The sequence below is a fragment of the Chenopodium album genome, chromosome 26, assembly GCF_948465745.1.
Source record: "Chenopodium album chromosome 26, dcCheAlbu1.1, whole genome shotgun sequence".
NCBI lineage: Eukaryota > Viridiplantae > Streptophyta > Magnoliopsida > Caryophyllales > Amaranthaceae > Chenopodium > Chenopodium album.
This window is the reverse complement of record NC_137859.1, coordinates 33,557,245-33,701,423: the sequence shown is the minus strand read 5'-3', so window position 1 is coordinate 33,701,423 and position 144,179 is coordinate 33,557,245. Positions and strand designations below refer to the sequence as shown.

Genomic DNA, 144,179 nt, shown 5'->3' with positions numbered 1-144,179 from the left:
AAATTAGATTTTTGTGAGACTGAAAATCAAATTGCTGACATTCTTACTAAGCCTTTGAGCAGGGACAAATTTGAAAAGATGCGCATGGAACTTGGTATGATACAATTGAGTTAGAAGACCTCAAGTTTCCCCAAGGTATAAGTCAATCGTGCATGCATTATATATGTCTTACACAATGTGTATATGTGAAAACATAGTCCTGAGTATTAGAATATATGGCAATACATATGGGATTGTGGCTGTATGTGAAGAAATCAAATTGCACTTGCTTATCTGTATTACTAACAAACTATGTTGATTTGTTCCAAGTTCCTCCTAAAATTTCTTAAGATTTCGTTTTATCTATTCCTAAATTAATTAGCTAGTCAGTTAATTAATCTTATCTTTTTGAAAAATCTTATCATATATTCAGAATTTTTGAATTATCCCTTAAATATCTATCCTTTGAATTCAAATCTATCTTCTGAATTTTTTTTAAATACCCTAGAACCTTCGCATTTAATTCTCTTCTGATCAAACAATTAATCTAGACCACCTTGTCAAATCACATCAAGATTAATCTGACCAAGTGAGAAGCATTTTTACTATATCTCTTCAAACGACACCTAACACATTCAATTCACCTTCCACACTATTCCACCGACCTAATTCACCTCTCAGAATTCACCCCACTATAAAATGAATTCAAACCCTAACCACTGTTCCTCACCACCCTACTCCGTAAAATACACACTTGTCTTCAGTGATTCTTCTCCAATTCCCATGGAAATCTCACCAAAAATCCAAAATTTACCTCAAAAAGCATCTCCCATGGAAGTTGAGACTGAGACCTCAACTCAAGCCATTTCTGAAACCCCACAAAACAAACCCATGGCTCGCAGTGACTCGAAGAAGAGGAAGATAGAGGTTGAAGAGGAATTGGACTACGAGGAACTCGGTGAACCGATTCAGGGGGAAAAATCGAAGTCATCTGCAGTCAAGAGGCTGGAAGCAAGCTCTGATCGATTCATCGCTGGTTTCTGCATTAATCTCAAGTGGTGTGAGATGAGTAAGTATACTGAACTTCTTGATATTCTTGAGGCTCAAAATTGGGTTAAGCTGTTTAGTGAATGTTATGACAATGTGATTGCTCATGCTCCGTTAAAAGAATTTTGTGCAAATTTTAAGAATGTGAATGGTGTGTGTACTAGCCGAGTTAAAAATAAGAAAATTAGTTTTGATGCTGATGATTTGGCTGCTGTGTTTGGAACTCCTAATGAGGGGTTTGATGAGTATTTTAAAGGTGAAACTGAATTAAGTGTTGATGGTGTTTCTATTGAAAAGATTGTTGAGTCAATTGGGGGTAAAGCTTCCAAAGTAAAAACCAACCATAACCTGTTCTCTCCTATCCAAAAATTGCTGTTTATCTTTGTTCATATGGCCATTATACCAAGAACCCAGCACAGGAACGAGGCTAACCATCTTGATGTTGTGCTCATGTACTGCCTTGGAAACAAGATACAAATAAACTTCCCCTCCCTAATGATCCAGCATCTCACTCACTGCCTTGCCAACCATTTGAAGGTTGGATATGCTAATTTGCTAATCACTCTCCTTGAAAGCTGTGGTGTCTCCATGACTAACTATGAAAGCCTCAAGCTAAAAACAAACCATTATGTGCAACCAAGAACCCTTGAGGCCAGAAACCTAACTGTAGTAAATGGAGTCACCCAATTCCTTTCCAAATCTCTTCCAAAAACCAAGCAGGATGAGGGTAGTGTGAAGAAAATGGAGGAAGAAGAGTTGGATAGATGGCTGGAGGGAGAGGACAGTGAGGGTGAGGGAGAAAAGAAGGCTAAGGAAGTGCTCATAATGCCTGCAAAGAGTGCTCCTAGTGTTGGAAAAAGGAAGAGTACAAGGTTGGCTTTTAGGCCAAAAGGAAAGGACAAGGCTGAATCTACTGCTGTAGTGGATTTATGTGATGATAAGGGAGAAGAGAGAACTTTTGTTCAGGGGGAACAGGGCACTTTCACTGAGGCTGCAGTTCAAGTAGAAGATGAGGTGGGGTTGACTGGTCTTGGTTCTGTCAGCTCTACTCTACAATTGAGGGCTCTCAAGGATACAGTGCAGAAGCTTGTTGATGCACAGCCTGTTCTAGTTCAGAGGATTGAGTCTCTAGAGAAGATGGTGTCAGACTTGGCAAAGGCTTCTACTGAGCTCACATCAGCAGTGCAGTAGAGCACCTCCAGTATATCTCAAGGGCAGTCAGATCTTTTGAAGAAGTTGGAGGATCTGGTCATTGAAGAAGTTCCAGCAGAAGATGCAGGAGAAGAGCATCTATCCTCTGCCCCTGAAGCCTAATTCTGTTTCTCTTATGTCTTAGCTATTAAACTTTTTATCCTTGAACTTGGTCTGGATTGAAAACTTTGATTTATTTTGCTTCTTTTGGTCTGTAAACACTTAAAACAGGGTATTTTGTTGGTTTTTGGATGTTCTGGAGGAACATCAGTTTGTTTATATGGATGTTGCATGCTTGCTTTATGACTATTTGCATACTATTTCTGCCTATATGTGCTTTGTTCTATGCTTTAGACACAAACCATTATATGGTGCTGTGTTTAGATATGTATATTTGTGTGCATTAATTTTGATGAACGCCAAAAGGGGGAAAAGAAGGCAAACTCAATTGTTGACAAGCTCTCCATCCATCTAAACTAGAAGGTATAATTTTCATTCAGTTCCTTGTTAATTTTACTAGTTCATTTTTTTTAGTTTTTCTTTTTCTGATTGTCTTTCAATTTTAATTTATGAGTTTGCTTAGGTTTGTCATTCATCAAAAAGGGGGAATATTGTTGATCTTAAGTTTTAATGATGACTCAAGGAACCTAAGCAAACCCATGAGGGCTTTAACTTTTGTCTATTAGCTTTGAAGTGTTGACAGGTTTTATATGCTACGAAGTTCTAGAGTCAGAATGGAGCATGGAACAAGGTCAAAGGAAAAGCTTTGGACGAGTATAGAAGACAATCAGATGCCAAGTTCCTTGAGTGAGGAACTGAAGCTCCAGAGTCGAAGCTTCACTAAGTTCCAAGGAGTCTATTGTATCTTTACTGTTTACTTTAGGCTTCTTGTATATATGTTAAGTACTTTGATTATTGATAGGATTTTAAGTGGATTTAATTTCAGTTTATAAAGATTTTATTTTCCTTGTTTAAAAAGATTCTATTTTCGGAAAATTATCTTTTTAATTTATTCTATTTATTTAAAGATTTTCTGTTTTAATTTTATCCTATTGTTTTGGAAAATCTGACTTGGTAAAATCTCTTTTGAAACTCTTTTTAATGGATCTTTTACTTAGTCAAGGAGGTTGAGAAATTTAAGGAAGCAGTAAACCACTTCCTTTAGTAGACTTCAACTTGTTGCCCAAGCCTCCACGAACTGCACTTCCTAGTTTCATGGGAGTTGTGGTGAAGTGGGAGTTAAGGCAGACGTGGGAGTTTTCAACTGACTTCCTCTAGTATAAATAGAATTAGTTTTCTGTTTTGAAAAGTACACTTGAGCATTACAATCTTCTTAGCTTTTTGAAAAGAGTCAAAATCCACTTAAGTCCTTGAGTGTCTTTGTACTTAGCATCTTAGAGTTTTAATTCGAGTTGTATTGGGGTAGAGTTTGGGTAAACTCTAGAGTGTTTAGTTTGCTTTGAGTGAAGCAAGGAGAAAGAGAGAGATTTGAGAGCTCAACTGATTGAGGGATCAGTTGAGGGGGAACTTAAGTTCGTAGAGGAACTTAAGGTTAGAGTCTTAATTTGTAATAGGTTGTTTGCCCTATTATTATTAATAATTGTGTTTAAAATCCCTTGTGGTCGTGGTTTTTCTTCTTGATTAGGGCCAAGAAGTTTTCCACGTAAAATCTCTCTTGCACTTTAAAGTTTTTGTTTAAGTTTCTTTTAGAATTCCGCAAAAATTACCCTAGTTCCTCCACAATACAATTCACCCCCCTCTTGTATTGTTCATTCAAGTCAACAGTTTTGTTCATATTTGGTTCAAAAAGAGTATGAAACCTAGGTTTTACTAAAAAAAATTTTGTTGTGATTGTATTTCAAAACAATTATTGAAACATCAACTGCGGAAAATGCATCATGTAAGTATTTACTATAGTTTTAGTAATTTTTGTTCAAAAACTAGTAAATCAAATCATTACATTCTTCATTTTTTTTTGTACAACAAAGAAAACAGTTCCACAAAAGGAACAAAGATTCTGGAAGAATGTAAGTATTAATAAAATTAATTCGTAGTGAAATTTTTCTTTTAATGAATGTTCATTTCCATTTTGATAAATGCTCATTTATACATTAGTATACTATCATTCACATGTTTTTTTTTTCGAAAAACTCTCATTTAATTAATACAAATGCTCATTCAATTCATATGTATTTAATAATTTATAATCATTCGTGTAATAATGTTCATTTTTTCATAGTTTGAAGTGGAGGATTATTTTGATGAATGTTCGTTTTTATTTTGGTAAATGTTCAATCACATAATAATACATGGTCATTCAAAATTTCACATATTAACATACGATTATTAGAACATCAAAGGTGTTTGATGAATGTTCATTTTTATTGCAGTACGAAGGAAACAATTTTAGAGAAGAACATAAAAAATCTTGAGAAAAGTAAGCATTAATTAAACTAGTTCGTTGTGGGTTTTTTATTTAATAAATTTTCTTTTCCATTTTGATACATGTTCATTTGTATATTAGTATACAATCATTCACATGTTAATAGATAATTAAACATGTAACAAATGAACACATATAATGGCAATAATGGTCAGTCACAATAATGCATTTGATCAATTACAATTAAATTACCATATGTAAAAATATATATGATCATCTATAGTTACATAACTGAACATTATTTATGAAACTACAAAACATTGATAATCAATAAAAGTCACATGTACAACTTATAGTCCCATAAACACAAACACACACACACACACACACATTATTATAAATAGACAAAATAACAAATTTTAAAATATGTTCACTAGTTAAAATATGTATGAGCGTCTTTAAAAGAATAAAAATCATTGAAATTCACGTGTACAACATTTATATTCAAATACAACTACAATAAACCTATAGTTAACTACTGAAAACAAACATTAAACATAAATGAACATTGGATGATGGAAATGTTCACTTTCGTGTTTATGAAACAATTACATGTAGTAGTATAGCTGTATGGAAATGCATTATTATTGTAATTAAATTGAATTTATTTTATATTGGAAATTATTTTTAACAACTCTTTATTTATATAACTACAATTCTAAGACGTATGTATTTTTATACATCTTACTATAAAACTTACACATAGCTCTTGAAATGAACATTTAATGATACAAAAATAAACATATGTTGAAACACGAATAGACAAAAATCTACATTGAATGATGCAATACTTCTAATAATAAAAATGATTTGAACGCAGCAATCCATATAAATAAATAAATTTGCTCTCATTTTTATTGATAAAAAAAATTCTTTAAATGCAATTCATAAAATGTACTTCGTATTAATTTGAACAAAAACTCCTTATTATAAAAATGAACATCTAATGATTTATAAATGAACATTTACCAATATAGAAATGAACATATTATAAAAATTTACAGAAAATTCATAAATGAAAAGGGGCAGGGGCGGGGGCGGGGCACACGCGGAGGGGGTGGGGGGTGCAGACAGTTTTCCCTGCCGTAGAGTCAGGTAAAAATTTGTAGACTTAAACCCTACGCAAAGTTCGATCGAGTCCGAGTATGAGGATATGCTTTAATTATGACTTGAGACAATTTCTTGCTTGTTTGTAGCAAATTTTGTTATGTTACTTTATAGCCTATGTTTTTTTAAATTTTTGTACGCACCAAAATGATATAAGAAATAAATTTAATTAGGGAGAATACAAGCAATATATATCACAAAAAAAAAAAACATTAGGATCATTTGGAGGTCCGAATAACCGAACCGGATTCGGATTCAAAAATTACGTGTCTAGTGAATTCGGACTCGTATTTTTCGAATTCGGACTTGAACTCGAGTTCAGGGTCCATTTACTAAATTAATTGGATTCGGATTTTGCCGCATCCAATATGTTGTCATTCGTACAATCTTACTTGCTACTTTTTTACTTGTAACTTTGTAAGTTGTAATAGCATAGCTGCATAGACATAATTGAAGTAGAATGAAAAATTGAAAAGATTCAAAGTGGCTACTCTTCTCTTTGTGAACCACTCACCTCCAAATCATGAAATTATCACACTTCCAACAAAAAATCCAAACTCAACTCAAACTTTGTAATAATAAACCTTCAAAAGCACCTGTAATGTAAACCAAACCCTTTTCTCCTTCATTCAACCTTACAAATGACATCCATGATTTCAATCTGTCTTTCTTCAACTCCCAAATCCCGCCATTTTTCTCTCTCCAGAAACTTCTCAATCAATCCCATTTCTTCTTCTTCCTCCGCCATTAATGTCGTCTTCAAGCACCACCATCCTTCCTTTCAAAGATTCAACTTACCATTGCCAATTCTGAGGAAGAATTCTAGGGTTAGAATCAGGACTATTAGAGCTAGCAGCAGTAGCATCGATGTTGCGACGTCGTTTAAGCCGGGTAAATTGGTGGAGAGCGATAAGCTTCCGTCCGATGTTCGAAAGCGAGCTATGGACGCCATTGATTCTTCTGGAGGAAGAGTCACCATTGGTGATGTTGCTAGCAAAGCTGGGCTTAAGTTGAATGAAGCTCAAAAGGCTTTGCAAGCACTTGCTGCTGATACCGAGGGTTTCTTAGAGGTATAATCATGAATATGAATTTGATTTTGAAGTTAAATTAATTTTCCAGTTGTTTTATTGTAATCATTAATCTGTTAAATTGTTGGTTTGAATGTTTGATTGAATGATATATTTAAATTGTGGCATATAAATTTTGAGGCTAGTTGTTTGTAATTGTAAGATTATTCATTATATGATGTTAAATTAGAAAGTTGAATTTAATAGGTGATTGTAAAACTAGAAATTGCGAGAACTTTTGTGCGTTTGCTTTACACCATTGGTGATTTATCAGTTTATTACCAGCCGCGCATAATGATGGTAGGAGACTACGAACTAGAAAACATCAAAGGAGATTTTTCAGTCGTAGTTCGGATTACTATTGACTAGATGAGTTCAAGCAATTGATTAAAGCAATTAGTAAAATTTGTAAAGTCTATTTCTTAAGGCAATGTCAGTACAGGTGCGTAAGTGACTAGCCTGACTACTTCAAGGCGATGTCAGTACATTACTCTCTAAGCTTAAAGGAGCCGGAGGTATCAAAACGGTGTGATTGATTTCTTGTTTTCTTTGGACAGCTAGGTATTTAATGCTTTATCAAAATTTGCCACTCCATGTATGAAGAACAGTTATATTTGATGCAAATTTCACTGCCTAATTAAATCCTCAATTACCTGTTTTCGTTGCTGTAAGTATGAGTTACCTGTTCGGTTGTTGGTAACTATATGCTTTGCAGTTTGCACTGCTACTTGTCCTTTATAATCCCAGCATAGCTGGATTAGAGAGTTCAATTGAAAGTACTTTTTGTTGATTCATTTGTACCTCTTCATCTTTCCGTGTGATATATTCCTAGCTATTCCACAATTTAATTTTCCTAATATTTTGTGAAAGTCATCTTATTTGCTTGTCTTGGCATTTATAGGTCTTGATATTCAGTTTTTTCATTGCAAGTGCTTAATAGGTCTCAGATGAAGGTGATGTTCTCTATGTTTTCCCAAAGGATTATCGTTCAAGGCTTGTGGGGAAATCCTTCAGGATGAAAATTGAACCCTGGGCTGATAAGGCGAAGGTATAATTCTCTTTAATTATCATGAAAATCAATGATTACGTAGGTTTATTCTTTGGATTTTTTTTCTTCTTGTCAACACCTCTGCTAATTTTTTTGGCAGTCTGGAGCTGAATATCTTATAAGGGTTTCATTTGGGACAACATTAATTGCTTCAATTATTCTTGTGTTTACAGCAATTCTTATAGCTGCCTCAAGTGGAAGGTATGTTTTCAATGTTATGTCCACAAGTGATTGTCATATTGTCATCCTTAAATCTAGTACCATGATCTTATGAACTTCCTATACATACTGGTTTTGACAGTGAAGACGACAGTCGTAAGAGGCGAGGAGGTAGATCATTTAGTTCGGGTCCAAATATCAGCTTCTTTATTAACCCAGCAGATTTATTTTGGTAAAGATTTGTTCTTTCAAATAATTATGCTTTATTGTTATGGAGTACTTTCTTGTTGTCCTATGAGTTGAACAAGAATAACTTTGGATCATGGCTCAATGTTTTCTTTTGATAAATTCCCATCTGTTTTTGGTTATTTAAGATTCTCAAGACTTTTCTTGAAGAAGTATGTTTGTTGAAAAGTTTCCCTGAGAATGTCCCTTTTTATTTGCTATCTGTTTTATCTTGAGAAATCTCAGACTTGTCTGTTTCTGGTGAATTTTTTTTTTGAGATTCTTGTTTCCATTTTTCCTTTTAGGTACACTGATATAAATTACTATAGGAGAACTCAAAGACGAGGGAATAGTGAAGGCATGAACTTCATTGAGTCTGTGAGTCAGAATAATGATTCACTTTTTTGATAGTGGAAAATATTTCATCTTTATGTTTTGGGGGAGAGGGGTTTGAGCATTAAATTATTTGACATGATGCTATGCTGTAGGTTTTCTCATTTGTATTTGGTGATGGTGATCCAAACCAAGGAATTGAAGAAGAGAGGTGGAAGCTGGTAATATTTTAGCATTGCATCTAGTAATCAGTTGCTTTCTAAGCTTTATGCCGTGTTATCCATGTTCTGAGCTGCTACTCCTTCCTGTCAGACTAGTAAATGCTTCTCTCTCTCTCTCTCTCTCTCTCTCACACACACACACACACACACACACACACACACACACACACATACACACACACACACACACACACACAATTAAATGAAATATGACACACACACACACACCAAATGAAAATGACACACACACACACACCAAATGAAATATGACACACACACACACACACACACCAAATAAAATATGACATACACACACACTTACACACCAAATGAAATATGAGATACACACACACACACACACACACTTACACACCAAATGAAATATGACATACACACACACACACACACACCAATTGAAATATGACATTTGTACTGAATGAATTTGTATAGACACCAACCACACCAAACATTACGTCTACAAGATATATTGTGAATGATTGATGCAAGTATTGCAGAATATACTAAAAAAAGTCAAAAGAAAATCAGTTATTTTATAGTACAATCTGTCAAACTTCTTGTCTTAATGGAGGATACATCTAGCACTTTAGCAGCATAACTTATAAAGCAAGATCTTTGATGCAAGATCAAATAATTAGGACTTGTTTGAGAAGAGGCCAAGCTACTAAGGTCATAGGGTTTACCTTCTCAGCTTAGTTACTTCTCAACCCCAAATCATTCTCTGATAAGGTAAATAAGATCTGAATAATCTGGTAAATAAGTAATGAACAGTATCTTCTCATAGTAATGATCATGGACAAAAATATAGGTTGCTGTTGCAATCATGAAACAGTCGCAGAACAACTTTCACAGGCAACACAGATGGTTTGAGGCTGTTGTTGGCTAATGTCCTGGTTGCAGTAAGCTCAAAAACCTATAAAATTTGGTTAAGACATGGTTTAAGGCCAAGATTGTTATCACGGTGATGATATGAATTATGAATCGTAGTATAAAGTGTTGTTGAACTAATGCCAGCAAGTCAGCAAATTAATGGATGAACTTGTTAGTGAGTAGATATTCAGTGCTTTGTTTTGTTCTCATTTTCATTTCCTCTTTCTCTGCCCTTGCAAAACCTAACCCTTTTGCCTGTGACTCAACCTTCAATTTTTCTACTATCCTGAGTGTCCTCTTTGCATTGATGGTATACTGGTCATATTTAAAGTAAAAATATATGCTAGTCCAATTGTTTCATTTAATGTAAATATGTTTTCATGTGATCATCTTATTACTGCTTTAATGTTACAATTTCATGATTTTGGCAGATAGGACAGTACATAGCGTCAAATGGTGGAGTGATTACAGCTGAAGAACTTGCACCATATCTGGATGTACTGACAGAAGAGGAGGTTGGTTCCTGGGTGTTCATTTGTTGTTGTTGTTGGATAAGATCTTGACATGCATCATGTCCCAATTTTCTAATTTAAGATGAAACTATGAAAGAAGCTTTTAATGAAAATTAGATTAGTGAAGATAATGATGTCTCAGGCAAACAAAGACATTGAATACTAAATACTTACATTTTGTCTAACACTAGAGTGTATCCGTGCTAATGCACGTGATATATATTTACGATTATAGAACTGGAAGTTAAAGATTTTTTTTTTTTTTTTTTTTTTTTTTTTTTTTTTTTGGGAGAAGTGGAAGTTATTTAAAGGTTATTGAAAAAAAAAAAAAAAATGAAGGGAGCGTTTAGATATGAGAATTGGAGGTTTGGAGTGTTGTGGTTAAAAGTTGGAAAACGACTCTTAAATTATATAAAAGGTATCACTTAGAATGAAAAGGAAACCTCCTGTATCGTTTATTTGAGTATTGGATTTCAGTAAAGTTTTGTTTTGGTGACACTTAATTCTGGAAATAGTTTCTTCCTGAATAGTTAAGGCTCATGTAATCAAAATGGCCATGCGTGATCATGTTCCTCTCAGTGGAAAGTTGTTACTCTATCTGTATTTATCTAACTTAAAAATCAGGACCTTCAAGTTAGTAACCTGAAATTCTGTTTCTTAAAAACTTTGAAAATCATATGTTCCTAAACGTTTCTTTTTATGCTTCATGGAATCTCTGTTATCAATACAGTTCTTGCCCTTCCTCCCTCATCAAAATGATTCACTGCTGCAATTTTTATCATTTGCTAACAAAAATTATACGGGCAAACAGCCATACACCTTCCTTCATTTTCCTACCTCCCCCCATCAAAATGATTCACTGTTGCATATATATCATTTGCTTACAAAAATTATTAGGGCAAACAATCGTTAGTACCTTAGTATAGTTGTATACTTCTTGTAAGAGTCTTTTGTGTTAGGAATGGAAAGAGGAATTGAATACACGGAAACTCTTCAATGAGATCAAAGTTGGAGGCTGGAATTGATTGGGTGGATATTTTTGCCTTGCTGTGTATGCTGTGCCTTCTGAATGCCATGTATGGAATCTAAACTCTTAAAAAAATCTTGACAAAGAAAAGTAATTGTGGGAAAGATAAGAAGGGGAAAGTTAAAGGGGAAGAGACTGTTTAAGATGTGGTGGGACTTGGGCATGTGAAATTATCTCTGAACCCAAAAGTCAGAACACCTTTTTACAGTAAAGAAGATATCTCTAGTGAAAAGGCTTGAGATCCATACTCAGCAGTTCGAACAGCCAAACCAACCAATAAACAAACACAGGTTTCATATAATTATATTCCAGTTTTTTTTTTTTTTGGTTTTTGATGTGAGAGTTATTGTTGATGTGAGAGTTATAATGTTGAAAACTTCTTCCAGTGGTTTTGTCTGCTTATCATTTGAAAAAGATAATAGGTTCCAGGCTTTGTTTCTTAAATTTTTTAAAATACTTGCCGTGTATATGCTATATTGTTTATTCAGTAAAATAGTGAGCCTTTGAGCACATGCAGTGAATTTTCTAACTTGCTGAGGCATTTTTTTTCTATCTAAATAAACTTTTGCTACTTACCATATTGTTGATGATTAAGCTTTTATCGTTGTCTTTTCAGAGTGATGACTCGTATATATTACCCGTGCTTCTACGGTTTGATGGTCAGCCAGAAGTAGATGAAGAGGTTTGAATTTTGAACTCATATTGCTGTCTTCCCCCTTTATTATTACTCTATATTTGACAGTTTAGCTGTGCTGTTTTTATAAAATTGCTACCATGATAGCTAGCCATGGCTGGGGAGCTATTTCGTTTTGGCTTTATGTCACAAATTTAGTTGTTGACAACATTAATGAGAGATACACAAATAATTTTAGGGGAATAAATGTCTGTACACTATTCTTAAGAGTTAAAAAAGGCAATTAACATTAACGAAAGCAAATAAGTAAATGCACATTTTAGAGGGTATGACTGTCCAAACACTTTCCATAAAAGTTATCTCAAACCTGTTAAAGGCATGGATTAATGCCATTAATGTACCTGGTTTTTTCTGGGGGCACTTTCTCTCTTGCAACCGTGGACTTAACTCTCTTTTGTGGAAGGTGCATTGGGACTTAAGCATGTGTGTATTTCACAACTTTAATGTTGACAAAGAGAGAAATGACAACATTTACTAAGTTGGATTACTTGGATAGATAAATTAGATTGAGAGAAGGCAGTTGCTTGTTGAATGTAATCCTGATTCTAAAAATGCGTTTAAGACGTTGAATAAAAGAGCTAATAAAACCTTTAATAAAAGGTTTGAAATTGGAAGGAACATACTTTTCACCTATGCAGAGAAGTGATAAATGCATAGGCTAAAATTGGGTTATATAGGGACTATGTACTTGAATTGGAAGGTCAAAATTAGACAGTTGTCATCAATCTTCTTGACCCAAAAATCATCCCATTTACCCATTCATGCTCTCTAATTGTTATAACAAATGCAAGAAAGATTAAAGAATACGTGGTTCGCTATCGATGAGTTAGCTACATCTACAGATACACAAGAGGAAAGTTCAATTGATCTTGAAGATAGTACAGAACTACAGATTGCATAACAGTGGCTAGGTTAAATCCTAAGGATGACACTCCGAAAATAGAAAAAGAAATAGGCCGAAAATAAGCACAAAAACAGAAAACCATAACCCACATGAATCCATCTGCTCTTAATTAATTTGATTAGTGTCTTAACGTGTGATTATTCACGTTTGGGTCATAATCAATAAAAATTAAATGTCTAGCTAAATTGCTATGTATTAGGTTTGAAGTAGTGGTGCAATTAGATTACCTTTTGGATTAAGGGTCTAATGGAGCCGATGGAGGTGGTCTCTATGCTATTCTGACTTTTGTCAGGTTCAGGGTAGGAGAGTCTCATTGTTTTTGTGCAAAGAGGCATTATACATTTGGTGTCTTGCATAACCCAAGCTAGGTGTAGGTTTCATTTGTGTCATTGGACTTATGGTATTTTATCAATTATCTTGCAACTTTTCTGTTCATTTGCAGGGAAATATATTATACAGATTTCCATCACTTCAGCGAACTGCTTCCTCAACAAGGACTGGAAGGAGAGAGTATGTTGGCAAACGATCATCAATTATGGAGGGTATACAAAAGTTCTTCAAAGAAAATAAGTGGCAATTCAGGTATGTTTCATTAGCGTTGAGGACCTGATGCCTTACCCTGCCTGTTTGGCAGTTATTTGAGTTTTTCATTGTGATTACTTGCAGCAAAACCAGTGCTGCCGAGAGAGCAATGGTCATTGGATTGGGTGGACTGAATTTGTTTGGAGTGGTTGTTCTTAGTACCATGCTTAAGTATGGCTCTATCAAAATATTGTTTTCTCTTCTTTGAATTAATTTTCATTTTCTAACTTCTAGTCTTCCAATATTATTTTTAAATTAAGGGACATGGCTGTAAAACCTAGTGGATTCCTCTCATTAGCTTCTACATTGTTGCCTGCGCTTCAGGTTTGTCTTGATCTTCTTCTATAGTACTTAGTAGTAATTGCTGATTGCAGTTGATGCTTTGAAATATTCATTTGGGCCATTGGAAGATATTTTTATGAGTAATTCTGTTGGAACATATGCATATGTAAGAAACTATCTGCCTCCTTATTTACCTCTCTTTGAAAGGCAGACTTTATCCCTTTGCTGAATATCTACCCAGTTATCTGAACATTAATTTTCATTTGGCCTCCAAGTACCCGTCTCCACCTCACACACACACACACAAACAAAAAAAGAAAAATGAAGAGGGAATTCTGTGGATGTGCACCTTCTTTGTGAGGGTCTTCATGTGGTGGCTGAATTACTAAAACTACATTACACATTATATGATATCTAATTTTTCTAATATTCATTACTTGTGTTTATTGATTTTTTGTATAAAGAACAGATAAAATCCTTCTGGGTGTTTGACTATCTTTTGCTTTACCTGCATACACTTTCATGACTTGTCTCTAGCATGTTCACCTGCTTTAGATTCCCTTTCTCCATCTCTACACTGTGCAAAATATCTTTTACATATCCTTTGGTTGGTAGTCTTGAACTCTCAATCAATCCAGTTACACCTGACATTAGTAAATCTGCTTGAGTGAAATTTGTTGATCTGAGGAATTTTCTATTGTAATAGTATATGTTTGTTTTCAATGTAAACTTTGTAGGTTTATGCTGGCTCTTTCTTTGCAATACCCTTGGTTCGCTGGTTATTAACTCTCAAGAAAAATTCTGAAATAGAAAAACGGAATCAAGTGAGAAAACTACGAGCTCGGGCTCTTGAATCACCTGATCTATCTCTAAGACGCAAGGTAAGTTTTCCAGTGCACATGTTCAATCATAATCTTTATTGAATTGTCGTTGCTAGATGGTTTTGCTGAAATTATCATTTAACGTGGAAGATCTCAGTAATTTCATGAAGTGTTTTCTAAAATCTTCTATGCTATCTTTCTTGACCCCCCTAGGAATGTGCCTGTGGGAGTGTTTCTGCATCTTCTTGACAAACTTTTATCTAGAAGCTCTTGTACTTTATCTAGGAACTCTTGGTACCTTGCTTTTTGTTAAAGATGGAAATTAGGTGAAAATTGGCTAAATTTGCTGATTATTAAAGGTTTTCTGAGATGAGGTGCTTTGCTAATTGCTATAGGAACCTTTTCTGCCAGCATAGGGCCACCACAGTAGCCCCATTTATTCTATAGAAACACCACAATGGCCCTTGTGGATCAATGCAGGACATTCTGCCATGTGGACAATGATGATGTCAGCAACTTTTGTTTTAGTAATAGTTATAGATAATATTCAAAGTATTGAGTGGAGGCATTGCTTTGGCCTAATACTAGTTACCAGACTACTAACAAAGAGCCTATTTTGCTTCGTTTATTCAACATTGACTTTCACAAAAGTCAAGGACAACATTTAAAAACCTTCTTGTAGATTACACTAATGATAACTCTCTTTCCTCATGTTCTTATGCTATGAGAGGCTAATAGCCTTAGAGTTGTTGATTTTATTAGTATGCTTGTGCTCTAAATTCTAATGGTTACATATGCGGATATGCTTCTTGATATGAATTTGAGTGGCTCCGCTAAAGAATTAAAGTCGTCATCTTTTTAAAGTGACCTATATGTTGTTGTTTTGGGTTGGTTATATTAGTTATATATCTATTATGATGTGAGGGTAATTAGGTGGTAAAAAGACACTTGATGTTCTAGGAAAATACTAGGCCAGTAGGCCTAGTCTAGTTAGGATAAGTCATTTCCTTTAATGATTTATTAGTTTTACATGGTTTTACTTGTCCCTACATACTTAAAATTTACGTGTAGAAATAAGATGTATTTTATTATTGTTAGGTGTCCTAGTTCAATGTTTATTTTCTACACCTTTTGTATTTTATTACTTGTTCCATTTCTCCATGCGCGGAGTTTTAGGAAATCTGGTAGTAAGTAATAAAATATGATGGAAGTGGGGTTAGTTGAAGAGTAAAATAAATCTAAAAAAAAGTGAGTATAAGTGGGGAGGAGAGAGAATATGAAAAATATTAAATTATGATATGAGGGGATTACTAGTGGGGAGAATAATAGTAAAATATTATTAAAAGTTTTCAAAAAAGTAAATGAAGCAAGTAATAAAAATTGGCTACAAAAGGAAAGTGGAGCAAGTCTTAAAATATGGAGGGAGTATGCTATTTAGGATTCTTTGTTGGATTGTTCTATAATTTATATTGCCACAAGTAATCGGCCTATATTCAATTTATTATCTAAGGATGTTTTTAAATAATCTTCTTGTTACTAAAATTGAATTTTTTTTCACTCAACTCGTGTGAAGTGGAGCCTTCCCCTAACTCTCTCTCCCTCACACTTTGACCGCATTTTACCAAATATGTGTTTCCAAATCTAACAAGAAGATTATTTGAGGACAGAAGGAGTATCTAAAGGGCTTTCAGATGTTACTATTTTATTAGATTTTGTGAAGTCTTTTGATCTAGCACAATCATATCACGCCGTGTTTCTTACTTATGTTGCAATCAAAACATTACTTTAGCAACTTTATGATTTTGCTTCTGCAGAACTATATTTGGCTATTTGATGTTTCAGTTTTCACCTGTTCTAAGCTCCTGTGTTAATTTACATGTTTAGTTTTGCCTCCTAGTTCTTGGCTCACTGATGTGATTATTACTATTAACTTGTTTAATTTTTATTTTCCACAAGCTAACATGATTATCATTCAGCTTTTGAGTGCTAGGGACATGGCACAAAGAACATTCATTGGTAAGGAGAGGATTGTATACAGCACAGAAATGGGTCTAGATGAGCAAGACTATGAAGAACGGGAATGGACCAGAAGATTTGAAGAACTTGAGAGGTCTGACTGACAAATACGTACTAACCTGTAAATTTATTATTTTTGCTAGCCCAAGGTGTAGAGATGCAGATAGTACATTTGTATTTAAGCAAGGGAAAAGAAAAGCTTATTGGTTTGGTTCACTATTTGTCGACACTGGTTAAAATTGAGTCCCAAAATTAGTTGCCTTCACACTTGTTCTTTTGGTTCGGACATGGTCAGTCTGTACAGCATGGTTTATACGGCTGAAGGCAATTACTGTGGAACGGTGGTGGGCTGTGGAACATTCTCGGCGAATTCACTAACATCGATACAATCTCTCTAGTTTGCAAAATAAGTTGCCTAATAGCAGTAGGATTGTATATTTTCAGTGTATATGTAAAAGTTGATGCGCTTCTGGATATTCAATAAGTATTTGTTTTCACTGTTTAAGCTGATTCTTTGGGTGATTAACTAGAATATTCTAGTACTCTTTTAGTCTTTTTCCCAAAATAAAAGTTACACTTTATTTCTTTAACTTTGCCTTTAAATAAAAGTCTCATTTTACCTTTGTCGATTATTTCATTTGCTTTCTTTTCTTTTGAAAGACAAGCCTGCTTTCATTTATTTATTTATTTATTTATTTATTATTATTATAATTATTACGGAGTATTATTATTGTTTGCACTTTTAAGCTGCCTGTCACACTATCCAAATTCTTGGGAACTTTGATCCACACTCACTAATCTTAATAATCCGCGTTAAGCTTGCTAAACTATGAGCTACCATTTCCAGTTTTAAATGGGAGGAGCACCAAGCTTAAAAAGGTCTCAAACAATACTATCTAGAATCAATTTTCTTTTGAAATGGCCATTACATCTTGCATTCAATTACATGTTGTAGCAGAGTCCAGCTTTGAAGGAATCAAGGAATAACAAGGCGAAGGAACTAATAAGGCTATGGTTAGAATCTAACTCCTTTTGATGTATTAGATGTTTTTAGTTGCTTACCTAGTGTCCGTCTTGTCCCCGTCTTGAAGTATCGGCCGTCACAAGCCCCGACCACCAGCTCTCTGTAGCCTAAATAGACGCGAGTGCTCATAAGATTCTATTGCCCGCTTGTGCTTTGTGCTCACAAACCCCTCTTCCGCACGAGGCTATCGTTCTTGCAGCCAAAAGGCTAGAGCGCGCCGGACGTTTCAGGGTCCAAACTCCCGGACCGTGACACTATGACAGGCTGCCAGCGGCCCAACGCCCTTGCAATATCTACTTGATCCCAAAAGCTCCCTCTTCTTTGAGCAAGTGTAATCTACATGACATCCCCAACACAATATTTCTTTACAGCACCAATGCCGCAAGAGCCTTCGTTGAAAGTGGCAAGCTGACAACATCTGAATTGATCTAATGTGTGTTTATCGGTGGTGTGCGCTACCTCTTCCCGTTTAATGCAGTATTCTCCAGCTGTGGTGCAAATTTGTCAGCCATCTCATACATGCCATACCAATCCCTACACCACCCTTCAAAATTCCTACAACATAAATCACCCAATAAATACACCACTGGCTCTTATCCTTGTTGATACGCATCAAACTATCAAAGAATTACACCAATTCCATATAGAAGGCTCATTCATTTGTCCAGAATCAACACGAAGGGGAATAATATACCCCAATTTTTTTGCTGCAGAACATTGAGAAGCAAGTGGCTCACTGTCTTTTCCCTACGACTCTATAAGCCAAACTATCCTTGACTATAATAATATTATTTTTATTGTTTAAATGCTTAACTAATGGTTAAATGTGGGTTAAGGGGAAAAGTGACGTCACAAATGGTCTAAAATGGAGCCTAATAGTAATATTAAATTTTATTTAAAAAAAAATTGCGGTAGTAATTCACAAGTCTTTTAATTCATGGTTGTAATTTTCAAAATGACATTAATACGCGGTAGTAATTGGCAACTTTCTTTTTAAAGACATGTTCAATATAATCTAATTTATATATATATATATATATATATATATATATATATATAAGAGTTTTTTCCAGATATTTTATTGTGCAATAGGAGTATAATTTTTCAAAAATTATTAGTGCACCATACAGAATCAGTATTTTTTTTTAAAGAATAGAATTAGTATTTTTAATACGCTACAATAAGATTTTTGCCACATAAGATTAGTATTTTCATAGCGCTACGTAGAATTTTAATAAATAAAATAAAATAAAATAAATATCAAAATATATTTTAGCCAATGAAAAAAATTTGCAATTTATTTAAGAATTTCAATTTTAAATAAATTATAAAAATAAAATTTAATCTTTTTATATTAGGCATTTTATCTAAATATGAAAAACGAAATTAACAATTCATGTTATAGTAAAACATTCAAATAGTAATCAAGCAAATAAATCACAAAATTTATTAAATAGATATACATATTTAGTACAAATTTTCTAGCCTATGAAAAAAAATATTGCAATTTATTTAAGAATTTTAATTTAATTAATTATAAATATAAAATTTGATATTTTTATACTAGGCATTTATCTAAATATCATAAACGAAATTAACAATTCATGTTATAATAAAACATTCAAGAAGTAATCAAGCAAATAAATTACAAAATTTATTAGATAAATATGTATTTCATACAATTTTTGTTTTTGAAAAATACAAACAAACCGTGCATTGTATGACTTCATTTAGTATATAATGTTTCATGTAATTTGTTAATTTATAAATAACTATAATATAATTTATTTGTTTTTTATTTCATTTGAACATACTTGTATAAAATGCTAGATTCGTCACTGAGTTGAGCAACAACAGGAAGATAGAGCAATAGTAGGGACGCCGGTAGGGGGTGTTGACGAAGGAAGTCAATAGCTGAGCTGTAACTGGAGCTGAAAGTCGATAAAGGAGAATATCCCGAATGGAGGCCAATATTGGCTCCATCCGGGTCTCAAGATACCCTCGATACTGGCGTAACTCATGAATCAGAGGCTTGTATAGCACACGAATCCCGAAGCTGTTATTGCTGTCCTCTATGGTTATCAAGCTGGGTTTTGATGACAAGTCAAATTCTAATTTTAAAAAAATAATTTATATTATAATTACTGTAATATTATTTTTTTTTTTTTAAAAATAAAGCTGAATTATTCTTATTATTGTAATCTATCTATCAATACTATATACTAAAGTAATCACCAGGAATATTCTAGAATTACACGTGTCACATTTACATTAAAAAATTTCCCTCCAAAAAGTTTTCAATTTTTTTTTTAATTATTTTCCTTAGAAAATAAAAAGATAATTGATGAAAAAAATAAAATAAAATAAACAACCTTTTTCAAAAAAAATAATAATATATAGCCTAAATAATACAATTACAACAAATTTAAATAAATAAAATATTAAAATTATACACAATCTATAAACGAATACAAACTTATAATAATATCTAAATATAATTTTATTCCTGTGAATATCCGAGCGTTGCTCGGGCAAAGAACTAGTTAACTACCAAAACAAAACATTGCTGACATCATCAGCTCTTAAATTATCCTACGTGTCAATCAAACATTAAAAATTTTCCCTCCATTTTCTATGTGTGGTGTCATCATTTTTTTTAACCTACACTATACATTTTTCTTACAAAAAACAAATTACCACTCTTTTTTACACAAATGACAAAACTTTATTTTATGCATAATAATAAAAATTAATTAAATCGTGCAACGCACGAGTCTAATCTAGTATCTTAATAACAAAAAAAAAAACAAAAAACAAAAAATGAGTGGGGATGGGTTCAGGTTCAAGGTGATTAGTTGGGTTCAGGGTGGTTTAGGAAGGAGTGAGCGTGGGTTTCGAGGTGGTAAACATAAGGTAAAATTGGAGCATGTTAAATTCAATCAAGTCTAATTTGTTCAAGTGAAACGAATGCACCCATATGTTGGGGAGTAGAGATAAGTTCTTTAACAAATATGCACATCTCCGTCTATTATACTCATTTAACTCAAACAAAGAACAACATTAATTCACAAAAATAATATTTTTTGTAACAATGAAGAAAAGATACTAGGCAACTTCAGTTACAAGTTGACACTCTTAGGCAAATCCTTATGCATTTGGGAATAACTCTATAACGTCGTTGTCATTTTTATTTGTTGTTAGGAATACTCCACAATCTTACTTGTAATTCTAGCCAAATGTCATTACTATCAAAGTCGAAATCCCCACAACAAGAGACACCCTCTTCTTTCTATACTTCTCAAAAAAAAAATCCATTAAAGAAGGACCATCTAGTGACAAATTTAGGACTTGGAATGATATTATGCTAATAGAAAATGAGGGCTATAAAATAAAGAAAGTTATAACTTTTATTTTTACCCTAAAACAAATTCAATTTTTATTGAAACAATAGGGGTACAACCATTTTCTTATGTTCCTTTAAACCATTCCTTTTCATTCTCTTGTAAGCATAGCAAGCAATAGATAAATGTTATGTGGTGGCTCGATTGTCAAGCTGCTAGACGAGCTGATTTCACCTCAATAAACAAGTGAAGATACACTCGGAAACTCTACTCCTTATCCACCACTTCTCTACAAACACTAGAACACTACAATTTCACTTGTATAATCTTATCAGACTCGCATTTAAATGTCAGAATTTTAGCCTAAGCCAATCTACTCAACTATGTAACTAAACTTTCATCATTAACAGTTGAATGACTTCTCCTAATGAATTTTAGCCTAAGCCAATCTACTCAACTATGTAACTAAACTTTCATCATCTGAATTGATCTTATGTGTGTTTATCGGGGGTATGCGCTACTTCTTCCTGTGTACTGCAGTATTCTCCAGTTGTGGTGCAAATTTGTCAGCCATCTCATACTTGCCATACCGATCCTACACCGTCCTTCAAAATTCCTACTACATAAATCACCCTAAAAATACACCACTGGCTCTTATCCTTGTTCATACGTATTCAATTCCGTAGAGAAGACTCATTCATTTGTCCAGAATCAACACGAAGGGGAATCATAAACCCCAAATTTTTTGCTGCAGAACATTGAGAACCAAGTGACTCATTGTCTTTTCTTCCCTGACTATCCATCCGTGTATCCATTCGACTCTACAAGCCAAACTATCCTTGACTGGAATAACATTTTCCTTTGTTCACCACCCAAAATTACAGACTTTCGGGGGACTTCTGCTGCACAAAATTTTCTCCGAAGCTTCTTTGTGCTTCCATCTGATGCAGAGGCCTGATTTGAATAGTATGATTCTCTAATAAGATGACAGACACCTATCATGATTTAATTCACCAAACAGTTTTATTCATTCCTAGGAAGTGAAACTCTCGAGAATTTGCAAATGATCAGTATGTGTAAACACACAACCACTTTGTTCATATCTGCATCTGCATCACATATTTGCTTACGTCCACATGAAATTTCATCTTCTAATACCTTTTTGACATGGGCATGGCTGGAAGATGTGGTTATCTAGGACTGTGAGCAAGCTCAGGAGTTTAATCCCTTGCCTTTCAATTTGGCTCCATAATGTTTAAGGGAATCACGATTGTACACCGCTTGTTGGAGTTGTCCCATTATCCCAATTCCTCATAATTGAGGATATGACATGATAAAGAATAATGAAGTATATTTTCACTAGCTAAGTACTGTTATAAAACAAGTGAATTCAGTACTCGAATTTGGTCATTTTATTCAATTCCTCAAGTATTTTAAAATACAATATATAAAGTACAAAAATTGTGACCATTTCCTCAAATGGTGAAGTCATGGAGTGTTGTACAATGATTACAATCTGTCAAAGTCAGCCTGCCCTCCTATTATTGCAATAAAGCATGCACATATGGAAGAAGTACGAAAACACAAGGAAAACTCTCACTAAGGGAAATACTTTACCATCTGAATTTCCTTTTCCTTAAATCCACATTTCTCATAAAACGCTTTGTTCTCAGTAGAACAGTCAAGGATAACCTTGTAGCATCCCGTTGATCGAGCATGTTCAGTGAGGAACTCAATCATTTTCTTACCCAATTGCTTCCCTCGTGCATTAGCATCGACTACCAGATCTTCAATATGACCAACCTTACCACAATTTCTAATAAATTTCTTCTCAATGAATACACTTCCCGTTGCTATAATCTTTCCAGTGTCATTATCTTCTACTACACATATAATATGGTCATCCCCCTCAGAGGCAAGCTCCTTAAATCTATCCTCAAATTCCTTGTCTGAGACTGAGTCACAAACTGTCAGCTGACGCAACAGCTCTATAAAACCTTTGTTCTTGTCAGTGAGTTCTAGCCTTCTAATTTTGCACTTTTGGTCATCATTGGAATTGTTAGCTAGCATATCTGCTTCTGGAGTACGTTTCCTATAAAAGAAACATAATCATAATCAGATTGATACATTGCAGAGCTACAAAGAGAAGGTACATTAAAAATAGATCCATTTGGCTGAACACTGAACCAAATAAGCACCTAGCAAATCATGATTCATGGACTCAGCCAGTCGAACCTGAAGGTAGCATGACTAGAAAGGTTTCTTTCATGGTTAATATATACATATAAAAAATCAAAATCAAAATACAACAAAATAAAACAAATAAAAAAAATTAGGAAGGAAAAGACTAGTTCTCTTATACAACAAAATAAAACATATTAAAAAACTTAGGAAGCAAAAGGCTCCAGGTTTATGTTAAGACACCTTAATAAACAGAATAGTATCAACAAACTAAAGATATTGAGACAAACAAATTGAATACAATAAGTGCATGTTTGGTATTCATCTTGAAAATGAAGTGACATGGAAACAAAAGGAGAAAAGGACATGTTAACTATTTTTATTAGTAGTTGTTTGGTATAACCATAGGTACTCCTTAAATCATAATTCCCTTTCTTATCAAAGTTATCATTAGGTATAACTAAGGAAAGAAATCCATTGTACCACACATTGCTTAAAATTCGTAAAGCCCATGTACACACCTTTCCTTTTTCCTACTCCCACTGACATTATCACATTTCGAATGAGGATAATTAAACAAAAAAAATCCCCTTTGTGACTCCTATTGACTTAAATCTTCCTTAACGTAGCATTAATGAGGATTTTTGGTTAATTGCTTGTAACAACCTTAGGTCATAAATTAGTCAAAGCATTGAATTGACTTAGAGTTATAGTGAAAATATTTTCCCTCCATTTTTTCCCCACCCTATAAAAAGAATTGCTCCCCTATACAGCATCTCCTCTCACCTCATCTCCTTTATATAATGTTTAATCCATAATCATTCTGCAAAATATGTTTCTCTCATGACTCTTCTTCTAATACCTTACGGAAATTTTGATGGGAGCGAGTTTAAAGTGGCTGAAATTCAAAGTATGTGGTTGCTATAAATTTAAAATTCTGCAAAGTTCTACAAGATTTGAGTTTCCAACCCATATGTAGATGCAATTTGTCCCTGAAAACCTATTGGACATTTCTTTTAATTCATTGTCAAGATTTTCCTAATGCTGATATTGCCATTTTTTCACTCCTATATAGCTATAATATGCAAACCTATAATTTTCCTAAGATCTTCGAGCTAAACAAACTATATTAGCAACGATAATATCAGAAAAAATTTCTTCTAAAAATCGATTATCTCGCCGAATTTGCCAACTTTTATCAATGGAAGAATGAAATTACCGGTTACCTGATTGTAGCATCAAACAAATTTTATTTTCCTCTCACAAAATGAAAATCCAATAATTACAACCAGACCCGTCCCCGAGGCAGGGCAATAGAGGCGGCCACCCTGAACCAGGGAAGAAAAAGTCTATTTACAATAGAGGGTTATAAACAACAACCTGCAACACATTCCAAAATATCACCTGTTTAAATCCATAATTCCAATCTCACAATTCCATTTTAGTCGAAATTTTAAAGTAAATGAGCTTCTAAATTGGGTATTAGCAATCAAAATTGACTAAATTATCAAATTAGACTCCAAAAATCACATCAAATTCGTCTAGTTTAAGTATATCAACTTAAATTGCACACAGAAAATTCTACCAGCAAAATGGATCATTATAATCTTTCATAAATTCAGTAATTATAAATAAAGTTCAATAATCCACCCTAGAAGAACCCTAAATTGACTAGACTATTAATTAAATCAACGATAAAACCTAGGTTGTAAAATTTGATACTCGATGATTCAAAAGAAAACTTGTTTACCTCAGATGCCGCTTCAATGAAGAAGAGAAAGCTCAGTTAGCGCTTCAATAGATGCGAGGGAGAGGTAGAGAAAAATTTGGAAAACTATTGACACATACAGGGTGTTTGGCAATTGGGATTGGGAATTTGGGGAATACAGGGTGGGAGTGGGAATAGGAATTAATACGTGGAAATTAATGAATAATGTCAATCCCTTGTTTGACATATTTAGGGAATAAGATTGAGAAATTTTAAATCTTATGTTTGGTATGCGGGAATGATAGAGGGTTTAAAAGTAAAATTTACAAGATTACCCTTTTATTATCATATTACATATTAAAAAAGTGTAACTACTTGTGATTTTTTGTTCCTTTGTATATGGGCGAGCCCCCATTTATCTCCGAGAGAAACGGTTTTTGTTTATCTCTTGCACTTTTCAATGCCACATAGGCAGTTGTTCAATAAAAAACTCTGTATTAAAAGTGGGCCCAAATTTGGGTTAAGTAACGGCGTTAGTTTAAAAATTGACGGAGTTAGAAGCTACTTGACCCCCAATCCCCAACATATTAGAATCGCATTTTCCCAAAACGCAATTCCCCCACCCAATTACTCTGGAGGTATTGTCATGGTTTCGCTCTGTATGTAGATCTAGCTGAAGGTTGTTGGTCGGGCCTCCTCCGCAGCGGTGTACCTGTCTCATAATTTTTCTACTTCGAATGCTTCTCCGAGAGAAACGGTTAGTTTTATTTCTCTTTCGCAGTTCCAATTTGCCCGTAATTTTCCTCCATTGGTCGAATGTGTTGAGTTGTGCTCTCTATATAGCTTAATTACAAGTATTTATGTTTCATTTGTTAAATTAATGACTATAATATTTGCTAATGTTGTTCTAATTGGATTGTAGCACTGTTGTTATGATATGATTTCTGTTGTAATTGGTTTCTATTTTTTGTGTTATGAAATGAATTCTTTTCTAATTGGTTTCGTACCTATTAGTTTGTAGTTTTGTTGGTATGAATCGAGTGATCATGTTTCATTTTGGTAAATTAATGACTGTAATATTTGCTAATTCAGTTCTAATTGGATTGTAGCATTGTTGTTATGATACCATTTCTGTTGTAATTGGTTTATATTTTTTTGTTATGAAATGAATTCTGTTCTAATTGGTTTCAGACCGGTTAGTTTCTAGTTTTGTTGGTATGAATCGAGTGATTAGTAACTGTGATTGTTGTTTGTTGAAGTGTAGTTGGCTAAAACTGTTAAGCCCCATCACTGACATTACCTGTTATGCATGTACTCTGCATTTTATGAGTGGATACATTATGCTATTTTTTTTATGTGCTAGTAGTTGCTTGATCTCATGTCTGAAATGGAAGAAGATAGAGTAGTTCCTTTAGGAGGGAACTTTGAAGAGATTGGTACCTTGGTGAAGTGTGTTGTAGGTGAAAATGAACAAGAGGTTGGTCCCTTGCTGGACATAGGTGTAGATGAAATTGAACATGAGGTTGGTTCGTTGTTGGAGGTAGGTGTAGATGACAATCAGCAAGAGGGAGCAGAAGCTATGAGTGCAGAGTTTTTGGAGAACATTACCCTCTCTCACACCGAAGAAAATAACACACCCACATCTTCTTTCAAGGACAAAACTAGGAATACACCCCAATCCCATTCACCAACGCATACGGTGAAGTCATTGCAAACCCTTGTTTCCAGTACGGAGGAGATTGTGGATGCAAATGTGGACCCTCCTAAAGTGGGAATGCTATTTAAACGTTGGGAGGAAATTGAGTTGTACTACAAAACTTACGCGGAGCAGTGTGGATTTGGGGTGAGTAGGGTGCAAGGATCATACACTAATACAAAAGTGAGGAGGGCAATAACTTGGAGGTGTGAATGTTGGGGGTCACCGGATATGAGGGCAAAGCGTGATGCAAAGAAGAGGGCTAAGTTCATGGAAGTCGGGGGAAGCGGAGCAAATGTGAAGGGTCTTATTGGTGAGAAAGAGCTTGATCAAGGAAAACGTAAATCTAAAAAATGTGAGTGCCTAGCTAGGGTTTATGGGAGTATGAACAGTGATGGTTTATGGGTTTTGAGAACTGTAGTGTTGGAGCATACTCACGATCTCTCCCCTACCATGGCAAATTTGGTGAAAGAGTATCGAATGAAGAAGTTGACATCAACGGTTCGAAGGAGGTTGGTGAATTTTTTTGAGCAAGGTGTAACGGTTACTCAAATTCGTGGTTGTTTAGGGCTTGAGAACATACGATTGCCTAGCGTGAAGGATCTTCAACACGAGGTGTATAAGCAAAGGAGATTGAAGATGGCCGGTGGAGATGCACAAGCCATGATGGCATATTTTGATTATATGCAAGCCGATAACCAAAATTTTTACCATGCTCATAGGTTAGATGATGAAGGTCGCTTAAAAGATGTAATGTGGGTCGATGCTAGGAGTCGGGTAGCTTATGAAGACTTTGGCGATGTAGTTTGCTTCGATGCCACATATCTCACGAATGAGTACGAGCTACCTTTTGCAAACTTTGTAGGAGTTAACCACCATGGGAAGACTATCTTATTAGGATGTGCCCTCATTTCTCATGAAGACTGTGATACCTTTCGATGGGTATTTGAGCAATGGCTTTCTTGCATGGGTAATAAAGCTCCAAAAGCCATCCTCACTGATCAGGCAGCAGCTAGGCGAAAGCCTCTAGCCGAAGTTATGCCTAATACACGCCATAGATTGTGTATATGGCATATTATGAGGAAATTTCCCGAGAAGCTAGGAAAGTGTGCATTGTAAGTATTTTCTATCATTTTTCATGATCATTCACTACATAGCATAGGGTTTACTTCTGTCTTGTATTCAATTTTTCTGTTATTAATAGCTAATCCAATTCCAAAGGCTGAATAATGGTATAATGCATGGTTAACTCATTGCCTTGGTTATGCAAGAACTCATGTGGGTACATTTTTCTGTTGTGGATTCCTACAGATTATATCTGACTGATTACTGGTGATTATGCTATAGCTCTTTCACAATGTTCATTTTTAAATTTCATAGAATATTAAGTACTGGAACTTAGTAGTGGTAGGGTATAAAGTCTTTCCTACTGCTGGCAGTGCTTATATTATTGGTTTCATGGTCTTGAATCATATCCTTAGTTATGTAGTTATGCAATTCTGTTCTGTGTTACTATGTGAGATTAACTTGTCATATAACAGGTACGATGACTTTAAGAATCCTTTGAAGAATGTCATCTATGATAGCTTTACTGTTGAAGAATTTCAGAGACGATGGTGTGATGCAATGCGGGCCTTCGAACTGGAAGACAATGACTGGCTACAGGATCTTTTCTTAGAGAGGCACATGTGGGTGCCTGCTTATATGAAAGAGTATTTTTGGGCCGGTATGAAAACAACACAAAGGGTCGAAAGTATAAACCGTTTTTTGATGGATTTGTGACCCGTAAAACCAGACTATTTGAGTTTCCAGAAAAATATTGCGAAGCGATGAAGAAAAGGGTTGAGGATGAGCAAGATGCAGATGCAAGGGATTTCAAGTACATCAGACGGCTTGTTAGTGGATTCAAGGTGGAACGATTTTTCCAAAAAATATACACCGATGCAAAGTTCCAAGAAGTTCAAATAGAATGTGCAAGGATGTTGTATGTACAGATTAAGGAAGAGAAAATCATTAGTGATGTAGAAATCCAATACTTGCTTGAAGATCGCATTTGGATTGTTCGCGAAGGTTGTAATGAAGAAAGCATCACTGATTTAAGGAGGTTTTATTCTATCACTTTTAATCCAGTTACCAAACACATTAGCTGTGATTGTAGGAAGTTTGAAAAGGATGGGATCCTTTGTAAGCACTGCATTAGAGTCTAGGGTCAAAACTTTGTATATGACATACCAGCAGAATATGTTCTCGATCGGTGGCGCAAGGATGTGCCGAGGAAACACACACGTGTTAAAGTGGCGTACCACGATCCTACTCAAACCATAGAAGTTGTACGATTCAACAAGCTTATACCAGACCTTGAGGCTTTGTGTGATGAAGCCTCTGCCGTTGATGATGAGACTTGTGAGGCTGTTCGTCAAGCAGTACGGAAGATGCGTGCTGAGATAAGTGAGCGCCGTGACAGAAAAATGGCTGATGATGATCCCTCTGTTGTACCAGAAACTAAGGTCCCGTCTTCAGAGATAGGCTCTTCAGCTCCAGTTCCACCCCATGGCACTCCAGGGTCTGTCTCAAAGCGTGGTAAGGTACCAGCTAGCTGTAGCAAAGGTTTGGGTAGTACTGCAGATGGGGTTGATGGAGGGAGTCCTCAGTACCTCATTCAAGATCCAATTATTAAAAAGAGGCCTCGAGGTCGTCCAAAAGGGTCAAGGAACAAGACTCAAGCTGAATTAGGATACAATGCAGGCAAGGGTAAAAACAAGGTAACTGAGCTTATTCGACCTACATTCATAGCTGTCTTGTGGCATTTTATCGGATTCATTTTTTCATTTTCTAAGTTGGACTGTTATTTGTGTCTAAAATCATGTGACAGAGAGCGCAGACCCAATCACAAGTACATGTGCCTGATTCAGTCCAACCAACTAAGTTTCCGGTATAATGATTTTGTTTTTAAATATTGTACAGAATTTGCAAAACACTTCACCAATGGTAATTTGTTCCCAGGTCAAACGGAGTAAGAAACAGAATCCATACACTGAGTTCTACCAAGTGAATCCAGCTGAAGATGTTTGCTGTGATGACTTCGACCTTCACATGTCTACTCAAGAATGGTCAACTGATCCCCAGTGATTTTAAGTGTTGGAGCAAAACAAGAACTCATCTGGAAACTCATATGTTGCGTTTTGTGTTTCGAACAATTTAATTCTGTTGTAATTGATCAAAATAAGTACCGAAACTATTTAGTGTTGTAACACTTTTAACGTACTTGGCCTACTGTGATCTTGCTTGTTTGTATCTGACTGCTAAAAATGTGAATGCGAATTGTTGTGCTTTGTGTATGTGTAACTGTCTTCCTTCATTCTCTTCCATTTTTAATTTGATTTTGTTGCGTTTTGGGGCTCTGTTTTGGGCTATTTCTTTTTCGCCACTCTGAAACATCCAACCAACTAAGTTTAGAAGTAAAGGATAGAGAACTGAAAGAATTGAAGGCGGAAGGGCTTAGAGATGCTGATTATTTGAAGAAGCTCTCAGCCATGGCAAAAGAGAGTGCTGGAGAGCAGAATGTAGATGACTTTTGTAGACACCCATTTGTGTCTCCCCAAAACCAAACCCAGTGATGAATACCTTTCACGTCAAAACATAATCGAATGAGGTAAAAGTGTGGAAAGTCAGGTGTTGCGGTTTAGTTTTATTTAAAAATCCTTCTTTCTGTTTTCGAAAACCATTTCTATTTTATGAAAACGTCCATTTCAGTTTATTTTGGTCCATGATAAGGGTCCAATAATGGTGTAGTTGGATGGGGCTTAAAAAGACCTTTCCAACGATATATTATAAGCCCAATTCCGATGAATAATGAGGAAGTTATGTCCAAAATACTAAACTGGGCCCAAATCGGATTTTACCTACGACCCAATGATCATGAGGAGGGTCCAAAGGTTTAATCCTATTCCTAAACTAATTAGGATTGATTAGAATCTTCTATAAGTTTCTAAAATATCTTAATTATCCTTTTTTGAAAAGATAAGATCGTAGAATTTGATTTGAATATAAACTTTCCTTTTTTAAAACTTTCCTAATTCTATTCGGATTTAAACATGTTCAAAGATAGTCAGATTATTATTTTCGTGCCTCATATTTTTTATCAAAATTTTATATGGTTGGATAGATCTTGAAATTATCTTTCCAATGATATATTATAATGATAAATCCGAGCTATAACGAAAAAGATATGAAAGACATATGAAACTCTATCCAAAACTGACACCGTCCTACTATTGCATTAGAAAGTAGACTTCAAGAGCTTTCCAACGACATATTATATGACTTATTTGTACTTCTAGATCAAAAGATATGATAAAAACAAAATCCGCAAAAAACTGTCTTGTCGCGAAACGACAGGCTTGTCGCCTCGCGACAGACTCTGTCGCCTCGCGACAAGATAAATCTTTGGCGACAAGGTCGGTTTGATTAGCGACAGCATGGAGTTTTATTCCTCTTCAAATTCTAACTATTTTCTTATAAATAGGGTCCTCGGATCCCCGTTTTCATTCAATCAACTACTATCAATTCTCATCAACTCTTTTCCTTAATTCTCTCTTTTCTCTCTTGAGCAATATTTGCTTTCTTTCTCCTTCTTTTTCTAAACTAGATTTTTAAAAATACAATATTCCGCATTCACAAGATCTTGAATCTCTTAACCAAGTTCGAAGTTGCCTTCGCCCTAGACGTGCAAGGTTGATAATTTCTGAGGGTTTGGTCCAAAACTAGTCTAAACTTTATTTAATTTGATTTCAATTTAATTCTTTAATAATTTTTCTTTATTTATTTTCATTGAAGTTTACTAACTTGTGTATTTTGTTATTAGAAAGAGGTACGAGGCTTCAAAGTAAGTAGATTAGCTTACTCCCTATTTTATTAACAATGTAGATCGCATGCTTATTATTGTTTTATAATCCCTAGTATCATGTTAGGATGTTATTTTATGCTTCCTAGTATCATGTTAGGATGCTTTTTATGCTTTCTAATATCATGTTAGCATGTTAGTACCATGTTAGGTTTAAAGCTTCGATCTTTATTGTTTAGTGACATGCTAGGAATTGTTATTAATCTTGTTAGTATCATGCCTAGGATCTTGCTATTATTTTAAGCTTAATTATACCTTATCATGCTATTATCATCGTTATTATTATATATTGCTTTGTTATTATGTTGCTTTATATTATTTATTGTTATTGCTTGATCACACCTTTTATGATTGTTAAAGGGAATTTGTACTTGGAATCACGCTTAATAAGATAATTATTAATTTGGTTTAGGCTAATGTGATTTTAACTCAAGTGATCGTCAATAATAGTCTTATTTGTGCATTAATATTCAACCAACATAGATAAACAGGGTAGGTTTAATATAATGTTTGTATGTTATTCGAAAAGCGCACATGAATACGAGCAGAACAAAGTAGAGGCCTATTTTATAGGGCGGGTCCTTTCTTTTGTAGATTGGATTCGTACCCTCATCCCCGGACCCTATTTGGTTCAAGACCTTATGGAGTAGTTGATGGTCCTTTTGGATTGTCTTTTGGGTTTACAAGTTCCTAAAACTTGTTGGCGACTCTTTTTGCTCTTTGTCTTTCCCTTTGGAACGCCACGGTACTTTAGTGTATGATCACAGTGGGGTTCAAGTTTGGGGTTATCATAATGCTTGAAATATTCCCCACAACTTTGCAATTGAGAAGCTTCAACTGGAAGCTGCTCAGCTTGAAGTTGCCCGTCTTTCAACTTTAACAGAAAGGTTAGTCCAATAAGCTGGTGCTGTCTGTGCTGCGACCTAATTACAGCATTGATTATTTGATTTTGGTGTTATGGTTTCTGTTTGTATGTAAATATGCATATTTACTACACAAGTATCAGATTGATTACTTGCTAGAAGTTTGTGGTATGGCAATGTTGAGTTTTTCTTGTTCATGTATTATATATACTCAATACTTGTGCCAGTTTAAGCTACCTGGTTCCGTTGTAAGTCTGAAATTGACGAGATTAGGCAGTACATAATCTGATAGGAGTTTAGAGGTTTCAGTTTGCTGGGTTTTAATGTAAGAGTTCTGACATACTATTGTCTCTGATCTCTGTTCATCTTTTCTTTTCTTTTTTTTCATCCACTATCTTTTCTTCTTCTTCTTTTTTTTTTTTTTTTTTTTTTTTTTTTTTTTTTTTTTTTTACGAGCACTAGTTTATCACTAAACTACTAGTTTTATTTACAATGGAGGGGTTAAAATAAATAAAGCACGAAGTTAATTATAAACAAATAAACAAATAAAGCGTGAAACATTATAAAATACACCTGAGCTAGGTAGAAAATATAATTTCATCATTACTTAATCAATTCAATACAAATATGACCTTAGAGGCTTAGACACATGCAGCTACATACTTCACAAAATACTGATTGCCATGAAGGACTTGTTTGGGTAATTCATAATATCCCATGCCCCAAGGCTAATACGAAAATAAAATAATGGGTTACATAACTAATGTATCCCAATTGAAATAACATATTAGGTTCACTAGAAACAAAAGCCCTTAATATATTAAATGAGAATAAGGATGATGATTTAACTGACAATAAGGATCGTAAAACACTAATAATGTGACTTCATTGACCAATACTATACACTCTAAGTCAAAAGGTACTACTTCAGCTACTCGTTCTGCCCTTCAGCAACTTGGGGCGCAGCAACCTCTCCTTGATATATTTCCGGACAAACATAAACGTAGTGCTCATTCTTTATGCCTGCTTCCTGAATAGTGATGTGCCTTTTAAGCTTTCTGTCTTGGTATAAAACCATCAGAGTCTGCAAATCCTCACCTGATGCAAATCCTCCTAAGCTTTGAAGTGAGTTTGCATTGCACCTTCACCTCATGGTATGGTGTGCAAGTGTTGCGGATATAGAAAAATTTCCTCCTTGTGTCCATGTTTTTCAAAGGGTCCTGCAATTTATAGAAGAGCGTTAATAATAAGTTGCACATTATTGGTGTTACATAAAGGTAGGATTGCTACTTATAAAGCGCCGTACTCACATTAACGTATAAACAAAATTATAATGCAAACAATTTAACCTAAACAACGTACCACCGCAGACACATAAATTATGTCACCAGTCCGAATTCTCACCGATGCAGCGGTGGTTGTACGCTCTATAAGCAACCCGTGCTTCTTGAGCCTGATTTCGGGGGCTGTAACATCAACTCTCGATGCATAATCCTCATAGATTTCCTCAAATGTCTCTTCATCCCTTATCTCATAAACTACGCCCGTATCGTGACGTTGTCTACTCTTAACAAGGATTGTGTGGTTAGTAGGGGGTGGTTCCTCACCTCCTACGGGGTCAGCAACATCATCCGCGGTCACCGGAACACTAAGATCCATTGGCGGAGGACCACCAACAGGTGCACGGTCTCTGTTAACGACCTGTAAGGCCCTTGTTAACGCCGCTACAGCAGCTACTTGCGCTTTCACAATTCCATCTCTTGGCAAAGGCCTTTTGCTGACCATCTGTTTTTTAAGCTTATTGATGGCGTTGCGATTGAGAGTGGAAGCCAACAAGCTCTTCTTCTTACGAAACCTTCGTGGTGAAGGCCTTGGGGTTATTTTAGACCTTGTTGTGGGATAGGTTTGCATGCTTGGTTGCAGCTTTGCTTCAATTCCTAAAGGGGAAAGCTTAGTTTGGGTAGCAAGGTTTGGAGACATGCTGGCAAAATTCACTTCTATGTTTTTCTTACTGTAGGATTGGTGAATTTCTCATGCTTTCCCACCAAGTTTCATTTATATGCATTAGTAACCAATTGCATGCTGCCACTTGGTCATGCAATTGGCGGGTATTTGGGTTGGCGAGAATATTACCCGCCCATGAGTTCACGACCTCACATCCAAATCACATAACAAAAGGAAGGTCTCAAAAAGCCAAGTGCCTTTTTCCCCTTAACCAATCACCTTCCTCTAATGCTTTACTTGTAAGGGCACTTTGCAAAAAGATACAACATTAAATTTATTTATTAAACAAAATAGAATTGGATTTGTTAACTGAGACTTAACTTAATTAACTGTGTTTCCACCAATGAATTAAAAATGTATACATTTAATTAATATTTTGTACCTTAATGCGTATCTAAATTACTAGCAACATTGCGGTTCATAATAAAGACAACATACAAAAGAAAAACGACCTAAACCATTTATTGTTGTATCACTCCTCACTTTTTTTAATAATTAAAACCATGATCTTTGTACCTTGCGCGTCATTACTATACGATCTATCATCCTAAATGACTCAACAAGCATTTTTCGACTCCGATTGAATATACTTACAACTACTAAGTACATATTAACATAATACATGTATAAATCTTATTGTTCGGGAAAAAAAACATTTTAAGACTTCACTTTGAAATTAATTCGTATTTTTTCTAATATGAAATACTATAATGTTAGTTATGGACATTCTAGATTAGATGCGGTTGGCCATATAGATATGACTTGGTGGTGTGTATAATAACAAACTTGATCTTATCTCAATACTGCATAGTCACATTAAGATGGATTACCAAATATTGTACACATGCTACATACGCTCTGTAAAACCTTTCCCTTTGTTCTTCCTTAAATTGCGCCTGAACCATATCACATTGTCACTTCATTTGTATCAAGTTTTGGGGCTCCTACTGAATAAAAGATACTTTAGACACTATTGTTTGTTTTATTTGCTCACCTAGATATTATAATCTATGACAAGCTATTTCATAGAATCATACATCTATCCTACTTTATAATAATTATTTTGCACATAAAGTTTTTCCTATTGTATGTAAAACGTTGTACTGATTTTAGAAAAAACAAAATTTTCCTCTTGGATTTTTGCGTCAATCGACAAAATCAAATTTCAAATGTTCAATACGATTTCAATATTATTTATCCAAGTTTTAATATCTTAATTAACCACGGTTTCATTATTTGTAGACGTTAAATAATTTTTATACATTTACTAATTCTATAATTATGGCCATTTAATTTCTTTAAAAATTGTGCAAACCAACTATTATAATAAACAATGTTGTTTGAGAAAAATATTTAAGTCAAGTATTGAATATTGGATGCTACAGATTTCGATTTCGCAAACTAAATCACATTTTTTTGTGGTCAGATCTGATTAGCTATGACAAGCTATTTCATAGAATTGGATATCTATCCTACTACAAATATATTATTATAGACCCAAACATATCTATCCTATTACAAGTTTATCCAATATGGGATTTTTAAAAGATTAAGCCATTAGTTACACCACCAATGTCATTATTAGATACACTGATAATTGTCTAATACGTTTATATTTATGCTCAAGTACACATACAACTATAATTTGCCTCCTCGATACTACAAATTGCATATGGCGATTCTCAAACTTACACTAACATGGATATTAACTTTTTGAAATGAATCACCCAATGTGTAAACCTTTTCCACTTTTTATTCCCTGCATTTGTTTTATTTTAGTTGCTCACCTAGTGATTACAAGCTATCCCTATCTCTTTTATAAAATATATAGCTATCCTACCCAATAAAATTTGTGGCAGACCCATACTTATACCTCTTCTATGCACCACCTTTATTATTTTTCCCCTTTTGTGTCTTCCAGTCTTACACGCCATACATAAACCTCATGGTATTTTTCCAATATTAATAATGACTTGTTTGACTTCAACAATTTGGCATGCATTATCATTTGTTATCGATTTGCGTCCTTAGTAGATCATACATACAAATTTCTAATAAACGATTGAAATCTTAACAGATACAGAATCATATGTATCATTATAATAAACATTGACATAGCTTGAATTACGAAGTGATAATTAGTGTAATTAGAATAACCATGATTAAAAAATATCAACTAAAAGTACTCATACTCATCGATAATATCCGAACCCACTTCATTTAAACTGCATTCACCTTCAATCGACGTAATCACCGAGCTACGCCATCCTGGCTGAATGCAAAAATGAGATAGCCATGTGTTACAACGACAAACTACATCAATACATTGGTACTAGTAAATTATTTTGCACTTAATTAAAAAAACAACCTATGTACAATCAAAAGGGTGTGCACTTACAATTATGGAGGTCGATAGTAGATGACCATATAGAGTGTATTGCTTCCTGTGGAAATATGGCATAGCTCGTGCATCCCATATAACCAACAGCCCTCCAAGACCATAGTTCGGTCCAATTACCTCTACTCGATAATCACCAATTAATTGTTTGCGTACAAAACTAAGGAATGGCTTGTTCACCTGAGCCTCAGTCATCAATACCAACATAGGTTTAAATGAATTAAATAAGTTGGCAAAATTGTTGGCAAACGAAGGACGGTGTACACTCCTAGCATTCCATAATATCACATTAGAGCCACTCACGAAACTTTCACAGCTAATTACTTCATCCGACCTTTGACAACTAATACTAATAGTAAAAAATCTAGTTCCAGTGAACCAAGTACAAGAAGAATGGATATTTAAATTAATTTGAGAAATTGATTCTTCGACCGTAAACACATGAACACCAACCATATTGGCAAGTAGTATTATTTCTCTAATATCGACTGGTAGTGAAAATGTTGGAATATCATCAATTTTTAATATTATCTTTTTATCAAATATTGAGACCAATTCCCTTGGAATAAAAAGAGGCTGTAATTCTTGCATAGAACGACAATACCATCTCACAAACACAGACACACCCTTATGAAGATAAGCGTCTAGGTCATCTATAATAGGTGTGTAAGCCGGTACGTACTCAGTTGGTCGTGCATCACTTGGCACCATCACCCTAAATTGAGTGCTGTTGACATTAGCACCTCCGGACTGGTAATAAAGTTCGGTTTTGAGTGTGGACACATTAACTTGGTTGTAAAAAGAAAAATCAATTTCATCATGATAATAAATAGTTGAGTTGAAATCCAACTCCGCTTCATCGGAAGCGTAAACAGGTTTGCTATAAATGGTTTCAGTACAAGGATGGTATTGTAATCTTTGCCTTCCACCCTTAATTTGCAAATTTTGCAATTGAGATACAATGGAGTGTGAATTGTTATTCATTATAAGAGTTTGAATACGAGACAATTATCTTGAGTAAATAGCTAATGCAAGATGCAAGGAGAGGTGGTAGCTATATTTATTGGAAACATTGAGTGTGATGTTCACTTTTGAATTTTAAAATGAGCGCCATAATCTTAGTGAGAAAAACAGGAATTGGGAAAACAAATCATAACCGATTGTGTGCAAATCAACGGCAAGTGTGTTTGTCACTAGTGAAAGAGACAATTTGTAGAGAATCTCAATTTTTCAAAGGCTTAAAATGACCTCTTTGCCCTTAACCCTAAACCCTAAACCCTAAACCCTTAACCCTAAACCCTAAACCCTTAACCCTTAACCCTTAACCCTTAACCCTTAACCCTAAACCCTAAACCCTTAACCCTTAACCCTAAACCCTTAACCCTAAACCCTTAACCCTTAACACTAACACCTAAACCTTAAACCCTTAACCCTTAGGCCTAAACCATAAACCCTTAACCCTAAACCCTAATTCCTAAACCACTAAACCCTAAATCCTAAACCACTAAACCCTAAACCCTAATCCATTAACCATTAACCCTAAACCCTAAACCATTAATTCACATCCTTCAACCATAAATCATAATGCCAAAACAATGATACTTACGGAGGTGATAGGTTTCTAGAGACACTGCATCTAAAATTTTACGTTAATGCTTCACAACCTACCGTAATGTATTGTAAAGCTTCATGACCAATTGCCGGTATAATATCAATAAGCACCAATACGTGACACCCTACATATTCATTTTAGAGATATTAACTATTAACTTACCTGAATTGTTCTCATCGCCATTAACACCTAACCGATAACCCTAATCTCTAAACCCTATACAATTCACACAAAACCATTAATCCTCAATCCTAAACCGAACTTTAAAGGTAATCTTATCTTCTACTAACCTAATTAAACTAACAAAAATATCCTATTGAATTCGGTCACCTAATAATAAAATTAAAAATAACATTAAAAATAATTATAATAACAATGCTACAATTTAACATCATTTTGTTACAATTTAATTTATTAATACTATTATGTGCATAATATTAGAATTAATACGTAGTCGCATAAAAGGAGGTTGATTAATAAAGTGTATCATGTACCAATTAGAATTAATACACTGGTATTTAGGCATTAATACATTTTTACTCTTAATATATTATATATATATAGATAAAAAAAAATAATATATTATATATATGCACACGAGTTCACCATTAGTCATTAGCCACGTGTAGCTCGTTTTGGATTGTATACATTACAACTCCAAAGCAGATTTTATCCACCCAATAAAAAAAAGGGTTAATTCCTTTCATATAAAGGAAACAATGACACCAATCAATTGTCAGAAATCTACTTTGACACACACCTCCCCACACGCTATTCGAAAAAGGAGGAAATCTTGAACTGGTACGAAGATTCTTCTACTCTTCCCATTATCCCTTAAATCTCTATTTTACATACATTGTGCTCTATGGTAATAGTTTGATATAAAAATATTTACAACTATGCCATTAACCCTAGACCCTAAACCCTTAACCCTAAACCCTAAACCCTAAACCCTAAACCCTTACACTAAACCCTAAACCCTTGCACTAAACCTTGAACCAGTAACCCTTAACCCTAAACCCTTAACCCTTGTACCCTAAACCCTACACCAAAACTCAAAGTCCTAAACCCTAAGCCCTAACCCTAATCCGTAAACCATTAACCCTAAACCTTAATCATTATAGGTTTCGAGAGACACTGCCTCTAACACATGATATCATATGTCCTAATGTATAGCCATATATAATCAATGAGCACTTATACTCAAAATGAAAAATAACACTTCAACTATATGTGTATTTATTATTAGATAACTAACAATATATATAGATATGTCAAAGTTAGATGATCATTGTATGTAAGGGGTGATTATGATGCGAGTCAAGTTGAAGTTTTATTAGCGTGCAAATTGTGTCCCTAATAAAAAAAAATTTCTATTTAGCTTCCCCTTCAAAATTCAACGTAACATTTGTTACTTCTTTTTAATGTCCTTACATTAAAATCGCGCATATTTTTTTTTAAATAAAATTTATAAGGTATACAATGTTAACGTTCTTATATTATTTTAGATTATAATTTATAAAGTGATGTAAGGGCTTCACGGGTTTTCAAGTTGAGCACGCTTACACTTAAATGAAATCGTATACGCATTTTAAAAATACGTGGAATGAATAATTAATTAACTTATAATTTGGAAAATGATTGGTTTGGATATACTAACATAGTTGCATTTATACGCTAATTAATTTGATCAAATTGCAGGAGACTAATTTAAATTATTTTTTGTCTTTAAAAATTATTGATGAAGACGCTGGATTGGTTTCATTCCGGTAAGAAAATTCATACTTACGACAGTTTGGTTATTACATTTTGTGTAATGGTCGAAAGTAGCCTTCAACTTTTCTACAACCAAGTGAAGATACTCCAAACGGTCAAAAATCGAATCAAAATTCGAATCTCCTTCATAATTACATTTTGCGCCTGTATTCACACAAATTCGGTCGAAGCATGCTTTAATATGTTAACTCTTGTGAAAAGACCACACACATAGTCTATTACCTAGGTTCTTTTTTCTTGTTGTAGCATTAGTAGGGGCATTAGTTGGCATCCAATTGTCAATGTTAAGGGCACAAAAAAAATTAGCTACTACATTATAAAGGGGAGATTGCTTGTTTTGAAAGTAAGTATACGTCAAATTGTATTAGGATATGTAGGAATTATCATATAGTTAGGAGGAAAATTATATTATATGATATCTTTGCTATTTCCTTTTCTACTCTTGTTTCCATGTTTATCTAGGACTAGGATTGTAGAGATCTTTGTATAATATATATAGTATGTTTCCTTCAATGAACGTTTAGATATTCATTGCCTAATTCTGCCTAATTCTACAAATTGTCTATTTTAATGGCAAATTGACATCTATTATATATGAAAGAAGAATAAAAAATTTTAATACTAAATTTACTACTCTAAGTCATTTTTTACCAAGCTTAGAAGGGAAAAATTATGTGAGACAAAATTCAACGTAATATTTGTTAATTCTTTTTGGGTGCTGATATTGCCAAGGCAAAAAAGTGACTTCCAAGGCTAAATTATCTATTACTGCCCGTAATCTATAAGAATCTATAAATGTCAAACTTATTAATTCAATGAAATATTTTGTAATCTTATAATAATCTTTTATTGCCAATAATCTTTTATTACCTATAATTTTTAATAGCTAAATATTCCGATTAAAAATTTTCCAAACTCCACCAACTAATTATTTTCGTCAAAATCCTCCATTAATTATTCACCATTACAGAGTGTCAATACTCTTACAATTTACTATTCCTTGTACCGGATTCATATAATTTTATCTAGCCCATGTTGATAATAGTGCACCAAATTCAACTGATCATAATGCACCTCATGTGTTTTAAGATTGATTGTTTTTAGTTTCTTAGGAGTATCATGTAAGTGGTTATTTACTCTTTTTTGTTATAGTACTCTGTACTCCGTATAAGTTTTAACCTTTTTAATAATATACAAATTAAGCTTTAAAAAAAATTACTCTAACATTGAGAAACTACCACTCCGTACTTGTTATGGATATTAATCGTATGATGTAGAACTCCTTGGACGTACGATATATTTCTCCAACGAATGATGATTAGTTGGTTTGCCCGGTTATGTTTATTGTCTTTAGAATGGGAAATATTTAAATTGAAATATTTAGCTACTAAATTATAGTAACAAAAGATTATAAAACAATATTTGGAACAAAAGGCATTAAAAGATTACAAAATTAATGAGTTTGACATTTATAGATCGATTCTCATAGATTACAAATAATGGGTAAATAATTTAGCCTTGGAAATGACTTTTTTTTGCCTTGGCAATATCAGCACCCTTCTTTTTAATGTCCGTACATTAAAATCGTGCATAATTTCTTTTTTTTTTTTAATTTATAAGGTATACAATGTTAACGTTCTTATATTATTTTAAGATAATAATTTATAAAGTGATTTAAGGGCTTCACAGGTTTTCAAGTTGAGCACGATTACACTTAAATGAAATCGTTGTATACGCGTTTTAAAAATATGTGGAAGGAATAATTAATTAACTTATTAGTTTATAAATGATTGGTTTGGATATACTATTGTATACATAGTTTAGGCTAATTGCCATACTAGCAAATACTATGTATATAAAGTTGCATGTCCTATAGAGTTGTGAATTTGTTAAAACTAAATTAAGCTTGTCTAATAGCTCGTCCTACACATTAGGATTTTTTTACAAATTCCACGTGTCAGTATGGAATCATAATACTATGGACACCTGTCCTTCAACTTACCTCCTTGATCCTCTATAAAAGGGTTGTGATTTTAGTTGAAAAAGCACACCACCATCTTATTCAAAATCCAATTTCTCCTTGTGTTACAAACCTCTTGAAATGGCTAACGCAGCTTTTGACCCCCAGAACCCGGTTTACCCTCCTGGTTGCTATGCCGTTACAACACTCAACAAAACATCCTTTCGTGACCCTAACACCACCGGCAACCCTGAAATGAACTTTAATAAGTTCATGTATTTTGCACCCAAACCCGGTAGTGGTAACCTTCAAATTGTGAGTGATCAATGCATTCGGGACATCATAAGGAGCCCGGAGAGACCATGGGAGCCTAAGTTGCTTGGCATGGTTATGATTGGGCCGGGAGGTGCCCCTGTTCATGCTCATCTACCAAATTTGGTAGACCTTGTGGGGGTAGTTGATGTGAAGGAGCTGTTTGAGAAGCTGTACAAGGAGGTCATTGCTTACAACCCCAACGAGATAAGTGAGGTAATCCCTGATTTTCTTCTGGATGTGATTGATCCTACTCCTGTCTTACCCATTGTGGGACCTGTGTACCCCCTCACCATTAAGAAGGTGATAACTGAACTTGCTTGCTATTCTGATGGTTTTCAAGTGTTCTATTTGCATTCCAAAATTAGTGAATTCATTGCTACGGTGTGTGCTAGTAAGTATATGGTTGATCCATTTATGAGGTATATGGATGTGCACCTCGAGTCTAAGTATGAAGAAAAGTGTGATGCATTCGCTTTAGGTTCATCTGTTGTAGTGTGGAATGCACGTGGTGTGATTCGCCTTTCTTTTAAGGGAAATGCACTCGAAATTGTTCGTGTTCACAACCCGATCATATTCATAATCACGGAGGTTAGACTTTCTAGGAAGTCCTTTAAGGATATTGTTAGATCATTTAATTATGAAGCTAATTGGAACTTGGATGAAAGTGTGGGGAATGCTGGTGGTGTTGCTGTGATATGGGATGAAAAAAAGTTGTGCCTGGAGAGTTCAATATTGCTGCTATGGCTCTCGATGAATGCCCACTGAGGATGCTTGGGTTGTTGAAGGTAATTTTGCAAATTTTTTTAAAAAATTTGATGAATTATGCAAGGTTTTTTTTTACAATGTTTAACTTTGGTTTTTGGTCATATGTAGGCTGTCGCACCCAAGGAGGAGGAGGAGGTGACTGCTTGAGGAGGCTGGTCGGAGGTGGTGTTGGAAAAGGCTAGGTGTTGGCTGTTGAGGCTCAATCTTCGTGCTTGTTTGTGTTAAATTATGTAATTCGTAGTCTAGGTGGCTACGGCCTTTGTTTGTATAAGACTATGGACTTTTCTTCTATGTGTGATCATACAACTTGGCCTACTAAGGCCCTATCGTGTAGTATTTAAGGCAACGACGATTGCCATGTTATGTAATGTATGTGTCAACTATGGTTTATCGTGATATGAATATGTTTTATGTGTTTATTATGCCCCTTGTTTAATTCCATTTTATTATGTTTTAATATTTATTTAACGAAATGGTAATTATATATTGGTACTAGGATTGCTAATCATGAGGGGAAAAAAATAGTGATTGGATTTACTCATCAAATTAGAATTATAAGGACTGTGTTGATCTCCTTGTAAAATGCTTCACTAACCCCAAATTTTATGTGTTTATTATGACTTGTTTAATTTAATTTTATTATGCTTGAATATTTATTTAACGAAATGGTAATAATATATTGGTACTAGGATTGCTAATGATCATGAGGGAAAAAAAATAGTAATTGGATTTACTCATCAAATTAGAATTATAAGGACTGTGTTGATGTCCTTGTAAAATGCTTCACTACAACCAAAATGGATTTTTAATTGGGAGTTAATTAAAACTGAAGCACACTTTGAGTTGGTTGGGTTACTGTAATTTTATGGGCTAATATGCAAGTAATGCAACAATAACATCTTCCTTAGGCCTATTTTTCTGTGTTGGCTATATATGCCCCAAAAATGTGTAGTCAACCTACTCTGAAAGAATAGATTATGTTACAATGCAAATATGTTCATTACAAAGACTCCAATATTGAAACTTAGTACAACAGGAACTATTCCAATTATTAGAAGAAATTAGAATATTACGAAGACTTAAATGTTGAATATTAGTACAACATTAACTATTCCAATTATTAGTACCCATACACAGACAGAGAGTTACTTATAGAATACAATGTTCCGGATCGCAGAATTAAGAGGGACAACAGTGCACCATTTCTGACTAATTATTGCAAAACAGCTGGTTTTTCAGGCATTCCTGATTGAAAGACAAAGAATGATTATGCATTACAGAAGCTTGAATTGGGTCGCCATAAGATTGACAATTACTACAAAATTAAGTGACTTACTTTGTTATTGAGTAAATGAATACAGGGTGATGGATGTCCTAGACCAAGCAAACAGATCTGTGTTGGCTCTCCAAACTTCGCAAATAGCCATGTGTTACTCCTAGCTGGAATATCATCACAATCATATTTGAATACCTACAAAATTTTGACGAAATTAGACAAAATGTCCCATGACACTACATCCGTCACCCCAAACAAGCAAGTAGGAGTGGTATAATAACAAACCTCAGTCACTATTGCCATGAATTCAGAAGTTGGAGATTGTATAAAATTATTCACTGAATGTAGCAGGCAATGAATACCTTGTATACCTCTACCAAAAAACACCAATGGTGCCTGCAGAACCCCAGTAGGTATAAATCAGTGCCAGCTAGTTATAACAACCATAAACAGTACCCAAATACAGAGCCGGGAATAAAAAAAACCACATAGATGACCTTGTCACACACTACGGGAGCAGTGTGATCCCAATTAGAACGGGTCATCTGCAATAAAACCATCCTAACATACTGTTATAAACATCGTGATTGAATTAATATTCAAGATGCAAAAGTATATTTAATGAGAAAGGCTAATATACTAAGTTACTAACCCATGCAGCTATTCGACTTAGAACAGGCAGAACTTCTGGTGATATCGACCTATACGAGGAGACACAGGACAGGGCCATTATGTCGCGCATAAAAATTACCAAGTTTATAAATGCAGTCAAGCATAGCAACGACACTGACCATTTAATTGTCTCAAGAACATTAGTGTCTGAATAAACAGACCTTACAGTAGAGAAATGTGGAGCTATAAAACCTGAACTAGTGCTCAAACTACTAGCATTGCTCCAACCAGAATGCAGAATGGACAAAGCAACAGAACTGCGCTTACGCCTCTTGAATTGATGTGGAAAAGAATTCGATGGTGCTCCACGCCTCCGCTTCAGTTTTTGTCTAACATTAGGAGGCTTAACGAAATCATGGACAGCAGCCTGTCATATAAACACAATAAGTTCAATCCAATTCAATAAACAAACATATGGCAATGCATAGTAAAAAGAATATAATCCACCAGTGAGAAAGCTGGTCCTTCACTATCTCTAGCTTCCTTCGGGTGGGTCTCCCCGTACGCCACATCCACGGTCTACCCACAAAATTCATGCAACATTATTTATTAGTATCTCCCAACCAAAGTGACCCCTTAATTCAAAAAAAAATAATCAGCAAAGAAATTTATATCTTACCCCCAGATGACCATAATCACCTCCAACACCAAATCGATCCTCCTTTGTGGCAAGGGTAATCTTATGTTGTTCCCACACCTTAATTCGTGGGAACTCACCCCACTTAACTGGAAAACGGTTTAACTTGTCCAGATAAAAAACCTGCATCAAAACAACAGTGTCTTTAATAAATCATTAAAAGGGCCAGTTTATCATACAATTCTGGTTTTCAAGGCAAAAAGAATACTCACCACTGCGAATATTGTACATCCTCCACAACCCCCCGACACCCCAGTTGAATAAAAACGTCGAGCAAAACTATGCACACTATCCATCAACTTATTCATAACCAAGTCACACCAATTATACGAGGCTGCATTTACAACGCTAGTAAGCGCGGGAATCAAATCAGAAGCCAACCTCGGTGCTTGGGTAGGACATAAAATCATTTCTAGTGACAATAATAGGAACAACATCTTAAACTCCTCCTCTTCATGTTCCTCCCATTGACCCTCAACCCTTTCCATAATTTTGGAATTAACCGGAATGCCGATAGAGGTATATACCCGACCAGCATACTTACGAGACTTTGTCACGAAGGGTTGACCATATTTTTGCTGAAAACTGTACACCTTTTCTTGCAATTTAGTTGCAAGAGATTTACCGATTGGAACAATTAAGCCCCCATTAGGAATACCTAACACCCAATGCACCTGATTGGCAGAAAACCTAAAATGATTTCCATCCGGGGAAATAAACACACTATTCAACGGATCAATACGACTCATTAACCAATACCCCAACTGCCGAGGTAAGTGCATGTCCATTGGAATATTCAACACCCCACCAAAACCCATTTCATTAACCCAACGGGTTCTCCTCTCATCAAATGTGTGGCATATTCTAGAAAATGTCTCAATACGACATTTCATATTAGGTGGCTGCAAATTACAGGTCCCACATAAGAGAAATAAACAACAATTCAGGAATTATATTTACTTTTAAAGACATTGAATACATGACATACCCGACCAAACACTTCCAGTTGTTGCTTGATGACCTCGCCCTTTGCCTTTACTCTACCACCAACACTAACACTATCATCCTTCAAAACCAAATACAGCACTTCAGTTTCAAACTCACTACAAAAAAAGCTATAAAAAATTTAAAGCAATACACCCTATGAAATTTCATACCAAAAACAGTTGAGTTGATAGACCTTTTGTTTCAGAACTTGAATTTCGTTTCTTAGCCTGTATCCATCACAAAATCATAGCTTTCAATCAACACACAAAATTGCCACTTGATCATCAGAATTAACCCGGAGAATGAAAACATAACAATGACGATAAAGATAACTCATTTACCATTGAAGTCGTTCCCCACCACCAAAAAATTGCAGACCACACTCCAAACGATCAACACAGATAATATAAGCAAGCTCTGGCTACATAAACAACCAAACTCCATATGTTCAAACTCAATTCCATATAGTAATTATAGACATAATTCTTTATTTTTACTTAAACAAGATCACAGTACATAATGCTACCATAATCCTTGTAATGGAAATACACGGTACATAATGCTGAATGCAGCCTCATTATCCTAAAACTAAGTCATGAATCCTAGAGTAACTGAATGTCTTTTTGCTAACCAACCTACCAGCCTACAGGTTTCTTTTCGGGTGCTTTTTACAAGATGACCAACCTACAGGTTTCTTTTCGGGTGCTTTTTACAAGATGACAAAGCTGCCATGAAGTTTCATTACTTCTACTATTTTACAAGTTACACAGCAAAAATCAGCTGGCCCAAAAAAAAACTACAACTTGATACTGTATAGCAGCTCTGTGCAAGATTAAATGTTTAACCTTAATTGAGCTTCTATCAAATCAAATCTTATACCTTTAGTTTCAAGATTAAATGTTTAAGGAGTTTTTTATTAAATTAAAACCGATTACAGTCTAGAGGTGGTAGCAGAGTTACAAAAAAAAATCCCCACCAGGATCAAAAGTCGAAATAGTGTTCATGCAGTCAATAAGTTCTTTAAGACAGACATGGGGTGGTGGATCAAATTACATTTCATATTTAAGTTCCTACTACGTCTAGCTTCCCTACCCAAAATAATTTGGGACAGCACTTTATAATGGATTTGCTGTTTCAGAAGGTTTGCAGCATCATAATTAAAAGCAATTAGTATTACACAATAAGTTTTCACAAACACATATCCAATTGATTTCGCAAACAACATCTCAGCAATAACCATAACCGATTTACTGGCAATTAATAGCCAAATTCAATTTCGCAAACAACAATTCAGTAACAAGAATTAATAAATAACAATTAGTAATTCTAGGGCTAATTCAATTCACCAAAAGAGTTATATTCATTCAATTGATTTCACAAACAATAATTATGCAACTCAACAATTTCTTTACCTCAATCGCAGCAGCAACTCAATCGCAACAACTCAATCCTCTTTGAATCCAATCGCAACGACAGCTATATCGGCATGGAATTGCTCGCACGGTTAGTGAGTTAAGTAGGAAGTGCCCCTTAATCGGATAATCGTTTCGCGATGAATTCTCTTCCTCAATTCTCTCACTAGCATGTGCAACATTCACTCTCTTCCCAGGAATTGGTTCTAGGGTTTGTGTTAACGGTTGTTTACAAAGTCGTTAGTCAAACATTTGACTGGAAACTAACGACTAAGAACCGTGAATTAGCAAGTTGTTGCAAAAAGACATTTTTAACCCCAAGATAAACAAAAGTCGTTTCTCTCGGAGATGAATATGAATTCGCGGTTTGTATATTACATATTAACTAGCTATTGGACCCGTTCTACGCACGGGTTATGCTTAAATTATAAATTTATTTGAAACTTTACAAATTATCTTGTCACCAAAAAAAAAAAAAAAAACCCTTTACAAATTATTTGAATGAATTTATTTTATCGTCTTTTGACATATTATAATATTTTATGAATTAGTGGTAATAGACTAATAGTTGTAGAAAAAATGGCTTAAAATCGTAAAATCATATCTCTATCGCATGATATATTAATCAACAATTTGTATAAAAAACTACTTTATAAATACCAAACACTTAATATAATTTTACAATTTTTACATCAAATGTGAAGGCATGATATTCTTCTTTAGTCTTTACCAATATATGTCTCTTATATCGCGCTTAATATCTTCAAAATTAAAGCCCCATGACACGTAAAAAATGTCATTCTATGGAATTTCCATAGTATTCTTGCCACCTCAATATTTTCCTTTTCAATCATCATCCTCATTGTTGTAGAAATTTCACATAGAATTTTAAGAGACGTTTCTCTAATTTTTAGTTTTTGAAACTTAATGAATGTGAAAAAATCTTTATTGAAAATTTGTATTTATATAAGAAGAGGGGGAAGATAAGGTGTCAAATCAAAGAAATGAATTATAAATGTGAATAAATTGAATTGATAGATGGAATAATGAGAAGAGGAGAAGGTTTAGGAAATTTAATTTATTATTGAATTAAAATAAAAATTACAAAGTATAAAAGTTATTGAGAAATAAAGGGGGAGATGAAGAGAGAATTTCTTTGAAAACATAAGGAGGGAGAATGAATAAAGAAAGGTGAGAAAGAATGATGACATGTGTCAATTTTGGTTTGTGTTTTTAAATACTAAAGTATAGATTTGTTCCTTTGTACTACGCATACATGGATGACTAGATCTATAATTTTTTTGAATTGAAGCTAAATTTCCCACCCCACAAACCGGGTAGAAGAATAAATTAACAAGTGAGTTGAATGTTTAACCATCAAGACAAAAAATTAAAAATGGAAAATAAATATATAAAAGCAAGCAACTTACCTTATTCACATAAACAATGGCGGCAAATGAAAGTGAAAATGGCGCCTCAATGAAGTAGAATGAACTAAACAACAGAAGTAGGGTATATATATATTCCACAAAACAGGGGTAGTATTGTCTTTTTAACAATTTAGTGAATTCCCCCTAAAATATTACCTCCTCCCCTCAAGTAATAAATTGTAGGGAATACAAGCTAAATATTCCCAAGCCCATTCCCATGTTATATTTAATTCCCACCAACCAAACATGGGTTTATAAAGATTAGGGATTATTATTTCCATTCTCACCCCCAATTCCCATTTACCAAACACCCCCATAGGGAAAGGCAAACCAAATGAAAAGAAAAGAAAAAAAAAAAAAGAGTATTGTTAAATCTTTTACGAAGTATATATAATTTAAGAGTGGTTTTATCAACTTTTAACCACAGCACTCCAAACTCTCAATTCTCAATTTCTGTTAACTTTACATAAATAAAAAAAGTAATAAAATAAAATAAAATAATAAACCTTATCAATTTCCATGATAACTTCCTTTCTATAACTCCCACTAAAGAAATTCAGTAACTTCCACTATCATATTTACAAAAATAAATTAATAATATCATAGTAATAAAAAAACATTACTCTGTAATATATACGAGTAATATATTCCGTGCTTTAGCACGGGTACGCCCTAGTTTAAATAAATCAAAAGAATATTTTTCCTAATTTTTCAATTATTACAGTATATCAAGTCATTTTGAAAATTACTGCTGCGAATTAAAAAACTTGAAAATGAATACCGTAAAGACGTCACTTTTTTTTTCCTTAACCCACGTTTGATCATTGATTAACCATTTAAACCACCAAAAAAAAAATTTCCCCTAAACCATGGTTACTCTAGCTAATTAATCTTCCTCATTCACCATTGCTAAACACCCTCCAAGCTTCTTGCTCCAAATTCACACTAATTTTTCTCATCTATCCTCCAATTGTTGCAGGTGAACATATAATTTGCCTTTAATAATAAAATTGTCTTTAGGGTTTTTGAATTCTAGAGTATTGAATTTTAAGGTTAATGGATGAATTTTGGTTGATTAACATAGGCTTATGTATTTTTATTTGACTTAAGCTATCAATTAAGTATAATATGTGATTCTTTGAATTAAGCTATTATCAAAAAATTCTAGCATAGAATTGTAAATTGTTTCTTTTCGGTCCTCCTACTTCAGTGATCCCTCCCTTTTCCTTTATCACTCGAATTTCTTGTCAATTTTGCAAAGTAAAGGGTGAAATGTAGATTAGAATATTTGTTGGATCAATTTGTAAAGTGTTCTTTAATGAAGGTTGAAGGTTAGAGGGTTAAAGTGAAATTATGTAAGAGAAAGAATACAAAATGGGTTTAGTTTAGCTGATGGGGTAACCTTAACTTTTGTGTGTAATTTTTTCCCAATAATTTCCACTTTACAAAAAAATCTACAACTCTCACTAATTTTTTTTTTATATCTTTTATATAAACCTACAAAATATATACGTATATCATGTGCATTAGCAAGGATACACTTTAGAGTATTTATTCATAATATATATTTATGCTAGAGTATTTGTTCATAATTAGGGTCCGGATGACTTTGGACTTATTAAAAAAAAAATTGAATTGGGTTGTTGAATTTGATGTTTACATGGAGTTTATGAGTAGATTGGATGGGTGATGTTGGAAAAGTGAGGGAATGCTTGAGGATCAAAAGGAAAACTTGAAATGGGGATTTTTGAAGTGAGCATTGAACTAATACTTATATGGGTTGTAGAAGGAGCAAGTTAGTGGACATTGGCAATCCGATGCGATTTGATAAATGGGTGAGAAGGATCAATTCAACATTGGTGGATTGTAGGAGCTTTGTTGGTATATGATTGGGTTTTAGGACTTAGGAGGAGATAAAATAATTGTTTTAACTTTCAAAGCCGCCAAATAACAAAAATCTAGGAAGAAGAGAGTTTAAAAGGTATTTTGCAAGTAGAATTAGGGGGGATGTGGTTTTTTTTTTTAAGGGAGAGGTGGTTTTAGTGAGTGAAACTTAAGCTGATTTTTTCTTTTTAATAAATTCAGGGGATTTAGGGGCGAAGGGACATTTTCTTATTGTAACGTTTTGAATTGCTGAATGAAAATCTCGTCTACTGCATTTTTGTATCAAAGTAAAGATCTATTAGGTTTGTCACATTGAAAAAATAAGAGGATACTATTAAAGTCACGAGTATGGGTCAGATAATTTAACAAGTCTTTATGCTCCTATTTGAACTCCTACTATTTGCTTCTTTGTTCTAACATAACTGTTTACTTTAACCACCTATTTTGCAGGTTTGGTACGCAGTCTTGGCCATCCTTGGCATTCCAGTGCTCTTGGTGCTCGCGCTTTTCATCTCGTTTGTGTTTTAGTTCCTCGGTTTCATGAGACTTTTCCCTTCGAGAAACGGATGAGCTTAATTCTTTGAGATGTGTGGTTTTTAGAATTCAACTCAGTGATGAATCTAACATTTTATACAAGTGGGTTCAAATAAAATAAAAATAAAATAATTATATTATAGTTATTTATAAATTAACAAATTACATGAAACTTTATATATTAGATGAAGCCATACGATGCACAGTTTGTTTGTAATTTGCAAAAAAAATTGTACTAAAAATATATTTATCTAATAATTATTTTTCAATCATTAGTCTATTATTATCGAACCCTAAAATTCCAGCAATTAACTCGACCCTCCAATATATTCAAAGATTAACTAAGATATTAGATATAATATTACAATTTGACAAAAATCATACTTGGAGTATATATATTATATAATTCAATTATTAGAAAGTTAGAGCAAAGTCAAAAACCCTAAATTACAAACAAATTCCCACCACTTCATTTCTACCCCTTTAATATATTTGTTTATTGTACAAACAAATACATCAAAATTCGATTAACAAAGAACCCACTTATTCTCATATCTTATCAATTGCCTTTTTTTATATTACCCAGAAATAGTCAATCAAACATCAATGATACAACGACAATAAGATAGGAAAATTTCAAAAGTACAACATCAATGAGTAATTAAACTTACTCAGCAACACCAATAGAGCGAAACGGAAGCAACCGCCGGAGCTGGAGTAGGAGCTAGAGTAGTGGGAGCTGGAATAGGAAGCCGAGATGACAGAGTATCCCAAATGGAGGCCAAAATTGGCTCCATTCGGATCTCCAGATACCCCCATGTGCTCGCGAACCTCACGAAGTATAGCATCGAGTAACTCACGATAGTCGCGAATCTCAAAACTGCCACCGTCCTCCATTGTTATCGATAGTGATAAGGGAGAGAGTTTCAAGCTCCTCTAATGGCGGATTTTCTGGGTTCGTGGTTCTAAATTCCAAGTTCATAACCAAAATTTTCCACTATCATTCTTCTAACCTTAAGCCCCCCATCTTCAGGAACACAGAGCGTACCTCGAGACCCGGATGAAGCCAATATTGGCCTCCATTCGGGATATTCTCCTTTCTCGACTTCCAGCTCCTATTACAGCTCAGCTCCCTCTACCGTGTCCCTACTATTGCTCTATTTTCCTATTATTGCTCTAGGAGTTTTGGGATGTTGATAATTGCATATCTGTCCATATTTTTACTCCCTTATTCTATAGTCGTCTTTTATTCATTATATGGAGTTATAATTACTATTAGAGCTAATTTACTATGTTTTGATCATGTAAGTTAGCTATTCAGATGTACACATCGTACTTTTTCAACTAGCACTGTGAAAGCGAGGGTAAGTATTTTGTTTTAATGTTTTTTAAAAATCTTGTTTGCTTTGTTTAATTATATGCACTACTGTATTCCCACCTCTCTTAACATGGCTAAAATAGAAATGCTCAAACAAAGACATAGAACTACGGACTCTATCATTGAATAGAAACATAAAACTAAACCTTTCAATCTTGCTTCTAGTCTTCTGAACCACACTTAGTGGATCACACTCCAACCAGACCTTTGCATATCCAAAACGTCTCACATTCTCCACACTAAAACACGCTGCTACGGCTTCAGTAATACCCGGATCCCAACCACCAGCAATGCGACGAGCAGCATTGACTAACAACTCACCATTAAAGTCACGAACAACAGCTCCCAACCCCACCAGGGCACCATAGGTCCATTCATAATTGCAGCATTGACGTTGATTTTTACAACCCCATTAGGAGGAAAATTCCATGAGGTAGCAAAAGTACGGTAATTTTTTCAAACAGCACCAAATCGCACTTTTAAAAAAACCGCACCAAATCGCACCGCAAAATGCGGTTTGGTGCGATGTAGTTTGCGGCTTAACCATATTTTATTAAAATTATAATTTGTCTTTTTAAAACAACGCTTTTATTTTATTTTATACGTAGTAATTATTAGTTTATAATTCAAATATTAAACTTTTTTTTTAAAACCTTTAATAAACTAATAGTCAAAGATAAGCTCATATACTCTAATACTTTTATATTTTTTTTAAAAAAAAAATATAGTATAAAAACCGCAAACCACATTAAAGTGCGGTTTGGTCTAAATATTTTTTTAAAACCGCACCAAACTGCAAACCGCGGTTTGATCATTTTCAAAAATCACACCACAATTTTCAAACCGCAAACCGCACAAAACCGCAAAATTGCGTTTTGGTGTGGTATAAACCGCACTCTGTACAACCCTACTCACTAGATCAAATTGATATGACTATGTACTGAAGTTTTCATCATGCATTAAACTTTCAACGACTAAAGAAAAAAAGAAAAAAAAAAGATAATAGAGATCAAAGGCTTAATTTTCTGGTTCCTTCATTTATTGGTAGATTGTAGCTGTGAAATGTGTGCGCAAGCCTAACTTGATGCTTTAGTTACACTGATTATAATTCTTGCTGCCCGGTTACTGCTGCAGATTGTAAAAGATGAGCTTGTAAAGTTAATGGTTGGAGAGGTTTCTGAGCTACTTTTTTCAAAATCTGGTCCCACTGTGATACTATTGTTAGGATTATAAGGAGTTGGGAAGAATTGCTATTGAAATTTAATATGGTGAATTGAGCTATTGTATTTCAATTCTGACAAGACGGGACCAAACCAGATGAGTTAATAATATTAGATTTATTAGTTACCATAAACTCACATTGTTTCATTATATGCATATTTGGACTCATACATCTTTTGAATAGCTACCTCTTACCTGAAGACTATCTTAGGTAATTTATCTTATACAAACCTTTAAACTATCTGATAATTATTGATAGATTCAGAGTTTGCAGTAACATGCTTCTCATTCTCATGTGAAAGTGATCAAATCTGGAGAAGTTGGTTGTTTCTTGAATTTATCATGAATTTAGAATCTTTCCCAGCTGATGTTAAAGATAAATATCTTTCTCATGTGACTATCTATATTAAATAGGTACTTTAAATTAGTAGCATCATGGATCCTTTTGAGTTTAGGATAGGAGGACAGGTGGGTATCAACTTTAGTACAAGTTTACACCTTTTTTTTTTTTTTTGAATAAAAGTACAACTTTACACCTTGTTGGTAAGGATTTTTTTTTTAAAAAAAAAAAATATGAAAAGATCCTTAAAAAGAGTGGAGTGGGGGGAGAGGGGGGGGATCTGTAAGAGAGGATAAAATAGTATTGTTATAGTATGGAATTGGTACTAAGTGCACTTAAATTTTGTGTATGGAGATTTTTGAAATTCAATCACCTCTAAAGAAGTTTATGCCAAATTTGAGGGAAGGGGGTGGGAGGCTGAAGTGCACAGCCTTTTCTAAGAAAAAGATGGCACAATTAGACCCTTGCTGACTTGCTCTGTAACATAGGGCCATTTTTAATCTACATTTATAAAATGGTTCGCTGAAACTTTAGAATTTTTCATTTGTTTCTTTGACTTTTAGGAATAAATTATTTATGTTACAATCATCATATCAGCATTCATAGGATGGCGATAGCTTTGATGCGCTTTCTCTCTATAAATGAAGTAAATCCACTCTCATGTTTATCATCAAGCTTGTGACAGGTGAATGTGCCTGTCTATACAGCAGGTACTGACGTAAATCCTTTAGATATAGCAAAGCAAGGTTTAGCAGAGGCCAAATAGAAGAATATCGATGTTGTTTAGTGGATACTGCTGTCAGACTTCAGGTGATGTTGTATCAATCCAATTCCATGGTCTAGTTTCTATTACATGGTTGGCTTTCATAAACTGGACTTAGCTGTAGCTTCAATTTTGGCAGGTTGACAAAAGATTGAAGGATGAGTTAAAAGAAGTGAAACAAGCAGTAAATCCTACCGAAGTTTTGCTGGTTGTAGATGCAATGATTAATCAAGAAGCTGCAGGTATAATATATGTTGCTTGCTTTATCTATGTATTCCATTTTGACTCATTTGTAGCAAGACAAAGAAAATTTTGAGCCCATCTATGTTTCTTCTAGGATAATGAATTTAACCACACTATTTCTTCTAATTACATCTCTCTCTGTCTTTTTGTGGATTTGTTTTGAAAATGCAGCTATAGTTACCACATTCAATCTGAAAATTGGTATTACTGGTGCTATATTAACAAAGCTAGATGGAGATTCTAGAGGTGGGGCTGCTCTCAGTGTCAAAGAGATAATGATGATTATGAATTGTATGTGTAAAGTCTTCTATCTTAACAGAGCTTCTTTTTGCATTACATTCTATGCAACTTCAAATGGAAGTTTGATATTTGGTTTAGAAAGTGCTGTATAGGTTTTGGAATTCAGGATCCGACTAGTATGATTATAATTTATTTGTGGTGTCTATTAATCTTTGTATCATTATAATTCATACGCAGTGGATACTATAAAAGTGCAACATTTGCTTGTTCTACTTTGTTCCACGTTAAATTCTTGGACACCCATTAGTCACCAAATTCTTCCAATTCAAGGCTTTAAAATTAGTGATGTACCAAAGGAACTCACATGATGCTACGTCCTGCTTTTTTTCTATTTTCTTTTCTACGTATTATATTTGATGGGTACATCCTGAAATTCTGATTGCTCGGCTAGGAAGCCTTTTTTGAAGCAAAATAGTATTGGACCCTTTTAAAAGCATGTTAGAACCAATTTTAAATCCCTTTACTATTTTGCATATATTCAACCTTGCAACTGGAATACGCTTGCCTGTGTTTCTAACCTAGGACATTTATAACAACACATTATGTTGATATGCCAACAGTTGAGTCCCTAGCCTTCCTGTGTTTCATCATTAATAGAAGCATGATGATTAGGTGGAGTAACATTAGCATTAGCCGGATGTTCTTGAGTCTCCTTAACAACCCACATTTTGTTAGGTTTTTAGAGCTTGCATTCTTGTACACCAGAGCCCCAATCATCACGTAAATGTTCAACCAGTTGACATTTCTGACAAGGAGTCCAATTGTACCAAACTTCTTACTTAAAACATATTTTCCTTCCCATCATCAATCCATATGACTTCAGGCAGGGACACATTAACATTTATTTCCACTAATAATCTAGCAAATGAAATTCTAGCTTAAGAGGACTTGCATTCATCAGCGTATAATGGAACTCTAAGTAAACTTACTATTCTACTAAGAGAGTCATTACCCCAGCCACTGAGAAGCAGATGAGGAAGCTTAACCCAAATGGGTATCCACTTGAGAATTTGGAGGAAATTTAGAAATTAGGTCAATGACTTGCCTTGATAGCAGAAGCGTTTTTACCTTATACACAAGATTATGGCCTTGGGCCCTAAGTAAAATGCTGAAAATAAGGAAAATAAACTACTGACTATAGGAAGCCCATAATAAGTTTCCCAGACCAAGTAAAAAACAAAAACAAATACTAGTTTCCTAAAATAACCAAATACCCAATACTCCCCCTCAAGTTGGAGCGTAAAGGTCACGAACACCCAACTTGGACAATAGAAAAGAAAAGGCTGGAGCTCCAAGGGCCTTGGTAAACAAATCTGCTAGCTGAAATTTAGTTCGCACGTGTGCTGTAGAAATAACACCTTGCATGAGCAACTCCCGAACAAAATGGCAATCAATTTCAATGTGCTTAGACCGTTCATGAAACACCGGGTTTGCCGCAATGTAGATTGCCGCTTGATTATCACAAAAAAGACGGACAGGTTGTCGATGTCGCACACCAAGAGAATGCAGGAGGACTTTGAGCCATTTTACTTCAGCACATGCATGAGCCATAGCACGATACTCTGCCTCAGCGGACGATCGAGACACCGTAGTTTTCTTCTTAGTTTTCCACGAGATCGGACAATTTCCTAAGAGCACAAAATACCCACTAACTGATCGCCTGGAAATGGGGCAACTGGCCCAATCAGAATCATAGTACATATACAATTGCAGATCACTATCTGCTCGAAGAAACAAACCTTGTCCGGGATGCCCTTTAATATATCGCAGAACTCGAATAGCGGCATCATAGTGATCCTGTCTTGGTGCTTGCATGAATTGTGACAGAATATGAACCGCATATGACAAATCAGGACGAGTAATAGTCAGATAAATTAAACGACCAACTAGACGTCTATATTGAGCAGGATCCTCGAACAACTTGCTGGTGGATAAGGCTAGCTGATGGTTTTGTGGTAATGGTGATTCTACAGGCTTGGCAGCAAGAAGACCAGCCTCTTGGAGTATGTCCAAGGCATACTTACGTTGGTTGAGAAACATACCTTCGGAAGAATGAGCACATTCAATGCCTAGAAAGTATTTTAAAGGACCCAAGTCCTTTAACCTGAAACAATCATCAAGGTACTTCTTAAAAGAAGTGCAAAGTTTCGGGTTATTTCCTGCAACCAAAATATCATCCACATATACCAATAATGACAAAACATCCTCTCCTTTTTGGTATGTAAACAAGGTGTGATCGGCATGAGATTGTTGAAAGCCATATCGTCGCAAGGAAGAAGTAAGTTTTGCAAACCAGTTCCTGGGAGATTGGCGTAAACCATACAAAGATTTACGTAACCGACAGACTTTACCAGGAGACAAACCTGTTGAAAAACCAGGAGGTAGACGCATGTAAACTTCCTCATGTAAATCACCATGCAGGAAATCATTGTTTACATCTAACTGATGAACCTCCCATTTCTTAGCCACTGCAACTGCAAGAAATGTACGAACACTAGTCATCTTAGCTACTGGGTCAAAGGTGTCAGTAAAATCCTCACCTTCCTTTTGATGATTACCAAACACCACTAACCGAGCTTTATCTCGTTCAATAGACCCATCAGATTTGTATTTGGTCTTAAACACCCATTGACAACCAATTGCTCTCTTGCCAGGAGGAAGATCAGTTATCTCCCATGTATTATTATTTTCCAAAGCATCAATCTCCTGCTTCATTGCTATACGCCACCTCTCATGTTATGCCGCTTCTTTGTAAGATCTAGGCTCAATGTTAGTGCTTACAGTGGCAACAAAGTTTCTATGGCCAGCATTAAAATGATCAAGAGTAACATAATTAGCTATAGGATACCGCGTACCTGAGGAGGCTGATGACTCTAGTGAAGCGGAGATGGGGTGTTTAGCATGTGCTGAGTGACATACATAATCGGAGAACCAACCTGGAGGTCGACGAACACGAAACGTTTCACTAGGAAATGTTGCAGATCCGGTGTCACGACTAGATGGTGTTGCATCCATAGTTTGAGAGGGATCAGGGGCTCTGGCAAGTACAGCACCATCTTCATATGAACTACGAATTAAGGGCCTGTTCATATTTACTGAATTGAGCTGAACTGAACTGAACTGAACTGATTGGAGCTGAACTGAACTGAACTGAACTGATTGGAACTGAACTGAACTGAACTGAACTGAACTGAGCTGAAATGAATATTTTATGTGAGAGAGAAATTAAGAGCTGAACTGAACTGAACTGAACTGAACTGATTGGAACTGAACTGAACTGAACTGAACTGAACTGATTGGAGCTGAACTGAACTGAACTGAACTGAACTGAAATTAAGTAAATATGAACAGGCCCTAAAGGGCTGGCTGGAGATGACTCAGGGTGAGCTAAAGTAGCATCTTGGACACTAGTGTTGCGTTTGCGGCGCGTGTATACACGCATTGGTTGAGGTGCAGCTTGCTGCTCACGGGAAACACTCCCCCTGTCCACCACATTAGGGGCTACTGGAGGTGGAAAAACAGGCGGTACTTCTTGAGACGTCGTATGAGGTGCATATGAAGATAAGTCCCCAAAATCTAAATCTGCATAAACCTGATTGTGCTCAGCATGAGAAGGCTCTGTCGACTCATGAGCAAATGGAAATGTGTCCTCCAAAAATCGTACATCTCGAGACACAAAAATCTCATTTGTCTCCAAATCTAATACTTTCCACCCTTTTTGACCAAAAGGATATCCCAAGAAGACACACCTTCGACTACGGGAGCCAAACTTATCCTTTGTTCTCGGCTTGTTGTGAGCATAACATAAACAACCAAACACGCGAAGCAACTCTAAATTTGGAGGAGAGCCAAATAAAATTTCATATGGTGACTTCCCTTCGAGTACTTTTGTGGGCGTTCGATTAATGAGATGTACAGCGGCTTGAACACAGTTTTTGTCATAAACAATTATTGTTGTCCTTACCATACAGTTTTTCAAAAGCTGAAGAAGACTCCAGGAGAGTTATAATACGTTGCACTTGTTCACTAGTGAAACCAGGAGGTGTAGCAATGTTGTTGGCTTGATGAAAGCCATTGTTGGGGTCTGTATCACCATCATGTTGCTGGTTCGTTGCTCTGGCAGCATTAGCTGCTGCTGGTACCTGCTGTCCACGTCCTCCTGAAGCTCCCCCTCGACCACGACCACCACGACTACCACCACGCCCACGCCCCCTTGGAGGAAAACCAATTCGCTGATAACATTTTTCATAAACATGACCTGTGCGCCCACAATGAGAGCATGTTGAAGGCGATGAGCTGGTGGGGTTGGGCTGCAAACTGGATGAATTTTGGGAAGCTTGAACTGCAAAACTAACAGCCTGAGATTTATCATCACGGTCCCTTATAATACTTCGATGTCGTTCTTCCTGTGTTGCTAAAGAGAATGCCTTATTAAGTGCGGGAAACGGCTCCATACTCAAGATTTGGGTGCGAAGAGCTCCATAGAGGTCATCGTCCAAACCCAAAACAAAATCATGAGTCTTTTCCCGTTCAACACGAGCTCGTAGTTTAGCAGCAGCATCACAAGTACAACCACAAGTCAAATCCTCCGAACCATACAACTCGTCCCACAATGCCTTGAACTTGTTATAATATGACACTACACTCATGCTGTTTTGACGGAGTAAGTGGTACTGGGACTTGAGTTGATTACGACGAGGGTCGTTATTAACTGAATAACGTTCTTTTAAATCCAACGACATCTCTTTAGCAATTTTATGACCAGCAACACTAGGTTGTATAGACTCATCAACCGAATTGAACAACCAAGAACATATAGTAGAATTATTAGATTTCCAAGCAACAAATTCAGCACTTTTCTCATCTGTTGGTTTCTCAAAGTCATCACTAATAAAACCATACTTATTACGCCCTTCTAAATCATTAACCACAACCTTTTCCCAAACATTATAATTTTCGCCCCTTAACAAATACTAGTTTCCTAAAATAACCAAATACCCAATCAAGCATCCATTGGCTCTGATACCATGAAGGAAATTTAGAAATTAGGTCAATGACTTGCCTTGATAGCAGAAGCGTTTTTACCTTATATACAAAATTATGGCCTTGGGCCCTAAGTAAAATGCTAAAAATAAGGAAAATAAACTACTGACTATAGGAAGCCCATAATAAGTTTCCCAGACCAAGTAAAAAACAAAAACAAATACTTGTTTCCTAAAATAACCAAATACCCAATAGAATTTCCTCATAGAAATCAAAACTGGCAGACCAAGTTATTATTGTATGCATAACAAACAAACTTAGTAAAAAAACATAAGGCATAATATATGTAGTATATAAATATATAAAAACGAACTACTACGTATATGCAAGTAGTGGTGTACAGAAGGCATAACAAACAAACTTAATCTAGGCTAGAAAATAGGAAAAAACAATTTGACTTGATGGAAGTCATATTGACTTGATAAGTATGAAAAGCAAAAGCAGCCAAAATATCTTCAACAAAGTATTGTTGAATTGCCGTTCAAAAAAAAAAAGTATTGTTGAATTAGATAAATATGTGTGTCAAAAAAAAAAAAAATATGACTTAGTAAAAAAACATGACATAGATTAATCAAATTTCTAATACAATCCAACAATTTTTATTGAATAATCCAAGAATAAACAATTTTGGTACCCTAATACTTGACGACTCATTTGCAAAGGAGTGGTCCACCGAGCATTGTTCCTGATGTGATATTAGACGAGGATGTAATTAGCACAACTTTAATGCCTTTGCAAGCAATCTTGAAACGATCTATACCAGTTTCTTGTTGGTCCCTAATGCTCTGATAACCCTGCTATTTTTAAAGTGAACTCCAACCGGAAGTTTTGTTCCTTATTTGTAAAATTCTCAATCGCCATCCCAATTTGCATCTTTTTCTTCTGGTTATGACTCTTTTCGTAAAAAGTATCAAGTGTAATCGAGGAGAGGACAGATTCATCATTGTTGTAAGCAAGTAATACCATGAATGAGTCCAACAATATTGGTTGCTTGTTAACTAGGGAAAGGGTTACATTGAAATCCAAACCTACACTATCATTATTATTCGAAATCATCATAGTTGATGATTTCACCTCAAGAGAATCAACCTCAAATCTAAATTCAGGGCCCGATAACTTTGCATCAAGGAAAAAGATAAGGGAAAAAAATCCCGTAACTAGAAAACCTACAAAAAGCATTAATAATATGCATATAAGAAAATGCGTCTTATTTTGGACTGTTAAATCCATCTTAGTATTTGATTCTTCATCCATCACCATGATGAAGCGAAGGTAAACAATACGTATCTAATTACTATGTATAAAAATTAAAACAAAGAGTATGTACATCATATATTTGTAGGCATAACCTTGTGATACAATCCTACTCCTAACGAGTTAGGGACTTGCCAAATATACAACTTAACCCACGTTAATCCTAATCCGGTCCCGACTCGAACACCCGAATTAACAGCTCTACACGGGAAGCAGGCGTTGGGGGTTTATATTTAATACAGCGAAAGAAATCGAGAGGGAAGAAGACAGAAGAGGAACGAACTCAAGAGAGGCATGGCGACAAGATCAATATTAGCTCGATTTTCTTCAAATTTCGCACTTCGAATCCGCCATAATCACAGAATTCTCACCTCGAATTTCAATTCATTTTCTTCATCTACTTCTGCTGCTGCTGTTTCGGATTCTTCTTCTTCGCCTCAAGATGACATTCATATTACTGATAATTGTGTTCGAGTAATCTCTCTCTCCTCAATTTTTCTCTGGTTGTTGTTGCAATTTATATCTTCAATTATTATTTTCAATTTTTTTTTGCTTGATTATAGTATTTAATTCTCTTTTATTTTGTGGTAATTGAATAACTATAGAGTAATTCGATTAAAAGTAGTACTCGTATGAAATTGGAATTCTAAATTTCTGCTTTGAATTGCGAGAATTTTTATCTTTTTATATATACGCTATGTGATGAATATTATACATCCTAAGTTTAATCTTTATCGATTGGTGAAATTACCATTTGGTTAGTGGAGACCTGTGTTAAGGATGTGTTGATTGTCAAATAAGTTGGCATTGAATTAGGGTTTTGAAATGTTTGAAACTGTAGAATCTTTGACCGCATTCGGGACCTCTGATTTTGTAGTTATTTCTATGGAAATTTATGTGTGGATTTTGTTGGGAAATTTTGAATATGTAAACTTTTTATGTTGGGATTGGATTTTGGAGGTAAGGTTAAGATGATAACAAAAACTCTTTTTAAGGGTATCTAGTCAATGAAGTAGATAATCAAGCTAACCGCATAGTTTGTGTGGGAAAAATAAAATTGTTACTTGGTGAAAGGTGAGGATGGAGGTGTGTAGTGGCGCTCATAAAGGATTTATCTTGTGTTAATACAGGTTTTCAATGGTATATAATTAAATTTTGATCGCACAATATATATTTTGACCTTGCTAGAGATATAAACAAATTTTAGGATTTGTGGAAGAGTAAAAGAGAATTTCTTTATTTATAATGGACTTCACCTAGGTCATGTGTTATGTCTTTTCCTATTCAGAAGTTTTAGATGAAATAACATGGTCTATCTAGGATGGCATTTCGTAGTGCATGTCACTTGCGGATGATATCAAATTGGTGGATGAGATTATATTCTGATTAGAATTAAGGTAAATGCTAAGCTGTAGTAATTGAAGCTAAGGTTGGAGTAAAACCAAGTACATGGAGTGCAAAGTATTGGAGAAAGCTAAGGGAGGACATGGTATTTTTAGATGGTTAAGTTCTACCCCTAAGCAAGTTTAAGTGCCTTGGGTCCATTTTAAAAATAAATTAATATATTGAGAGCCGCATCTGCAAGTCTGCAACCGTAGTTTACTTGTGAGGCTAATTTGGAAAATTGTATAGGACAATTCAACTAGCGTTATATGGTAGAAATGTTAAACTAAGAAAAGATAAAATAGATGCGTATGTTGAGAATAAAAGATAGATGTGAGCATAACATAGATGCATAGTTTGAAAATTGAGATGGACGTGTAAGAACACCTGATGGTAGTTTCCAGGATGAAGATATTTAGAGTATGGTTGGAGTTGTAGATATTGAGGATATGCTAAGGGAAAACCAATAGAGCTTTTGTATTGAATGGCTAATTTCAGCAATTTTAGGGCATTGTGTGGTACTCTGATGGACAGTTTGTGAGCTTCTGAAACTAAGTGACCTGAACTCCTGAAGTGGGGTTTTCTTTAGCTAGATATACTTGCATCTTTTTATTTTATTTCTATATTATTTATCTTTTTGTTCTGGGTTTGCTTCTTCTAAAATGAGGAATGGTAAGAGGCTATTTTTTAGCTGACTAGTGATTAGTCTCTGTATGTAAAGAGATTAATTTTGAACCTTCTATCTGTGCATCCCCTTTCCTCCACCACCCCCCCCCCCCCAAAAAAAAAAAAAATGTGTGTTTGGAAATACATATGAATTGATTAAGAATATTTGATGCATATAATCACTGATTTGTTATTTGCTAAACCAGTTATTAGATGAGTGAGGAAAAACAATTTCAAAATTAGACAATCTCATTACCTTTGTACGGACAAAATGAGCCAAAGTTAAGTCCCCATTGCTCATCATGACTTGAAGCGGAGTGAAAAGAACAATTCTTTTTCACATTGAGTGCCCCTACTTCTCAAATTATCATATGCTTATTAGCTCCAATTTCCCAACAGTGCATAACATATATACTCAAAATTTGGATCTCTTGAACCTGCAGAGACAGCCTTTCCTGATAGTTGGTAAGTAGGAACAGAAATGTCTATGGATCAATTTTCTTCAGGGAAGAGGAGCTTTGTCTTGTTGTGAAGTACCATTTCAGAGTTGAGACTCTGTATCATTGGATTGCTAGGTTAAACTATGGGTCGTGCATAGTTGTCACAGTATGTTTAATTGCAGGGTACTATGTTCTTTTATGAATATTTTGATTGACTTAAGGGTGATGCATTTCAGAGGATGAAAGAATTGCAATCTAGTGAAAATGGAAAAAAGATGCTTCGGCTTAGTGTAGAAGCTGGTGGATGTTCTGGTTTTCAATATGCTTTTGCGCTGGATGATAACAAAAACAATGATGACAGGTACTGGGGTATTTCTTCATTTGGGTTTTTGGTTGCATGAGGTTGCTTCTTTTTTTTTTTTTTTTTTTTTTTTGTCATTCTCATTTAAAACTTGTTTGTTAAGTGGTTTTCCATGTGATTAGCTTTGTTTTATATCTTTCATGCGTGTGATTTCTCTATGGATTTGTTAATTAGAAGTTTATTTATTGTTTTGTTGTGTAAGCGGCTGAGTATTACAATGTTCAATTTGATTTTGTAGAATTTTCGAGAAGGATGGTGTCAAGTTGGTGATCGATAAAATTTCTTATGATTTTGTTAAAGGTTCAAGTATTGATTATGTCGAGGAGCTTATCCGTTCAGCTTTCCAGGTCAGTCGTCTTTCCTTGAGAAGTTTGGTACAAAGTATATCATATGTGGTATTGATGTATAGTGAATTCATGAACTATAGATGCTCTCACTAGCTTAAACTCCCAGTAATGTCAAGTTTTTTTTTTTTATCCTTCCTATGTAAAATGTAATTTAATTTGACTAGAAATCACTTTTACTTGCTAAAAATTGGTAAGTATTGTTGCTGCAATAGTGTGGTTCATTGTTGATATCCTTCAAACCTCATAAGAAGTAGGGATGTCAATGGGGCGGGGCGGGACGGGGCGGATGTTGGCATTCCCATCCCCATCCCCACCTAACATTTTCATCCCCATCTCCATCCCCGCGGCGGGTCTAATATTCATCCCCATCCCCGCCCCGGCGGGTACAGCTCCAAAACCATCCCCGCCCCACCCCCCACTTAGATATCCATCCCCGCCTAATCCCCACCAAATACCCGCCTAATCCCCACCCAAGACCCACCAAATTTCCGTGTCTCAAATACACAATCCTACATTCCTACATAATTAATACGGATTATAATATTAAATAAAGAAATTATTTATATTACATACATTTTTGTTTATAATATAAGTGTGGTACAAAATATTATAATTAATATTTATTTCACGTAATTATTTTATAAAATAATATAAAAGTATATAGATGTGGGTATGAGGTGGGGATGGGGCGGGTACGAAGTGGGGTGGGTGGGGCGGGGCGGGGATGGGGCGGGTACAACTTAAAATCCACCCTGCCCCATCACCCATGGCGGGTATCGTTTTCATCCCCATCCTCGCCCCACCACCCGCCAAACCGAGACCCATCCCCGCCCCACTGGGGCGGGGATGGGGCGGGTCTCCTACTTGACCCGCCCCACTGACATCCCTAATAAGAAGAAAAGCTCGGAACTTTGCAATTTTTACTAGAGGGTAAAGAATGGGCCTTGTTTACCCTAGTAAGGGGTGAAAGAATGGGCCCTACTCAGGGTAAAGGAGAAAGTGAAACAAGGGTTAGAACTAGGAATGCTTATGTGGATTACTATTGATTCATAAGACAAACCTTTTCACTATAAGAAATAAATAATGACTAAAGCTTTACAAAAAGAAATTCACAGATATTGTTGCTTGAATTCATGTTAAATTATAACTTTGTTATGAGTTAGGGCTTATTTGATTATGGTTTTGCTTTTAATGTAACTGTTATTCTGGCTTATATTGTTTTTGAGGCCTAAGGACATAACCTATGATTACAAAGTGTTGTTTGACATAAGGTTGTAGACTTATATAACCCTATATATTGCTAATGGTTGGATCCACGGTGAGTTTGGGTGTGTTAGCTTATTATTATGTTGGATGATACATATCCCCTCCTTTTCCTGTTTCGTGGCTACAAAAGTTGATGTGTATTGCTAATATGCTTACAATTTACTTTGTTGTCTTATGCTGATTGTAATCCATTTTCTTTACATTGTATGTTTAGACTGAATGGTGTGAGGGAAAGTTAAGTCAGAAAAGATATTATTATTTGTTATAAACTAATTGTTATCAGTGAATACTATCATTAGAGGACATCCCATAAAATTGTGTATTTTTTGTGAGGTGGAAGGACTGAGAATATATTATATTTAACATCTCAAGTCGTATTTACTTCAAAGTGTTAAATGATTAATGACTACTGTTTATTATTAATCCAATATTCCAATCCTAAGACTACATTGCATACTGTACAATTTGTTAAGATACTCATATTCAATGTAAAGGTTGCAGAACAATCTAAATTCACATCTCAATTTAGATGTCTCAAGCCATAATTTTTGTCCTTATTCTTTTGAAAAAGACATTTTGCTCTTTACTTTTCCCTGCTTCTTTTCTCATTGGTGCTTCTTGTAATTCTATTGCTTTCTATTGAGACATTTGATTGAGTTGGAGGATTGTTATTATTGTATGCAAACCAAGTGAGGTTCTGTTTGTTTGAAGCTGTATGATTCACCTCCTGTCAATTCTGCCATGTGATGATGCAGTAAAACTATTTTTAACAAGGCCAAATCTGTTGAATGATGGGAGTTTTAGGATTGATTAGCAGTATCAGTTTCACTTGATTTTTATCTGAATATTGATCTCTGTTGCTCACTGAATTTATTAATAATTGAGATTAAAGAAGAAACTAAATCTCACTGTGTCCCATACTTACTCTTGCCTCTATTTTCTAAAAAGATGCTCATATCTTGCAATTCCTGTTGGTGGAAAAGTACTGCATTACTGCTCTGTACTATCCCATCTTGAAATTCGTTTGCATGCTGCTAGCTTAATCATGGATTCATAGAATGAGATTGTAGGGTTTTCAGGAATTATGAGAATTCTGATTTTGAAGTAACATCCTCAGTAATTTGTAAATGTCTTCTAGAGGTCTAAGATAACATTTCCTTGACTAAATCATCTTTGGTAAAATTTCATGTCCTGGTAGGCTAAGTTCCTCGGCTGTCCCCCCTATATGAATATATGAGGTTGGCGGAGATTTATTTTGCTGTTATTTGTGTGCCTGTCATGCCTGTTTGTGGATATTTTTTCTGCTCCTTGGCCCTGTTTTTGATGTATTAATTAGCTAAATGCCTGAGTGTGTTCAACATGCAGGTCGTTGAAAATCCAAGCGCTGTAGGTGGATGCAGTTGTAAAAGTTCATTCATGGTGAAGCAGTAGTTCAAACTTCATATAGTATACTTACATGTGGTCATGTAAAATTCCGATTCTTTTTGGCTCAGCTACAAACATTTATGAATCCTTAATACTGATAAGCTTATCATTGGGTTGAAATTAATGCCCACTATCACGATGTAACTTAGACTGTAATGCAAGTTGAATAGTTAATGTCGAGGATTATTCCCACTGCTATCGACTGTTGCTTCCTTTTGTATTTATATATTCATGTGATAGCAAAGCTTTGATGAATATAAACCTCTTATTTGTATTTTTTATTTTTTTGGTGAACGATTTGTATTGTATGTAACATCTCTGAAATAAGTAAATTTTACTAAGTGGTCATACGTTATTTTTGTAATATGCTGAACCATGCTCCTTATACTTTTGGTCGAAATATTTTTGTTGTTTGCATGATAAACTGAAAAGCTAGGCCTGTTGATACTCAACAGCAAAGGTGGCCAGAAAACCGAGAATGAATAGCAAACTTCATGCCATCAATACCAAACTACTATGATTCGACTTTTCACAAGTAAACATATAGATTGTCAAATTTTCAAGAATATGACAATACCATACCAATCTGTCCATACTACACTCCCAGATTTTCTATTTGTGCAACATCATTTATATTCGCATATAACATCAGATAACTGATTTTAAGTTGGTGACAAGTTCTAAGAGAAAAAGAAGAGGGGATATTGGACGTATAATTGAGATTATCTCAAGAAATACTGTATTATATAAAACCATCAGCCAAAGAAAAGGAGAGAGTAACCTGGGAATTAGGAACAGAGGTTCACATCAGTTGAAGTATATGCTAGTACATGAAAATATTCAAATTTCCCATTATATTAAGTTGCAATCCGAACCATCGACTAGCTTTGGTTGGTCAAAATCAACATTGAAACCATGTTCATTATTACAAAATCAATACAGCCAACTGGCTTTTCAATATCTCATCTAAATTCCAAAATGCAACAAACTTCCAAAAGGTGTGACACCAGAGAAATGAAAGATCAGTTATTCTGATTGTCTTTGACCAAGCACAGAGATGTCTTCATATCGTTTCTGCATATTAGCAAAAGGAATTAAAAATCAGCTCCAGGAAAACAAAAATCTACAGGAAATATTGGGGGGGGGGGGATTTTGAGCAAATTGACTTCTTCCCATCTTAAGTAGGCAAGAGCAATTTGCATTTAATAATCAAGAAAACATAGAAACTTAAGGCACTAATGCTATGGCACATAGAGACTCTAGGTATACAAGTTTCACAAGAATATGTATACAAGTATATACTACAAACTGGCCTACTAGCCTTAATTGATAAAAGAATAATATTTCGGTTCAAGCCAATAACTATGCGAATATTAGGTTTCAAACTTCCTTGAGTATACTTCAGCATCCTCATGGATCTCTATAACCATCCTTCGCTCACAATTGAAGAGCAAGTTATATACAAGTATAGCCACTGCACCAGGGTAATGCCAGAAATTCTTGATACCAAGATGATTTTGCTTTATTGACAGATAGATGTCATAAATCCACAATAGCCCCTACTCATTTGGCTAAAGTCAGCAACAACATTATCCCTCATTCAAGAAACAATAAACTAATTTGTAGTAGAAACCCATCACAAGTTCACAATCCCCATCTTAAAACCACTAGAAGTAACAATGTCTATAAAACTGTCTGGTTGACCTAAGGGAGGCATACTGAATTTATAAAACTTCACATACAGATATGAAAGAAAAGGTGTCATCAGAAAGTCCAGTTTTCATGTATCTGAATTGCATAGTTTTCATTCCTATTCCTCTCTGACAAAGAATGCTTCACAGGTTCACACTTACAGAAAATCAAAATTCTATGCCTTCCTGTTGACAACCCTCATGCCAACCTCTCACCCCCAATAGAATGAAGAGCAAAATGGCACATTGACATAAAGTGATATATTCAAGAAACCTAATATTAAATTACAACACTCTAAATCTGAAACCAAGTATCATACAATTAACATCTACTCCCTCCGTCCCCTTTTGATAGTCCCTTATGGGCAAATTTTAGTCCCAAAATGTTCACCCCATTTGCTTTTTCCAATAACCATTAATATTAATTTTTTACCAAAATTCCCTCCAATTTGCAACAATACTTGTGCAAATTTAAATTTCCCATGTAAATTTTGTTTTCTAATGTACTTTTATTACTTTCTCTCTCTATTTTTTTGCATACCCAATGCTAATTTACTTTTTCAATGTACTTTAACTATTCTTATTTGTGTTTATTAATTCCCGTGAAAAATGCCCATAAGGGACTATCAAAAGGGGACGGAGGGAGTATTTAATAGACAAGCAACAGTACTAATACAGTTCCAGTATCAGTCAAATCATACCCATGATTTTTTTAATTACACAATAATATAGAAAATAAAATGAAACCATGATTATTAGATTATAACAATCCCCAACAAATTTCAATCCAATCAAACTCCCACCTCTCATCACCAAGTTACAACTACGTTAGCCCATTTAATCTAGACTATGATCCAAACATGGGATATTAGTGTCAGCCCTGTCAGGTTAGGGCATATATTTTAGCTTAGACAAATCAAGGCTGATAATGCAGGGATACTGTTCTTAAATTGGAAAAGGGAACGAGGACATGGCATAAACGGAACGAATTCCTGTTTTTAAAGGACTTTTAGCAAGATTTCCAACGTCATCACACACTAAATTTATTGTTAATTCGTCTTGAAAACTTATCTCAAACCCATCTGTAAGCACATTTCCTGCGCAATATTCTTTTCCTACCTTCTCTTTTCACATTTTCTTCTAAAATTATGTGATTCAAGATAACTGAAGCGTCTAGGTGAGCATTAATGTGTCAATTAGGATTACACACCCTAGTCAGAGTGTCAAGTTCATCATCAGTATGGAAAACAAAATGGAAAGTCGAAGTGACTGCTAAATAGCACCAGACGTCACCAATCTCACCACAAACAACAAAAACATACAAAAGTTAACCTGCCCCACACTAAAAGGTCAAATCCTTTTTAGTGAATCTAACATCCTTCTTTTCTCTCAAAATCACAAGTACGACAAAAATCTATATGGGTCTTAAGGCATACCGCATATACAAATAAAGCTACAGAAGACACTATCTGCATGTTACTAGCAATAGCATGTGTTCCCAATTCTTTTCACTCTTTCCCCATCACACTTTATGCCAATACTACTCAGACCAAAACGTAAGATAATTTCAGATATCAAGCACTTATATCACCTATCTAGATTATTCTTCTTGAATGTTAGTTGATCACAGGTCAACAAGAGGCAAATGATATTAGATAACACTAGAAAGAAAAGGAACAGATATCCTTTTGCAGAGTATGTACTGGGATCAAAAACGACAAAGGAAAGCACACTTAAAAAAGTAAAAGCATCAAGGTGATGGGGCTCAGAGGAAAAACTTAGTAGTTAGTACAGCAATACATTCTTAATCAGCCAAATAAAAAAACCTAACTGATTTTCTCCCTCGTTAAATTATAGATACTCCAGGGGGGGAAATCAGAGCAGTAAAAGGAATAACTATGGAGAGTACAACTCACATATTCATCTAATGTATTTCACAGCTGATGATTTGTCACTTTTTTTGCACTGACATTACATGTATTTCTAATTGATGTGGTATGTCAAGGTTTGCAGTAAACATAGATGCAAAATCTAAATAAATCAGCATAAAAGAACATAGAACTTGACAAACAAGCATGAGATAGATAACATACCCCCTGGTTGTTGTACTCCCATAGTTTATGAACTCCATAGTCTACAGCCTGCAATACCATGATGCTTAATCACAAATACTTTCGATACAACACATTTTATCATCAACAATGACACATGGAAGTGGGAAAGGTTCCAAAAGGTCAACAAATGCACAACATCATTAACCAAGATACATCAAATTACAAGAATTGCATTCCTAAGGGGTGGAGCGAAGTGATTATGTTCACATGATGCTCACGCGAATATCTAAAAGTCTTACAAGTTGAGAAAACTGATGATACCCCCCTAAAAGGCGCTAGCTTCAACACACTCATATCAAACACAGGAATTTTATGCTGAAGATCATATTAGATGCATGTTAATAATTGGATAATTAGCACCTTGGGATGCGTAAACATAAGGTTTTGGATAGAATTCTTCACTTGACTAGATCAATCCAGAATCACACATTATTTTTCCCAAATCAAATACAGTACTTCGTATAAAACATCCCCTTTTCTGGCAATAATCGCCTATCATCCTTACAACAAACGTTTTTTTATTCTCACATTTACAAATTGCAATCATCAATAGTTCATAAATCAGCACCAACTGTTATAATTCGTAACAACCCAAATTCAAAAATCGATCCTCACATCAATATACAATCAGTTCAATCAGATCCAGGAACACATAAATCATCAAATTGAATTGCAAATTACAAACAAAAAAGCAAAAAATCGCAACAATTGAAAAGCACAAACATGGAAGAACAACAAATCAAATCAAATCAGATCAAAAAATCTGGAAAGAAAATTGAAATGAAAGAATCTCGAAAAAAGCGTACCCGTTCACCAACGAAAGCGCCGGCGATGACGAAGGTGACATAGACGGAGTTTCTGCGCATGACGACACGGTAAAGGCCCTCCCATAGACCTCCGCCAGACTTCCTTGCAGCTGCTTCCATGGCGATTTTGTTCTCTCTTTCTCTCTCCTTTGACTGTCTAGGGTTGAATAAAAACTAGTGAAATTGGAATTTCTGGGGAGTTAATTGGGAAATGGAATTTGAGAAAGAGAAATTTGTTTGAGTATAATATGAATGTGTTTATGTTTTTCAGGTCCAATATTTTAGGCCCGTTTTTATAAACTAGCCCATTCTTTGATCATTGGAAATTTGAGTCTAGATATTACAAGTACTACCTTATTCACCACTGTTACACCCTTACACTGTATGAAAACAGAGATTAAATCTATATCTATATCTATACTATCTATTAAAAGGCGTTCCTTTTAAAGGAACGGTGCCACGTGGCACTCTTCAACGTATATGAAAACATGTCACAATGCCACGTCATCGACACGTAAGCTTGCTACTTCATTTAACAAAATTAATAAAATATGGTTATATTTAGATTCGAACCCTCAACCTCAAACAAATAAATGCTACACACTTACCAACTCAACCAACTTCTATTAGTGTTATAAATTTTACATATTTAACGTTATATATTCCTTTTATATTAGAGGTTATTTAATTTATTTATTTTTCACAAAATTAGAAAATAAATACATATTAAGAAGAAAAAAAAAACCCCAAGACAACACCCAAATCACACACTAGCTAAACAACAGTTAAACATAATTATCAAATTAAAGAAGTATAAACTAGCAATCCGGGGCATCGCCCGGGACACACACTAGTATATATATTAAAACCCATGGCAAAACATGCTATTTTGCCATGTGTCACCGATTTTGCCATTTGGCGCCACATCATATCAGCCCATAAATGATTGTAAAACTCCATGCATTAATAGTATTAATGTTAAGTTTAATTGAAAAACTCTTCATGTGCATAACACCCTATTTAAATTTCCCTTTGAATGTAACTCCTAAATAATTGCACAATAATAAAAATTGTAAGAAATTAAAAATTATTCCATTTTTTGTGCATTAATTAATAAAATTGTAATTATAGAATAAACGAGTTGATTTATATATACATATATTACAATTGTGATTATTTTTTTAAAAAAAAAAAATATTGCAATTGTGATTATTGAGTAATACATAGTATTTTTTTGTGCATTACTAAGTACGTATGTATATATTGACATCAAATTTATAGATTTGATTTATCAATTTTTTTTAACAACAAATTAATTGATTTATCATTTACCCTATATTTATTAATGCAAAAAAATTATTTTAATAGTCAAATCAGCTCATAAAAACAAAAAATTACTTAAACTATCACCTTTTTTTAAAAAAAAAAAAATTATAAACCACTTAAACTCTTAGTGACAAACAAGCCAAAAAATATATATTTTGATCAAAGTAATAAATTTTATAATGACCCGGGGCATCGCCCGGGCCATTAACTAGTTGTTTTTTAAGACGCGTCTTAGAGACTACAAAAGGCGAATGGGGTAAAATATAAGTGACAAAATAAAGTACTCTTTTGTAAACATTGATATGAATCTAATAAGATACGTAGTAGTATTTTGTATAACACATTCATGTTTTTCTTTATATATTTCTTTATGTATGTGAAAAACCAACGATGATAAAAATGTAGGGTAAATAGTGCCAAAAAAATAATTAAAAAGTAACATTAAAACAAGTATTTCCTCCATTCTTCATTTCTTCTCCTACTTAATCATGCTATAATTAATTTTAGTATTGTTAGTTTTAAATACGGAGTGTGTTAATATAAAATTATTGTACTACCTTCGTTTTATATTTTTGGCAGTTGCAAAAAATGGATGTTACACATTATTTGCAACTAATGTTTTTAATTTTTGTTTTTTAGGTTGTCATTTATATCTATCTTTCCTCATCCCATACATTCATATTTTTCTCTCACTATCTTACACTCACAAACAAGTTCTGTTTAGGAGTCCATGCACCCTTCAAAGTTGCAAAAAATGTAAAATAGAAATAGTACTTGTTTTTGAGCTAATTTTACCGCGTGTCTATGGCTTCTATGGCTAATGTAACTATAGCATCTCTCTACTAAGAAATTAGTCAACTTTGAAGCAGTCATAAAGGAATTTCAGGCCACATTCTATTGGAGGCCTAAGCGGAAGGGTGAGACTTACGACGGTGACAGATAATAATAACTAATCTTTTCATTATTTGTTACCTGAGTAGTTTTTTTTGTTTTTTTTTTTTTTTTTGGACTCTGTCGTTTTATCTTTTTAGTTTGTGGCTTGTAGTTTCTTCGTTTTTGGGGCTTGCCCCTCATGTTCATCAAAAAAACACAATTGTTATTAAAAATTTGTAAATTGTCTACAACGTATAGTGGAGTACGAGTATTATATAACATATTAACATCAAACAAATATAGAGTCACAAAACTTAGAAATACATGCCTTCCATGGGCATATGAACATAAATCATTGAAAGAAATAACAAATTAACATATATTAGGTCTCCCACAGCTAAATTTTCAAGGAAACGAGATTTTACATAGAGATGGTGAAACAGGAATATGTGCATAATCACAAATGTCGAACTAAATTAACAAACAAACCCCACTATCAAACCACTGAAGAAGAGCAGAATTCCGGCGCCAACGTTAGATGGAACTTTAACCACAGCAGGCCCCGCCTTGAGAAGTTGATGCATCTCTACCAGCGGCATTTCCTTGAATACCTCCATATCCAACTTTAATGCCATAAGACTACACAGACAAGAAAATCTTAGTGGCAAACTCTACATACAAATAATGGGAAGAGCATACAAACCAAAAGCCAAGGATTTAAAGTGATACAAAGTAGTACTCTACAGTCTACACAGGATCCTAAATGATATACTTGATACGAATCCAAAAAAAAATTAAATTACACAAATGATTATTTAATTCAGCTTCCACATTAGATCTTGGCATGATGCAAGTACGTATCATATACAGAGACCGAAAAAAAAAAAGAAATAAACATGAGTAATATATAATAGTGTACAAGTAAAAAGTTTCCAAACGGCTGATCAATTGAAACTATAAAAATAAATGAACAGATCTTGCCAGGTGAATAGATAAACCCAATGACACATTCAGCATGCAGCAGAGACCAAATGCACTTGAAACCCTCTCAAATCCCTTTCCCCCCTTCCTAAGGAACAAGGATGATGAGTACCAAGCCCATATAGTCATGTGTGTGTACCGGTCTACCAGATACCTTTCAAAAAAATCATTTGCCAAACAATTGGACTTCCAAATATTCAACTTTTGGGACAAAAGAAAATGAGGATATGAAGAAGAGAAATAAAATATTAGACATTTAGAATCAAAACTAATAGAAACTAGAAACTAGAAACGCAACTAACAATTATGGAGGGAGACATAGTAGGTAACTTTTATCTAAAACATGTCGAGCATCCAACTTTATAAAAACATGTCAAGTCTGCTACGATGCAAAATTGCCACTGCAGGAACATTAAACCTTGACTTTGAAAATTTGAATAAGACAAGAATGAAGAAAGATGCATATATCTCAGGAAATCAATTTAGTTACATGGCAAATAAATTTGCAATGAAAGCAATACCTATACCTTGAAAGCTACACCACCTTTGAAAAGCCCAAGAGTCCAAAGGGTTTCAAGAAGGTTTACACAAAGACCATTGTATAAAGATTTTGGAATGTCAATCTAAGTTCATAAATATGCCTCAAACAAGGCCTTTAAGATGACTAAATTCAATATGTCAAAGCAGTAGATGCAATGAGGATGTGATGAAAACATATTGCACCATTTTTATTAGTATTATAATATAAATTAGGATAAGAAAAAGTACCATATCAATCAACCAAGAAAGTTACATATCACGAGGAAAGAATCACGAATGACAAATTACAAATTAATCCAATTCCTTTATATCACTCCATTAATTCTTAGAAGCCCCAGCAGCCTTTGCCTACGATAACACCAACAAATTTACTTTGTCCCAGAGAAAATCACACAAGACAGCAGCTCCATAAAAAATTAAGCCATTCTGTTCCAGTCATATACTCCACACATTTCAATGCATTAACACCAAATAAAATATCACACCACTTTATTGATGACCTCATGACCTTTTATTAATTATTATTGATAAGAAGATAAAGGAGAAAAAATGTGAAGGACCCAAGAAAAACAAGAAGTGACATGACATAATTCACCAAAGTCCAAATTCTAGGATTCATGAATATGGCCCAAAGCAGATTTCAACCCTCTCCCCAAACCCCACCTCCCCTCCCCCTCAGGCTTATAAGCGTGCTTGCCCCACTTCACATCAACTTTTGTGTGCCTGTATTTTTCCTATGACTTCCTGGTGAAAATACCTTAGCTTGGTAACATAACTTCCCTTTTTTATACCCCAACCTACCTTTTTGAAATGATAAATTAATCAGATAAATTATTTAGTAATTTGTTCACATATTTGTTACTTTTAACATGTAAGTGTTCAATTGATCTTCCTTTCAAGATCTTTATTTTGCTAGCTTGAACCTCCCTACTGATCCTGATTATTAACGAGTACAGTTGCAAACATGGAGACCACACTAGGCCCAACTATGATCCATCATCCATTGAGGTTTTGAGAAATAGGCAGAAGAGTAAAGAAAAGCATAACGGTATAAGCTTAGTTTATAAGTAAATTTTTGGAGTTCTGAATTGTTGTAATAGCAAACTCATTCTAGGGTAGATCACATTTTTACCATTAATATCTTTATAAGGTATCTTGGTGTTACTATCACCAATCTTGCTTGAAGTACAGTTTACAAGAGATTGATCTTGAATTTACGGATTAGTGACTCCCATTTTGCTCATTAGTGACTCCCAGCCAATGGTATAAGCATTTATGACAGTGACATGTATTTGAAAGGTGACAAAACACTACATGCTAAAATAGATGTATAAGATCACTTAGATTTAACACGTTCAAAATGGAAACTCTAAAAGAGCATATGATGGGCGAGGAGAGGCATCAGCTAAAGTGGTCATAAGAATCTTCCAGTGTCAAAGAAGAAAATCAAAGGTGATCCATGCAAAGAAAATCTTACCTCATTAGATACATCAAATACTCCATCCTGAATCTTCTTGTAGATTGTAGCAGCAGTTTTTATGAATGCCTACACATAACCGAGTTTTCAAAAAAATAGGTTATAAAGAATTGGGCATTCTTTAAATGAACTTATCATAATTATTACAACATTCAAGAAAGGCCAGCACCTCCTCGACATTTTGAGCAGTTTTTGCTGAACACTCCATGAATATCAATCCATGTTCTTTGGCAAACTGTTCACCTTCCTCAGTACTTACTGCCCTCCTGTGAGCAAGATCACATTTGTTACCAATTAGCATGATCGTCATATTTGCATTGGCATGTTGCCTTGCATCCTCCAGCCAACTTGCAAGGTGATTAAAAGTCTCCCTCCTGCACAAAACAATGGCAGATGGTATTAGAACCCACTGGAAACCAACCCTGTACCACCAACAAAAATATCATGCTTGGAGCTGATATCCCTTAACTCTACAGAAAACTCAAGCAACTATCCAAAAAAAAATTACAAATAAAGCAAATAGCATTCACTCTTCAGCACTGAATATAACTTTTTTGTGCCAGTATTCGGAGTACATGTTCATACTATGAGTTCCTTTTAAACTTTTCTAGAATTGTCATTTAAAAACTAGAGATTCTAATCAGAGAGCTTTAATGACATTTAAATGGGGGGCAAGGGTTGGGTCCATAATAAGATGATTTGTAGAGACTGTAATGAAGTCTCCATAATTGCTAATGATAGTAAGACATGCTGTGAAAACCAGAAAACTGCATTAGGAGAATCTTGGTTACGCCATTACCTGGTGATGTCATAAACCAGAAGCGCGCCTGCAGCTCCTCGATAGTAGGATCTTGTTATAGACCTAAATGATTCTTGACCAGCCTAAAGCAGAATACAGCCAATGTCAGAACTTATGCACATAGAGTTATCCAACTATTTGAAGAGATTGATACAAACCGTATCCCATATTTGTAGCTTAATTGGCTTGTTATCTATTGTAATCATTCTGGCCCCAAATTCAACACCTATGGTCAAGTCATGCACAGGCTGAAACCTCTTGTCTGTAAATTGCAAAAGAAGACATGACTTCCCCACTCCTGTAGAACAAAAGATGACAGTATTAATTTTGATTTAGCCTCTATCACAAGTAAATACTAAGTAACTATACAAGTATAGTCTGTAATCATTGTACAATGGCATACATAAATTCATGTCTAGTAACACAAACATTCATGACATCTTTAAGAGCACAATTAAAAACAGCACAATAGCCCCCAAGGTTTCATTCATTAATAAAAAAGTTCCATCCACTAGTCTAGTCCCCCTCCCTTTTCAGAAGACGACCAAAAGTCTCTCAACTGTATTTCATTTAACAACGGAATTTGGCTATTCTTATACTCAAAACTCAAGTTATTTTAGGCTATAGATAACCCAAATACATTATGTAAGAAATTCGGTTAAACTTGTTTTAGTTAGTAGGACCTTAGGAGAGATTATCAATCAGTCAATAGTCATCCTTGGGCATACATGCTGTGTAGCAAACAGAACACATAAGAAGAAATGGGCATTAAAACATTCACCAGCTAATTTATTCCTTATAATTTATTAATGTGCAGACCAGGTGTTTGATGTTCAATGGCATGCACTAATGTCTGCATCACTTATCATTAAAGCAGCTTTGCCATTCTCCCACCTTTTACACCCTTCTTTTTCTAAAGGGGTGAAACCAACAGAAGAACAAGGCAACAAGGTGTCCTCAAAATCCAAGGTACAATCGAACAAGGCAACAAGGTGTCCTTAAATCCAAGGTACAATCGAACAAGGCATGAGATGGAGGCACATGCATTATCAACTTTAGGCGAAAAGCTTTGCATATAAATGCATACATCATTTTTTCCATCTTCTGGTGTTTTGAGGAATTACAAATGGGTGGCCAACAACAAAACTAGACTAATAAAAAATGGAAGCTAGTTTCTCATAAATTAAAACACACTCTTCTCATTTAACTATGTAACTAGGTTAGTTAGGCTAGAAAGTTTTTACAAGCCCCAATAAATTTGTCAAGTTATTCTAAACATTATAAATATCATGACAACCTTCATAACAAAATGCCTCTCATATAAGTATAAAGTATTTATCTATAATTTGTATGGTTATAAAAGAATGACACCAGAGATGTGGACTGAAAGGATGTTTAGCAAGTTGGTCAGCTCCCCCTACTCCTGATCATACATATCCTCTGAGATAAATATTCCAATGATGAAGTACCAAATCCCACCAAGAAAGAAATTTAAAAGCCTAATGAACAGTAGACAATCTATATAAGGGTGGAAAAGTGCAACGAACCCAAGGCCACCTCCCGTGACACTCACCCACAGCAGACGTCAGAGAGGGCAGCAAGGGCAGACCACCAACACCAACAACATACCATGGCAGCAGCAGGAGGAAACAGAGGACCATTAAGCAGGGGACAAGCACCTTTAAATATTTGTTTGCTATTGTACTAAAGTAGTAAGAGGACAAGAGTAGTATTTGTAGTAATTAAGGCTTTGTTGCCAACTCTAGGAATGTAATTACAGTATAAATAGTAGTAGTCTAGTAAGAAGGAGGCATCCAGAAAATTGTAAGTTGTCTTATGGAGAGTCATGGCCTAAAGCCATTAAAACCCTTTCGCAAGCTTTAAGCTTCCTATCAATCAAACAATCAACCTTTCGACTATATTATTGTTGTTGTACACGCTAGTCCGTTGCAAAAAGAATACTAGAACCTTCATCCCTTGCCCAAAATTTCCTATAAACTTGGAACAAAATCTAAGATATGAAAGAAATAAACTTCTATAGGATAGTGTAATTAACACAAGTCCTGTTATTGCATCCCATTCATTCCTCTTGAAGTATAATATCCTATGCCCTAGAGCCCACATTTTTGTAGAAATAGCCACAATAATATTCCATTAGTAAGACGTTCTTATACACCAAGCTTCTTCAGGCTCATAAACACCCACCCAAGTATTAACTCACAAAAAAAGTATCTCATAACCAAATAGACTAGGATGCACATAAACTTTTGGTACCTGAGATATCCTTGTTTTCAGAACCTTATAGTTCTTGTGCTAACGAGGAACATAATTGGTTGGGACTTGAGGTTTTCCAAACAGATACATTTCCCGAACCCAGTAGTTATCGTGCTACATAAAAAATAACCCTCTCTAGCCTATTAACTACCCCCACAGGAAACTTAAAGGGATAACATAGTACATGGAATACTACTATTAAAAAAATAATAAAAAGTAAAAGTGATACTACTTAGAATGAATTAAAAAGGGTCATACACTCATACATCCCCTCAAAAAGTCACAAGTTCAGCATCTTACTCCTATAAACCTTCTTAATAACCAGTTCGCAAGACTACTCCTACAATTATCCCTAAAAAGTAATTGAGAAGTTTTTCAACAGATAACATAGTAACCTCACCAACGAAGCAAACATATCTTTGACATGGGCTCCTTACTACCGGTGATATAAAACTTGGACAAATAGATCCTTAAGACATGAGAGCAACTTAAAGGACTAACAAACATAAAAGACAATTATAAACTTCTCAATACTAATAAAAGCATACCCAAATTCATAATATGACAAGAAAGAAGAAGACAGGACCACAAGAAGCCTCAAGCCCCCTCTTAGTCAAGCACCGAGAACAGAGATAAGCTCTGATTCACCGCTAACCAAAACCAAAAAATCTAATATTAATCTCATCTATCACTTTTTCCAGAAATTTCAAAAGAACCTATACAAAAGCATTTTCAAAAACTATTTTATACAACACCAAAGCAACCACCCCAATCAATGATAAGTTGATAACCTTACTAAAAATTGGGCATCTAGCATTTACATACCCTCTAGGGCCTCTACAAATGCAATTTAGTAAGAAGATATGACTATAGAGTATAGACAAATCTTATGAACAACGGTTGTAGGAAGACTCAAAGGCCTAAAACCCCCAACCATAGGTGATCCATCTTTTTTCGGGGCTAGGTAATAAATGTTAGGAAAATTTGATTTTAATAATCCAAACTTTCACCGATCTTATTCTATTAATCCCACCTTTTGATTATACATGATTAATCCCACCTTTACACCCCATTCTATTTCATTAGGCCAAACCGGTCACCTACCTCCAATAGCAAGTTACCTTGCCATGTGTCATACTATGATTCGTCCAAATATTAGAATTTAATTTTTTTTTTCAAATTATTTTTAATCAATAATTTTATTTTTTAATTTTTTTTAGTTTTCCCCCTTCCTTCCACCTCCATCCTTTTCCTTCACCTTCATCAATGGCTGCCCTCTTCCCCTCCACCACCACCACCTCCCTCTTCCCTCCATTTTTCCAGCAGCCACCTCCTCCCTCTTCCCTCCCTTTTTCCAGCAGCCCCCCCTCTCCTTACCACCCTTTCCCGGCAGTCCCCCTCCCTTCCCTCCCTTTCCCGGCACCCCCATTCTCCCCCTTCCCGTCCTCCCTCTTCCCCTCCCCCGTCCCCAACCTTTTTCAACCACCTTTAGATCGAATTTCTGACCACCCCTCCCCCTTCTTATCCCTCTCCAACCACCTTCCCTCTTCTTGAATTCCCAACCCAAAAACCCCAACCCATAACCCAAAGAAACCCCCAACCCGTTCCCTAACCAAGAAACCCCCCACCCCCTCTCGAAATAAATTAAACCAAAATAGGAGGGGAAGTGCGATTCTACCATTAGAGGGGAAGGGCGCGGGAAGAAGAGGGAGTGGTTGTAAACTGGATGAGTAAGGGTGGCAGGGGGGAGGGACGGTCGAGGGTGGTCGGAGAAGGGGGTGGTAGGGGATGCTTTTTATTTTTTATTTTTTTAATCCATTATTTTTGTTAAAAATTGTAAAAGAAAAAAAAAATTACCTAAAGAACAGGTTATCGGTCACCTTGGCCTAATGAAATAGAATGGGGTGTAAAGGTGGGATTATTCATGTATAATTAGAAGGTAGGATTAATAGAATAACACCAGTGAAAGGTTAGATTATTAAAATCAAATTTTCCTAAATGTTAACCTAAACTCTTGAAATACATTAAAAAAAAAAATTTAAAAAAAAAAAAAAAAAAAAAATAATAATAATAATAATAATAATAATAATAATAATAAATAAGAAAAATAAAAAACAAAAAAACAAAATCAGCTTCCACCAAACTTGGAATAAAATTACCAATTACAAATATCCCAACTAACGTTCGAATGTTCCTAAACATCATTTAATGAACAACTTTTATATCTTTAATTTTAATTTCTCATCATAAAATTAAATATCATATATGAATTGAATAATTAAGATATTTGTACTCTGATAAAAATCTACAACAAATCATTTAATGTTTTGCTTGAATAGAATGTTTACCAAATGAGGAACATTTATAAGGGATCGAAAACGGTATGTTTTCAGACAATTATCTACTGGGGTTACAACTAATAGTTTCTTCTACATTCTTTTATCGAGAAGAACCTAGAAAAGGACCAAATGGAATGTGTCTATGTCATGGGTTCCTTAGAAAGCACACAATCTAATCAAGAATACCTCTACGGATTGTGCGAATTCTCAGCATAAACCTCTAACCAATCTCTCACTGAATAAACTGTCATCAAAATAACCTAAGATCTACCAGAATTAATGTTTAAACCCAAAAAATTATAATCAAACAACCAAATCATGAAGTGATAAACTACTAACAACCTGAACCTACGCTTAATTTTCAATTAATTATAATTTCATGCAAATAACACAACAGTAACCCTAATACAAATTTCCAATTATAAAATAAAATTAACAACAAAAATCAAGAGAATTTCTCCAACAATCAACATGCTAGGACGTAATCAAACAGACAAAAAAATCAATATAAAACGATTTCATAATCATGAAAACAAACTTTGCAAAATCATCAAACAGATGAAGAATCAATTACCGGTATCTCCAATGATGATGTATTTGAAAAGGTAGGCGTATGACATTTTCGCCGATTGTACGAAAAATCGAAAAAGTCGATCAATCGAAAATTATAGGTTGAATTGAAAGACAGTGAGGATTTAAGGGGGAAATAAGGAGGAGAGATAATGTAAAGTTTAGATGAATGCTCAATCTTCTGATCAGTGGAATCCTAGAGATAGAAGATTATTAGAAAATGTTATATCCTATTTTACATAATATATCTTAACATAAATATATTCCATAAATACTATCTTGATATATCTGAATAGATGATAAAAGCCAAATTGAGTTGAGGAACAAATGGTTATTCGAGCAGGTGAGAGTGTCAGTCTGGTACAAATGCCCATATAAAGCGTAATTATATCCTAATATGAATATCTATAGGAGAGTTCTCACCTAAAGCCAAATCAATGAACATAGATAATGCATCATTTGATACTAGAATATAACCCAGAAAACCATTAACGCAGCAGTTTTGGTTACATTTTCTCAAAAATTCCGAACTAGGACTGCCTGACCGTGCGAATTCCCAGCATAAACCTCTAAGAAATCTCTCACTGAATAAACGGTCATCAAATTAACCCAAGATCTACCAGAATTAATGTTTAAACCCAAAAAATTATCATCAAATAACCAAATCATGCAGTGATAAACTACTAACAACCTAAACCTGCGCTTAATTTGATTTAATCTTAATTCCATGCAATAAACACAACAATAACCCTAAAATGATTTCCTATTGAATCAACAACAGAAAAATCAAGAGAAATTCTCCAACAATCAACATACTAGAGCATAATCACACAGATAAAATCAATTAAAAGCGAATTAATAATCACGAAAACAAAATTCGCAAAATCATCAAACAGATGAAGAATCAATTACCGGTATCTCCGATGATGATGTATTTGAAAAGGTAAGCGTATGACATTTTCGCCGATAATACAAGCCCTAATCGTAAGAACGATGCTCAATCAATCAATTGATTGAAGAATTGGGAGAAAAATCGAAAAAGTCGATCGAAAATTATAGGTTGAATTGAAAGATAGTGAGGATTTTAGGGGGAAATAAGGAGGAGAGATAATAATAAGAAGTCAAAAAAAGATGAGAGGTTTCTTCGTTTCTCCTCTTTGTAAAGAAAAGAGGACACCTTGTAAATGCTGGCAGTTTCAGGAGTTTTATACGGAGTTAATCAATTGATTGCGTATCGTTTGAATTATTAAATCCATTTTTTATACAGTTACGGCAAACTACTTCATCAGGTAAAGGGTGATCATGCCGACATCCGGCGGTGTACACGTGGTGCGTAAACAGTGTTAATTCGGGTTAATGGTTTGGTTTCGGGTAGTAAACGGGTTGGTTTAAAATAGATGGTTAGGGTGATGGGTGGTGAGTTGGTTTGGGTTAATTTTGAAGACAATTAGTAAAATGATTCAATTGGAATATTTTTGTACGGTTTAACATTAAGTTGGGAATAATCAAAGTGAGTCCTATATTGAGATAAGCCTAAGTTGAAAATGAATTAAAGTGGGTTTGGGGTTCAAATCGTTTAGGTTGTAATTAGAGGGATACATATCTAACCCTAGTTGAAGTATCCCTGCCTTATAAAAAATAGAAAATTACTCTTATGAATAGTGTAATGCCAATTATACTCTTTAAAATGTGTATTTACATATATACCCTTATTAATATGTATAAGTTTTTTTAATGAATAGTGTTTTGACAATTATATCCTCTAAAATATTTAATTATGTACTTATTATTTGCTCTCATGCATTAATGTTAGTTGTATTGGACATTTATACCCATAAACATAGTTGTTCACACATTTTAATTCTGCCAACAACTAAATTTGTGATTTTAAAACAAGCCGAAAGAGCTTCTAGCTATGACTAGCTATGCGCGCGCAACGCGCTCGATAGCTGCCCTAGTATAGGTAAAAATGAAAACAAGGCTAGGTGGGTTAAATTGAATTTGGTTTTCATATCGGGTCAATTGTAATAATCATGTTGGGTTGTAACGAAGGTCGGACATATCTAGTTCTTGTTGGTATTGGTCAAGTAATTAGAAATAAATACGGTCTAACTAGGTTATATCAGGTCTAACTTGGATTCATATTAGGTTGAGTTTTATAAACTCAATTAGATTGATAAATTAGTCCATCACTAACAATATTGCCTTTTAAATGAATCAAACTACAATAGATCTAACCTTCATCTTTGTTGATTCGGATCCCCATATTCTTTCTTTAATTTAGTAAATGAATTGGTTGGAGTTTGTTAGAGATAGGTTATTGAAATTATATATTGAGATGGAATTTCAACATCTAAGGGCCTGTTCTGATTCACTGAACTGAGCTAAACTTATTGGAGCTGAACTTAACTGAATAGAATAGAGCTGAAATGAATTGTTTATGAGAGAAGGAAATTAAGAACTAAACTAATTGGAGTTGAATTGAACTGAATTTAAGTTGAAGAGAACGGTTCTAAGTCATAACATTTTGATGTTTATTTTGTTGAGAATTTATAGTAAAAAATATACAAGTTTGATCTTAACTCAAACAATATGGTAAAAATAAAAGCCAAAACAAAATTGAATAATCTAACATGCACAAACATATTTTTCACAATGAAAATTCATTTGAGTTCATAAACAACAATTACATTTGCAGTCATTGTATATTTGTATTATTCCCTTTAATATTATATTCTACACATTATTTCGTTTGCTCACTCTACTCATCTTTTTTCAAACTATTTCAAATGATTATCTTGATATGCCACTCTCTTTATATCGTACGATTTCTTACGACGATTAATGTTAACCGACCCTCAGTCATTTTGGGATCCTGCGATAGGAGTATGAGTTATACAATTAAGAAAGGGAATTGTTAAACACCGCCAAAATATTTTTTATCATTAACGTCAGCATTTGGTGTATATGGACAACTTTCATGCCCTTACTACTTCACCACCACCTTGCCAACACTTCCCCCTCACCAACGACCCACCAATAATCCTTCTCACCACCAACCCACCACCTATCTTATTGACGACCCACCACGCTACCCCTTACTAGCTGCAACCCACCACCTCCAATCATTGACGAGGAGGTGGTCGGATTTTTTATTTTTATTTTGGGCGGCTTAGGCAGCGGCAACCGGCGGCCAAAACAGGTTGTAATGAAAACTAATCGGTGGTTGAATTGGTACCGAAAACCGGTTTAGTCATCGACTGGACTGATTTTGGCCACCAATACAACCTATTTTGGCCTCAGGTTAATTGACTAGGCCACCCAAACAAAAAGAAAACACCTCCCTATCCGCGACTAGGTGGTGGGTCGCCAATAAGAAGATTGCGTGGTGGTCATCGGGTTGTTCAAAATGCGGTCTAAATCATACCCAATCCGCGAGAGTATAGCATTCAATCCTTTCACTAGAACTTTACTCGACCAATCAAACTAATCCATGAAAAGAACCAATTATCTCACTAGAGAAAATTGAAATAGTTGGAATTTAGTACAAAGTCAATTATGTACTACACAAATATTACTATCTAAGATGATGAAGTTGGATCATGCCCACATTATTCCTTAGGAGTCATGGTCCATAAAACTATGTAATAGAAATCGAATAGACAAGAAAAGAAGGAAATAAGTATTGATAAGAGAGTGGCCGATCAAGTTGTTTGACCTAGTTAACATAATTAAACCTACATCACATCTAAACCTTATTAGATATAAATCTAGAATTTTTTTTTTTTTAATTTTTCGAAAAAAAAAATTAGATCTTTACATATTCTTTAATAATATAGCCGATTTAATAATTTACAAACAATAGTAATAATAACAATAATAATAATTAACAAGGAAAGAGAAGTAATTGCCTCCACAAAGAGATTAAATATCATTGAACCACTAAAATAAGAAAATGTTGTTGTAAACTAGGCCTTTGCTTCTTGTTCTTCTAACTATCAACATCTAAATACACATAAATACTAACAATAGTTTTTAAATTTTATATATTTTTTTTCCTTCTTTGGCCTCATTGTAAACAATTTTAATATGAACATCTCACATAAATTCCCAAAATAAAAAGGGAAAAATAAAATAAATTAAAAAAAAGGCAGTAAAATAAAAGTTTTCTAACAGCTATTTTCTACTCTGAGAGTATTAGAATTAGATCTTCTTCCTTCCTCCATTAAAGAAGCTCGAGCTAACATTATACCTTGAGGAACCAATGATGCATCAAATGCTGAATAATCAATCCAATCTTTCATGAAATCTTCTTGGCCCCACATATCTGGTATCCATACTTGCCCTGCTACTTCTCTTCTATGCCTCTTCAATCTCTCTCTTGGCCCTGTAACACCCTCATTATTACTATGATCACCACTTGTTTTCTCCTTATGTTCTTCCTCATGTTTCCCGCCGCTTTCGCTTTTGCGGGTATTCGTCGATTTCCCCTCTTCTTCATCACTATTGCCTTCATTCGGCCGCTTTTGTTGTTGTGGTTGTTGTTGGGGTAGTTGATCATCAAGCTCGGGCGAGGCGAGCCCGGGTTTTTCTTGAACCAATGAGGAGGTGGGTATTTGATGAGATTCTTGAATTTGCATTGTGGGTTTTAATTCTTCCATTGACTTCATAAATTTGGGGTGCTCTGTTTTTATAATAACAAATCCTCTGTTTTTGATCAGATTTTATTTATTTTGTATGGAATAGAGGAGAAGAATGAAAGTGTGAGGGAGAATAAAAGGAATTGAGAGGAGAGAAAGGAGTAAATATAAGTGGGGGTGTTAGTTTACACGTCATTCCAAAACATTGTTTCTTTTTTGTATGGCAAGTGACATTTTTACGTGTCTTCTTTTAGATTTGTGGGATTCTAATTTGTGTGGTTTACTTCAAGTTTTACAAAACTAAAAGGGCCCGAAATAAAAGGAAATTTGAAAAATAATAATTAAAATTAATAATAATAATATAAATATAAAAATAAGAAAAAGAAAAAGAAAAGGAAAAAAAAAGAGAGGTGTTAAGCAAATGGGGTTGCTTTGCATGGGATTTTTGGAGGGATTGTGAGGTTGATGTTGATTTTAGTATTGAGGGGGGTACGGTTGTTGGTTAAGCTAAGTCAAGTGGGGATTGATTTTTAGAGGCTATTGTTCCAATAGGGTTTTAGGATTTGATTTTGTGAAGGGTACATTTGGAATTTAATTCCATCGAAAAATTAATGTGATTTTGATGACTTTGGTTGAATGGAGGAAATATCAAGTACGAACTGGCCTACAATTTTCTCACATCAATGCAAATGATGTAACATTGCTGTAAAATCGACTTTGTTTGTGATGTCATCACAACAAGATTAATACTCAATATAGTTTATATCAGTAAATTGTAATCCGTAGTAGATGAGATTTGTACATTCAAATTTGTAACTCAATATATCAAATGAGTAAGAAAGTTGCTTTGAGTGGTGTACGTACTTTTAGATATACTTATGTATAAAATGAATTTAAGTTGTGTGAATGAAGTTTTCATTAATCCCATCATAGAATTACTGTGATTTGGATAGCTTTGGTTGAATGGATGATATATTCAACAAGTTGATTTAAATCAAAACCGGCCTAGCTATAAATTTAATCACTTTAATACATATGATGTAACGTTGCTGTAAAACCAACCAAAAAAATGCGTATAATTTGCTCTTTCATGTACAATAGAAATTGTTAGGGTTACATTGTTTGTGGTGTCATTGCAACAAGATCAATACTCTGTATAGTTTATAAATAATAATAGATGAGGTTCATTTAATTGTATAGTTTATATATAGTAATAGATGAGGTTCATACATTCAAATTTGTAACTCAAATTATTAAATTACTAAGAATATTGCTTTGAGTAGCGTACATACTTTTAGATAAACTTGTGAATACGTAGAATGAATTTAAGTTGTTCTAATAAAGTTTTCATAAATTCCATCGTAAAATAAATGTGATTTGGATGGCTTTGGTTGAATGGAGGATATATTCAAGTAGATATCGATCTAAACCGACCTATTAATTTTCTCACTTAAATATGATGTAACATTGCTGTAATACCGACCTAAATGCAAACAATATCAGCTCATCCATGTACAATAGAGATGTATGTGTTAGGATTTCATTGTTTGTGGTGTCATTGGAACAAGATCAATTCTCGGCATAATTTATTAATAATGATAGATGAGACCCATACATTTAAATTTGTAACTCAATTAGTATATGGTATATCAAATGAGTAAAAAAATTGCTTTGAGTAGTGTACATATTTTTAGATACACTTATGTGTAAAATAAGTTCCATGATTATCAGAATTTGTATCATTAAACAATATTTATAGAGGTTGCAAACTGGCAATAATATGCACAACAAGTTGATTTTTCTTTTTTAATATTAGGAATCTCAAAATACGATAATCTTTACATACTTTGATCCGTATAAATGTATAATACATCCTATACCTATAATAAGTTGAATATTCGTGTAATATTCTCTATAAAACACGAGATTATAAGATAATAAACACAAGATTAAAAGATATTTGAACGATAGATGTATGCATAATGCATTCATTCTCCAACTTTATGCCAGTTGTAAATTTTGTTCGTTCATGTGTCTCTGATCTTGATTCAAGTTGTTTTCATTCGCATAGAAATTTCAAAATTATTCCTTAACTGGCTGATGAAGCCCCACGCTCAAACTTCCAAGTCCAAACAAATTAAATAGAGATTTTCTTAGAGATTGAATGATGATGCAGAGAACTTGGATACATACCATACATAAATTATAGTCATAGTAGTCTTTATATTTGATGACCAAATTAATGTCATAAAATTGGTGTTGTTTATTTGTTGAATTGGTGTACTTTGTAACGGGTGGTATATGTTGCTTTCACATGTGTAATTCAACAGCCATGCAAATGGGTGTTTAGTATTTGTTTAATGTATATATCAAAGCTCATCATATCTATCGTAGCAGCCGATGTATCGAGTGGAGGGGAGCTATTCTATGGTTTATAACTTTATACGACCCAACCACATGATTAGGCATAGGCGCATTGTTAGCCGCATGACACTTCTGCGATACGTCCTCTGTCCATAAATAATTCACAAATAATCTTCTTGTATTTTTTTTATAGAATGTTCATGCGAAGTAAGTAACCAAGTTGTATGATATGGATCCCTATACTATCCTTATTTCTCACATTCTAATATATCCACCATTCCACCCTACTTAATTTCTTAATTTGCGTAATTTTTAAACCTATTAGAAAGATTATTTGTGAATAGAAAGAGTATATTGGGATGTGTTGGCATAAAAAAATTGTGACTAAGTGTTTGAATTTGTGTAACTAACATAGTCCACCAAAAAGTTTGAGTTTGAGCGAGTGTGAGTGAATTTTTTTGGCATTAGATGCATGTGAGTATAGGATAGTAGGTTATTTTTACTAATTTTACATGCATGCACGCAGTGATACATGTTTGAATTTTTAAGTGCATGAATTATATTTTCCACTTAATTAATGATATAAAAACTTTTATATTTATAAAATGCGATCTACCTAACTAAGAATATAAATTCTTGATTAACTAAGATGGATTTCCATTAAGTTATTGTAAGACGGGTTAAAGTTACCCTAAAAGTATTGAAAATTACCCTTCTATACTACAAAAGTTACTAAGTTACTAACATAAATTGTACCCTTAAAAACACTTATAATTTGGATTAATCATGCTAGCCTGGCCTTAGTAAGTTCGTAGCATGTATCCATTAGAAAATTACATATTAAAATAGAATCAAACTCATTATAAATTAAAAGTTACCCTTAAAGAAATTAAAGTTACCATAAAAATTGTTCAAGTTACCCTCAAATTGACCACCTTATAACGCTCAAAAATCGATCTACTTATGCCTAAGTATGAAAGATTTGAGATGCAACCTAAGAAAACCATCCAAGAGATGCTGACCCGTTTTACTAACATCATAAATGAGCTGGTTTCCCTTGGTAGACAGATTCCTATAGATGAGCAGGTTAGGAAAGTTCTTAATTAGAAGTCTTCCACAGGACGAGAGTGTAGGGGATTATAGGTACTACGCAACGGAAATAAACATGAATCATATTCATATAGTACCTAATCCAAGGATCTAATGCATAACACATAAAGAACAAATAATTGTACCTTTGAAGCGTGATTCCACGTGCGATCGAGCAAGAACAAAAGGAGATAAAGAACCCCAATCGTGATTCCTCTACTTGGTCCACGGGCACAAGTTAAGACCTCCACTAATGCTAGTTAGTTGCAATTGAAACCTTCAATTGACCTTCTATGGAGAAGAGCGAGCAACGAACCACCATGAACCACCACGAACACCACACGCGCCACCTAGGGTGGCCGGCCGTACGGACGAGGGGAGGAGAGAGATAGCCGTGAGTTAGAGAGAGGATTAGGGTTTTGGGATTGGTTGCCTTGATGTCAAAATTCACTGTGTGTGAATTATGACTGCTTGCTACAAACCCTAGGCATGGATCTTATTTATAGATCTCATCTCTAAATAAGAGCCCATGTCAAAAGCCCAAAACCTAATTCCAATCTAACTATGCTAGCCCAATCCAATTAATGATTAGTTAATTGCTCATGAGGCCCATCAATGGGCCTCTTACTTGCTTAACCCAATACCCTTGTGTGTGACCAATATAGGATCCATTCTAAAGGGCTTTGGACCATTTGACTAACCCAAAGATCATCTCTCATAGTCTAGCAACAGAGGATGACGCCCCAATAGAATGAACTTATTATCTCCATAATAGTGATCCAAGGATCTAATGCATAACACATAAAGAACAAATAATTGTACCTTTGAAGCGTGATTCCACGTGCGATCGAGCAAGAACAAAAGGAGATAAAGAACCCCAAGCGTGATTCCTCTACTTGGTCCACGGGCACAAGTTAAGACCTCCACTAATGCTAGTTAGTTGCAATTGAAACCTTCAATTGACCTTCTATGGAGAAGAGCGAGCAACGAACCACCATGAACCACCACGAACACCACACGCGCCACCTAGGGTGGCCGGCCGTACGGACGAGGGGAGGAGAGAGATAGCCGTGAGTTAGAGAGAGGATTAGGGTTTTGGGATTGGTTGCCTTGATGTCAAAATTCACTGTGTGTGAATTATGACTGCTTGCTACAAACCCTAGGCATGGATCTTATTTATAGATCTCATCTCTAAATAAGAGCCCATGTCAAAAGCCCAAAACCTAATTCCAATCTAACTATGCTAGCCCAATCCAATTAATGATAAGTTAATTGCTCATGAGGCCCATCAATGGGCCTCTTACTTGCTTAACCCAATACCCTTGTGTGTGACCAATATAGGATCCATTCTAAAGGGCTTTGGACCATTTGACTAACCCAAAGATCATCTCTCATAGTCTAGCAACAGAGGATGACGCCCCAATAGAATGAACTTATTATCTCCATAATAGTGATCCAAGGATCTAATGCATAACACATAAAGAACAAATAATTGTACCTTTGAAGCGTGATTCCACGTGCGATCGAGCAAGAACAAAAGGAGATAAAGAACCCCAAGCGTGATTCCTCTACTTGGTCCACGGGCACAAGTTAAGACCTCCACTAATGCTAGTTAGTTGCAATTGAAACCTTCAATTGACCTTCTATGGAGAAGAGCGAGCAACGAACCACCATGAACCACCACGAACACCACACGCGCCACCTAGGGTGGCCGGCCGTACGGACGAGGGGAGGAGAGAGATAGCCGTGAGTTAGAGAGAGGATTAGGGTTTTGGGATTGGTTGCCTTGATGTCAAAATTCACTGTGTGTGAATTATGACTGCTTGCTACAAACCCTAGGCATGGATCTTATTTATAGATCTCATCTCTAAATAAGAGCCCATGTCAAAAGCCCAAAACCTAATTCCAATCTAACTATGCTAGCCCAATCCAATTAATGATAAGTTAATTGCTCATGAGGCCCATCAATGGGCCTCTTACTTGCTTAACCCAATACCCTTGTGTGTGACCAATATAGGATCCATTCTAAAGGGCTTTGGACCATTTGACTAACCCAAAGATCATCTCTCATAGTCTAGCAACAGAGGATGACGCCCCAATAGAATAAACTTATTATCTCCATAATAGTGATCCAAGGATCTAATGCATAACACATAAAGAACAAATAATTGTACCTTTGAAGCGTGATTCCACGTGCGATCGAGCAAGAACAAAAGGAGATAAAGAACCCCAAGCGTGATTCCTCTACTTGGTCCACGGGCACAAGTTAAGACCTCCACTAATGCTAGTTAGTTGCAATTGAAACCTTCAATTGACCTTCTATGGAGAAGAGCGAGCAACGAACCACCATGAACCACCACGAACACCACACGCGCCACCTAGGGTGGCCGGCCGTACGGACGAGGGGAGGAGAGAGATAGCCGTGAGTTAGAGAGAGGATTAGGGTTTTGGGATTGGTTGCCTTGATGTCAAAATTCACTGTGTGTGAATTATGACTGCTTGCTACAAACCCTAGGCATGGATCTTATTTATAGATCTCATCTCTAAATAAGAGCCCATGTCAAAAGCCCAAAACCTAATTCCAATCTAACTATGCTAGCCCAATCCAATTAATGATAAGTTAATTGCTCATGAGGCCCATCAATGGGCCTCTTACTTGCTTAACCCAATACCCTTGTGTGTGACCAATATAGGATCCATTCTAAAGGGCTTTGGACCATTTGACTAACCCAAAGATCATCTCTCATAGTCTAGCAACAGAGGATGACGCCCCAATAGAATGAACTTATTATCTCCATAATAGTGATCCAAGGATCTAATGCATAACACATAAAGAACAAATAATTGTACCTTTGAAGCGTGATTCCACGTGCGATCGAGCAAGAACAAAAGGAGATAAAGAACCCCAAGCGTGATTCCTCTACTTGGTCCACGGGCACAAGTTAAGACCTCCACTAATGCTAGTTAGTTGCAATTGAAACCTTCAATTGACCTTCTATGGAGAAGAGCGAGCAACGAACCACCATGAACCACCACGAACACCACACGCGCCACCTAGGGTGGCCGGCCGTACGGACGAGGGGAGGAGAGAGATAGCCGTGAGTTAGAGAGAGGATTAGGGTTTTGGGATTGGTTGCCTTGATGTCAAAATTCACTGTGTGTGAATTATGACTGCTTGCTACAAACCCTAGGCATGGATCTTATTTATAGATCTCATCTCTAAATAAGAGCCCATGTCAAAAGCCCAAAACCTAATTCCAATCTAACTATGCTAGCCCAATCCAATTAATGATTAGTTAATTGCTCATGAGGCCCATCAATGGGCCTCTTACTTGCTTAACCCAATACCCTTGTGTGTGACCAATATAGGATCCATTCTAAAGGGCTTTGGACCATTTGACTAACCCAAAGATCATCTCTCATAGTCTAGCAACAGAGGATGACGCCCCAATAGAATGAACTTATTATCTCCATAATAGTGATCCAAGGATCTAATGCATAACACATAAAGAACAAATAATTGTACCTTTGAAGCGTGATTCCACGTGCGATCGAGCAAGAACAAAAGGAGATAAAGAACCCCAAGCGTGATTCCTCTACTTGGTCCACGGGCACAAGTTAAGACCTCCACTAATGCTAGTTAGTTGCAATTGAAACCTTCAATTGACCTTCTATGGAGAAGAGCGAGCAACGAACCACCATGAACCACCACGAACACCACACGCGCCACCTAGGGTGGCCGGCCGTACGGACGAGGGGAGGAGAGAGATAGCCGTGAGTTAGAGAGAGGATTAGGGTTTTGGGATTGGTTGCCTTGATGTCAAAATTCACTGTGTGTGAATTATGACTGCTTGCTACAAACCCTAGGCATGGATCTTATTTATAGATCTCATCTCTAAATAAGAGCCCATGTCAAAAGCCCAAAACCTAATTCCAATCTAACTATGCTAGCCCAATCCAATTAATGATTAGTTAATTGCTCATGAGGCCCATCAATGGGCCTCTTACTTGCTTAACCCAATACCCTTGTGTGTGACCAATATAGGATCCATTCTAAAGGGCTTTGGACCATTTGACTAACCCAAAGATCATCTCTCATAGTCTAGCAACAGAGGATGACGCCCCAATAGAATGAACTTATTATCTCCATAATAGTGATCCAAGGATCTAATGCATAACACATAAAGAACAAATAATTGTACCTTTGAAGCGTGATTCCACGTGCGATCGAGCAAGAACAAAAGGAGATAAAGAACCCCAAGCGTGATTCCTCTACTTGGTCCACGGGCACAAGTTAAGACCTCCACTAATGCTAGTTAGTTGCAATTGAAACCTTCAATTGACCTTCTATGGAGAAGAGCGAGCAACGAACCACCATGAACCACCACGAACACCACACGCGCCACCTAGGGTGGCCGGCCGTACGGACGAGGGGAGGAGAGAGATAGCCGTGAGTTAGAGAGAGGATTAGGGTTTTGGGATTGGTTGCCTTGATGTCAAAATTCACTGTGTGTGAATTATGACTGCTTGCTACAAACCCTAGGCATGGATCTTATTTATAGATCTCATCTCTAAATAAGAGCCCATGTCAAAAGCCCAAAACCTAATTCCAATCTAACTATGCTAGCCCAATCCAATTAATGATTAGTTAATTGCTCATGAGGCCCATCAATGGGCCTCTTACTTGCTTAACCCAATACCCTTGTGTGTGACCAATATAGGATCCATTCTAAAGGGCTTTGGACCATTTGACTAACCCAAAGATCATCTCTCATAGTCTAGCAACAGAGGATGACGCCCCAATAGAATGAACTTATTATCTCCATAATAGTGATCCTTGATATATCTAGTAATTGCACTTATCGAAGACATAATTCCTTCAATCTCCTACTTGTCTGAGACAAGTGCGCAATATTCAAATTCCTTAAGTCAATGTGTGTCGATTTGATAATATGATTGCATCTTATGTCGTGATCATATTAATCTACAAATCTTTTCTTGAAATCTGAGTTAGAATTACAAAACAAATGGTTACAATGTAATCCATTTGAGCACGGCCATGCATTTTCTGAATTCTCCCTCTTCAAGGGGCCAAGACACATTCCTAATTAAATAGGTAGACTCAATCCAATCTTATGCAACCAAAGCTCCCACTCAACTCATGAAGTAACCGGGAAACATCCTTTATAATCTCCAGTTACGGTAAGACGTTTGAATGTACCACAGTCAAATCAATCATTGAATGGAATCAGTGTTCCACTCATGTCAAAGGAATCCACTAATATATCCGGAAGCTCTATACTTGAACTTCAAAGTAGGTCTATAGTTCGATCATGCATCATTCATGCATATCCATGTGATTGACCGAGCATCACTACGCTCCTATAGCCCATGAAACTGCGCTATCCAATCAATCTTAACATGCTAGTCCATTATTGAAATCATTTATGTCCAGTTTAATGATTCCGAACTAGGAACTTAAATAATGTATGAATTTAGTTCACCTGTGGGGTTTCATTCAAAAGGTCATTAACCTAGTGACCCCATCAATTCATAATTATTTTGGACATTTTATTTAATATTGAAACCATGATTAAATAAGATTGAAACTTTGTTTCAATTGATAAACATAATTCTGCAAAATAATGTATTACTTTTGTAATATGCTTTCTCAAAACATACACAACTGAAATTACATAACTTGCTTCAATCCAAAAAACCTTAGTATGACTCTCACACCTTGGTCATGGAAGGGGTTCAGTAAGTAGAGTTCATGAGACATTCTCATAAACATGAACTTTGCAATTTCTAAATCTTATAATCATTTTCATCTCCATACACTAAGAATTTTCCTTCGCCCTTTCGCAAGGAATGAACTTAGGAATTTCTAATTTGTATTCCAACGTTACATTGGATTTCGATTGAAATCTATCATCACTTGTTCTTAAAACACGTGAATCAAAAAGACGAGTATAGTCCATGGTATGCATGATGCATCCTTTGCGAATTGCATAAGGATCATCACTCAAAGTCTTAATTTCATCAACCTTTCTCAAGGTATTGAATCATTAAGCAACGTGCCATGTCACATGGGATTGAAACTCCATTCAATATGATGTTGAGCCTTATAAGAATCTTATCAATATAAGTTCCTTAATCAAGCTCAAACATCCTTCGAGACCTATCTATATAGATCTTGAATCCCAAATGTACTCATCTTCTTCTCCAAGGTTTTCATACAAAATCCATTAACCATTACTTGACTATTCAAGCAACAATTAATCGCTCTTTGTACTAGACCAAGAAGACTTCATAGCTCCCACTAAATTTCTTGTACACATAAGACCTTTTCTTCATTTTACGAGAACATCAAACGATTTGATTAACTCACAAAATTAAGAACATTAACTCCCTGATGCTAACTTCAATCCATTATGGATCTTTGGCATCCCTAGGATTATTGGATCTCCAAACTTTTGATTGTATCATATACAAATCTTATTTCATGAACAATTTCAAGAAAGTGTTTTGAAATCCATCTACCAAATCTTATAAGGTAGAAATCACTAGATATCTTTAATAGATCTTTGCAACATGTAAAGGTTTCATCGTAATCATAGTCATACTATGAATTAGTTGAATCCTTTAACAAGTCTTTGCTTTAGTTAGAAAACATTTTTCTTTCTTGTCTGCTTTGCTTACAATGGGTTTTACCCAATTAGGCAAATTATTCAAGTGTCATACGCTTGCTTACAGACTTAAAATCTATTTCAGATTTCATGGTTTTAAACCACTTGGAGACATAACTTGTCAAATCATCTTTATTACTTGCATAATCATCATGTTCCAAAATAAATATTTTAGAACTCTTAGTCAATATGAAATCATATTTCTTTGGCTAAGTTTACATATGCTAGTTATCATTGTGGGTGTTATGCAACAATTGAAACTCATACAACAACTTTGTTTAGTTTTCAATGAGAAACGACAATAGAGGATGTGCACTTGGAATGTACTACCTTCGACACATGGTTATTAATCCCATTACACATAATGAGACCACGCGTTGTCATTTGTAACATGAGGTGAATCATGCTCATATTGTTGCTTTTATTCGATAACTTCTCAAATTTCTTCGAGATTTTCGAATTCACTTTTCTTGAACTCTTTCAAGGCTCTCGAACTTTTCGAGATTCTTATACTCCCACTTGCCTTTTGAGGAGGCACTTTTAGCATAGGGTGAGCCTAATCATGGTTTGAACCACGTTTGTTTGTTGCTTTTCTCAAACTTTTTTGAGATTTATACTACTCCCACTTGACCTTTTGGAACAATTTCCATAAGGGCACCTACTTGAGCAACAAACATTTTGTGCTAAGTATGGTTGTATAGTAGTACCCAGTGCTCTATATAGGAATCGAATGTGCATTAAACGTTTCAATACAACTTTTATTCCTTGCTTTGTAGAATAAGAACTTGTCTTATCCATATCACATATGAAGCCTTTGCTACTTTTGATTTGACTTATGTAGTTTTTGTTTAGTTTTGTAGCTTATCTTAAAACTATATCCCTTGAACAATGGTTGGAAGATAGGTAACTTACATCCACTATCAAAATATATCTCATATAGATTGATAGCTTCCTTCATAAACACTTCACAAGGTTTTCTTTCGGAGTTTGTTGTAAAACGATTTTATAACTCTTGGATGTTTATCAATGTCTTGGCTTAAATTCTCATTATTACGAACATATCGCAATATTTTGAATGTGTTGCCAAGTACATGTCTTGACTTAAATTTTCACAATTTCAATCATATTGTAATGTAATCATTATCTTGTCAAGTTGATACTGAACTTCATACTGAACATTTTGAACTTTTCAAAATCTTCACTTCCATGCTTCAACTAAGCATAAGTAGTGATCGTATCACAAATGAAGTTTCGTTGTCCGTCTCTAGCCTTTGAACCTTTGGTTTTCTTACATCAATATGTATTTGACCTCGAGTTTACATCATCATTCCTCTAAATGGTGACTTAGTCATAATTTCAAATTAGAATGATAATTACATATATCAATAGATTCATAATCTAATGATATTGAAAGTCCATCCCTTTGGATCTTTCGCATGCAATTTTCATTTTCATTCGAATTAATTGATATTTTAGAGACAACTTATATACATAGAAATGGTTTAACTATTTCTATCATATAGAACTTTAAACCTATTTAGCAATTCAAAACACATTATGACTCAAAGAAGCATGGAATAACATTTATTCCACGTTTTTGAATCTTCGATGCTTAGTCATTACTAACATTGAATGGTGTTTTGATAATGGTAAGAATGAATAACGTTTATTTAATTCCAGCCCATTATTAGTGGTGAAATACTGGTTCTACTTGTAAAGTTGCAACTTTTGCTTCCAAACTTGTAGATTCTACTTGTGAAGTAGCAACATTTGCTTCTAAACTTGTAGATTTATTCCTCCTTTAGCTAATTTCTTCCTTTAGTTCAACCAAATTGTGCAATGAGTGATCTAAACAAGACATCATATGTCCAAGAAGTAGCAATATGCTAAATCAATTTCTATTATATAATTCTTAAATTGGAACATTTCCATTCTTTTACCTTCCAACTGTATGAGGTAGTTTCTAATCAATTGGAATTGGTCCATTTAATGTGAAACATTTGTTGTTCATAACAACTTTTAGCATGTAAGTAGTTCTAGGTTTGAGAAGTAGCAACTTGTTTGCAATTCTTGGCCTATAACTTTTTAATGCAATCCTCATATATTCCTAAACCTTTCCCTTTGAGCCACTTAGAACATTTCTCTTAGGTTCAAAATGATACTTTACTTAACTACTTTAAGCATATTTCTTGATTTTGCTAGGTCTATTCAATCATGTTCATATTTGAGTTTAATCAAATATTAAACTCTATATAAAGTGGATGAAGAATAGCGTCATTTGATCAACTTTTGATCATAGAGATTTCCAATCATTTTCTTATATTCAATCGTATTGAAGATAAGAGATTTTATTGGATTTCTATACTTGTCTTTTGGAGGATTTGTACCTCCCATCTCATTATATCACTTGAAACATTTTTCAAAATGAAGATGTGTTGGTATTTTACTCAAACATTTTGAATAAAACCAACCTTAGACATGTGACATGAATTTCTAAAATTTGCGTTTTAGAACAATCTTAGCAAAATTGGAATATAGGTTTATGGATTATCTTTTAAACTTTTTGAGAACGTTTCTCAACTTTATTTTTCAATAGAGGAGATTATATATAATAATAAAATTAGAACGACATGTTACTAATAAGTAAACGCAAAATTCAATTATGTTTATTAAATTTAAAGTACCATAAGCGAATTAAATTGGTAACTTTAAAGCATTTTTTCAATGTTAATTGATCCCAATTGAATTAAATGATTCCAAGATCCTTTATTCGTGCAATAATTGACCGGACTTTGGCCCTGCCATCAACCATTACATTTTCAAGGTGAGTAAACTCTTTACTGATTACAACTCTTTGTAATTCTTGGTTGAATAATTAACCATCACATGTTTAATTATTACCCTTAGCTTCAAGGTTCTAAACTTTATCTTTAGGTAACCTTGTTGAGTATAACCAATTAAAAATGTATAATTTGTCCTACCCCCACTCCCCAATGAAAAATATGATGCCCAGCTTTGGCATAACCCATCATAAATGTCAAAGGTTTCATCGGGTTTTTAATTGGAAAAGCTGCCTCAATATTACTGGGACCTAGATTTATTATGTTGTGATTAAATAGTGAACTCTAGCGCATCATCACAAAACATCAATAAAATCTAACATGCATAAAATACTGAATGCATAAATAAGACATAGCATGGCCCCTAATCCTAAGAAAACTAATAAAGTAAATGCTCCCACTTGAATCATCATGGATCGCATCCACCTTGCTCCTTTGGGCCTTCACTTCATGGGCTTCTTGGATTAACTGCAACCTGTAATTCTACTCTATTCTATCTACTACTTAAATAAAATAAAATAAAATTACAAAATACTTTATCGGTTCGTAAACCGTACTAAGATTACAAAAAATACATCACGATGCGCAGATCGTATTTAGCAATCTACTGGGCCATACTAGTCATTATATAGCAATAAACAACATCATATATTATAAAATTGCCACATAATAAATCACTCATCATGCTTTCCTAAACTATAACATCGAATGATCATAATTAAGGAAACATGGCATCCAAAAATCAATATCTCATATTTTAATTAATGTAATTAGATAATATCATATATTATTCATGATCATCAATAAAATATCATATATTCTAAATTAGTCATGAGATAGAATCAAATCTTATTTTAATCTTAAAAGATAAATCATATTTATCCTCAAAGATTAACCTAAGAAAGTTAGGAAATTCTATCCTAATTACTAGCCAATCACAATATTTTAAATCAATTATATCCAAAAATAATTATGGGATAATCACATTATTTAAATCAATTATTATCTTTTTGGCATATGCTCAGAATATCCTAATCATTCTTATCCATAATTAACCACTTTAATTTAGGATAATTACCAATTTAACAACTTAAATATGGATAATATCAAATATAACAACTTTTGAATATTTGATTTTATCCTAAAATAAAATATTTTATCCAAATAAAACCAATTTTATCTTTTAAAATAAAAGATCATATTTTCAAAATATTTTAACTTATTCAAAATAAAATTGATTTTATCCCAAAATAATTCATAATTATCTTGAAATAAATTTTTAAAACTGATTTTTTTTTTTTTTGAAAACCGTGAGCCACCAACGCCGGCCACCGTGGTTGGCTAGCCGAAGCTAGCCACGGTGGCTGGCTGCCATGACAGCAGCCACTGCCGCAAGGGCAGCAGCGTGGCAGCTGCTTCTGCTGGGCTGCAGGCCACCGTGCGTGGCCAGCCAAGGCTAGCCACGGTGGCTGGCTGCTTTGCAGCAGCCACTGCCGCGCAAGGCAGCAGCAGCACCAGCGGTGGCAGCCGCGGCAGCAGCCGTGCAACGGTTGCACGCTGCTGCCCACAGCCACCATGGACCGCCGCCCTCCCTAACCCTCCCTCTTGGACCACCACTTGGTCGACAGCCGCGGTTGCTGACCAAAATTAATTTTTTTTTTTTTTTTGTGTTTTAATTTAATTAAAATAACATTTATCCTAATTAAATTAAATCAGTCCATAAGATTAAAATTAAATCACATTCAACTTTAAAATTAGGGTTCATCATAAAATTAATCCCAATTTAATTCTAACATTTAAAATTAAATCTATGATCATACATAAAACATTTTTATGCATAAATCAACCCAATTAAAATTATGAAACATAAAACAAATCGAATTAAATCAAAATCAAGCAAAAAAAATCATATTTTAGGGCTAGGATTTTCGAAAATATTCGAAATTAGGGTTCTAGGGCTCGAAATTTTCGAACATATTAGGGCTTAGTTCGGTCCTCTTCATGGCTATTTGAGCATAATTAAATCGCATTTAATCTATTCCAAAAGTTTAATCCCATTAAATATAACAATTGAACCATAATTAAATATTCTCCCTCCTAATTGAATTAAAATTGTGGATTATCAAAGAATTATTGGCAATATGCGTAAATGCAATAGGCTAACTGATACCACTGTAGGGGATTATAGGTACTACGCAGCGGAAATAAACATGAATCATATTCATATAGTACCTAATCCAAGGATCTAATGCATAACACATAAAGAACAAATAATTGTACCTTTGAAGCGTGATTCCACGTGCGATCGAGCAAGAACAAAAGGAGATAAAGAACCCCAAGCGTGATTCATCTACTTGGTCCACGGGCACAAGTTAAGACCTCCACTAATGCTAGTTAGTTGCAATTGAAACCTTCAATTGACCTTCTATGGAGAAGAGCGAGCAACGAACCACCATGAACCACCACGAACACCACACGCGCCACCTAGGGTGGCCGGCCGTACGGACGAGGGGAGGAGAGAGATAGCCGTGAGTTAGAGAGAGGATTAGGGTTTTGGGATTGGTTGCCTTGATGTCAAAATTCACTGTGTGTGAATTATGACTGCTTGCTACAAACCCTAGGCATGAATCTTATTTATAGATCTCATCTCTAAATAAGAGCCCATGTCAAAAGCCCAAAACCTAATTCCAATCTAACTATGCTAGCCCAATCCAATTAATGATTAGTTAATTGCTCATGAGGCCCATTAATGGGCCTCTTACTTGCTTAACCCAATACCCTTGTGTGTGACCAATATAGGATCCATTCTAAAGGTCTTTGGACCATTTGACTAGCCCAAAGATCATCTCTCATAGTCTAGCAACAGAGGATGACGCCCCAATAGAATGAACTTATTATCTCCATAATAGTGATCCTTGATATATCTAGTAATTGCACTTATCGAAGACATAATTCCTTCAGAGAGATGGATAGCTAAGGTAACTGCCCTATAGGAAACTAAGGACTTCACCAAGTTTAACATCGAACAACTAGCTAGTTCACTCATGACTCATGAGTTACACCTTAGAGCTGAGTCAACACTGAAACCATAAGGAACAAAGGGTTGGCTCTTAAAGCTGAGGAGGAGGAAGACTCAGAAATGGACGAGGATGAGTCTGCCATGATTCTGCGAAGGTTCAAAAGGATATTCAAGAAAGGCCGCACCTCAAGGAACTTTGGGAAAAAGAACTCAAACTCAAAACCTGACTACAGCTGCCACAAGTGTGGATCCCCATATCACTTTATCAGAGACTGTCCCCTCAGGGAAAGATAAAGGAAAAGGAAAGGGTAAGGAGCAAGGAAAGGAATAATTCAACAAAGCAAACTTTCAGAAGTCAGACATGAGGAAGGCCAACTTGGGGAGATTCTGACAGTGAAGAAGATCGAAGAGGATGACCAACCAGAAGAGGAGACAACTAATTTTTGTCTGATGGCGAAATTAGATGATGAAAAATCCTACCTTGAGGAACTCCACAAAGAGGTATTTCTTGATCCTAATCAGCTTAAAACTCACTCTAAATATGTCCTAATAGATTTATGTCTTGAAGAAGAAGAAGAATAGATTAACTCAGTATACGCTCATGAATTCTGATATCAGTTCTAGCAGTTCCTCAAGCGATCAAATGCTTAAATTCAATGTTGATTTTGAAAATCTGAAAAATGAATTTTCGACCTTAAGAAATCAAAAGGATCAACTTGAAAATGAACTGAATGTTAGAAAAGATAGAAGTATTGACCCAAAAGTCATACCTAAATGGATAGCTGAAGCTCAAGGAAAACGTACAGAAGGTCTTGGTTATATGACCAAGAGAAAGGGTAAGAAAAAGAAATATGTTGAGCTTCCTAGCATGAAGGTGTGTACTTTTTGTGGTAAATCTGGACACCTCTATGGTCAATGTAGGATAAGAGAAGAAGTTGATAAAAGAAATGTAAAACAAGTGTGGGTCAAGAAAACTGATATTGCATCCACGTCCAAGGAACCCAAGGAAACCTGGGTTCCTGATCCTAATGCTTAGTTTTCTTGTAGGTTCTAGTGAGGGGGAACAACTCGTGGTATCTCGACAGCGGGTGTTCAAAGCATATTATAGGTGATAAATCAAAATTCCTCTCACTAGAAGACTACCCTGGAGGAACAGTAACCTTTGGGGATAACAAGAAGGGCGAGATCATTGGAAAAGGAAAAATTGGAAGATCAAAATCTCATTCCATTGATAATGTGTTCCTGGTCGAAGGCTTAATGCACAATTTGCTTAGTATATCACAATTTTGTGATAAGGGAAACTCTATAAGTTTTACTTCTGACTCTTGCAACATCATCAACAACAAGTCAAGAAAGGTTGTTCTAGAAGGAACAAGAAGAGGGAATACATATACTGTTGACCTCAACTTAATCCCAAGGAACAACCTCACATGTCTGAGTATTGTCGAGGATGATCCCCTGCTATGGCATAAACGTTTTGGACATGCTAGCTTTTCATTACTGGACAAACTGAGATCAAGGAACTTGGTTGTGGGACTTCCTATTATCAAGTTCCTAAAGAACAAAGTTTGTGATGCATGTGTGAAAGGAAAGCATGTTCGCTCATCTTTTAAATTGAAGAAAATGGTGAGCACTACAAAGCCTTTGGAACTAATCCATATGGACTTGTGTGATCCTATTGGGATATATTTTAGGAAATAAGATATTTGTGTGTATTGTGATAATATTTCCTAGGATATTTTGTGGTTATCTTAGGTAACTTGGCTTTGCCCTCCAAGTATACCAAGTTATATATTGTATGAGGCTGTATTATTGTGAATGAGAAATATACAGAGAAACATTGAAACCTAAATTTAACATGGTATCAAGAGCGTAGGTTTTGATCCGAATTTTTTTCTCTTTTGATTTCCTTTGTACGTGATATTCATTATTCACGCACAAGCATCTGTGAGTGTGAGTGATCATATTACAATTATTTTTTTTCCTTTCAAATACTAATCTGTGAGTGTTTCAATGCCTGGAGGTAATGATAAGAATGGAGGGGATGACAATTTCGTCAAACCTAAGGTCGACTTGACTTATTACTTGGGATCGAGTGATGCTTCTGGCAACATCATCACTCCGATTCAACTTCGTGGTGAGAACTACGATGAGTGGGCGAGGGCAATCAAGACCTCGTTGAAGGCGAAGCGCAAATTTGGATTCATTGATGGATCGATTTTGAAACCCACTGCTGATGATGAGAAGATGGAAGATTGGGTTCCTGTCCAATCGATGTTGGTCTCTTGGATTACAAACACTTTGGACTCCAATGTTCGATCTACAATTGGTGACTATGATGATGCTTATGTGTTACGGACTAATCTCAAAAATAGGTTTTGTGTTGTGAGTGGCACAAGAATCTGTCAACTGAAATTTTCCTTGGGTGTGTGTCATTAAGATGCGACTGAGACCGTGGCTGTGTATTTTGGTCAACTTTCAAAAATATGGGATGAATTGGCCACTTATATTTCGGTCCCATCTTGTTCCTGTGGCAAGTGTACGTGCAATATAATTTCTCAAGTTGAGAAATTACGTGAAGAAGATTATGTGCATCATTTTTTGATAGGCCTAGATGACAAGTATGCTTCTATTAGGGGGCAACTTTTGGCTCAAGAGCCTTTACCAGGGGTGGACAAGGCCTATCAACAAGTGATTCAAGCCGAACGATTGCGTGGGGATGAGATCTCCAAGACCCGTGACACTGTCGTGGCCTTTAAGCTTCAACATGACTTGACTTCAAGGTCTCGTTCGGATGATAACAGTGCAAAATTTTGTACTCATTGCAATAGGGAAGGACATCTTGAATCTGGTTGTTTCCAACTACATGGTTTTCCGGAGTGGTGGGGTGATAGACCTCGTGGAGGCCGTGGTCAAGGGCGTGGTGCTTCGACTGGTGGCCGTGGAGGAGGTAGAGCAGGGAGCCGTTCCAAGGGAGGAGCTGCTGCCCCTGTTCGCGCCAATAAAACAGGGGGGCGCCTCACAGCCCACGAGTGGTAGGTCTACAACTGCTGCTGACGGTAATGCTCTCGCGGGTGTAACCTCGGCTCAAATTCAACAACTCCTAGATCATTTAAACTCGATGAGGCCAAAACTTCATGGTAAGGCAGATTTGGGATGGATAATAGACACCGGTGCTTCTAACCATGTCACTTGTGATTTATCTCTCTTGACTAATGTGAAAAATGTGAAAAGTTGTCCGGTGGGTTTACCGGATGGGAAAAATGCCAATGCATCATGAATTGTCTCGGTGACCTTAGAAGGGAGTTTGAAGCTTGAGAATGTTCTTTTTGTACCTCAATTAAATTGCAATTTAATTTCTGCAACTCAATTGTGTGATAATTCTAATTGCACTATGCAATTTACTAACAAAATTTGTGTTATTCAGGACCTAACGACAAGGAAGGTGATTGGAGCCGGTGAAAGACAAGATGGACTTTATTATTTTTGTGGTGTTCCAACGGTGAAGGCTTTGGTTGTAGACGGGAAATCTTCGTTTCGGCTATGGCATCAATGAATGGGACATCCGTCAGCAAAAGTTATGCAATCTCTTCCGGTTGTTAGTTTTTCTAGTAGTATTTTTTAAAATAAAGCATGTGATGTATGCCCTAGGGCAAAACAACATAGACTTAGCTTTCCCATTAGCTATAGTAAAGCTACTCGTAGTTTTGAACTTGTTCATGTGGATTTATGGGGGCCATACAAGGTACCATCATCTTGTGGAGCTCGCTATTTCCTTACTATCGTAGATGATTTTTCTAGGGGTGTTTTGACTTATTTGATTAATAATAAGACGGAAGTTGAATATATGTTTCTTAATTTTATTTCTATGGTTAGACGTCAATTTAATCAAGAAATTAAAATTGTTAGAAGTGATAATGGAACGGAATTCTTCTCCTTGAAAAATTATTTTTTTTGAGAATGGAATATTATTTGAGACTTCATGTGTTGACACTCCTCAACAAAACGGGAGGGTAGAACGAAAACATCAACATATGCGAGTTGTGAAATATTTGAAGAAAAATCCATGTCAAGGAATTCTTTTGAGGTCTGACAGTGCTTTAAAGTTGGAGGGCTGGTGTGACTCAGATTGGGCGAGTTGTCCATTATCCCGTCGATCATTAACTGGTTGGCTAGTGTTACTTGGTTTCTCTTCTGTGTCATGGAAGACCAAGAAGCAACCCACGGTGGCTAAAAGCTCGTCAGAAGCGGAATATCGTTCGATGAACAGTGTATATTGTGAATTTAAGTGGTTGAAACAACTACTTTGTGACTTAGGTGTACGCCATGAGACTGGGATGCGCCTATTTTGTGATAGGCAATCTGCTTTGTACATTGCTCAAAATTCGGTGTTCCATGAGCGTACAAAGCATATTGAGGCAGATTGCCATTTTATACGAGATGCGATAATGGATGGTACTATATCTCCCTCTTATGTTCCTACAACACTACAATTGGCAGATATCTTTACCAAGGCCTTGGGAAAGGTGAAATTTGAGTTTCTTCTTCGCAAGTTGGGCATTAGGAATTTGGGTGCCCCAACTTGAGGGGGGTTATTGGGATATATTTTAGGAAATAAGATATTTGTGTATATTGTGATAATATTTCCTTGGATATTTTGTGGTTATCTTAGGTAACTTGGCCTTGCCCTCCAAGTATACCTAGTTATATATTGTATGAGGCCGTATTATTGTGAATGAGAAATATACAGAGAAACATTGAAACCTAAATTTAACAGGTCCCATAAGAATTCAAAATAGGAGTGGCAAGAAATATGTTTTGGTTATTGTTGATGATTATTCTAGATTCACTTGGGTTATTTTTCTTGCTAGTAAAGATGAAACTTTTAACGAGTTTGTTGCTTTTGCCAAGAAAATACAGAAAATCGATTAACTTTCAAACCAAAGTGATTAAAGATTTTACTTTGAGTAAGGCCCTGTTTGATTCACCTTAATTTTGCTGAACTGAAATTATTTTTACTGAACTGAACTTATTTTTACTGAACTGAACTTAATTTTACTGAACTAAAATTATTTTTACTGATTTTCTATTATAATTCTTCTTTAAGAAAACTGAATTTTACTGAACTGAACTTATTTTTACTGAACTGAAATTATTTTTACTGAACTGAACTTATTTTTACTGAACTGAAATTATTTTTACTTAATATTATTTTTTTAAGGTGAAGAGAACAGGGCCTAAGTCAGATAAAAACTGGTTTTGAGTCATTTCATTTTAGATGTGGTGTGACCCCTACATCAATGTTGCTAATTAAATAGATAAAATGGATTAGGCTTTGTTTTTTATAAGGTATAGGTACATAAAATCCTATTGTAATAATAAAATAATTTTTCACCCAAAAATAATTTGATACTTTTAAAATAAATTCCGAAAAAATACATATAAATATTATAAATAAAATAAATTTCATTTATAAATTACAATCACTCCATGAAACTAGATAGAGATTGTTGAGTAAATCCCATACGTAGAAGTAGCTAGACGATTTATCTTGATTTCTGTACCGCCCACGATAACTATACTAATAGTAGTTTAACAAAATTTGTTAATTTATAAATAATCTCACGTAATAGATAATTTTAATATTATTTGCAAATTATTTCCTTGAATGTTAGGAAAATAAATTTGGTGTAATTTTGGGGTTTGAAAGTGGTGAAGGTTATTAAGAATGAAATAAAGATGCAATCGATTAGCTTTCAAACCAAAGTGATTAAAGATTCTACTTTGACTAAGTCAGATAAAGAACTGGTTTTGGAGTCATTTCATTCTAGATGTGGTGTGGCCCCTACCTCAATGTGCTTTGAGCCTTTAATAGCACATATTGTAATTATTGTAGAATCACATTTCTAATTTGGATTACTTTAAACCAACATAATTGATTCAAATGAAGGGTTGTGCTGGTTGGTGTTTGAAAGATAGTGTAGGCATTGTGTTATTCTTTGTAATAAACGAAGAAAGAACTACAATATGCAATTCGATAGAGTAATTAAAGTACAAAGCTCTTTGCATGAAATTGGTGATCTAATTGATTATGAAATTGGTGTTGTGATTGATGATATGAACATTGACATTGTTATAAGGATTATTAAAAGCATAAAAGATGTTCGTATGTGAGGAAAAGGTTAAATGTCTCTCTTTATGCCGTTAGACAAGAATTTTGATATGATTTGAGAATGATTTTTGCTCCTTTGGTTGTAAGTTTGATTTAAGCTTGGTTTTGCTTTGAAAAACTATATATAAAGTGAGCTCGATTTTGCTGCTAAAAAAAATAACCGAAGTATGACAGTCTCAAAAAGAATGACGTTTCAATTTGATCGTTGATTGGTGAGTTCTAAAAGTTAAACACTCTCATCATTATTGCAAAAAAATGAAGTCGATATCACCAGAGTAACATATAAACTTCGATCAACCAAAATAAGAATTGGAATTCCCAATTGCAACGTTCGTGTTACTGTCGTTACAATTGTGGAATGTTGTTATAGATATGAGATATAATCAATATTGGAAAATATATTTATGTCGTTACTGTCGTTACAATTGCGGTGATATATTTCCATATTGATATTATTAAGAGTAATATATTTAGAATTATTTATGTTAAGATATTATTTAGTGAATATATCTCTAGGATTTATGATTATGATAGTAATTGTTTCTTAATAATCTTAGGTTTTTGTATAAATACTCTGCCTATTGATGAATGATAATCAAGCCATACTACTAACTTTTTATCCCAAATTTGCTAGTTTCCTACCTCCCTTGGTTTTTGCTTCAAGCCTTTAAACGTGGAAACTGAAAAGTTTAGGGCACTCAAATCAAACGAAATGAATAAGGATGTGTAATTTTCAGTTTATTTAAGGTGTTATTGATTGTATTTCTTAAGTTCTAGTTTGGTCTAATTTGAATTTTTCTAATGTGATTGTCTGATTTGACTAACATTTAAGAAACAACATTATCAAGTAGATATAGATTCATTTTAGCATGTTAAAATTCTCCAAAAAGCCAGGTGCAGGTTAATTTATTGTAAACGGGTTAAAGTTATTTTAAAAGTATTTAAAGTTACCCTTTATACTACAAAAGTTTTTATTTTTCTAATAATAATTTTTATCCTATAAAAAAACTTAAAATGTATTAGATTAATCATACCAGTCTTTATAGTTTTTAATTCATGATTTATAAGAAATTACATATTAAATTAAAATTCAAACTAACAACAAAGTGAATTTTACCCTTTAAAGGGTCAAAGTTATCATAAAAATAGTTAAAGTTACCCTCAAACTGACCGTCTTAAAATAAAATTAACGTACACCCGCCTTACACAAGACTTATTGTTTTTCAAATATACGAGTACTACGGCTTCTATAATTTTTACACACATGTACGGAATTAAGATATACGAGTACTCTTTATAACAATAAGCGAATGGAATTAAGAAAATCCAATCTATCTTGGTCTAAAATCTTCTAATATGGTTTGATTTTAAAAAGTAATAATTATTGAATAAGGTGAGGAGAACAAAGTCTAATTTTCTTAGTTCATGAATCTTAAGATGGATGTTTTTACGGCGATCGTTTGAAATATGATTGCCCTAGTATTTTAATGATAAATAATAAAATAATATGATCAGTTCATTTTCATATTATAGAATGGACATAATCAGTCTCCTAATATCTTTTTTGGAAGGAAAGATTAATTCATTAATAAGAAGTTATACAACATCTACAAAAGAGATCAGAAACGATAAATACAATGAAAATTGAATCAAATAACAATTCTATTTCTGTAGAACTACGATTGCGAGTGAGATTTGACATTAATGAATGCCCTCGTCTTTTGAATCACTTCTTTTTTTTCCTTCATTTTTCACATTTTAAAATGGACATAATCAGTCTCCTAATATATACAATAATGCAAATATAATTTTTAAACAATTTGATCCAACATAAAATAATCATTTTACAAGAAACTTTAAAATTATAATACAATTTTTTTTAGTACAAAATAATAATAATAATAATAATAATAATAATAATAATAATAATAATATTAATATTAATATTAATATTAATAACATAAACGAAACTTTAATGTGATAAATAAATGTTGATAACACTATTTTATACTTTGAATAAAATAATTACTGGTAATTTATTACTTGAATAAAATGTCATTTTTTTTAGAGGAAAGACAAAATATGTCAATTATGAACCAAAAAGTCTTAAAAATATTATGGTAGTAATATTGTTGTATGTAGTCTTCAATAAGTAAGTTTTTGTGGGAGCATTGTCCCACATGGAAAGAATATGAAAGGTTGGTCTTGTTTATTAACTAGTGTGTACTATGTGTATTATGATTTGTAAGCCTTTTTGTGTGGGCTTGATCATGGGCTTGTTAGTAGATGATTAGTAGTATATTTATCAGAATATTTACTAATCATATACTGGCACATGGCACGCGCGCGACGGTTAATTAATTATGACTAACATGTGCCAATTAATTAATTTTTTTTTTGTAAATTTTCGGATAATATAGGGAGGCAGTTATTTATAAAATAACTGCCATACTTATCTCTATATAATTGTTTCATTGGCAGTAAAAAATAATCAGTTTTTCATATTCATTCTAAAATGTTCTTCTCAAAAACATGTCCATGGAGAGTGAAAATTATGCTATGTTTTCATTCTTAGAAATAGGATAATTCTGAGGGTAAATTAGCGTAGGAATTCCCATCAGCATCATAGTGAGGGCTAATATTATCCTAAGGACAGATATTAATCTCGTCCTATTCTATTTTGTATTTTCATTGTAATTAGTTTTCTAATTTTCTGTAATTGTAATTTCTAACAAATACTACGTATTTCAAACGACTACCATAAAATATTTTATCTTGGGACAATTGCTCAGTTAACAGCATGAAATTTTAACTAACATGTGCTTTGTTATACTGAATACAAACAGAATTTACCTCCGTTTTTTACTGATTCTCTTATGAATTATCAAAAGCAGTGGAAACTGAGTTCTTCAATACTTCATGATCCCAAAACCTTAGCAAATGTTATACAAATTTACACAAAATCCAAGAATCTTAATGCAGGAAAACACCTTCATGCCCAGATCATTCGTTCTGTTTATAAAGTATGCAAGTATGTCAACAATTATCTCCTCATTCTTTACACAAAATGTGGGCACCTCGATTATGCACAGAAAGTGTTCGACAAAATGCCCAAGAGAAACTTGGTGTCATGGACTGCGTTGATCAGTGCTCTTTCACAGAACTCTCTATGCACACAAGCATTACAAGCGTTTTCCCAGATGAGAATTTCCGGGGAAAGTCCGAATGAGTTCACGTTTTCGAGTGTTGTGCAGGCTACGACGTTGCTTAAGGATGTCGGTTTTGGGAGGCAAATACATTGTCTCAGTGTAAAATGTGGGTTTAGCCATGAACTTTTTGTGGGTAGTAATCTTGCTGATATGTATTCCAAATGTGGTGTGATTCGAGATGGGTGTAAGGTCTTTGAGGAGATGCCTTGTAAGGATGAAGTATCGTGGACCTCGATGATACATGGGTTTGCCAAGAATGGTGATTTTAAGGAGGCTTTGTTGGGTTTTAAGACAATGTTGTTTGAGGCAATGGTGATTGATAGTTATACAATTTCTTGTGCTTTAAGTGCTTGTGGGGCAATGAAGGCATGTACATTTGGGAGATTGGTTCATTCGATGGTTGTGAAATCGGACTTTGAGAGGGATACTACCATAGGCAATGCACTAGTGGATATGTACTCGAAAGTGGGTGACATGGAAAGTGCGCTGAAAGTGTTTAGGTATAACTCTTGGCGTGTAGATGTTGTGTCATGTACCTCTTTGATTGATGGGTATGTGGAAGCTGGTCAAGTAGAGGAAGCGCTTGAGGTGTTTGTGGAGTTGAGGAGGCAAGGCTTAAAGCCCAATGAATTCACGTTCTCCAGCTTGGTCAAAGCTTGTGCTAACCAAGCTGCGCTTGAGCAAGGATCAATGCTTCATGCTCTAGCAATTAAAATGAATTTTGCAGCAGACCCATATGTCTCATCTACGCTAGTTTTTATGTACGGGAAGTGTGGATTGGTTGAGTATTCAGAACGATTGTTCAACTGTATTACAAACCCGACTGAATTTGCATGGAATTCATTATTAGGCGGGTTTTCTCAACATGGGTTTGGGATAGAAGCCACTAAAGTTTTTGAAAGAATGGTCCTTGGAGGTGTGAAACTGAATGCTATTACCTTTATGATCCTCTTGACAGGTTGCAGCCATTCTGGGTTGGTTGATGAAGGATTGGACTACTTTAGTGCCATGGAGAAGGACTACGGGGTGACACCTACAGCAGAGCATTATTCATGTATCATTGATCTACTTAGCCGAGCAGGAAAGCTCAAAGAAGCCGATGACTTCATTAGTCAAATGCCTTTTGAGCCAAATGCTTTTGGTTGGTCTTCTTATCTTGGGGCTTGCAGGATTCAGGGTGATATAGCACGAGCTGAAATCGCAGCAGAAAAGCTTATGAGGCTGGAGCCTGAGAATAGCAGCACACACATTCTGCTCTCTAGCGTTTATGCAAAAGAAAGACAATGGGAAGATGTAAGAAATTTGAGGAAAATGATAAAAGATGGAAACATAAGAAAAGTGCCTGGCTATAGCTGGATTGATGTTGGGAACAAAACCCATGTTTTTGGTGCGCATGAATGGTCTCATCCTCAACAAAGAGAGATCTACAATAAGCTCGATAGTCTCATAAAAGAGATAAAGAAACTTGGATATGAACCCCAAATAGAAGTCGTCGATATCAATATAGATGACAACACAAAGGAGTTGATACTTAAAAATCATAGCGAGAAGCTTGCTGTTGCATTTGCACTAATGAGTATGCCGTCTTGGAAGCCTATCATCATTAAAAAGAATTTGAGGATATGCCTGGACTGTCATACTGCATTTAAGTTGATAGCGAAAGTTACTGGAAGGCGTATAATAGTGAGGGACAGTAACAGGTTCCATCATTTTTCTGATGGATCTTGTTCCTGTGGAGATTTCTGGTAGTCAGTGGTGCTCCAGGAGGTTTATATTGTCGCTGTTAAGCCTGAAAGTGGCTTAAAGAAGGCGAACAGCGAATGATGTCACTGAACAAACAATCTGTTAGAATACTTGGTGTGTTAGGGTATATTGCTCATATTGTGTTGCTTCCCAATCAAATAAATGATTCGCGTCTTGCATTTTACACGTCTAAAAATTTCCTTTTCAAGAGCATCTCTAGTTTTACTAGAGTTCACTAACACTCTGCCTGATGACCAATTCGCAGTCTGACTTATATCGTATTGTCTTCAAGGTTACACGACATGAATCGAACTATTCTAAAATCCATATCACTATTATCGATCATTCGATTATAATAAGTTAGCTGACAAGTGACAATTTCCTAAATGTAACCCAAATTGATCCAATTGACTCATCAGTCATCACTCAAATATAAGCCAAACAAAACCAACTCGTATGACATTGGAAGTTGATGGGTTAATCAATTGATAAGTCATGGTGGACATATTGGAGGGTAATTGAGTTATTTTACTTATTTTTATGACTTGAAGGATTAGACGCCTCTCGACATGTTGAGCTACAAAGCACAGCAAAAACTATAACAGGGTATAATAAAGGCATAAACAGTAAAACCAGAAGTACAAAAATTCAATCAGACACTTATATCTACATCAAACAAAAGCACAGCAAAACAATTATGGATACATTATAATCTTAAAAATTCTTTGTATTCATCACAGAAAACACAGCGTAGTTAACTTTTAAAGGTATACAGAATAACTTAAGAGCTACTTTTTTATTTCAAAATCCTATATTTCAAACAAGGAAATGACTGTTATGTACGCGCTAGAGAGCAGCAAATTAAAGGCATAAACTTCTACCTACAGAGGGAAACTATATATCCAGGTTAAATAACGATGCTTCTCAGGGATCACAGATGAATCTTGCTGGAAACAATTGTATTATGCTCTAGGATAACGCGAGCGCCCTTTCTTCCTCAGAAACTCAGGGATTTCCACTGAGCTAGCTTCACTGAAAGATGGCCGTCGATTAATTCCAGGGCCACCATCTCCCTGTGTTTGCTGACTTACCTGCATCCTCAAAGTAAAATAAAATATTCAGGTTCAAGTTTGAGATCAGTCTAAGTATCAATGTCAGTGTTCCTTTTTTCTTTCCTTCTTTTTTCCTAGGCTTTTTTTCTTTTTTCTTGGGCAAGGAGAGATTGAGGCATAAAAAAATACCTGGAGGGGCCTGCTTTCACCTTCTTCTTGACGTTTAAACCCTGTTGCTATTAAAGTTATGGCAACCTGAAATAGACGGAAGAATTTTTCAAAAAAAGGTGATCAATAACCAGACAAGACAAAGGTAGAATTGGTTGTATTTGAGGCAAATTTCTGCATATCAGAGCCAAACGTTCTCGGAGGACTGGGTGACATTCTAAAAATATGACCAAGCTCAAGGTTAATTTAAAGCTCATGTCTAAGGTCCATGTGAGTTTTTCACATTTGGGTATAATGAATACTGAATACATAAATGTCTGGTAAATGGCTGACACTTTATCAATCTTAATGAGGAAGGCAATATGTGCAATATATATTGAGACTCAGATGGATCAGACTTCTGATAAATAAGAAAAGTGGCAGATATGGAGTTACCCATTTCCTAGCATAGCTAAAGCCTCTAGTGCAGATGATTTATCATTGCATAAGTTTATGCTAATGCACATTCATTTTTAAAAAATAAAAAGGGAAACTCCTATTGGTAGCCTTCTACTTTTGACTTTTATCATTGGTAGCAAAAACTTATTAAGATTATCAATGGTAGCCCTATTTTTTTTACAAGTTATCACACGTAGCATCAATGATGATTTTTTGTTAGAAATTCTGTTAAATCTAACTTTAATTGAAAACTAAGGTTGACATTTTCAGCTAAAAGAAGGGATTTAAGGATAAATAAATAAATAAACCCACAAAATCAGCCAACACATCCATTCTTCTTTCTTCCCTCCCCATTTCCATTCAAACCTCCACTACTAAGCCTTCACTGCCGCTTCACCTCCATCGCAGCCACCACCTCCGCCCCAAAATTTTATCAGGTGTCAAATATTTTGAAGGAGTAAAGAGTATTCTTTAATCCTAGTTGTATGATTAATGATGATGATAAGGTTGTGTTGCAGGAATTTTAGAATAATAAGAAGATGATGACAGTGATGTGCTGAGGTAAAGTGCAGCGCAGCGTAAAGGAGAGGATAATATCCTTTATCAGACCAAAAAACAAAGAGAGGAAGAAAGAATGAAGAGAACGGTTAAATGCATATTCCGAAAATCCAAACAAACAAAAAAAATAAAAAAAATAAAAAAAAATAAAAAAAAGAAAACGCATAATTTCCTTAAAATCCCAAAATATTAATTAATTAAAACCTCATTGAAAAAATAGATGGGTAGGCGTAGATTCTAGAAAAATTAATTGGGTTTGTGTTAGATTTTCGATCTGAGTTAGATTTTCGAAAGAGAGAGAGACAAGAGAGTGGGGTGAAGGAGGAGAGAGAAAAAATGGTAATGGAGGTGGGGATTGGATAGTGTGAAGATGAAGGGTATTAGACAAATGAGATAGCTAACCATGGTTAAATAAAGGTAGTATTAACAGAACTTTTAACAAGTCATCATTAATGTCACGTTTTATAACGTGTAGAAGTTTGGGATTACCATTAATAGCCCAAAAATAAAAAATGGCTAACATTGATAAAAGTCAGAAGTACAGGATTACCTATGAGAATTTCTTTTAAAATTTTTTTGCATGATTTCCTGTTACAGAGTAGAGCTAGAACTATATCTAAATCATATCATGTCAATCATGATTGTCGAGCAATATGAGTCACTTGAAAGGAATTAGGCAATTAATGACTCTCTTTGAGGATTTTAGGTTACCAGAGAAGATCAGGCTTTATGAGAACAGGTTGCTAGCATTTGACTGGTGAGTCAAAGACGCAATTCTTAGTTCTAACTATATCTAGAAGCCCAAAAATAATACATATTAAAGCTTAAGAAGTCAAGAGTATTGTCATTAGTAGCACAACATTCTCTCTGATGCATGACATAGTAGCAAGTCTAGCAACAAGTTAATGTAAGATTCTGTGAAGACAATATATTTGTAAGATTCTGTGGAGAGAACATATTTGTACACATAATGCATTTTACATTGCTTACTCACCTGACCACTAAGTGATGGATCTATCACCGCTCCAAATATCAGGTTGGCTGTTGGATCTACAAGATCATAAATAACTTCTGCTGCAGCATTCACCTGTCAAGTTACAATTTGAAGATCCATCACAACAAAAAGGCATTAGGTTGAGTTGTATAAAAAGAGCATCAGGGCTTAACTTTTTTTTCTACAGAACAAAACGTCCACCTGCCATCAGCAGATTTTTTTCCCCCAAACATAAATGCTTACTAGACTGTCTACACATGATTCTCTACGCTGTTAGAGAGACAGACATATAACCATCTGTTCTGCATTGCTTAAATAAGAAGAAAAAAAGAGTTATAACACCCTATTTTTTCTTTTCCAATAACATCTACATATTTAAAATAGGAATCCTGGTCATGTGATAAATGATTTATTGTCCCCACTAATGTGCCTAAAAAAGGTGGACAGTACTCAAACATGCAATTTAAAAATCAATTAGGAAGACCTTTCATAAGGAAGTGAAGCTTCAAACAAAGAAATTACATTAACCGTAGAATCTAATTGACAGAAAGCAGGTACCTCAAACAAGGTTAAATCACTTCCACCAGTAATATTCCACACAATGCCAGTGGCTCTTTCTATACCAATATCTAGTAAAGGTGACTGGATGGCATTAAGGGCAGCATCTCTTGCTCGGGTCTTACCTGCACACAAATACACAACACATTGAAAAATGTAGCTGCTAAGTGCTTAGACAGGCTTCCATTGATAGTAAATTTATGGTAGACAGTAAGCAAGCATGAAAGCAACAAACCAAAGTATAGCATGCACACTCTAAGGCCTAGGTATTCAAGATAAGACATAGAAAAGCCATGACCCCATAGCTCAACATCATAACAGCACGAATTTTGCATTGTCATCCCGTGATGAATACAAGCATACAACACATAAAGGGGAGCTTCAAAATGCAAAACTATTTCATAGAATCAAAGGGTTGGCTACCCAAGTACTTCCTTCCATTAGATATTGAAAACTAGTGGAAAACTAAGGATCCGCTTCAACCCTCATATGCTTGTCTAATCAGCATATTGTAAATTCTGTTTGGCAGTATCATGGTTACACCTAAAGAGAATCATTTCAAGAAATTAAAATTGGCATAGCTTCCTTGCTAATTATCGGCTTCAACAGTAAACCCCAGAAAATCAAGCAAACAAGAAAAAAAGATAAACTAATGGTTTCTTACCCCAAGCCAAATGCATAGTAATAGTAATAAGAAAACATTTTCAAAAGGCTTATTCTTATTCAGAAAAGAACATTGTCATGAGTTCATGACAGGCAAACACACTTTCAAGACATCATCTCAAGTTATAAGGTCCCACACTCCTTCAAATTTAGGTTATGCTGCAAGGTTAGAATTTCAATTGGGAGAGAGGGGTAGAATTGAATGCTCATTGGGTTGGTAGGTTTCAGCCAAAAGCAGCTCATACGTGAAACCTTTCTCCTGCCCTCCATCACATCTCCCTAAGCCAAAAAAGTAATTAACCTAAACTTTCTACATTCTTAGAAATCAGTCATCTCAGAGAGCTTCAGAAATATTCTAAAAGACAGTTCCAAGTGATCTTTTATAAAATAAAGGTCATCATGAGTGGAGAACACTGGACAAAAAAATCTCCAAAATTTAAAAATAAAAGGAAGGTCATCAATTTATGGATTTTACTTGCTGCTTGGCAGTTAAGAAGCTCAAAGAGATGGTAGATAAGCAAAGGTGAGTCTCTGTAGCATGCTAGGTAGTTGTTAGATATGTTTTTGTTTGCGTTTTCTGTATAAGCTTTGGAGTAATGAAGGTTGTAATAAGTACATAATAAATTTCATTAATTCCTGGAACATAGCTACATTTTAGACTTTGTAAAATGTGTTCCACTTCAACACATTTTACTTTCATTTTGCTACATTAGAAAAAGGGGAAAAAATTTACCAGTAGCAGTTCCTATCCCCATCAAGGAAGAGCCAGCATCTGCCATAATAGCCCGCACATCTGCAAAGTCCACGTTCACAAGACCAGGTATCTGTGACCAATTTAATATTATAGATCAGCAACTTGACAAAAATATACTTCAGGTCAAAAAATTTAGGAGGGTCAATCTAAAAGTAATAAAAAATAGCCAACAAGCACAACAAACACACAACATTCACCATAAATCATCATAGCTCACATTGTGCAAATGATCCCAGCTTCACAGGCTCACAGCATATACCATGATATGTTATAGCATGAAAGCATAGCCCTTTAACAAAGGACACATGACCTTTTAGCAACCTTTTGAAAGAATAGCCATTCAGCAAGATTTTGTCGAGTTATATAGCTCAAATGAGTGAAAAATGATCCAAAACTAATACTGTATATCCCAGCTAAAATAATTCCTTGATGTAGTTCTAATGTTCTATAGGGAAACTGGTTAACTAATATTTTACCATGGCATCCTTGACATACAAATATGCTTGTAATACACAATAGAGCCCACTAAAATGTTTCCACGGAAAACACATTTGTCATAACACCCGAACTCAAGGAAGCAGCTTCTGAAGGGTGTAATCAATTGAGTTGTGAATTGACAAACATTAAATTTCAACTTGGATGCTGCAGTTCAATTGCTTCTAATTTTCTAAATATATTTAGCAACTATAGTCTTGATACTCTTGAAGCTGAACATTGTAACATTTTCTTTTTGTCTAAGAAATATTGAGAGATTCTAAACATTTTAAGCTGATATTTTGAATTGAGGATTCCTGTGTTTAACTAAAAAATACCATCAATAAGTGCAACTAGATTATAGGTTTGCAACAGCTAATAATATAACCTAACAGCACATTAGACACAATGGCATCAAGTTACAAGCCACACATGTAACAGCTAACCAGATAGAAAAAAGAAAATTCGACATTGAACTTAGGGTTCCATTATATAATCTCTAAAACAAAAGTAATAAGTTCTTGTAGGCTGCAGTGTAACAAGCTTAGATCAATACTAAGCTAACTTACTTGTTCCTGCTAGTATACCTTGGTGCTTTATTGCTTAACAGCCACAGTTAGTGATTCCCTAACTAAAAGCTAAGGTCTCTTATGTCTGTTCTATACTTTAATTACGTTTAACTCAAATTTTTTTTATAAACAAGGGCAGATGACCCACATACAAAAAAGTTAGCACAGTGCTTGAATGTTGTTGACTTCTTCATCCACCATATAGAAGGTACAGATATAAGAAGCCTTAACACATACCGTGATTATATCTGAGATACCACGAACACCCTGCCGTAGAATATCATCAGCTAGGTTAAATGCTTCAGTAACAGGTGTATTTGGGGAAACTGCAGTCAATAATTTATCATTTGGAATGACAATGAGAGTGTCAACGTTTTCTCTCAAAGCTGCAGTTCCCTCTTGGGCTTGAACTGCCCTCCTCCTACCCTCAAAAGCAAACGGGGTCGTCACAATGCCAACAGTCAAGATACCCATAGACTTTGCAATCCCTGCAATTATAGGTGCTGCACCAGTCCCAGTGCCGCCACCCATTCCAGCCTGCAAAAAAATATATTCCAATGAAAATGCTAATCAAAGAAAGATCCAATATTCAACCAACTTTGCTTTAGTGAGCATTTACACTCCCATTTATCATCATCAACCAATTCTCAATAAAATGGTGAAGCTCCTTTAGACAAAGGAAAACAGACATCCAGCAACATAAAGAGCTTTTTCAAAGAGAAATTCAGGAGGAAGTGGAGACAACTACAGCAAGAACGTAAAAATGATGGTAAATTTCATTTTCCTGTTTTGAGTAGGGTGTTTGTGCATAGGCAAATGATATGATTTATCTCATTATAAAAGAAGCAAATCAAGTGTACACAGTAATATATGCTTAAAATTAAATGGGATAATAAAGGCCATATACATAGTTTTTCCAACCCATAGCACATTTTGTGACAATGCAGTTTCTTTAAGAGAAGAAATGAGTCATAAGATGCAAAGATTTCATAAAGCACACTAAAATAACGGAATAGTTTCTGTGCCACAATTTAGGGGAAAAAAAAAAAAAAAAAAAAAAAAAAACAATTCTCATTAATATACAATCTTCAGGCTCGAACAATAGGGGACTGAAATGAAATTTCTAGAGTTTATATATACTATACATTCCTATTAAATATAACACAAGAAGTGTTAAGCACTGGACATATAATTTATGTCAAATTATATTCTATGATAAAAACATAAATAAACAATAACCTATCATATGGACCATTTTAATTTCTGGTGAATGACTACACTTTTTGTAGGAATTATAAAAGGCCAAGGACTTATAAATAACTAATTACTTTTCTTTGAAATAATGAAGTTCTGAAAGATTAATGGAGTACAAAACACACCGTCACAAAGACCATGTCTGAGCCATGAAGGGCCTCTTCTATAGCTTCTCTGCTTTCTTTGGCTGCATTCGATCCTATTTCTGGGTTCCCACCAGCTCCTAAACCTCGTGTGAGTTCCTGACCAATTTGCAAGCGGTTCTCTGGGAAAACAGGAGACATTCTCATGGCTTGAATATCAGTGTTGACAATCCAAAACTCAACACCTTTCATTGCACTCTCTATCATCCGATTGACAGCATTCGAACCACCACCACCTACACCAATAACTTTGATAGTAGCTTCATTAAAATTATCAGGCCTGGAAGGCTCTCTTAAGCTATCTGTCACGCTTCCACTTGGACCTTCATTCCTTGAACTGTTCGTCATGCTGCTCACATCACCCCCTCGAAGCAATGAAACTTCAGGGTGAAGATTGAGAAATGGGTCATTGTTATTAGATCTACTAACACTATGTGAATTCGACGAGCACTTGAACTTGGACAAACATGACACCGCCATTTTGTCCCCGTTAACCCATGAACCATTCCTTTCATCAAAAAACTTCACGGAAGTAATTCTACCCAATTGTTTCTCTATAGGGAATCTTCTTCCAAGTACAGTCAATACCCCCCTCGAGCTTCCAGCATCGGAACACGTAAGGGATTTCGACCCACAACTCGCCATATGAAATTCCTAACAATGCCCACTTAACCAAATACTGTTCCACTCCAATTCCTCACACATATACTTTCAAACAACAAAATTTAAGTCCCTAATTCGGCACCTGCTTCAACAAAATAGAATGGGTACAAACCAAAGTCACAACATACCCAAATCGAAATGCCCATCATCTTAAACAATCAAATAAACCCCACAAATTTTTTGCAATCACAATCAGTCAAAGACTTGAGCTTGACTAAAACAGTAACACTATAAAAGATAAGATACATATCATAAAAAGCAATGCAACTAAAAGCACATTTCTTCAGAAATTAATAAATATGAAAAATGCAGCCCCCAGATAATTCAGCAAAATTGAAAATTGAGCACAAATTCAACATAAAACAAGAACCCTAAAACCCCATCAAATAATACTGCGAAATTTCAGAAGAAAATGGCATAGACAAGCAAATAAAAATTGGAAAAAGAGAGAGAAAAATGCACCTTAGATAATCATAGAGCAATTGAAAGAGAAAGCATAGGAATCCAGAAGAATTGGAAGGTGGGGTTTAAAAATGAGGCTATTTTTGGTTGAAGGTTTTAGCCTTTCTTTTCTCACACACTGTTAGTGCATAGTGCCCAGTTGCCCACCCTTTGCTTTGTTCTTTTTTGTGTTTTGGGTTTTGGAATTAACCAAGAAATTACAACTAAGAAAATGAAAAGAGAGGAAAATAAAAATAAAATTAAATTAAATTAAAATAAAAAATCATAATCATAAATTCATAAGCAAGCATTTATCACAAATGCAAAAAAATGGTTGAAAGCTATTGAATCTAATGCAACCTATGTGGGGTACAATTCAAGATTGCAAAAGAGAAAAGGACTTTAATTTTCTTTAATGAGAGTGAGATTTTTCAATTTTTTTTCTTTATATAATGTGTTTTATTGGCAAGATTTTTTTTTTTTTTTTTTTTTTTTTGAAGCCTATTGGCAAGATTTATTAATAAAGGAATTTGTTGCCACTAGTGACTTTTAAATTATAAACGTGCTATGCTAATTATGTAATTGTCCTTTTCATAGTTCTTAAAAACTTCTTGATTATGTTTTATGTAGTCTATAATGTACTTTGACCATTTAAATATTATAAAGTACATGTATAATTAATAAAAATTGTCTTCAAAAATATTTATAACATAAATTATAAATAGAAAAAAAAATATTCTATTTTGGATAAAATCATTAAAAAGTATGGAGTGTCTAACAAGATTTCACATAAAATATTTTTTTCTTTAGATGTAAGAAATATATTACTAATTTACTACGAATTTGGAAAGTTTTCTAATTTTCACCTGGTGAATTATAAATAGGAAAATTTGCAATGAATGAGAAGTGCATATATTAATAATTTGTGTGATAATTTTTGCTTTACCCAAAATACCATTCACTTCTTTTAGAATTACCAAAAATTCTATTGATAAAATTGCATACTTAAAAACTAAAGATCAAGAAAAAATGACTATGTATTGAAATATTAAAAAAATCATACAAAAAAAAATTGGTGTTATGATATATGTAGCCCTTAAGACTATACATAAGCATTAAATATACTTCCTAAAATGGAATATAAGTTGGGAATTTATGACAAAATCACGCACAAATCAGTGTAATTAATGTTATTTTATTTTCAATATTTCCTGGGTTTAGCTTCTTATACATAGCCCTTTAGGCTATATTTATCATTTTCCAAATAAAATAATCGTAGACTCCATTTATATTAGAATCTCTATAGATTTTAAATGAGACAATTTAGACAAATAAAAGAAAACTAGTTTTTGGGCTGGGCGATGCTCCGAGTCATTGTTTGTATATAAAAATTATAACAAAATAAAGCGAAATGTAAATTGGTGGCTTTATATAAATAATATCATTTGTTAAATATTTTAAATATAATTGAACATCAAAATTCATTATTTAATATGCAGCAACCTAAATGTTATATTATATCACTTTGTTTAATTTGCTAAAGGGATTTTTATTTTATTATTCAGTTATCATAATAAATTCCTTCGAGTAAACATATTTTGTGGTTAAAAAGAAAAAAAGAAAAAAGAAAAAAAAAACCTTAAAATTGCTTTGCATTTTGGGTTATATATTTTAATTAACTATAAACTATAAAAATTATGGTTGAGTAACTGAAAGAAATGAAATTAATTATGCAATCATATTGTTGTTAAATATACCCATATAAGTTCACAATTAAAATTTTAGAATATATGAATATGAATAACACTTTTTAATACAATCTATCTATACAATATATTAAAAGGTGTTCCTTTTAAAGGAACGGTGCCACGTGGCACTCTTCAACGTATATGACAACATGTCATAATTAATTTGGTTTTATCCAGATTCGAACCCTCAACCTCAAACAAATAAATGTTACACACTTACCATCTCAACCAACTTTTATTAGTGTTTTAAATTTCACATATTTAACATTATATATTCCTTTGAGGTTATTAAATTTATTTATTTTTCACAAGATTAGAAAATAAATACATATGTAGTAAAAAAAAAACCATAACATCCGAGACAACGCCCAAATCACACACTAGTTATATAACACTTGAACATAATTATCAAATTAAAGAAATACAAACTAGCAATCCGGGGCATCCCCCAAGACACACACTAGTTTATCATCATAAGATGTCATTAGAGAGTTGGTTAGTTAAAGTTTAATTTTAATGAATATGAGGTTATGGGTTCAAATATTAATGTTAATAAATTATAAATTTTTGTAAAATAACATTGATATATGATTAGTAATGATAGGTAACATGGTGACACGTGACGAGATTGACGATGCGTGGCAAGATTACATTCCTTATCATTGAGTTTTAATATATATATATTATTTTATATTTATAGAGGAACTATAACTATTTGCATAACAATATACTTCATATAACATATGCACAATTACAATTTCAAAAGCCTTTTGTTGCTTTGTTTGGCCACGTCTACATCAGCAAAATCAAATGTGAATCTAAAAAAAAAAATTGATTCTAAAAAAAATAGGTTTTGATGAGCAAATTTAGTTAAAGGAAGTCCATACCAATAATTACTCTCATCACCCATGACAATAATAAGTGTTTATTGGTATGATTAGATCTCATATCGGTACAATCAATATACCAACGGTGTAAAAGTTCTTAGAGACACTTATTATTGTCATTTTTGACGAGTGAGATTTACTCTCAATTTAGTTATTGACTAATTTAAATATTATTACTACTCCGTATCATGTATCAAATGCTCTTTAGTTATGTTTGAATTTCAAAGTCATGTTCTCTTCAATTAAAAAAATTGATTATGTTCATAACTAAGTAAAATCATTTTTATAAAGAACAAAGTTACTTAAAATAAGTAAAATCATGTTAATAACAATAACATGACCAAATGGGCATTACATAATTTACATTGTCCTTATTTTACATTGGAAAATATAATAACAATAACATACGGATTAGATAATTCACCCACTCATGTTGACATGTTGTATTATTGTGTAGTGACTGTAATCCATATCCAAAGAATTACTTTAAGAATTATTTCTCAAATTCTCAGTTCAACCATAATATCAATCTGTTCTTCATAAATTGAAATTACTGCAAGAAAACTTCAGCTTATTTGTTCAATTACAAATTACATCGAATAACTTAGGTGATTACTGCTTCTCATGTGGATAGTAACCACAATGCACAATTACTGTACATTCGTCATGTAAATCTATCCAATAAAACTATAAAAGCTCGAGTATCTGATCTACATCAGATCCGGTATTGATTTGTCCAATATAATTAGGGGCCGTTTGGTTCACGCGGGGTAAACGGAATGAAACGAACAAAGAGAATGGAATGAAAATACCCAATATTTTCTATGTTGTTTGTTTTAAAAACAATGGGAAACAATCCCATCAACCCACCACCACACAACCACCTAATTCATTCACTTTCCACCTTTTCTAGCCACCATCCGTCCACAAAACCACCAGCCGCACCTTCGCCGGCCCCGCACAGCTCTCTCTTCCCCGAAAATCAACCCTGAAAAACCCTAGAACCATCCCTAGCCCCTAGAAATCCCTCCCTATCCCCGCAAAACCGCCGTGCAATCCTTAAGGGGAGGGTCCGACGATGGTTTTGCGGGGATATGGAGGGATTTGTAGGGGCTAGGGATGTTTTTGCGTGAGGAGAAGAGAGTTTTACGGGGAGAAGGAGAGGCAGCGAGGGTTGTAAGAGACGCGGCAAGGGTCGTCGGAAAGGCGGTGAAGCATGGGTAGTGCGGTGGTTGGGTTTCTCGGTGGTGTGTGTAGGTATGAAGGTGGTGATGTGGTAGTGGCTAGGGAATGGGAATGGAAAAGTCTTAGGGGGGAAGGGGGGGGGGGGGGGTGGGGGGTTGTGGGGAATGAACTTAGAGGGATTTGGGGTAATGAAGAGGGTAATGACCTAAAGGGAATGGGAAAAATGTTTTAACAAACAACAACAAAGGGAATGAGGGCAGTTCATTCCCATTCCCTTTGATGATTAATCCCAACCGAACAACCCCTAAATTTAATATCTGCAAAACATAGAGCGGGACCTATGAGCAAGTCCCTAGCAACATCTTAGTATGGCTCTTATCTTGTACAGGATTTTTTATATCAGCTGTAAAAATGCAACATGAAATTCAATGGACATTATCCAAGTCCATCTCACGACTCACGGAGATTCGACATAAACAATTTGCTATCCTGAAAATTGCTTGTAAATCATAAACAGTTCTATACTCTTAACAGAATACAAATTCGAACTACAAACTTTAAAACTTAGCAATGAGCAGATACACATTCTGCCACTGCTAGTACAAAAATCAAACCTCTTTACTTCAATCTATCCTTCTTTCCAGGCTTCAACTTTATGACTTCATCCTTGTAACGCATACCTTTTTCTTTGTATGAGTCAGGGGGTTTGACACTACGAACAGCAGCAGCAAACTGATGCGTTCTTGCCTTATCAATACCAGCACAACAAATTATGTCAGGTTTAAAGCAGAAGACACGAACAGTGGGTGGAACTGGCAACTCAACTTCATGACTATAACCCAGTTTAAGGCACAACAAGCGACCTTCTGCTTCAGCTCGGGCTTTGTAACCAGTTCCTAATAGCCTCAGAATTCGGAAATACTTAGCTTCCATCTGATGAATTCAGGATTTATATATAAATTAGAGGTAAAACAGAGCTCCTCCACCAAAAACTGAACAAACACAAACAGTGCATATTGGCCGAACACAGGTATGGGTCAGATAATCAGATTACCCCCCCTCCCCCCCCCCCCCCCTCCTCCTCCCTCTCTCTCTCCTCCAGCAAAAAAAAAATAAGATTATGAATTTTTCTGCACTGTAGCTGACCCAAACTAAACACAAACCTTTTCTATTTACCCAAAAATTAGAGCAAAGTTTACTAATTTTTCACTTTTAATTAAACTTTCGTTTCTTTCACATATTTGAAAACCTAAATATGAAATTAGAAAAACAACAATACCAGGCATTATCTTCAACAAGAATTCGTTTATCGGAGGAAGAACATCAAACTAGAACACTCGGTACAGATACACTTTTTTAAAGATTAGAAAGCAGAAGGTAACAAATCACGAAAGAGGTAACATATAGATTTTACAATTTTACCACTCTTTATTTCAGTGGCAAACCTGGGCACAGGTTTGGGACCTGGGAGACCCCCTCGCCTAACCTGAACTTGGCATGCCCAACCTACATTTTGACTTGTCTATGCCGAGCATACCATCCATCCAACTACTTATGATCACAATTGCACTTCTGTACTTCATATAATCTTACAGTTTCTCTTTCATCATGGCAAATTCAACAAAATGTATGCCCATTGCCCAATCAGAAGGTCATTGCTACAAAATATTGCACTTTTAGTACTCCATATGATCTTATGGTTTCTCTTTTATCATGACAAGTTCTACAAAATGTATGCCCATTGCCCAATCAGATGGTCATTGCTACAAACCTCCCCCATCCCCGTCTCTCACAAACCCACACACAATATAAAAACAAAAGGGGGCTACTATACATAACCATTATAGCTACAAATGATTCTACTAACAATTAAGCCCCACATATATACCATTATATACACTAAGTATATCCTTTTCAACACACTCACCACTATTCTCAGATATATCCAGTTAGCTGGACAGAAGTTCATACTCCCAACAACCAGGTTGCTAGAATATTTTTTCCATCCTCTAAAAAGATCAAAGCTTTCAAACTATACAAGAGGGAATCTAGGGCATAGATTTTGTCTAGAGATCAATAGATATGAGTCATATGACCCTTCTGACCTTTTCCACCACCTTTGGACTTTGTGGCTGAAAAATAATATCCCACAACCACTTTAGAACAAACACCCTCTGGGTCAGATTATATCAAACAACTTATCATCAGAATTAAGTTTTCATCTTTTCAAGAAAGAAGTCTAGTAATGTAATACATTGTATAGTCAAGGCATTGAGCGGATAATATTCTTCTCCTAAGCCAACAATGTACTCTATAAGTTACTAATGAAGCCATATTTTCCAACTAACACTACCATTTAAATTGGATCAATTACATTCTGATATGTACAACCAACACCACAACCCTAATCAATCAAATCTTTCCAAACAGCATCGTCAAATGGAAAATATGAAACCGTCACCAAACTTAATTTTGAACTCACCGAAGTGGACATTTCATACAAACATGGCAAATAGATTTCAAAATAATCATTGTGGAGGTTCTTAGCTGATCTACCTGGCATCAAATAATCAGCAACAAATGGAGGGTTGGAGGTCCAGCTAGGAATAATAATGTATACTACTCATACATTATATTGCGATTTCCAAACAAATCGTCACACCCTGGCTTTGAATTAGATTTTTAGTAAGATTCCCAAACATAATCCCACTTAATTGGAGTAGTGAAGAGAGACTATCAATTTCGGACAAACAAGTAACATAATTCAAAGAATCGTATTCTAAAACTAGTAGCTCTCCATAAACAAATCTATCAAATCTCCAAATTCCTGCTAAGAAATGCATCACAATTAACAATGACATTTACACAAGCCCGTCCCTGCCCCGGCTCAGAGAGAAAAGGTCCATTATCATAGTTCTGGCCTACAATACAGATTATAAACAACAGCTTGCAACACATTAGCAACTAAATTTGACATAATTATCAAATTATAAGCTTCAAAAATCACATTAAATTCTTCACGCTTAAGAATATCAGCGTACATTGCAGATAGCAAGATTCTAGCAACAAAATCCATTGTTATAATCATACACAAGTTCAGTAATTATAATCAAAACTTCAATAATCTACCTTAGAAGAACCCTAAATTGACTTTACTGAATTTAACGATAAACCCTAGATTGTGAAATTGATATTCAATTATATAAAAAAGAAATTATTAATTTTACCTCAGAAGTCGCTTCGAGGAGTGGGGATAGCTCAGAAGCGGCTTCAATGGAGAAGAGTATGTGCTTCAATGGAGGAGAAAGAGAGAAGGTGCGGTAAAGTGAAGCTCCAAAGGAGATATATGAAAACGTAGGAGGAAGATTAATGACACTGGGGCATTGGGTATCAAATTAGTAAAGGTAACGGATTGAAAACAAATTAAGGGGAAAGAAAGAATACGGTATTCATCGAAGGGAAAGGAAATTAACCATTTTGATTCCCTTTATTGTTGTTTGTTAGTCGTTTTTCCCCATTTCCTTTACCCCCTATATTCCCCCAGATCCTTCTAAGTCCATTCCCACCCCCTAGGTATTTCCATTCCATTCCCTAGCCCCCCAACACCACCATACCACTACCCACGCAAACCACCGTAAAACCCAGCAATCGTACCACCGCGAGTCCCCCACCCTTAGCCGCACCCCTCCTCCCCTCGGCGCCGCTCGCCGCTCGCCGCACCTGCCCCTCCCCTCGCCGCGTCTGCCCCGATCTCTCCTTCCCTGAAAAAACACAGCAAAATTAGGGGATTTTCATTCCATTTCTTGTCTTTCCCTTTGTTCATTCCACTCTGATTACCCCGTGCGAACCAAATGACCCCTTAGGGTTAAATCCGATTTAATTAAATCATTATTGTTAAGCCCCGTTCTCTTCACCTTAATTTTGATGAACTGAAATTATTTTTACTGAAATGAAATTATTTTGCTGAACTTAAATTATTTTTATTGAACTTAAATTAATTTTACTATTAATTTTACTGAACTGAAATTATTTTTATAGATTTTCTATTATAATTCTTCTTTAAGAAAACTGAATTTTACTGAACTGAACTTATTTTTACTGAACTGAAATTAATTTTATTAAATTGAATTTATTTTTACTGAATTGAAATTATTTTTACTTAATAATATTTTTTTAAGGTAAAAAGAATAAGGCCCTATCAAGGGTATGTTCATATTTACTTAATTTCAGTTCAGTTCAGTTCAGTTCAGCTCCAATCAGTTCAGTTCAGCTCTTAATTTCCCTCTCACATAAAATATTCATTTCAGCTCAATTCAGTTCAGTTCAGTTCCAATCAGTTCAGTTCAGTTCTGTTCAGCTCCAATCAGTTCAGTTTAGTTCAGTTCAGCTCAGTTCAGTAAATGTGAACAGGCCCCAAGTGTTAGATTAGACTGTTTGGGTAATAATTACCATTATGCGAGGGTAATGATTTTCACCTACTACGTATTTGTTACCTTTATAAAACCTAAGGTAACAAACTAACAATTACCCTTACTACTACTTCTTCTATTGAAATATTAACTCCAATAAGTTAGGACAAATTTCTACTTCTCTATAGTTTTGAGATTAACATTGATATCTTCAAATGTCTTCCCAAAATTGTTGGAAATATCATGAATGGAGGCCACCAAATCATAATCATCATTCATACACAAGCTCTTCAAATCCTACCTTATTCTTTCCTTTTACCTTAGTCTCATTCGCCTTTACAGAGCGTTTTTCGGATTGAGTCGTAGAATCTATTGCGGGAGAATGAGTCGTAGAAGCCTTCACTCACTTGCATTGTTGTGAGCCAAAATTCAGATATTGATTTTTTTTTTGGTATTCTTCCCGATTCGCCCTATCCCCTCTCAATTGTTTTTGCGGGAATTGAACACGAGTCCTCCTTAACAAGTGCAGTCCCAATCACCACTGCACCATCAATTAGTCCAGAATCTAGATATTGATTTGTGGTTTAAAGTATTTGGTGACTTTTTGGTTGTAATTTGTAAAAATAAAATTTAATTTTTGTAATTTGTAACCCATATGAAACCCGAAAAAATGAGTACTTTTAACGATTGTTATTGACAAGTTACAAAATTTTCCTTGTAAAGTTGTAAGTACTCCCTCCGTTCCTAAATTACATTCCTACTCTCCTCTATAATGTGAGGAATAAATACTGGAAATTGAAAGAAATCTTTTCCGTGAGAATTGCATTCCATTGACTATGAATATATACAAATTACATGCTCTAATCAAGCCACTAATTATGCTAAGTGATATACATCAAAATATTCACAGCTACAAACTAGGAAACTAATATATACAAAGTCAAAGATATATTAACAACTAATATATCTTAACACACCGCCATAGTCTAAGCGGGAGGAGGGCGAACACTTAGACTATCCTTGAAATCTTCAAAAAGTACACGAGGGAGCCCCTTTGTAAAAATATCTGCAACTTGGTGCCTAGAAGGAACATGAAGAACACGCACCTCACCACGTGCTACCTTTTCCCGAACAAACAAAATGTCCATCTCTATATGCTTTGTTCGTTGATGATGCACCGGATTGCCAGAAAGATAAATAGCACTCACATTGTCACAATACACCAATGTTGCCTTTTTAATCGGACAATGTAACTCCAAAAGTAAGTTTTGAAGCCAACATGACTTAGAAACCACATTAGCAACGCCCCTGTACTCTGCCTCGGCACTAGACTTAGATAGAGTCGGTTGCCGTTTCGAGGACCAAGAAATCAAATTATCACCCAAATACACACAATATCCGAATGTGGAGCGTCTAGTATCCGGACACCCGGCCCAATCAGCATCTGTATATGACACAAGAGATGAAATAGAGGACGGATACAGATGCAAACCATGGTCAATAGTGCCCTGAACATGCCGAATGACACGTTTGAGAGCCGCCATATGGCTCTCTTTCGGATCATGCATATGTAAGCAAACCTGTTGGACCGCATATGATATATCTGGTCTAGTAAAGGTAAGATACTGCAAGGCTTCTGCAAGACTACGATACAATGTAGGATCGGTACAAGGAGAACCTGTAGAACTATCCTTCGGTGTGACCTCAACGGGTGTAGCCGAAGGTTTGCACGAAGCCATCCCTGCTCGGTCAATAATTTCCTCCGCATATTTGCGTTGCGACAAAAATAATCCACCCATATGTTTTGTCACTGCTATGCCAAGAAAATAATTAAGCTGACCCAAATCCTTCATAGTAAATTTCGAGCTAAGAAGGGACATAATAGAACGTTGCAGAGAATCAGAAGAAGCAGTAAGAATAATGTCATCAACATATAAAAGTAGATAAGCCACATTGTTCCCCTGACGATAAATAAATAGGGAATTGTCACTCTTACTATTAGTGAAACCAATAGAAGCAACATAATCTGCAAACCTCTTATACCACGCCCGGGGTGCCTGCTTAAGACCATATATTGATCCCCGTAATAAACACACATAATCAGGGTGAGTTTTATCACGGTACCCAAGGGGTTGATGCATATAGACTGTTTCTTCAAGCTTACCATGCAGAAATGCGTTCTTAACATCAAGCTGATGGATTGACCAAGCTTTAGATAAAGCAAAGCTAAGAACAGTACGGATAGTAGCCGATTTCACCACCGGACTAAAAGTCTCCCCACAATCAATGCCAACCTGTTGTGTTTTGCCATCACCTACAAGACGGGCTTTATGCCTCTCAAAAGAACCGTCAGATTTCACCTTATGAGTAAAAATCCACATAGAACGAATAACATTAACATCAGGCGGACGGGACACTAACTCCCACGTCTTATTTTTAATAAGAGCATTAAATTCATCATCCATTGCCATTTTCCAATTCGGTTCACGAAGAGCAGAAATGGGGTTACGAGGGAGAGGGGATTTCGTAACATTAGAAACCATAGTGTTGAAATTTTTATACTTCAAATTTGGTTTAAAAATCCCATTTTTGCTTCTCGTGGTAATAGAAGAAGGAATAGAAGGAGTTGGATTATGAACATGTGGGCTAGGGGGAGAAATTGGGTTTGCTGAGTGGGTAGGCCGCGAGTGGGCCGTGGCTGATTGAACAGGCCCACGATCCACCAGTGGCCTATTCTGCCCAACATCAGCGCCCAAGGAAGGAGGAGAAATGGGAGAGAGAGGTGGGCTGCGGTGTGGGCTCGTAGGGGGGGAAGGAGCACGCGGCCCAGAAAAAGAAAGAGGAGGGAGATGGTGAGGTGGGCTCGTAGGTGTAGCTGGCCCAGGAGATGTTTGGGCTTCAGTAGTGGGCTGCCCAAACGGTGGAGAAGGAAGCTGCATTTGGTGAATGATAGAAGGATGAAGTCCGTCATCCAAAAAATCATATGTGTGAGAAGAGGGTGTATGCAACTTAGAAAATGGAAAAATCGATTCATCAAACACAACATGGCGGCTTATGAAAATCCTACGAGAAGATAAATCATAACACTTGTAACCCCTATGATTAGACGGAAACCCCAAGAAAACACAAGGTGTAGAACGAGGTTGAAGTTTATTAATCGTAGTGGACGGGAAAAGGGGGTAACACAAGCAACCAAAAACACGTAAATGAGAATAAGACGGCTTTCTTTGATATAGAACCTCTAGAGGAGACTTAGACTCGAGTAACTTACTTGGAATTATATTATGAAGATAAGTAGCCATTTGTAACGCATGATGCCAAAAAGATGGAGGTAAAGAGGCATGTGCAAGAAGTGTGCGAATAATATTGTTCAATGACCTTATTTTTCTCTCGGCTTTCCCATTTTGAGACGAGGTATGTGGACATGAAAGACGAAATGACATCCCATTAGACTCACACATAGCCCAAAAAGGTCCGTTATCATATTCCCTCCCATTATCACATTGAAATGTTTTAATAGGTCGGTCAAATTGGGTTCGTATTAATGCTTGAAATGCTAAGACTTTATCAAAAACATCCGATTTCTTAGCTAAAGGAAATGTCCACAAAAATTTCGAAAAATCATCCAAAATAAGCATATAATAACGGTGACCTGATGAACTCAAAACAGGTGATGACCAAAGATCACTATGAACAATATCAAAAGGCATAGTAGTAGTAGAAATAGAAGAAACAAATGGCAATTTAATATGTTTTCCAAGTACACATGAATGACAAACACTAGAACTAGAGGAGTGAGTACATTCAATGCTTTTATTATTACTAAGAGTCTTTAAAATAGAAGCTCCCGGATGTCCCAATCTATCATGCCAAAAAGAAGAGGCTAAGGCCGTAAAGGTTGATGGAGAAGAGCGTGAGAAAGTAGTAGTGAGTGGATAAAGGTCCCCTTGGCTATCACATCTCATTATGGGCATCCCCGTCCAATAGTCCTTCACAGAAAAACCATAAGGGTCAAACTCAACAGACACACAATTATCAGTGGTAAATCTACGAACAGAGAATAGATTTTTAATGAGTTTTGGGGCATGTAGGACATTAGAGAGAGACAATGGAGGATTAGGGGATGACAAAGTAGTATTTCCACAACCACGAATTGGAATAGTATGACCACTACCAACAACAATACTATTATAATGATTGCTCAAATTAAAATAAGACGAGAGATTACCGTTGGTGGATGTCATATGAGAAGTAGCACCGGTGTCCATGTACCACGAAGGATCGGGCTGCTGTAGAGACATGGTGTGGAAAGCTGACTCCAAATCAGTTGGAACATAAGAAGGAGATTGAGAGGCCGCATATGCTTGTTGTTGAGGTCGTGGACCAAGAACACTTTGCTGCTGCCTTGTTGGGCCTTGAGGCCTAGCCCAACCTTGGGTTGGAAATGGGCAATGGGGAGCAGCCCACGGCCAACCCCAAGGTGGGTAAGCTTGCTGCTGCCAAAACGGAGCCACGCCCCACTGCTGCTGCTGCTGACTGCCGCCACGATTACCACCCCCGGCGCCGGAATTCTGACCACCTCCGGCGGCTGGACCACGGCCACCACTGTTCTGCCCCTTTTTCCCAGAATTTTTCTTATGTTTTTTGCCCTTTCAGCGAGTATTACCCGAGCTATCCGAACCCGAATCACCATCACGAGAGGACGCCACCAAAGCAGAAGTAGAACCCGAAGCCATTGCTGCCCGTTTTGCCAAGCCCGCCTCCTCCAAGGTAAGCATGGATCGGGCTTGGTAAAATTGAGGTAGGGGAGAGCTTTGACGGATAAGGGTAGCAACACCATTATACGGTTCGGTGAGACCCGAAACCAACTGTAGAACAAGTCTTTTATTGTCCATCGGAGCTCCAACATTGCGCAACTGATCGGAGAGACCCTTGAGTCTTTGACAGTAGGCCGATGCGTTTGGAAAGTCCTCCATTTTGGTAGAGGAAAATTCTTGTTCAAGAGTTTCGGCACGAGAGTTTTGATTGTCTTGGAATATATCACGCAACCGATTCCAAGCCTCCATTGCCGTAGCATCGGGTTCCATAATTGTCTCCAAGAGATCACCAGAAATAGTGGAGTAAATCCACGAGATTACGGCAGCATCTAATGTAGACCACCACTCCTTTTCTTCGGCAGTAAGAGGAGGAGTTTCCTTCGCCTTGTCATTGGTCAGGGGAGGGATAATATGGTGTAGAACCCGGTGAGAACGAGCGTGAATTTTAAAGAGTTCCGCCCAAGTAGAGTATTGTGAGTTATCAAGAGTAAGAACCACCGGAATGGATGTCTTGATGTTATTCACCGTGAGAGCGGGGTGATACGAGGTCTTTGAATCCCCCATAGATAGAGAAACAGAGAAGAGATGAGATGAGAAGAAGGAAGAAGAGGGCGGAAAATTCAGTTAGGGTGCAGCGGAATAACCCTAAGCAACTGATACCATGAAAGAAATCTTTTCCGTGAGAATTGCATTCCATTGACTATGAATATATACAAATTACATGCTCTAATCAAGCCACTAATTATGCTAAGTGATATACATCAAAATATTCACAGCTACAAACTAGGAAACTAATATATACAAAGTCAAAGATATATTAACAACTAATATATCTTAATAGAAATAGGAACGTAATTTAGGGACAGAGGGAGTATTTTACTTTTGGTGACCACCGTCAAATGCTAAACTTGCTATTCTTACCCGAAAGGTTGAAAATCAGCAAGAGCACGCCAATGCTCCATATTGCAGTCGCAGCACAAACTACTGAATAGTTGAATTGATGTAGACTATATTTCACTGGTTTGACATCTACATCTAACGGTAAGTTCTCTTTCAAATTTCATCTCAAAAGTTTCCTTTTATACTACGTAATTTTGAATTTTTAATACTTTATTATGCTTCAGTTGGGGAACAATTTGATTCAATTGCTTCTGAAATTGCTTAATTGTACCATAATTCGCTTTAATTTCGTCTTTTAGTTACACCCTTTAAGTGATTTTATCTAATTTTGTTTCTGGGTATCATAAATTTTCAATTTTTTTTTTTTTTTTTTTTTGCTTTTTAATGGGGCAAATCTGAAACCCTGATTCTCACAAATCCTACACTAGATTTTAAAGTTGTTGGGTTTTTTCGGGTTTTAATCTAGGTTGCACGGAGACGGATACGGAAGCAGATTGTATTGTGGTGGGACTTTTGGATTGTTTGTGTGTGTGTGTGTGTGTATGGATAATCTCCCTGTTGAAGTTATTGGTAACATATTGTCCCAACTTGGGGCTGCTAGAGATGTGGTGATTGCATCTACTTCATGCCGAAAATGGCGTGAGGCTTGGAGGAATCACCTTCATTCTCTCTTGTTCGACTCGAGTGATTGGCCTTCTTACCATGATTTCCCAAATTATAGATTAGAAATTTTGATCACTCAAACTATCTTCCAAACAAGAGGACTTCAACGTCTTTCGATCCTTATGGATGATGTTGACGAGTTCTCAGCTGCGCCTGTTGTTGCTTGGTTGTTGTATACACGAGCCTCTTTGCGCGAGCTATACTATAATGTGAGGACAATTCCAAGTATGAACATTTTAGAAAAGTGTGGACGGCATAAGCTAGAGGTTTTGGCATTAGCTCATAACTCTATCATTGGTGTCGAGCCTAGTTATCAGAGGTTTCCTCAATTGAGGTCGTTGTTATTGACTAGTGTTAGCATCTCAGCGCTGGACTTGAGTTTGCTCCTCAATATTTGTCCTAAGCTTGAGGTGTTAAAGCTTATTAATCCGGATATTGCCATATCTGATAATCATACTACGTTGGAGCTCTGTAGTAGTTCGTTGAAAGATGTCTATATGGACGCTATAAGCATGGACAAGGTTATATTAGAGGGTGATCATATTGAGAAACTGCATTTGAAGGATTGTACCCTTGAAATGTTTATGCTTGTTGGGAAAGGTGGGTTGAGGATTCTTAGGATTGATGATGTTAGTGTTTTGCATTTTGATATTGGTGAGAATACTGAAAATCTCGAAGTTGTTGATGCAAGCAACTTCACAATTATGTGGCCAAAGTTTTATCATATAATCTCAAAGTCACCGAGATTGAGATATCTTAGACTCTGGGGTGGAGTATTTGATGACGAAGATGAAGTTGTGGATTTGGAGGCTGTTTCTGTTTGCTTTCCTCAACTGAAGCATCTCGCCCTAAGCTATGAAAGAGACTCCGTGCTTCACTATGGTTTGCCAGGATCATCTTGTTTGGAGAATGTAGCTGTGTTGGAATTGGGGTGGACGGTAATCAATGATCTCTTCATTGAATGGTTGTCTGGACTTCTAGAAAGATGCCCTAACCTCAAGAAGTTGATTATCTATGGGGCTGTGTCAGGGGCCAAAACACATGACGAGTGCAATGCTCTTGCTCACTTCACCTCATCCATTGTTCGACTTATGAGGATTCATTCACAAGTAGAGGTATTTTTTGAATTTGAATGACAATTATCCCTTTGTAATTTTGGGTCAAGTTATTGAGAAGTGTGGCTTGGTCAGGGACATATGCCTCTCTCTTTCCGCCAATCCTCTCAGGATTAAGGCTTCCTAGAGGTAGAAGTTGTTGTAACCTTATTTGTTCATAAGTAATATTAGGAACAGTTATGTTTTTATGAAAAGATTACACATTTTCCCATACACTGTGGTTGAGTATGAAATCATGGACCAAGATGTGATTTTTTTTTTTTTTTTTGGTCTTGTAAAATCATGTACAAGAGTACAAATTACAAGCTACCTTTAATATTGTTCTTCATGAGAAAGAAGTAGCTGCAATGGTCTGTTCTGATATAAATATTAGCAGTCCTAGAAAACAATCATGGTTTATGATTAGTGATGCAAAGACAGGGACCAGATGTGTGTTTTGTACCGTAATTAGAAGATTTATGTACTTCATCTTAACCAGATCTTCTTTAAATATGCTCACAAAGAATCGAAGCAAGTACATGCATATGTCCTTAACTTGTCAAGCATGTGTATTGATACTTTAAGTTTACACAATGGAAGGCAATGCTCTTGGTTAGGAGAATTTGAGGTTACGTCTGCGGTTGCATCTCAATTGCCTAAGCTCTTCAAAATCGTGTTTTTTTTCCTGCTTACTTGTTAAGTGCTAACAGAGCTAACATTAGCTACAATGGTCCTAGTGCCGCAAAATAATCACTTGCATTTGGCGTCAACCAAAATTGAACTAGACTGATAAACATAAACCTCTATTTGGAATACATAATGAGAACTAGCTACTGGTTTCAAAATTTGACTTGAATTTCTATCTGTCAGATTCTCCTGTTAAGTTTACGATACATTGAGGAGGAGAGATGAAATCCATTTACAAATTCTGCAACTAGTTGCTAAAAAGCAGAAAATATTTACAGCATTTTAAAGATAACAGAAGAGAAAGGTTGGCTGTTTTGCTTTGTGTATAATATAACCTAAAAGAACAACTAACACTACATTATTGATCTCTGAAGATCAGATTACATAATTACTACTAAATACTGTATCCGGACTCTGTTTCCTCTTTGAATCTAATCTAAAGGGTGCAGCTCCGACTCCTCCTCATTGTTCTCAGCTTATCTTGAGCTCTCTGTGCCCTGCTCAGTACTGCCTGTAAATTCTGCTCCTCATGATACTGCAAACCATAAGCAAATAAAACACAATGAAATTGTTGTCAAAAGATCAATTTTTTATAGTCTGAACAATGACCTTGCATGATCTGAATTATAATTTTAACCAATCTCAAACAATATCCAAAATTTCATGGCTTGAACAAAATTGACCCAACCCGAGCTGAAAATTAGTAGGTCTATCATTGATGACCAATCATAATAAGCTACTTAATGAAAACCGAATTTGACCTAGGCCAAAATGGAACCAGGTGTGTAGATCACCAAAATATGCCCCAGAACACAGTGCCTACACTGGAACAGACAAGCTTGCCACCTATATGGCTCTAACTATGGCTTACTAAAGTTGATTCTCATTTAATAAATCATTACTTTCTGTGGGCATTCAAGTTTTAACAATCATAGCTCATGAAGCCGTCAAAAACTTTTCTTAAAGGCAAAGCGAAAAGGATTACCTGCTGTTTTCTTTCTCTCTCAATTTCATCCTGTAATGATAAGCAACAATTGTAAGACAAATTATAGTTGGGAATTTTTTGTTTGTAATAATGTGCACTTGAAGAGAAAAACACATTGAATTCAACAGATAACAATATTATTATTACCAGGGTCTGCTTTAATTGTGCATTCTCTTCCCTTAACTGATTTAATTCTGCTTCCAACTCTACGGTATACGCCTGCAGAGAATGCAATTCAGTAAGTTGTAGGAACTAGTGCAAGACAAAACCAATCGATTGAAAACAAGTCTCTGCATTCTAGAATTGTTCTTCTTTTGCATCATATTTTACTCACTTTAATTATTAAGAGTTTATACTATTTTCTAGCATACGCATAACTATATGGACAAAGTTATTTACTCAAAAAAATTAAAAAAGGATACCTGTTTCCTGGCTCTAGACCTGGCAGCAGACTCTCTATTCTTGATCATCCTCCTCTGCCTCCTCTCCACCACCTTCTCCACTGGGCCATCGATTATCCTCTTCCTCCCTCGCAACGCAGCCATGTCCATCCCATATTGGCCACCAGGATTGTCTACCTGTCCTGGTCCGCACATACCCTCTGGCGAAACCGGGCTAACTGGTGCACCAGGTGCGAAAGCTCCACCAGGGCCCCCTCCATTAGTCATACGACCTCCATAACAGGCCACTGAGGGCCCCACTACTGGAGCTGGATACCCATTATTCCTCTTTCCATTCCCTGTGTACCCGGAACTCTCTCCTGCACTTGGCGGCATAGGCTGGTAGGCCCCTCCTGGGGCCATGCCCATCATGGGCCTTGTGACAAAGGTAGGACCCATCTGGGGAGCACTAAAGCCAAATTGTTGGTGAGGCGGGTGCTGAGCTGGAGGTGGAGCGGGTGCTACTGCCAATGGTGTTGGCACGGTGGCCCCACATTGTTCACGAACAACACCTGCTTTAATCAGGAAGTCCTCTAGAGTCATCTCTCCAAACGTAGCTTGGCGCTGAGGATCATTGGAATTTACCACCTGTTGTTGCTGCTGATTATTTTGCTGTTGTTCATCACCCTCAGGCTGTTGGATCCTCTGAATCTCAGTCCAAACCTCATCAACTGTCTTCCTGCACAGTGGTGCTGGGAGGGTGAGGGAGCCTTGCCTCGGCAAGCTCGGCTGCTTAGCTATAGCCCCCCTACTACTCGAAGAAGCTGCAACACTAACAGAAGGCAGCTGAACATTATTAGGATGCTCATGATGGTGGCCATGATGAGCTTGATTCTCCTCAGCAGTCCAAATACTGTTTAGGAACTCGTCCATATTCATCGACCCAAAATTCTTTCCGTTATCACTAAGAGTATGCTGAAACTCATCCAAGGTAAGAGAGTAGATTGAAGACTGGCGCCCCAAGACTGGGAACGCGTAATTATTGTTGTTATTATTGTTGGTCCCGCCGTTGCCATGGTTATGATTATGGTCTGTGTGACTGTTTTTCGGGTTGTGATGAGGATCTATGGTTGCTGTCATTGCCGGTGAATTAACCTCTGCTTGTGCCATTATTTCCAATTCAGCTGCCACCATTTGTAAATTCACCACCACCGTTATTCGTTCCTCCGACTATCCGATAAGCTATCGGACCTCCGATTAAACTCTTCGATTAAAATCTGTTGTAGGAAGCAGTGTTTTTGGAGTATGAGTATGAAGCTGCAGTAGAGCAAAGCAGAATAGTGTTAGCATAACCGTCACACTAGAGGTAGATCATAGAGAAAGAAAGTGGAAGAAATAAAGGAGACACCAAGAAATAAATTCTTCCCTTTTTTGTCCACACCCCAAATTCCAAATAAACAAGAAGAAAAAACAGAACAAAAAGTACAAAAACTGTTTGATATTTTAGTCATTTTTTACTTTGAATTTTCCCTTTTTCTTTTCTTAAAGTTTTCAAGCTTCCTAATTCACAAAAGGTAGAACCTCATTTTCAGTCATGGTTTTGCATATTGAAATGGACCAATACACACAAAATTTATACTTTGTATTAAGGAATAATTTACAGGAATAATACGTGCAAATTGACTATTTAATATCATAAATCGTAATTGATTTTTTAACCTCTCCTCGATATAACATTATTAAAGTAATTCCAATGGTCAATTTTGAATTGTCCTCAATACGTAAA

At 35.3% G+C, this 144,179-nt stretch overlaps 7 protein-coding genes and 3 pseudogenes across 12 annotated transcripts; 5 read left to right on the top strand and 5 right to left on the bottom strand.

Moving 5' to 3' along the window:
• Nucleotides 1-6,237: 6,237 nt before the first annotated feature.
• Nucleotides 6,238-16,762, top strand: LOC145617355 (uncharacterized protein At5g03900, chloroplastic-like). Its single transcript, XM_081672047.1, has 13 exons — nucleotides 6,238-6,837; nucleotides 7,775-7,882; nucleotides 7,983-8,083; nucleotides 8,184-8,273; nucleotides 8,572-8,644; nucleotides 8,755-8,820; nucleotides 10,140-10,223; nucleotides 11,864-11,929; nucleotides 13,288-13,427; nucleotides 13,512-13,598; nucleotides 13,688-13,751; nucleotides 14,447-14,590; nucleotides 16,507-16,762. Exons 1-13 carry the CDS (start codon nucleotides 6,409-6,411, stop codon nucleotides 16,648-16,650), a joined length of 1,596 nt encoding a protein of 531 aa, XP_081528173.1. The 5' UTR covers nucleotides 6,238-6,408; the 3' UTR covers nucleotides 16,651-16,762.
• Nucleotides 16,763-22,359: 5,597 nt separating this feature from the next.
• Nucleotides 22,360-24,990, bottom strand: LOC145617878 (glucosamine 6-phosphate N-acetyltransferase pseudogene; annotated as a pseudogene). Of its 3 annotated transcripts, none has more exons than XR_014107808.1 (3): nucleotides 24,843-24,966; nucleotides 24,319-24,472; nucleotides 22,360-23,003 (listed from the first exon to the last, which is right to left on the bottom strand). The product of XR_014107808.1 is annotated as a glucosamine 6-phosphate N-acetyltransferase pseudogene, transcript variant X2 (transcript). The 3 variants fall into 3 exon arrangements; XR_014107809.1 differs by having other exon boundaries at nucleotides 24,319-24,420; nucleotides 24,843-24,928; XR_014107807.1 differs by lacking the exon at nucleotides 24,319-24,472 and having other exon boundaries at nucleotides 24,843-24,990.
• A 37,688-nt stretch (nucleotides 24,991-62,678) lies between these two features.
• LOC145617839 (iron-sulfur assembly protein IscA-like 2, mitochondrial) lies at nucleotides 62,679-68,718 on the top strand. The gene is made up of 4 exons (XM_081672592.1): nucleotides 62,679-62,940; nucleotides 65,192-65,316; nucleotides 65,555-65,663; nucleotides 68,295-68,718. The coding sequence occupies exons 1-4, from the start codon at nucleotides 62,761-62,763 to the stop codon at nucleotides 68,358-68,360; spliced, it is 480 nt and encodes a 159-aa protein (XP_081528718.1). The 5' UTR covers nucleotides 62,679-62,760; the 3' UTR covers nucleotides 68,361-68,718.
• Nucleotides 68,719-75,422: 6,704 nt separating this feature from the next.
• On the bottom strand, nucleotides 75,423-85,389 carry LOC145617794 (ras-related protein RABB1c). The gene is made up of 6 exons (XM_081672544.1): nucleotides 85,057-85,389; nucleotides 79,120-79,259; nucleotides 78,962-79,044; nucleotides 78,332-78,536; nucleotides 78,163-78,231; nucleotides 75,423-75,803 (listed from the first exon to the last, which is right to left on the bottom strand). The coding sequence occupies exons 1-6, from the start codon at nucleotides 85,100-85,102 to the stop codon at nucleotides 75,711-75,713; spliced, it is 636 nt and encodes a 211-aa protein (XP_081528670.1). The 5' UTR covers nucleotides 85,103-85,389; the 3' UTR covers nucleotides 75,423-75,710.
• A 21,409-nt stretch (nucleotides 85,390-106,798) lies between these two features.
• LOC145617068 (uncharacterized) lies at nucleotides 106,799-107,824 on the top strand. Its single transcript, XM_081671763.1, has 2 exons — nucleotides 106,799-107,114; nucleotides 107,226-107,824. The coding sequence occupies exons 1-2, from the start codon at nucleotides 106,799-106,801 to the stop codon at nucleotides 107,822-107,824; spliced, it is 915 nt and encodes a 304-aa protein (XP_081527889.1).
• Nucleotides 107,825-113,833: 6,009 nt separating this feature from the next.
• Nucleotides 113,834-115,915, top strand: LOC145617066 (pentatricopeptide repeat-containing protein At2g27610 pseudogene; annotated as a pseudogene).
• A 661-nt stretch (nucleotides 115,916-116,576) lies between these two features.
• On the bottom strand, nucleotides 116,577-124,831 carry LOC145617414 (cell division protein FtsZ homolog 2-1, chloroplastic-like). The gene is made up of 8 exons (XM_081672117.1): nucleotides 124,660-124,831; nucleotides 123,517-124,279; nucleotides 122,375-122,674; nucleotides 121,074-121,164; nucleotides 119,678-119,802; nucleotides 119,120-119,212; nucleotides 117,151-117,216; nucleotides 116,577-117,000 (listed from the first exon to the last, which is right to left on the bottom strand). The coding sequence occupies exons 2-8, from the start codon at nucleotides 124,177-124,179 to the stop codon at nucleotides 116,872-116,874; spliced, it is 1,467 nt and encodes a 488-aa protein (XP_081528243.1). The 5' UTR covers nucleotides 124,180-124,279; nucleotides 124,660-124,831; the 3' UTR covers nucleotides 116,577-116,871.
• A 3,996-nt stretch (nucleotides 124,832-128,827) lies between these two features.
• Nucleotides 128,828-131,842, bottom strand: LOC145618163 (large ribosomal subunit protein uL6m-like). The gene is made up of 2 exons (XM_081672954.1): nucleotides 131,686-131,842; nucleotides 128,828-129,391 (listed from the first exon to the last, which is right to left on the bottom strand). Exon 2 carries the CDS (start codon nucleotides 129,389-129,391, stop codon nucleotides 129,077-129,079), a length of 315 nt encoding a protein of 104 aa, XP_081529080.1. The 5' UTR covers nucleotides 131,686-131,842; the 3' UTR covers nucleotides 128,828-129,076.
• Nucleotides 131,843-138,658: 6,816 nt separating this feature from the next.
• On the top strand, nucleotides 138,659-140,794 carry LOC145618128 (F-box/LRR-repeat protein At1g67190 pseudogene; annotated as a pseudogene). Its single transcript, XR_014107854.1, has 2 exons — nucleotides 138,659-138,725; nucleotides 139,051-140,794. The product of XR_014107854.1 is annotated as an F-box/LRR-repeat protein At1g67190 pseudogene (transcript).
• A 521-nt stretch (nucleotides 140,795-141,315) lies between these two features.
• On the bottom strand, nucleotides 141,316-143,827 carry LOC145617657 (protein ABSCISIC ACID-INSENSITIVE 5-like). 2 transcript variants are annotated; one of them, XM_081672382.1, is made up of 4 exons: nucleotides 142,436-143,827; nucleotides 142,161-142,232; nucleotides 142,014-142,043; nucleotides 141,316-141,563 (listed from the first exon to the last, which is right to left on the bottom strand). In XM_081672382.1, exons 1-4 carry the CDS (start codon nucleotides 143,585-143,587, stop codon nucleotides 141,465-141,467), a joined length of 1,353 nt encoding a protein of 450 aa, XP_081528508.1. In that variant the 5' UTR covers nucleotides 143,588-143,827; the 3' UTR covers nucleotides 141,316-141,464. The 2 variants fall into 2 exon arrangements, with proteins under 2 accessions (XP_081528508.1, XP_081528507.1); XM_081672381.1 differs by having other exon boundaries at nucleotides 142,014-142,232.
• Between the last annotated feature and the right edge of the window lie 352 nt (nucleotides 143,828-144,179).

Bases quoted from the DNA above. Each gene is read 5' to 3' on its own strand.
- LOC145617355 (XM_081672047.1), top strand. From the start codon at position 6,409: ATGACATCCATGATTTCAATCTGTCTTTCTTCAACTCCCAAATCCCGC. The intron at 8,274-8,571 runs GTAAAGATTTGT...TTTTCCTTTTAG, and splicing joins AACCCAGCAGATTTATTTTG to GTACACTGATATAAATTACT. The intron at 13,599-13,687 runs GTATGGCTCTAT...TTTTAAATTAAG, and splicing joins GTTCTTAGTACCATGCTTAA to GGACATGGCTGTAAAACCTA.
- LOC145617839 (XM_081672592.1), top strand. From the start codon at position 62,761: ATGGCGACAAGATCAATATTAGCTCGATTTTCTTCAAATTTCGCACTT. The intron at 62,941-65,191 runs GTAATCTCTCTC...GATGCATTTCAG, and splicing joins TTACTGATAATTGTGTTCGA to AGGATGAAAGAATTGCAATC. The intron at 65,664-68,294 runs GTCAGTCGTCTT...TTCAACATGCAG, and splicing joins TTATCCGTTCAGCTTTCCAG to GTCGTTGAAAATCCAAGCGC.
- LOC145617794 (XM_081672544.1), bottom strand. From the start codon at position 85,102: ATGTCATACGCTTACCTTTTCAAATACATCATCATCGGAGATACCG. The intron at 79,045-79,119 runs GTTTGTATCAAT...ATTCTGCTTTAG, and splicing joins AGCTACAAATATGGGATACG to GCTGGTCAAGAATCATTTAG. The intron at 78,537-78,961 runs GTAATGGCGTAA...TGTTTTGTGCAG, and splicing joins CTGGTTTATGACATCACCAG to GAGGGAGACTTTTAATCACC.
- LOC145617068 (XM_081671763.1), top strand. From the start codon at position 106,799: ATGCCTGGAGGTAATGATAAGAATGGAGGGGATGACAATTTCGTCAAA. The intron at 107,115-107,225 runs GTGACTATGATG...TGTGTCATTAAG, and splicing joins CAATGTTCGATCTACAATTG to ATGCGACTGAGACCGTGGCT.
- LOC145617414 (XM_081672117.1), bottom strand. From the start codon at position 124,179: ATGGCGAGTTGTGGGTCGAAATCCCTTACGTGTTCCGATGCTGGAAGC. The intron at 119,803-121,073 runs GTAAATTTTTTC...ATTTGTGTGCAG, and splicing joins GGGGATAGGAACTGCTACTG to GTAAGACCCGAGCAAGAGAT. The intron at 117,217-119,119 runs GTGAGTAAGCAA...CGTCTATTTCAG, and splicing joins ATCCATCACTTAGTGGTCAG to GTTGCCATAACTTTAATAGC.
- LOC145618163 (XM_081672954.1), bottom strand. From the start codon at position 129,391: ATGGAAGCTAAGTATTTCCGAATTCTGAGGCTATTAGGAACTGGTTAC.
- LOC145617657 (XM_081672381.1), bottom strand. From the start codon at position 143,587: ATGGTGGCAGCTGAATTGGAAATAATGGCACAAGCAGAGGTTAATTCA. The intron at 142,233-142,435 runs GTATCCTTTTTT...CATTCTCTGCAG, and splicing joins GGTCTAGAGCCAGGAAACAG to GCGTATACCGTAGAGTTGGA. The intron at 141,564-142,013 runs GTAATCCTTTTC...TATGGTTTGCAG, and splicing joins AGAGAGAAAGAAAACAGCAG to TATCATGAGGAGCAGAATTT.